The 144,179-nt window shown below is 36.9% G+C and overlaps 2 protein-coding genes across 5 annotated transcripts; one reads left to right on the top strand and one right to left on the bottom strand.

Moving 5' to 3' along the window:
• Positions 1 to 4,195: 4,195 nt before the first annotated feature.
• aplp1 (amyloid beta (A4) precursor-like protein 1) lies at positions 4,196 to 72,461 on the bottom strand. Of its 4 annotated transcripts, none has more exons than XM_083547911.1 (17): positions 72,124 to 72,461; positions 30,844 to 31,029; positions 26,322 to 26,451; positions 23,685 to 23,794; positions 20,409 to 20,605; positions 18,422 to 18,708; positions 16,439 to 16,566; positions 16,275 to 16,349; positions 14,839 to 14,997; positions 13,835 to 13,963; positions 9,671 to 9,770; positions 9,371 to 9,538; positions 8,767 to 8,790; positions 8,617 to 8,684; positions 8,294 to 8,359; positions 7,634 to 7,777; positions 4,196 to 7,345 (listed from the first exon to the last, which is right to left on the bottom strand). In XM_083547911.1, the coding sequence occupies exons 1-17, from the start codon at positions 72,187 to 72,189 to the stop codon at positions 7,247 to 7,249; spliced, it is 2,136 nt and encodes a 711-aa protein (XP_083404037.1). In that variant the 5' UTR covers positions 72,190 to 72,461; the 3' UTR covers positions 4,196 to 7,246. The 4 variants fall into 4 exon arrangements, with proteins under 4 accessions (XP_083404037.1, XP_083404036.1, XP_083404039.1 ...); XM_083547910.1 differs by having other exon boundaries at positions 23,685 to 23,797; positions 72,124 to 72,440; XM_083547913.1 differs by lacking the exon at positions 13,835 to 13,963 and having other exon boundaries at positions 72,124 to 72,408.
• Positions 72,462 to 78,958: 6,497 nt separating this feature from the next.
• Positions 78,959 to 139,942, top strand: st14 (ST14 transmembrane serine protease matriptase). The gene is made up of 19 exons (XM_083547868.1): positions 78,959 to 79,295; positions 103,731 to 103,878; positions 104,798 to 104,970; positions 114,672 to 114,742; positions 117,079 to 117,248; positions 119,401 to 119,436; positions 122,414 to 122,645; positions 123,483 to 123,622; positions 124,078 to 124,181; positions 124,565 to 124,674; positions 125,564 to 125,694; positions 125,886 to 125,990; positions 126,876 to 126,983; positions 128,420 to 128,533; positions 130,926 to 131,045; positions 131,389 to 131,569; positions 133,370 to 133,641; positions 134,341 to 134,477; positions 139,592 to 139,942. The coding sequence occupies exons 1-19, from the start codon at positions 79,272 to 79,274 to the stop codon at positions 139,751 to 139,753; spliced, it is 2,538 nt and encodes an 845-aa protein (XP_083403994.1). The 5' UTR covers positions 78,959 to 79,271; the 3' UTR covers positions 139,754 to 139,942.
• Positions 139,943 to 144,179: the final 4,237 nt, after the last annotated feature.

The raw sequence follows: 144,179 nt of genomic DNA, 5'->3' as shown, positions 1-144,179 counted from the left end.
AACTCACACACCAAAATGTACAGGTTTGTAATTACATCACATTGGACAAACTCTTATAACATGCATCATATTCACCTTTACTGCAATCACCATAGTGTTAATTTGGGTTCTGATGCAGGATTTGACACAGCAGTGAAGAAATATCATTACTCAGCTTGCTATATTTGAAGTCCCAGGTCATCATGGTGTGAATCTCACTTTATGTGCTAGCTTCACCATGCTGTTCTTGGACCATACAGTTTAGTTCCATGCCAACTCAACAGCATTTAATCAGGAACAAAACAAACGGGTAATGAGCTTTTTCTTGCCATTAAGAGCTGCTGGATTGTTTATGACCACAATCCTTATTGTTTATGTTTGGTACCAAATAAATTCATTATTCATTAAATTCATTAAATAGAATTTCTATTCTTTGCTTTTAGGAGGTGAAAGAAGATAAACTGTTTGTGATTGTCTGAAAGGTCGTCTATACACTGCTGCCATCTGCTGCTCAAACATGGCACTACAGCAGTAACCTAAAAGGAACCTTGTGTCATTATATTCGTCATTTTCGTCCTTTTGTTTTAATAGTCAGTAACCGAGATTAGTCAATCAACAAACCAATTAACCAATCAATCAGTAATAAACAAATACATAAATAAACAGGAATGGCTATTTAATTAGTGTTTCAAAATCCAGGCAGTAGAAATGAAAATCTTTTTACTTTACTGCCAAAAATGTGAAAGAAATACAAAAGTGCCTTCTAAAGCAGCCTCTTACCACTGACCCACTACTGTTATGCCCCAATGTAATCCTACTCCACATTTCGAGACATAGCCAGGCCATGTAAAATAAAGTGGCCAAGCTTGACCCAGTGACATCATAGTGTTGGGGCAACCTGGCATAGAAGTGAAATACCAACAGTGTGCTTCAGGAGAGGCCACTAGAGCAGATGGTTCACCATCATGCATGGAGGAAATTAGGACTGAGGCATTAGGAGTTGCTGTCTAATGCTTCTTTCATTATGATGAACCATAGCCAGGATGTTGCAGTGACCTTCCTAATCCCTCTCAGTGTGTGGACACTTCAGTTCTTACAGCAAAAAAAAGGTTCAGTTCTGCATCAAACCAGTGGCTTGTTTATTTTTATTTTTTGCATTGTTCTTTTTCTATCCATTCTCATGACGTCTATTCCTGGCCAAGACAACACAGAGACAGAAACTGGATGAGATGATGATTTATTTTTAATAAAAATGCTTCGCTAATAAACCAAGAATGAAGGAAGTATTACTGAATCCAGGCTTTAATACCTGCTGGTTTATAAGAGGCACTGCGATCTCACTAAGATCATTTGTTAATATTTCTCTTAAATATATCACATTCAGTATCCAAATTTTGATTTGCACAATGAAAAAAGAGAGTTAGTTTACTTCCCAATATGTGTGGTGTGTTTTTTCCCGTCAGTCTTTGATGCTCCAGACGTATGAAGATTTTAAAAGAATCATTGCTTCTTTGAACAAAATAAGTCAAGAATTTGATGGTAATTGTCCTCACCCAGGCCTGATTAAAATGTTTTTGAGAATGTTGTGTGCAACAGTGATTCAGACTGAAAGACTTCATAAAGAGCAAAACCAAGATTCCAGCAAGCTGACAATGAAGCATACCTAAAGCCACACAAGTAAATCTACCATCAGCCTCACTGATCACATACCTGTATTTATGTTGTATTTATGTCTTCCCGTGCACCATACTCTTTGTCTCATATGTCTCTTCTGAGCTTGAAGCTTTTAGGTGTTTCCTTGCTTTGGAATCCACACTTCAGGTTTCGCTTCTTTATCTTGTTTTGTTATTTTTTTAAATTGTTTTTTTTATTTATTATCATTATTATTATTATCATCATCATCATCAATATACTCAATATATATTGAATTGTATAAAATGGTGTGATCAGTTATAGATGATTACAAGTTGATGTTGATATCAAGGGAAAAAGTAAAGATATTTTTCACTCAGTTATTTTAAGTGTTTTAACCTTCACAGTGCATCCAGAGCTTATTACAATATATATATATATATATATATATATATATATATATATATATATATATATATATATATATATATATATATATATATATATATTTACAGGTCAGGCATACTATTATAACAATAAAACAAAACATTATGATCAGTGAAGTGAATACCACTGATTCTCTCTTCATCATGGCACCTGTTAGTGAGTAGGGCATATCTGGCAGCAAGTAAACATTTTGTCCTCAAAGTTGATGTGTTAGAAGCAGGAAAAATGGGCGAGCATGAGGATTTGAGTGAGTTTGACAAGAGCCAAACTGTGATGGCTAGACGACTGGGTCAAAACATCTCCAAAACTGCAGCTCTTATGGGATGTCCCCAGTCCACAGTGCTCGGTATTATCTAAAAGTGGTCCAAGGAAGGAACAGTGGCCAAGGATCATTGAGGAAAGTGGGGAATGAAAGCTGGCCCGTGTGGTCCGATCCAACAGACGAGCTCCTGTAGCTCAGATTGCTGAAGAAGTTAATGCTGTTAATGCTCGATGTGTCAGGACTGATTTGGCAGCAAAAGGTATATATATATATATATACACACACATGTTAGGGGAGGTCAACAGTTTTTCTAACTTTTAGCTTCTCTGTTGTGAAATGTAAGATGTCAGCATGAGGCTTATTATAAATTTATGGTTAATGTGATTAAATAATGGTGTCCAGAAATGCTTCAGCCGAATAAGCATTATATCCTGGTTTGGTGCAGTATTTGGTAAAGAAAGTAAACACGGTTCATTTAAACATGCTGTAAAAATAAAATGGGATAAGCAGCTGACTTAATATCTCCCTCTGGGGGAACTTTACATGCATAACATTTACAGTACTGTATGCGCCAAAAGCCTGAGGCTACAGTGGGTACAGGTCTACCAAAACTAGAAGGAGGATATTGGAAACTGACCAGAAACTCTAGATTAGATCTTCTACTGTCAAGTTTCTGTGAATCTGTGCCAACTGTATCCTCAGATTCCTATTCTTTAGTAAAAAAGGGCTTTTAGGACATACAGTCCTGTAAGTGTTATGCCAGTAAATTACACACAGGAGGGATTTTAAGGCAAATGGTTGTCCTATTTCACATTTTATAGCTTTCACTAACAGATGGATAAACAGACAGATGTACAGACAGATAGATAGATAGATAGATAGATAGATAGATAGATAGATAGATAGATAGATAGATAGATAGATAGATAGATAGATAGATAGATAGATAGATAGATAGATAGATAGATAGAAAGAAAGAAACTATGACAAAAGCTTACAAAGATAAAGCTTGTTGTATATTTGCAAGTACTAATGCATGTGACAAAAATAGCTCATATTCTTCATGTCTGGGCTATGAAGAAGCAGATCTACTGTTATAGAAAATGATTTAGAAACATCTGACCTTTCAGGATTGAGAATTTAAGAGCACTGCAGTTTAAAGTGAAATATGTTTTGCCTGTACTTTTGGCATTCGCACACAGTAGTGGTTGTGTAATAGGTTCGCGCTGTCTTCCTGCCCCCTTCCGATTCCTGATTCTGTAACAAAAAACGATCCAAGCCTGTATTAATCACTCTGAACCATGTGGTAAAATGTGGTCTAACAAGAGCTAGGTGGAGGTTTTGGGGCTTAAAGATGTGACAAAAACACGATAGCATGTCAACCTAAAGCATGTAGGAAGACATGGTGATGGTAGCACCATGATTGGGGATACAGCTTTTTTGAGAGAGGGTTTTAATCAATGTCTAATTTGTCAGATTTTGTTTATAGACAATGAACAAACACCATCTGACATTCCAGAGGATTTACAAAAAGAAACATGTTTGCCCTTATTTTTGTTATTAGCTCACAGTAGTAGTTTTGTGTCATTGGTTTCTGTTGTTTTCCTGTTTCCTATTCATAATTCCTGCTTGTGCCTATATATAAGAATTCTATAGAATATATATTATATAGTCTAGTGTTGATTACATTCCCTCTTTTGCATGTTAAAGCACTAACTACATTGCTTTCAATTTGATCTTACAACCTTGTACTATCATGAACAAGACTATAGCCCCATGTCTGACCACCTCAGACTACTATTATTGTGATTGAATGGGCTGCAATGTGTTATACGATCATAGTTTATGTCTGACAAAGTGACATCAACCGCCTAGTTGGTTTTGTAGGTCATTTGTAATTTTTATTAACATTTTAATGTAAGTACAATCAGCCAAACCAGTTCTCAGATAGATTGCTTGAACAATATAATCCCAATTAGTTCCATTTAGAAATACAGCAAATCAGTGAACCTTTCAATTGCATCCAGGAACATGTCTTTGGCGAAAATTCAAAAAAGAAAGAAAAAAAAAAAAAAAGAAAAAAGGATTTAAATACAGCTTATTGTTCGGGAATTGAATCACAACCGACGCTCTTGAAAAGTCAAAGCTCTGGTTCACCAAAGGTTTCAAATCAATATACAGTTTTACCAACACAATTAATTTTACAAGGGATGCTTTCTGTCATATTTTTATTATATCCTTTAAACTATTCAAACAGATGCCAATTAGACATTCCACACATATTTGACGAAACATCTTTTAGAAAAAAAAAGTGACTTATTTTTTGAACTGTGAACTGTTCTTATGAGTACATGAGAAGGAAACAATTTGAATGCACTTGTGCTTAGTTTATTTTTTTTATAGCCCAGGTTAAAATGTTAATTTTAATTTTACAGCAAACCACATCTTCGGGATATGAGATGAAATCCAGGGCAAAAAGCACCGATACGTATTTTATCGAATCTGTTCATTTATTCGTGTGTTCCGTGAGCAAAGTAGCATGACCCGAACTTTAACCGAGAGTGACATAAATAAAAACACATAATTACAACCAGAAAAAACACAGCATTTAAAAAGGCAATAATGCAGCAATTAAAATCTCCATTACAATGTTTACATTTCCATTGGGTTGGGAGAAGAAGGAAATAGTCATGAGGAGAACTATACAAATTTTCCCGTTGAATCACTACAGAATACACTGTTCTAACTCTGCTAAATGCTGGTAAAAAACGGACGCTTTAGCTAAAGGATCCTAAACCAGGACATCGAAACACATTCATAAGACAGCTCTATCCAGGCGATGGTTAAACATTCATTAATCTTTATGCAAACAGTTGGATGTATTTGACCGATTTTTATGAGTTTCACATCACATAAATTGTGGTCACATGGTGACTTGACACGATCAAACCCGTGAATGAGAGTTATTACGCGAAAGTGTTGATGTTTGCCTTATAAATGTGCGTTATGCCTCGAGTTGCATCCTTGTAACGCAGTGTTACTGACGAGTGAACACTTTGGGGGCTAAACAAGCAGGGTTCTCACCTTTAAGATTTCACTACATTAAATGGATAAAGAATGTCGTACTATTCCCATCTCCTAAATGGACTATACAGTCTATATAGGAAACTCAGGCTACTACAGCGATGCTCTCTATGTAAAACGCCTGATAGTCGAATATTCAAACCCAAACTTATAATCTGTCCTTTTATTGAAATTATATGAACTCGATCCTGTTGAAGTGTGTGGAAAAAAATCAATGAAAAACGGAAAAAAAAAAAAATTGGGGGCTATTTTTTCGGCAATTTGCTGGGGATGAGGTGTTTGATTAATTGATTTAAAAGTGCTAATCTAAAGTTTCCTGTCAATAGTTTTAGGGAATTTTAGGGAAAAGTCAGATTTAGAGCTTACAGAATGTTGCAAATTTAAAAAAGAAAACAAAATGGCGCAGATTTTTCTTTTTTTTTCTTCCACAAACGCAATTCTGAGGTCATTTCCGTTACAGACACCATTTCTCGCAATCCTACTAAAATTGAAATGTGACATCAAACAAATCATTCCTGTTAAGTATCGGAGGATTGGAGCTACACGACCCTGATCTCCCTAACAGTGCGAATCCACATAACGTCTACCTCTCCCCTAGCGTTAAAACGTACTTTTCCAACAATGGGTGTTTAGTATGAAAACAGAACCTGTGCAGACCATGTAACGTGTGTGTCAGGGAGAAAAGAAAATCAATAGAAAAGCCTATGAAGTCGATGTCGACCTAAATATACATTCAGTCAAGTTACGGTGTCGTTGTCTTGTGCTGGTTTATACAACAGTCCGTTTTCATTCAGCCATGTTAGGATTTTTTTTTTCTTTTTATTATTAATATTATTATTATTATTTTACTCTCTCTGTGTGAGCAGCACAAAGTCATCTTTTGAAAGTTTTGACATTCCACATAGCGAGTCGATACAAATTAACAACAGAAACGTCTATTGTAGATACCTTTTCAGTAATACACGCAATTTTTTTTTTTTTGTCTGTGACATTTTAGTTTCAAAAAAGCATTAAAAACAGGAACAACACAAGTACGTTTATAGCATAATACACCAAATTCAGCATGCTCTTCTTTACGTTAGTGGACTGCAGATCACCGATTTTTTTTTTTCTCCCTAAGAAGCAGTACAATGAATAATAGTCATTAAAAATAAGCACTAATTGATTAAGTCTGTGTTATATTTGGAACGATGATTGGATTCCTGTGATTCGATTCCTTTTTCACATGAAAGAGTATTCATGATGTGGTGAAGTAAAAGATGTCTGAGAGGGATCACCAGGCTCTTTTTTCCCCTCATGTATTAAGCAGTAGTGCTTCGAAATGCAATTAGTTGAGTGTTATTTCTGCATTCCGGCAGACAGGGTTTTTCATGTTATAAGAGCTACAGTGATTCTTTTCCCCCCTCGGTTATGTTTACATGCTGAAATATAAACTATGACTTCACGCACATCACAGTTTTAAAAAAAAGTTTAAAATGAAAGTTATGATTCTTTTTTTTTAAGATATTCCATAAAAAAATATAAAAACAGAATGCAATGCTGAACCCAGAGCAGTAGCAGAAACTACTGATATGGTTTCAGCATCTTCCAAAGCAAAAAGGAATCATTTTAGAGAGACCAGCCGCATAGATCTACTCCTTGCCTCTCTTTGTTTTTGAGAGCATCTGAGTGAAAACTCTGTATTTGCCTGCCATGTTGTTGGGTTTAATCATTGGGCATGGAAACGTACATACAGTGCTGGGAAAGGGGACAGGGGTTGCTATGGAAACCCCTGTTGGTAAACAGGAAGTGAGTGAAAAAAGGGGGGTATGATTATTATTATTAATTTTTTTTTTTTAAACTTTAGTTCATTTGCTCAAAGAATTTGTAGGTGGGGTTTTCATATCCGTGATTCTGCATCTTACTGAGCTGCCTTTCCTCTGGGCTCAGCATGGGGTCCACCTGCGGAGAGAATAATGAGAGTGTTTTGTGCATTTTTACAGATAACAGTGCATCATACACACAAGCATGACGAATCTGTTTGAGATTCTAAACAACCAAATCTGCAAGTGCACCTGTCCCTGGGAAACTTGTTTCTACAAACCCAATAACATTCGAATGAGTGAATTACGATAAACCTGTGCTTTCCCTTGCAGCCCGACCTGTCTGCTGAAGTGTCTGCTACAGAACATGAATCATATCTTTTTGAATTCCTAAATACCCATTTGATACAAGTACAGATACACTTACTTCCACGATGCCATGGCTGATGGTGCCATATGGCTTACGACGCACCAGCAGCAAACTGATCACCATCACCATGGCAATTGCCACGGCAACCACCAGAAGCCCCACCATGGCACCACGGTTAAACGTCTCAAGAACGTCTGGCTGCTGAGGAACGAAACAAAAAAACAAGAAAAAGATGGATGGATAAATGGATTGATGGATGAATAGATGGAAGGATAAAGGAATGGACAAATGTATGAATATGTGGACAAATAAATACATGGATGGATAGAAGATGGATGGATGGATGGATGGATGGATGGATGGATGGATGGATGGATGGATGGATGAATGGATGGATAGATAGATGAATAGACAGTTGGATGGTCGAATAGTTAGAGAAATACATAGACCGGTGGATGAATGGATGGATGGATGGATGGATGGATGGATGGATGGATGGGTAAATAAATGGGCAGATGGATGGATGGATAAATAAATGGGCAGATGGATGGATGGATGGACAAATGATTGAATGGTTGAATGGATTAGGTTAGTTTGATGCAGTTCCCCAAAAGATATCCAACATTTTCATAATTGTTGATCTCCATGTTCTAATCATTGTGCCTGTTATATTTACACCATATTACTTCTATCATGTCATGCTTTTAAAACACTAACCAGCTCATCCCGCTGGATTCCTGGAGACTTGTAGACCACCTGCTTCAGCTCCACAGAAGTGTTAAACTGTAAACCACAGAAAAAAACCCTCTCAATACAAAAGAAGAAAGCATTCAAAATCATAATTCTAATTCCTAAATGCCATTTTTCACATATTTAATGTTACTTATCTAATGTAACTATGTCTACTGACTTCTAGCTGACTTTAAGACAGCAGTCACATCCGGCAGTAAAAACAATACCACATGCCATAAATACACAGCTAGACTAAACTGCCCACTAAGGCTTTTCCGCGGGTATTAGGTTACTGATACATGTGTCACCTTCTCCTCATATTCATAGGTGGGAGCTCTCTCAGACGTGCTGTAATCGTACTCGTCTACAGCAGACGCTGTGGGGAGAGAATTCAATTAGCTGCAGAAGAGGGCAGACTAAATATGGAGGCAGATAGAGCACCTAGACAGAGAGCTTACCTTTCTTGCTGCTTGGCTGAGAATCTTTATGGCATGAGGTAGAGAGAGAAAACGATAAACATTAAGCTTCGAGAGACTAATAACTGTTTATTTACAGTCTAAAACCATAGAAAACTGAGGGAAATTCACTCAATTAAATTTTTTTTCCATTAAACATTTTTTCAGGTGTTAAAACTTCATCTAGAATTAGATGAGCTGGGGTGCAATTAGCGTCCCAGTTCATCCAAAAGGGGTTCAAAAGGATTGAGGTCAGAGCTCTACAGCAGGCCACTCAAGATCTTCCCCTCAAATCTGAAATTGAATGGTGCAAAAAGTCATTCCATACAATTGTGTGTCTCCAACTTTGTGTTAAAATTTTTCGGAAGAACCACATATGGCTGGAAAAATCAGGTGTCCCATTACTTTTGGCTAAAGCGTATAGTCTATAATGTACATAGGGTAATAGGTAATTTTAGTTGTTTAGATAATTTTGTTGTGAGATTGGAAATTCATATAATAATATTAAAGCAACAGCTACAGAATTATAATAAAAGACAGAATTATATTAAATGACTTCAACACATCTTTCTTTATGCATTAGATTCCAAAAATAACTGGTGAGCACCTATGCGAGGTGGATACGGACGGTTCTGGAAAGCTCTCTCCTCTTCCTCTTCATCCTCCTTCTCTTCCTCGCTCTCGGCAGGAAGCAGCTCCTCTGTGGTGCGCGTCTCTGAGAACGACGTGGTCATGAGTTCGGTGATGTCACCTCTCTCCGTCCGCACCAACTCCTCTGCACGGAAGCAGACACAATGTGTGTGAAGACGCAATGCGGATTCAGTATCTGTACTCGCAATGCTATTATATGAATCGTTTCTATGAGGTCTCGTCACTAAGACAAGATTTAGGGCATGTCAGATCGTACGGATCTCATCGTGAAGCTCTTCAGCCAGAGTGGGAACCTTATAGAGCAAACCCAAACTCTGGTTCATCCTCTCCTCGATCACGTGAAGGTGAGTATAGACCTGAAATCATCAAAACACACTTAGTGAGCGGAAAGTAAGAATGCAAGTTTCAAAATTTTAACAATTTAAATAAATTGTGTCAAGTTTAAGCAACATGGCTTCTATTTCAAAAAGTATGTAACAGTTTAGACCATAAGTGTCAAACTCAAGTCAATTACATCTGGCCCACGAGATCATTTTATATAGATCTATTATTATTGTTATTAATGGCCCGATATAAAACGCTGATAACACACAAACTACAGATCCCATAATGCAGCACTTCAGCTGCCTTTCCCGCATCAATCAAGTCAAGCTTCTGTTGATGTATACAACGCTATTGGAAAGTTATTGCGGAGCCCCTCACAATGATTTGTTGTTATTTTAACTTAAAGCTGAAAAGCAAAAAATTTATTTGTTAAAAAATGTATAAGTTAAAAAGCACAAGTTTTATTTATATTTCCAGGTTGTTGTTTTTTGCAGCATGTTCATATTCTGAATTTGTATAATTTTGACAGTTAATATTTTTTTGGAGAGCAAAATATTTTAAGTTATTTAAAGTTTAGGTTTATTTCTTTATTAAATGGCATAAAAGCAAAGAAATTGGATTGTTTCGATTTGTTGTTATTTTAACGTTTACTTAAAAGCACAATTTAAATTTATTTTTTCAGGTGTTTTTTGCAGCATGTTCATATATCTAACTTGTATCATTTTGACAGGAGATATTTTAATGGAGAGCAAAATATTTTAAGTTATTTAACGTTTAAGTTGATTTATTCTGGAATAATATTCCTGTCTGTTTTTATTCATATTTATGTAAAAAAAAAACATTTAGTTTTAGTGTGTTCAATAAATGTTTATCCCGTTCGGCCCGCGACCTAAAGTATGTTTCAAGTTTTGGCCCCCTGTGCAATTGAGTTTGACAGCCCTGGTTTAGACAGTTAATTGACCTTAAGTGTAATGAGGTCGTATGGATTTTACACAAATGCGACACCAGTTCACCTCTGGTGGCGTTAATGAATTTGTTGAATGAAGGTAAAATTTGATTGAAGGAAAAGGGTTAGGGTTAGTCTAAGTGTAACCCCACTGAAGTGACAAGGAATACAAAGTTTCCTCATTTAGAATGAAACATTCGGAATCAGGAATAAAAAACAAGGAGTGCTGTTTTATTTTATTTTAGATTAATTTTTCAGCAAAACTTTTATTCCTCTTACAACACAATAACCTGATGACACACCTTTTATTAATTATTTAAATGACGACATCCTTTTCTAGTTAAACTTTTCATTTCTGTTCATTCCTGTTCAATCCTGTTATCACTAATGTTATATTCAATCACAACCTCTTTTTTTTCTCATTTTAACTTACTGAAACTGTAGCTTTTTATATATAAAAAACACTATAAAGTGTAAGATGACACTGGAGACTCCTTCCATAAAGCTTAAAAAAATATCATATATACAGTGGGTACGGAAAGTATTCAGACCCCCTTCAATTTTTCACTTTTTGTTATATTGCAGCCATTTGCTAAAATCATTTAAGTTCATTTTTTTCCTCATGAATGTACACATAGCACCCCATACTGACAGAAAAACACAGAATTGTTGACCTTTTTGCAGATTTATTAAAAAAGAAAAACTGAAATATCACTTGGTCCTAAGTATTCAGACCCTTTGCTGTGACACTCATATATTTAACTCAGGTGCTCTCCATTTCTTCTGATCATCCTTGAGATGGTTCTACACCTTCATTTGAGTCCAGAAATTTTTGATTATACTGATTAGACTTGATTGGGAAAGCCACACACCTGTTTATATAAGACCTTACAGATCACAATGCATGTCAGAGCAAATGAGAATCATTAAGGTCAAAGGAACTGCCTGAAGAGCTCAGAGACAGAATTGTGGCAAGGCACAGATCTGGCCAAGGTTCCAAGAATTTTTTTGCTGCACTTAAGGTTCCTAAGAGCACAGTGGCCTCCATAATCCTCAAATGGAAGATGTTTGGGACGACCAGAACCATTCCTAGAGTAGAAAGTCAACCATCACTGCAGCCCTTCACCAGTGGGGCTTTATAGCAGAGTGGCCCGACGGAAGCCTCTCCTCAGTGCAGGACACATGAAAACCCGCATGGAGTTCTCCAAGATGGTGAGAAATAAGATTCTCTGGTCTGATGAGACCAAGATATAACTTTTTGGCCTTAATTCTAAGCGGTATGTGTGGAGAAAACCAGGCACTGCTCATCACCTGTCCAGTATAGTCTCAACAATGAAGCATGGTGGTGGCAGCATCATGCTGTGGGGGTGTTTGTTAGCTGCAGGGACAGGACGACTGGTTGCAATCAAGGGAAAGATGAATGCGGCCAAGCACAGGGATATCCTGGACGAAAACCTTCTCCAGAGTGCTCTGGACCTCAGACTGGGCTGAAGGTTTACCTTCCAACAAGACAATGACCCTAAGCACACAGCTAAAATAACGATGGAGTGGCTTCACAACAACTCCGTGACTGTTCTTAAATGGCCCAGCCAGAGCCCTGACTTAAACCCAATTGAGCATCTCTGGAGAGACCTAAAAATAGCTGTCCACCAACGTTTACCGTCCAACTTGACAGAACTGGAGAGGATCTGCAAGGAGGAATGGCAGAGGATCCCTGAATCCAGGTGTGAAAAACTTGTTGCAGCCTTCCCAAAAAGACTCATGGCTGTATTAGATCAAAAGGGGGCTTCTACTAAATACTGAGCAAAGGGTCTGAATACTTAGGACCATGTGATATTTCAGTTTTTCTTTTTTAATAAATCTGCAACAGTGTCAACAATTCTGTGTTTTTCTGTCAATATAGGGTGCTATGTGTACATTCATGAGGAAAATAAATGAACTTAAATGATTTTAGCAAATGGCTGCAAAATAAAAAAGAGTGAAAAATTTAAGGGGGTCTGAATACTTTCCGTACCCACTGTATTTCTTTGATTAATAGCATTTTTTTTTTATCTTTCTTGTAATATAGACCATACCCTGTACACCTTACATGTCTTTGAGTTATTAACATTAACCTGGTATATGAATTACACAATGCACTACTGTCAGAGGAGCTGAAAAAAAAAAACCTTAACCTTCTGACAAAACAGATTCAAGAATCCTGTGATATATTAACAGGAACCTTGCTGTACTATGTGATTGTTCTGCGAGTAGGTAAGCAGCCAGGTCTTCATGTAAAGCTCTATTAAAAGCTCACAAGCTGAGCAAAATCCGTTGACAATAAATATTAAGTAAATTTTTTTTTCATTTGAATTAGGTTGGGTTATTTTTTATGATTTCTAATTAACTTGTTAGAGCATGTGCGAGTAGTATGTGTAGTCACGTGCACCCACAGCTGGAATGTTTTCTGCATTCAGATTCACTGTACTTTAATTACTTTGCTTATATTTGGGCTGTTAATGAGAAAATACTGCAAGGAGAAGAGGTATAGAGCTGTAGAAGTGGTGAGTGTATAAATCAGAATCAGTGCATAAATGCACATTTCTATTATTTAAAAAAAAAAATTTCAGTGGACAGAAGAATGATTTAATTTAGGAAAAGAGTGGATGGATGGATGGATGGATGGATGGATGGATGGATGGATGGATGGATGGATGGATGGATGGATAGAGAGGAAAATGGTTAATGAATTGACAAATGAACAGATGGGTGAATATACAATAGATAAATGGTTAGATGGATGAATGGATGGGTGGATCAATTGCTTGATAAATAAATGATTAGATGAATAAATTGAGAATAGATGGATTGATAAATGGTTAGATGTATGAAAAACTCGATGAATACACAAATGGTTGATGGATGGATGGATGGATGGATGGATGGATGGATGGATGGATGGATGGATGGATGGATGGATGGATAGATATTATCTAGCATATGGGATCAAACAGCGCTAACTGTGGAAGTGGTGAATGTATAAATAGCAGAAAATGTGAAATTAGTTAAAGAACATAACAATAAATGATCACTAATAGGTTGGTCGAAGCAACTGGATTTTTGGTAGACGGAAAGAAGGCAGACTGACAAAAACCCGTAAAGAGTGAGCACCTGGAACTTCATCTGCTCAGCCTTCTGAGGGTCTACAGACTCGATGTGCTGGTAGTGACGCAGTGTATGTCGCCGATCCTTCTGCTCGGCAGCCAAGTAACGCTTCAGAGCCTGCAGCACACGATCTGGCTATATGTGGGAAACGTTTGTGTGTGGTGTGTGTGTGTGTGTGTGTGTGTGTGTGTGAGAGAGAGAGAAAGTTGAAGATTAGTACATGAATTTTATGAGTCATTTTAGCAAATATTATGTGTGTATAGTGTAAACTAATAGTAGATGTTCAATAAAAATCAGACATTCATAACAAAACATTAGGTAAATTAGTAAGGTTATGGTGTTGTTAGGAAGTCTGCAGTGGCTCACAAAACTATTCACCCCTTTATAATTGCACATTTTGTAACGTTACTACCTGAGGTGCACTCAACTGGGATTTAATGCCATGGAAGTAGAAAAAAGCTTATAATGAGAAAGTGGGAGTAAAAATCAATATAATTTGCACAAATTATTCACTATTGTATACAAACAGTGAACAAAAGCTTGCAGTCGTTTACGTTTTTACCCTTGTTGCAGCATTTCATGCATTACATTAGTTAATCAGTTCCCATATAAAGTAACAACATTTGTTGAATAACTGGACATAATCTATAGGCTAAATAAAGGCTTCATGACACATGAGCCTATTAAATTCACTTTAGTTTCAGGTTGCAAGTCAGTGAATAACTATGGTTTGAAATGAGCTTAAAGAGTACAATATGTGCATGTGTGGGTATGAGGCTTAATTTTGCTGTGTGTGTCAAGTCAAGTCAAGTTTATTTCTATAGCGTTTTTCACAACAGCCATCTCAAAGCAGCTCAAAGCAGTCTTAAAGCAGCTTTACAGAAATCAACAGTCAAGGTGAATGGTGTGCATTTATGCCTGATGAGCGAACCGTGGCAACTGTGGCAATATACATACATACATACATACATACATACAAACATACATACATACATACACACACGCATTACCTGTGGTGGATCGCTCTGCACAGCACTCAGGTAGCTCTCGAGTGCCAGGCGGCGGTTGTTGTTCAGTGTGTCTACGACGCGGGCAAGATGAGTCTCCACAAGCCTCTGCCTCTCACCTGCTACCTGCTCCTCCAAAGTCTGTAACACGGCCTGGAAATGCTGAGAGACACAAATGCAGAAAGAGTTTATGTCAGCTTTTAAAAAAAAATTACTTTAGTGTCAGCTAATGTGCATGTCAAATATTTTGTCTTTATGTGTGTGTGTGTGTGTATATATATATATTGTACACCCCTCACATTTAAGCAACCATTTCATTACTTGTTTTCAACCGACAATACTACAGAAATCAAAATTGGATATACTTTAGAGTAGTCAATGTGCAGATTTACTGTCCTCTGTAAATAACTCAACATACAGCCATTATTGTTTAAATAACTGGCAACAAAATTTAGTACACCCTGTGTGAACATGTCAAAACTGTGTCCAAAGTGTCGATATTTGTTGTGAGCTCCATTGTAATCTATCACTGCCTTAATCCTCCTGGGCATGGAATTCACCAGAGCTGCACAGGTTGTTGCTGGGATCCTCTTCCACTCCTCCATAATGACATCACGGAGCTGCTGGATGTTAGACACATGGCACTTCTTGTGAAAGCTTTAGAAGAGGCTTCCTTCTGGGAAGACAGCCATGCAAACTGACTTGTAGCAGTGTGTTGCGTATGGTCTGAACACTGAAAAGCGAACCTTCTGCTTCTGCAACCTCTAAAGCAATGCTGCAGCACTCATGCATCTGTTTTTTTTAAACAGCTGCTGCACCTGATGCACAGCAAGAGGACTTTGATGAACCCTACCGAGGTCTGTTCAGAGTGGAACCTGTCTTGAAAAACCTCTCAATGACCCTGGCCACTGTACTGTAACACAGTTTAAGGGTGTTCCTGATCTTCTTATTGCCTCTGCATCTTTGTGGAGAGCAACAATTCAAATTCTCAAATCCCCAGAGAGTCTTTACCATAAGGTGCCATGTTGAACATCCAGTGGTCAGTATGAGAAAATTATACTCAAAACACCAAATTTTAACTGCTCTAATACAAGATAAACAATATGTATGCTCCTGTCAAGCAGACAAAAACATGAACATGATGAAAAGGACTTGTGGCTTTGCATGGTTACAAGATGTACAGCTGTTATCACTTAGGGTGTACTACCCATTTATTTGCCAGCTATTAAGACAATAATGGCTGTAAGTTGAGTTATTTTTAAAGGGCAGTAAATCTATGCTGCTATATACGCTGCACATTGACTATTAAATAAATCTAAGTTTCATTTCTATAGTATTGTCCTTTGAGAAGGTGTAGTACAATGTTTGCTGAAATGTGAGGGGTGTACTCACTTTTGTTAGATTATTCAAAATGTTAAAATATTCACTGCTTGCCCTACCTCATTCAGTGCCTGGCGGTCTGATTTCGGGAGGTTCTTTGACTGGTTATCAGCCTCGGCCCACTCCTTCATAATCTGTTCCGACACACACAAACATCTTAGAGTCATACGAATCGACACTGTTACTGACACGCAAAAAAATAAACATAGCATGAAGTACACACCTCGTTGATACGTTTCATCCGTCGCTCCTCCAGATCCATCTTGGCGCGGAGGAAGTTGGCGTGTTCGCTGTCGTCACTGGGCATCTCGAAGTAGACGTCTACGCCGTCTGTAGGACGCACCGTGGGCACTGGGAGAGAAGAACATGATCAATCAAGCAGTCGGTTAATGAACGATTGATGATTTAGAGTCAACTGTATTTAACTAATTACACTCGTGTCTAGACTTTGAATGAAACACTACAGAAAAATCGAAAACATGGACTGATTATGCTGATTATGTGCGTATCAGTATAATGTGCATTCAAAATATTCAAAATAGTGAAGAAACAAAACTGGCATGTAAGTGCAATTTTGGTTCATTTAGTTCTCCTTAAAAAGACTTTCATAAATAAGACGCATTTACAGTACTCTGCTCTGGTTTCAGCACGCTTTAAATAAGTTAATTTTATTATTATATCTAAATAACTAACATGATATATAAAGCAAATCTGTCTTGATGAAAGGTGTAGTGTCTGATAATGTAAGGAAGGACAAAGGAACCTGACAGTGAAGACTGAAAGTGGAGGCTAGGAGGAAGAGTATCAATCAATACAGATATAATGTCAGACTACTCAGCATTATTGAGTTATAGAGATGAAGCCGAGATGGAGGCACTGCATTTGCACTATCCAGTATAAACTCCGATGTGTGTGTGTTATGAACAGTAGAGTATGGGACACCCCATCACAGCCCTCAACCAGCCTCCATTGGGAAGTAAGATCTAATGAAATTCTCTTATAAGAAATGTACAGCATTTGAAATTAACTCCATGTAAAAATTATATTGAAATTTGTGCTAAACAATAAAGACAATCTTGGGCAAATGAATTAACCTAATTCTCACTCGCTTCACTAAACTTCCAATTTGCATGCTAGTGAGTTGTTTGAATTTTACCTAATAATAATTTACTTTTCTCAGGATTTATTATATTGAGGATTGGGCGCAGGGGACACACAATAATTGAGTGGAATACTAAAATATTTTATCTCACCAAATGCAAATAACAACATAACCTACCGAATCTACGTCTTGATACTTTGATATATGTACAGCCCAAACACTAAACACACATACATACACTATATGGATAAAAGTTTATAGATAACAGACCATAAGATTTGTACGTGTTTTTGAACATCCTATTCCACATTCAGTCCCTATTTTCGGTTATAAGAACCCCCACTCTTCTGGGAAGACGTTGCACCAGATTATGGAGTGTGATTATGGAAATTTGTGCTCAATCAGCATTTTATTGAAAAGGTATTCAATAGATCAGAGCAACATTAAAGGCCACTCCGACCTGTGTAAAGGTATAGCTTCATGGAGCTGGCTTTGTGCACAGAGGCATTGTCATGCTGGAGACTTCAATTCTACTGCATTTAAAGACATGCTGTACAATTGCGTGCCTTTAACTTTGTGGTAACGGTTTGAGGAAGAACTATATATGGCTGGAAAAGTCAGGTGTCCTTGTCATTTTGTCCATAAAGTGTACAAATTGTAAACAGCATCAAAACACTTTTTTTTAGAATGGGTAAGAACAGAACTCATTAGTCTCACAACTGACAAAATAAAAGTTCAACTTTTGTTACACACTGCTGACTAGACAAATTGGCATTCCGAGTTCTTTAATATAGCCAGATGGCGATTAACTGACGATGCAGAACACTTGTGATGAAGAAGAGCCCAATACCTCTTCCACATTTACTGCGATCTGGCTACAAAGAGAAAATGAGGAACATTACAAATACAAAGATATGGCCTTTATTTAGAATGCAAAGCCTTTTCAAAATCTTTCACAGAGGCTTTATGACACATTGCCAGTATAAGTGTGTAAAGCATTCAAAAAAGATGCAAGGGCATTTCTAGAATCCCACAGCCTCAGTGCATTGATTCGTAAATCTGTATTAAGAGTTTGAATTACAGTTTGATGTCAGAGCCACTCACCGTCTCCACGTGGCAGAGGTTGTTGTGTAGGGGTCTTGGCACCCTGAGAGTTCTTCTCATAGTAGAAGTTCTCCAGATAATCGGAAGCCTGATAGGTGCCCGAGTCGATGGAGTACTCGTACTCCTCCGGATCCTTCACCGTTGTGGGTGCTGCCTCTTCGTCTTCTTCGTCATCTTCATCTTCTTCGATTTCTTCTTCCTCCACGGCTTCCTCTTCCTCCTCCATGTCATCCTCTTCTATGTCTGTTTCAGGGGAGGGGCTTGGTGTGGATGGAGTCACCTTCACGCTGCAGAGCAAAATATTGTTATTAAAGTAAAATAAATAAATGTATGTCTATGTTGATTACAAAACTGTTGGAGATCATGGAATGTTAGCATATTAATACAATTGCTGCTGATCCATATTGCTGATCCGAGTTAATTAGTTTCTAAAAACAACATTTTTTGGAGTGTTTTATTCCAATTATACAATTTTTTTTCTTTTTGTTATTACAACATTTTTTTTTTCTTTATTTACTTTCTGTTTATCGCTTACATTCTAACAACTACAGTACAATCGTTCCCTTGCCAGCTTTTATTTTTCAGAATCAAGAATTAGTATAAATACAATAAATATATATATATATATGTATATATATATATATATATATATATATATATATATATATATATATATATATATATATATATATATATATATATATATATATAGAAAAAATACAGTATAAAATCTTTTAACCATTATTTAACACACTGTTATTATTCTTTGTGATATGTCCATAACACATAACATTGCCCTAAACTAAGTGTTCTGCTCTTGATAAAGTGCAACTTTATCTGGTAACAAACACACAGTTTAGTTTATGCTTGACCAATATACGTATTTTTTACTGTCTTCATTACGGCACTGGCGTTGGTGTAAGCTGAAAAATACAACGCCCCTATTTCCTAAACGTTAGCAAATGGCCTTGTAAGATAATGGCCACTGAAGGATCCAGATACGTGAAAATCAATCTGCTTCACACAATGGCCTCCAGCTATTCATGAGTTTTCTAACAGATATCTTATTTAATCTTCATTATGCATTATTTATTATTCTTTAGTTTCCTGTTCACACACATGGTATATTTACTGTTTCACATCATACCACATGTACATTCCTAATACTGCTCTTTTATGATTTAATGACTAAAAATGATGCTGTTCTATACAGTCTTCTTCTTCTTCTTTCGGCTTCTCGCATTAGGGGTCGCCACAGAGGATCATACGTCTCTATACCACCCTGTCCTCTACATCTGCCTCTTTCAAACCAACTACCTGCATGTCCTCCCTCACCACATCCATAAAACGCCTCCTTGGCCTTCCTCTTTTCCTCCTTCCTAATCACTAAAAGCACTTGTACTGATACGAGGAAATGACAGCAAAATGTTTGTACTGGGTTTTCACTTATAGATCATTTTATATGTGTATGTATTAAATATGAATTGAATATATATTTTTATTACCATTCTAGCACTTTTAAAATGAAGGATGGACACAATGCATGATATTTTGCCTGGCATATACCTGGCTTTTCCAGCTATATGTGGTTTTTTCCCGAACTGAAACCATAAAGTTAGATGCACATAATTGTACAGGGTGTCTCTGGATATGGTAGCATTACATTTTCCTTTCACTTGAACTAGGAGACCTAAACCTGTTCCAGCTGGACAAAACCCGTGTACACAAAGCCAGCTCCAGGAAGACATAGGTTGAAGTGTAAGATCTTGAGTGGTCTGTTATAGAGCTCTGACCTCAACCCTATTGAACGACTCTGGAGTGAATTGTTTACTAACACCCAAAATCCTTTCAGAAGTGTGCAGATTGTTATAACAGCAAATGTGGAATTGCATGTTCGAATAGTACATATGACTCTTATAGTCAGATATACACACTTACATGCAATAAGTGCATTGCATCTATAGAGAATGGAGGTAAATGCTCCTACCTTGTGGTCTCTTTCTCACCGGCCAGTGATATTAAAGGCGGAGTTGCTCCCTGTGCACTGTCTCCACCTTCGTATTCGCCACGCCCACTAGCCCCGCCTCTTCCTGGGCAGCAGACGTACTCTACACCCCGGAAACGATCGCCACATTGTAACAGCATCCCGTAACTATGGAGCTCAAGGCTGTCTGCCGCACATGCCTACAGAGAGCCAGAGAATACAGAGCAGAAAGAATGAAGGTCACAAGTTTTACTGTATCTACTGAAGTTCAATAGAATTCCAAGCTGCATTCTGAGACTAAAAGCCACATGATGTAAATGTATCAGTTAAATTAACACAATTGAGACAGTTGTTTATTCTAAGGAGGGAAAAGTAATCTTTTAATTTTGGGATTTTTGGGGGATTTTTAAGATTTACAGCAATAACTGATTACCAACATGACGAAAATATGAACAGCTACCATTGTTATTTTTCGAAGTAAAATGGGTGTGACGACTGGTAAAAATATTTGATATCAATGAGAATGGATTTCAATGTTAAAGCCACATTAATGTTCACTAATTTAACCAAAATTCAATATCTCAATGCAATGGCATGATCATATTTATTTTTAAATTGCTTAATAATTTAGAAATGTTTAATTTAGAAATTATATAATTTAGAAATCATTTGTTGTCAAAATTGGAAAAACTGTAATCCTCCCAGTTAAGCAATAAACATGACTTTTACTGAATGAGCAAAACATTTCTTATTCATTCATTATTCAAGGTGGATAATTCAAGTTGTAGCTATACTATAACTATACCACCTTTTAGACCAATCCTAGATTCTCTTACTCTGCTTTTACTTTAACAAAAAGTGGATTAAAAAAATTGCCTCATGATCTCAAGTTCAAGTGCACATGGGTTACGCAGCAGAACAACAATCCAAACCACAACAGCAAGTCCACCTCTGAATAGCAAAAAAACAAAATGGAGGTATTAAATTGGCTTAGTCAATGTAAGGATTTAAATCTGATTGAGTTGCTGTGGCAAGTCAAGTCAAGTGGCTTTTATTGTCATTTCTACTATACACATTGGTACACAGTAAAATTTTCTTTCAGCTTCTCCCATTAGGGGTCGCCACAGCGGATCATCCGTATTCATGATCCGCATGTTTGATTTGGCACATATTTTTACGCTGGATGCCCTTCCTAATGCAACCCTCCCCATTTATCCAGGCTTGGGACCGGCACTAAGAGTGCACTGGCTTGTGCAACCCTAATGGCTGGGGTTGGTTCCCTGATCGGGGATCGAATTTTTTTTACAAAAAAATTTTTGTAAAAAAAAAAAAAAGGCAGGTTTGTTCAGTTTTATTTCCTCAATAAATGAAATCACTGGATTTTGTATTTACTCGGGCTATCGTTGTGTACTATTAAACTTTGCTTGATGAAAGGAATAATTTAAGTGTGACAAATATGAGAAGAATAAAAGAGATCAGGCAAATACTTTTCACAACACTGTATATACAGTAGATAGACAGACAAACAGATGGACAGACAGACTCCTGCACAGGACTGAGGTCATTTAAGTCCAGTGCAGGAGAAAAATTAGAAAAAAAAATCTGAAAAAGAGGCCAAACAAATGAACACTAAAGAGGAGAGCAGGCCGGAGATCAGGCAGAAAGAGGAAATGATGGAATTAGGATAACAGAATGTTCCGGAAGATGCCAAAGTAAATGTCATGACATTTAAACAACATTCCATTCCCTCGCTCTTAAACTGATTTTCCACATAAAAGTGTCACAACTAAATACACTGCTTGAGATTTTATACAGGATTGAAAAATCCTTTTTTGAATAAAAGACTCTGCCAGGCGCTGCTCATTTGGTTAATGTCATATTAGAATGTCATGGTCATGTCATGTTCATATCATGCCATGCTATATGCGATGTCATTAACTGGCTCCATATATGGACTTTAATTTACTCTTGCAGGTCTCCTGCTGTTCTCTTTAGCGCTGTTCCCGTGTTTATGGCAATTACATTTCTGAATTATGATTGTCCTTGTTGTTTATGGTCTCCCTTAACGCTTTGGTATGTTTATATCCTGTTCTCAACTCTATAAAAGGTCAATCATTTCGGTTTTAAAGGCTGTGACGGGTGTTCTTATGGATTATACAATTTATGGCGTGTCTTTTTGATAGTCCAATTGCAAAGCAGTGTTTCTCCAAGTGCAAATATATTAGTTTATTAGCTGTGATGTGATTTGCTGCATTTCGAAAGTCATTTCAAATTTCAAATGTCATTTTGTGTGTAAATGAATTCTTCCAATGGGCAGGTATTACAATTCTATTTAATATGAAGGTTAAGAAACCTTAATTTTTTAAACAAATCTTAAATATCTGTCTCATTAGCTCAAAAATAATTTGATTAAGTTATGGCTTTTTATGACTGTGGTAAAGTTTTATCACCAATTACAATCACCATTTTATTAGAAATGTGGCACAAGCTTTAGATCCACTTGTTTGAGCATCTCTCGTTCTCGTACTTGTATGAGTTCATCCTAAACATAGTCTATCAACCAAATGATATCCGGTCAGAAGCCAGAAGGTGTTTCTTTTCTACTGATTTTAACCAACAAACAAATTTATATTTTATGGGCAAAGTTGTTAATCTTCTTCTTCTTCTTTCTTATTTCGGCTGCTTCCATTAGGCGTGGTCACAGCGGATTATCCGTCTCCATACTACTCTGTCCTCTCCATCTGCCTCTTTCAAACCAACTACCTGCATGTCTACCCTCACCACATCCATAAACCTCCTCCTTGGTCTTCTTCGTTTCCTCCTTCCTGGTGGCTCCATCTTCAGCATTCTTCTACCGATATACCCCATGTCCCCCCTCTGCAAATGTCCAAACCATCTTAATCGGGCCTCTCTCACCTTGTCCCCGAAATGTCCTACATGCACTGTCTCTCTAATGAACAAATTTTAATCCTGTCCATCCTCATCACTCCCAACGAAAACCTCAACATCTTCAGCTCTGCTACCTCCAGCTCCACCTCCTGTATTTTACTCAATTTTTTACTAAAATTATCTTGGGGACCTGCCAAAGTCTACTTTTTACTTGTCATGGGGGTCCCTAATGTCCCAGATCCCCCCTCCCCCCAGCACCCCCTCAATTCGAGCACTGCTTGCAGCACATCCTTTCCAGTTCGGTTCCTCTGCCTGGCCAATTGGTACAAATCCTAAACTGGTAAATAAACTAGTAAATCTGATTTTAAGGGGGAAAAAAAAGCCTCCCACCTCTTTAGCAATGTTATGCCAGTAGATGTAGCTCTCACAGGAGTCCATCTGCTCCTGATGCAAGAAACGACAGCGGTCTGGAACCAGAAGAGCCTCACTCACATACTCGCCTACTGTCCAGAAAGAGCAAGAATTAGTGATTGTGAAGGGGATGGCAAAACGAGAGAGACAGCAGAGAGACACAAATATAAATGGTCAGAAGAATGGATGTGTCAGTATGACAGGGAAAGAGTGTAAAACTAAATATCAGTTGGCAGGTGAAATCGCTGTCAAAAAGAAATCTCACTTTCAATTCATGTCAGATAACAGAAGAGTATAAAACCTCAGAAATGGCAAACAGAGTTATCAATGCTCGTTTTGGGCTGATGCAGAACACTTAGAACAGAAATTATGATGTGTGTGTGTGTGTGTGTGTGTGTGTGTGTTCAGGACAGAAATTATGATGTGTGTGTGTGTGTTCAGGAATAAAGGACAAGGCCAACTAGAGTGAAACAGCTGCGAGTGCAAATTCTGCTTGTTCATCATAATTAACAGCTTTGCACTGCAATCTAGCAATCTGTTTTTGTATTGCAATCTCAGTTTCCTCTACGGGATAAAGGGGTTCAGGCTTTAACTGCATATGAAATTTTACATAAATTATGCAAAGCGGTACATGCAATGCATCTGTCCCTTTGTAAATGGCAGCATGGCAGGAGAAAATGTACAGTGATTAAATGTACAGTATTGGTGGGCTGGAACAGTAAATATGGGTTGGCTGTGGGTGACTAAAATGTCTCAAAAAGGTGGGAAATTGCTGCTGATAAGGACTGGTAGGGGGTCTGTGACTAGGATTGGATTGAATGTGAAAATGACCTACAAGCAGGCACAGTCAATGACTAGGTTTTGAATGACTGCTCTGTCACATATGGCAGCTTATGAGGTTGAGTAGTTAGGTGTGGTCTGCTCACAAGTTGTCTACGTCTTGTTTTGGAGTGGCCAGGATCATGTTTGCGAAGACTAAGAAGTGGGAATATAGACTCCAGAAGTGTAACAGCAACTGTAGATAAGACTATAGGTGGTAGTTTCATTTTTTCATTTGTATAGCACTTTTAACAAAGGACATTGTCTCAAAGCAGCTTTACAGAGTTAAAGCGGTTATAAAAGAATGTATAGGTTTGTTTCTTATAATTGTTTAAGTGTAATTTGTCCTTAATGCGTAAGCCAGTGGCTAATGTGGCAAGAGAAAACTCCATGAGATAGCACGAGGAAGAAACCTTGAGAGGAACCAGACTCAAAACCCATCCTCATCTGGGTGGTGCAGACTTTTATGTAAAAATCCAAATGCTGGTATGAGTTAGGATTAATTTAGGGCTGATTAAGGTTGGTGTTACCAAGGATTGAATACATAGCTTTGTAGTGGCTACAAGTTAGAGTTGATATGGGTTTGGTGAGGCTAAGAGTGTCTGTGGGTTGGAGTCGATAGTATTGAAGGGACTGGTGATGGACTGATTAGGGTAGGAGTTGCTACTGACTGACTGTGACTAAAGTGATCGAAGAAACATTGTATATGTGTTGGAATGATTGTGAATATGTACAGAGTGATCGAGGTGGAGAGGCTAGGTTTGGAGCGGAAATTTGTCAACTGATTTGAATTGGAGCAAATAGGTGTTGTAGTACTGTTCTAGGGCTGAAAACTAATGTTACTTCAACCCCATTAAAAAGAAAAAATGTTTAGAATGTAAAGAAAAACAAAAAGTAATGTTTTGCAAATCTCATAAACCCAAATTATATTCACAATTCACTTGTATACCTATTTATTTGGGAACTAAGGAGACCAATTGCTGAAGTTTTCAGAAATAAATATTTATCCATATGTGTCTGAAACAAGATTCTAGCAGCTCAACAGTTCTGGATGCCCTTTATTGTATTTCCTGTTTCCTGATGCGCCAAATGATTTTATATGGTGAAAGGTCTAGACTGCAGGCAGGCAGGCCAGCTCAGCACCTGGACTCTTCCACTACGAAGGCATGCTATTGTAATAGATGCAGTCTGCAGTTAGCATTGCAATCTTATGTTGAGGAACATTATTCTGAAAATGTTCCACAATTTGTAGACGCAGTCTTTTACAGATTGGTGAAGCTCTGCCCATCTTTACTTCTGAGATGATGAGTTCTGATGAGTTGCAAAATGTTTCATTTTTAATAATACTTACTATTGTTGCCCCGTCCCAACTTTTTGGAAATGTGGTGCAGCCATCAATTTAAAAATTACTTAATTTTTCCTTAAAATGGTACATTTCCTCAGTTTAAACATTTGATATGTTTTCTATGTTCTATTGTAAATAAAATATAGGCTTATGATATTAGCGAATTATTCCATTCTGTTTTTATTAACATGTTACACATTGTCCCAACATTTTTGGAATTGGGAATGTACAAATTAGAAAGCATGAAGTTCGCTGAGTTACTAAGGTAATCATGTAGACAAGTAATGCTGTAGGGTGGACTAATTAAAGATAAAGTGGCTAAAGGCCTACAGATTGGGGCTGCTATATGCAGGGTGCCTATAGGCCAAATTGTCTAAAGGTGGTGTATTATTTATGGGTGGTGTGGCTTGGGATGGGGTGCTCAATGTAGTAGCGCCTGATTTAGGACTTACCCAAACAGCGATAAGGAACGACAATAAAAGGTCGTGTCTGGCAGTGACCCCATCCTTTCTTACACCATGCTGGGATGGTAACAGGAGTAGAAGCTTCTTCGACATGGGAAATCTGCAAACCGGGGTACATCTAAAATACACACAAACAGACAGAGGTTAAAAGTCAGGTTCTGGATTGATATGAACTGAGATAGGAAAGATACGTTAAAGATGGACGGAAACAGAAGAGATACAGCGGGTGGGGTTGCCAAAGTTAAATAAAAAAAAAAAAACGATAGAGAAGAAAAAAGGATCCAAGCTCCTGATGGAGTGCTTACACTTTATGCACGATAAAATATTGTGTGGCTTTTAATTATTTTGTGCACATCCTAACCATTTCTATTATCTTTATATCTAGTCATGAATTGAAACTTAGATTCGAGTACCTTTACATTAAACCATTAAATCCTCGAAATGACCTTGCCGAAAGGTGTAGCATTTGCTATGGAGGCATATTAATCCTGTGTTAAGTCTGCTGCTTTTTAAAGGTATGAATATCTTTAGAGCTCATAGGTTAGAGTTGTTAGAGACCATAAAGTGAAAATCTGAACAAACAAACTGAATATATACATATGAACACAATTGTGCATTATATAATATGTTATCGTGATATAACACAAAGTCCCAGGTGAGCCATAAGTGTCACATTAAAAAAGTGAATATAAAATTGTTTTATATACTAACTAACTATCATCTAACCAGACACATGAATGCTGAAAACATCCTGAGTAATAACTAAAGTTGAGCTAGCTAACATATATTTTAAAACCTTTTTATAGATAAAAAAAAAGATAAGCAAAACTATGCAACAAACTGTTCTTTTAGGATTATGTATTAACATTTTCCTGAGATTTATGGTTACATTTCTTAACAAAAGCATTCTGAATGAATGAAAATGACTCTCTGAATAAAAACTACACTAAAATGAGTCAAAACTGCAATCCCAAATCATGGCTACTGCTGCTGTATACCGGGAAATGTAAACAATACAGGCAATAAGAATAAACTGACAATTTTAAAGTCATGAATACCAACAAAATGAGGCTGTTTATTTGGAATATTGGCATACACGTAATAAACACGACCCATTTGAACACGTCGTGTGGTGTAATTGTACTGCGGTTTTGTTATCGTATTGCCTATAGAGTAGCCGAGGTAGTCACAATGCGTTTTGCAGATAAAATGCGGCTCTCATTCCTGTTTAAGCTCTTTCCTTCGTTAATGTGGCGTGATAAGCACTCCTGCTCCCAGCTCATTTGGGAATACACACCTCAAGCTTACTCTGCAATGTTGCACTCACATCATGCATTTTTATATGCTGCAGCCAGCAGGTTATGTTTTAGCTTCTTTACGGATGCTTTACACGTGCTCTCTGCAGCCCTCAGAATACTAATCTAAGCACTCATACTGTACAGACTATGTTTTAATATTGTTAAATGTATATTTAATATACAATTGTTTGGTATAGGAAATAACAAAAACGTCATTACATTACAAACGGATTACCTTGATGTATTTGATGATGTAGGAAAAGGGTGGAAAATATGGAAAACCACAACAATAGAACATAATTATAAGTAATGACACCCCACATTCTTGGTTCTTATTTAGAGGATCAAGGAAGTTATGTAGTTCACACTATTTTTTTTACAATTTGATTGCAGTGTGTACATATCATCACTATATACTATATAACTATATAACTAATATAATGCACACGATCCTGTAAAATATGATTATTTAACGCGGTCACGAGATCTAATCATTTCGGTCAATATTGATTACATTTAAGATGGAAAACTTGCCACATCTTATACAGCATCTCACAAAAGTGAATACACCCCTCACATTTCAGCAACAATTTTATTATATCTTCTTAAAGGACAATAATATAGAAATGAAACTTGGATATTTTAGAGTAGTCAATGAGTAGTCAATGTGCAGCTTGTATAGCAGTACAAATTTACTGGCCTCTAAAAATAACCATTATTGTCTAAATACATAGCAACAAAAGTGAGTACACCCTAAGTAAACATGTCAAAACTTGTGTGCAAAGTGTCGATATTTTGTGTGAGCACCATTTTTATTTAGTGCTGCCTTAATCCTCCTGGGCATTACATTCACCAGAGCTGCACAGGTGGTTGCTGGGATCCTTTTCCACTCCTCCATAATGACATCAAGGGGCTGGATCTGAGCCAAACAAGTTTTTCTTAGTCTCATCAGACCACAGGACGAGTAATTTATGCTCTTAGCCATGTTGTCTTCAGCAAACTGCTTTTTTGTGAGCACAAACTTTTGTGTACTTAAAGCACGACATATTAACTGTTTTAATACAAGATACACAAATATGTATGCTCCTGTCAAGCAGACAAAAACATGAACATGATGAATAGGACTTGTGGCTTTGCATGGCTACATGACAAACAGCTGTTATCACTTTGGGTGTACTCACTTTTGCTGCCAGTTATATAGACAATAATGGCTGCAAGTTGAGTGAATTTTAGAGGACAGTAAATAAGTAATGCTATACAAGCTGCACACTGACTATTATATATCCAAGGTACATTTCTATAGTATTGTTCCTTAAGAAGAGATACTAAAACAGAACCCATCCTCATTTGGGTGACATCAAGAGTTTGATCATAAATCTTTCAACAATACAGAAATTTAGTTTATAATGATTTTCTCTTATTTTGACAACAGGAGTTTTGAGAAAAAAAATAAGTAATGGAGTGGGTGATGAGATGTAGCCTGACGTTGATAAGATGTGACAATTTTCACATTTTATACTACAGCAATGTGCCAGCAATTAAAATGTTTATCTTATTAACGATCAGTTTATTACACTTAAGAACTGTATCTCATCACATTTAATGTTGTGGAAAATCTTTCCAATACCAGTTTCTTTTTTTTTCTCTCACTTAAATTAAAGCGAAGAAACTCAGCAGTAAATGCTTCACTGAGATCCAGCTAGATTTACCTTATTATAAGCTCCATTTGTATGAAGAATACAAAAGAGAGCTATGAGAAATTCCCTCAGTGCGAAGGCATATGGTGTGGGATTATTCTGTCTGGCTTTGTGAAAGCCCTCGGCTGGTGTGCAGCCTTCTACAGTGTCCAGCAAGGAAATGACATATTCTTTGGCTTCATCACTTCATTAAGTCTATAATGTGATAGGTCTCAGTGGGATGAGTGCTCATACCAACCATGTGTGTGTATGTGTGTGTGTGTGTGTGTGTGTGTGTGTGTACAGTTTGGGGTACTGTGCCAGCACCAGACATGGCCAGCATTAGACATTAGCACATTAGCATTGCTTGGTTAAGTATTTGAGCTTGGCTATAAAACAGTAGCTGGAGAAGCAGTGCTCTATTTAAGGGATGCTCATAAGAAAGTGTGCCTGCCTTGGAACAAAAAAACAAAAAAAAAAATCCATGCCATGTATTAGCAAATTTAGACATAAATTAAATCATATAATTTTTTTTACTAATAAAAACAATCTAAAACAAGTAATAGGAATGTATGTTAAATACTAATACGTAAAGGCAGAATATAAGTGTATAACTCATATCAGAGCTGCACAGCTGTGTTCCCAAAGGCTAACATGGCTGCGGCGGTTAAAGTTTGACACCCCTGCCTGTGAATAAAGGGAAATGAAAGCAATCTGGCTCTACAGTATAATACCCAAAAATTGGTTTTCATATTTTTTTTTATTTTTAAGCATGTGAAATTACATGTAAGGAAAAACAAATGCGTACAAATGCAAATACAGCTTTAACCGTTCCCAAATTATCCAGCTAGCTTGCTTCTGCTTCTAAAAGAAAAGGAATCTAATAATATCCCATGCCTTTGTTTTTTTTTTTTAATAATAAGCACGTTTAAACACAAATGTGGCACCAATATTGTTCACGTTTTGTATAAATGCCGATACAACAATGCACCAGATTCCGTGAAAAAAAAACAACACAGCATCATCTTTCGTCTATATGAGATCAGGGCAGAACACAAATCTTCTTAAGGGAGAGAAACTACTGTAGCTACGCAATATTCCTCCCCCTGAAGGCCACGCTGAAAATAAACCTCTCTGGCTGATTGATGGTGAAAATCATCATCATTTTATTGCACATCTAATTCACCGTCGCTTATTTGCAGCAGACTGAAACGATGAATAAACGGAGCAATGCAAGACCGTGTAGTACGCTCTCAGAATAATAATAATACGGTCGTGTGTCCGTCGTGTGATGAGGGGTTTGAACGGTGCACTGCTTTGCTTTGTGTTCAGCTGAAATGAGATCTGAGTGGTGAGGAAGGCTAAACATTTTTATTATTATTTTTTTTTTTACATTGTATCCCTTTTTATTTGGTCTATGATATACACCTTGCCAAGTGTAAGGAAACCATGGTATAGCAAGGAAAATTATGTATGATATGACAAAGACACCAACAATTATTCAAATATAGTGTTGTATAGAGTTCGTTACTGTACCTCTTGACAGTAGGACAGGATCTTGTTGGGCTGGGTAAAGCAGCCTTGACGGCCCTGTGGGTCTGGTTCCCACTGACCTGTCCCAGTGTTTAGGTGCAGAAGCTGACGGCCACAAAACATCGCAATCTGAGGCTCAACCACTAGGGGGCCGCCCACTGGTCCATTCACCTCAGTCATAGCCAGACCCTGACAGGGAGAAGCAGAGACAATTAGCATTCTGAGTGTTTGAGTGTTAGAATGTGAATATAAGATCCCATTGCTTTAGAGATGTTTCATCTAAACAAGAATAAACATCCTTTCTTTACTCAGAGATAAAAAAAAATAAATAAACTCTACCGAAATCATTTTTAATCGCTACAATTTTTTTTTTATTTTACTGATGCGCCACGTTTAAAATCAAGAACCACCGCATGATGCACACATCCGGCAACTAAAACCGTCCGTGTGAAAACATAGCAAAAGACCCGCCTGGTGTCCTGATGATTTACGCAATTCAAACCCCGTAATTACTTTGAAACATTAACAAGAATATTTTGTCTTCATGCTCTGTTGAGTTTAGTTTAATTAATAATTAACATACATTTGCATAAAGTGTCCATATTTGTCCACGCCCATGTTGATTAGAATTTAAGGTACATCCAGAACAGATAGAATTGTGCGATTAAGTTGCAAATAATCATGAGTTCACTCATAACAATCATTTAATAAATCGTGATTAAAAAATTTAACCGATTGACAGCCATATATATATATATATATATATATATATATATATATATATATATATATATATATATATATATATATATATATATATAAAATCACTCTTTCTTTTGGAACTGGTAAAATAGCAATCAAACAAAACACAGCACAGCAAGCCTTCCTTAATTTCATAAATTTTCTCTTGTTCTGTCTTCATTCTTTAATCATCGCCTATTATCTTGTGTTATCTGTAGTCCACACATGCCCTTCCCCAGAGATACAACTCGCATCCTCAAATAGTTATTGAAGAATGGACTGATTATTAAGCTGAGATAATTTACCAAAACATCCAGTATGGTTTTGTGATGGCAGTAGGAGATTCAGTGATTAGCTGAGAAACTAGTAATTGTCCAGTGAGCTTTAAAGCTACAGTGACTTTTAATTCTGGTTCTCAAACTTTGAAGGTTTTGCCCTCTTTTATGCTCCTCTGTGGTTCCTCTAAATGCAATTCCTTGATGGAGTAGAATGTTTTAATACCCTCCCTCATTCCTGCCCTATTTTGTCCTTTTTTTTTTAAAAGGATTTTCTCATTTGTCCCATCCTCGTCCTTCTTGAATTCGTACTCCCTTTCAGACACTACCCCCATCTTGACTGTAGCATGTTGGTATTGATCTGGGATGTGTTTCTTGTTCCTGGGTAAAAGCCCATGGGACCATCATACAGCTGGAGTGAGCAGTAATTCAGGGCTACAGTCAGGTGTTAATACAAGCTCATCGACTGTTCGGCCACTTAAGTACTTTAAAATCACAGACGGGATAAGAGAAAAAGTGCAGTGAAAACCAAAGCTGTGCGCTCGATTGATTAGCTGAGCTTGATTGGTTTGTTCGATCTGACTGGTTTGTTGGGTTGTATTTGTGAGATGTTGTTTGATGAACTGGTTAGCTCGGGCTAAATGGGTATTGTTTGTGTTTTAGGGTAAAGTGAAGAGCTGGATTTTAATGGTTATTTGAGTTGGATTATGTTTAATAGTTTGTTCAGTGACTGAATTTGATTGGTGAGGTGTGTATATTTGATTAAATGGGTTTGGTAGGTTATGTGGAGTTGTTTGTTTAGATGTTTTTTCCTGGTTAGTTGGCATTGAGTCTGTCTGTAACCAATGTATTATCTAAACTTGTTAATACCAAAATAGTATCTAATATTGAAAATACTAATTCATTATCTAAAATTTATAATGTCAATGTAATATCTAAACTTATTTTATTGCCATATCTAAAATTATTCATTGCAAAATATTATGTAAACTGGATAATATGAACATATTATCTTATCTTGAAAATACAAATACATAATCTTATAATTGCCAATATATTATCTAAACTTAATTATACTAATATTTTATCCAAACTTGATTATACCATTATATTATTTAAAATGCAAGGATGGAAGACTGATGAGAAGATGTCGCACTCAACCCACCATTGAGACAGCAGATGTAGTTATAAAGAATGTATATATATATATATATATATATATATATATATATATATATATATATATATATATATATATATATATATATATGTATATATATATATATATATATATATATATATATATATATATATATATAATTTTTTTTTTTTTTTTTTTTTTCATTTGCATAAATATATACATAGCGAAGGATGTAAATATACACCCACCCAGTAAACCAAATGGGAAAACCCATTAGCACGTGAGCAGGGAGATAACAATATGCGTAGAGAGCACTATTAGAGCTGCTAGATAAAACTTAGAGATGGAAAAAATAAAAAAAATCCCCTCCAAGATCCCCTCCTCTTTCCTGAACTGCTGAGTCTGCATTTGTATTGGACCACTTCCCATGATGCAGTGCTGTCTAAAGGTACAAAAAGATCCGGCTAGGAATTCTCTAAAGGCATTAAGCTTATTTTCTATCTGTAAATTAAAGGCATGTCCTAACATAGCTCTTTACTCTCAACTCCGTAGAGCTCATGTAAAACATGGTGGGATTATTAGAGCTGAATCGTAACTGACCACTGGGAGCAAAGTGAATTACATCAGGAGATTAACTATACCCCTGCCTTCTATTACCTGTAAATATGACATGTAGTTTTATGATGATGACACATTAGTAGTTTTACACACCTATAACACATTGTTTTAAAGACAACGTAAAACTGTTATAAGCACTGTCATAATTATTGATGAAAACAAGATTCATAAAAAGCATTGTAGTAACTCTAGAGACACAATAAAATCTGGTTTACTCATAAAAGCCTATTTTGTAGAAAGACAAAAACACACAGCTGTACAGAAAAAGAAAAGAATTGTGCACCATGTCAATGGTGCTAATATGTTAATAACCTTAAGGCTTTGAATACATAAGGATTGGTTTGTTTTGGATAATGTGCTTCTGTGGTCTCTGGAGAGCCAAGATAACGGCATGCTACTCTAGCTAATCAAGCATATCTGGTTGCTCAGCTAATGGCTAAATGGATGGCTTCTTTTTTCTCCCCCTCTCCTTTTCTTTTCTTTTTTTTCTACGCAGGAGGAAAGTCAATGCCGCACAACTGACTTCCGGACATCTGAGAAGATAACTCTTTTGTTCACCCTCTGATACGGAGTACCCCTCCTCATACACGTCGGCATACGCGCATACACACAGACACACGTTGCACGCATGCACTCGCATTCCCCGAGTGCTTCAATACTTAGACTTGCTGCTTTATGACAGCATTCCTGTTATTGATCACTACATCAGGAGCCCGAGGGTCTGCCTTAATGATTGCATGCACACACGCATACAACAGTAAACGTGCACACGCACGACCTGTTTCAAATCAAGGCTCAGATTACATCGGTCAAGGACAAATACATGGTCCTGTGATACATAATATATCATTCGTTTTACTGTTTTATTCCACAACACTCTTGTATGCTTATTGATATTAATATATTAACGTAGTGCACTCCATCGAATAGACTATTGTTGCTATAGTAACAACTTCAAGACACCTTTTTAATTTGCATATTTTTGTCAAATATTTTTATGTACACATGTACGATGGCAATTTACTGTTTTATAAGAGGAATAAAACCCTTCAGGAAGTGCTGCTATCAGAAACGAATCATCTTTAGGGTAAAAACTGTCAACTGTTCTTTTTCACATATTTATTCCATTTAACACTATTAGCAAATAATTATAACACTTAAAACACCCCAACACACACACGATAACATAATACAACACAGAATATCTTTTCCTCACCATGATCCCTTGACATTCATTTGTATCTGCAATCAGATGTACTGTATTTTCATCTGACCCAATCAGGAACTAAAAGAAAGCTAACTGACTGGTTAGCATTCAGCAGTCCTATGGGCTTTTAATTAGCATTACGATCAGGACGTTTTTTTTTTTTTTTACATAATGAAAATGAAGCCCATCGACTCTAGCATTTCACAATATTTAAACAAGCCACTGCATTAGCAGTTAAAATGTTATTAACAATCATAACGTTATTAGCCGAACTCTTTTACAGCTTAATCATTATGGGCATGTAGGCATTTATAATCAAATAAGCGGCTAATTACACTTAAAGTGTTTCTCAAGACTTCAGAATATGGCCTAAATAAAAATAAAATGAACACATGGATGCTGGATGATTAAACCGCAAAGTAAAAAAAAAATTTGGATAAACAGATCGTGACTCTAAGATGACTGCTGTGAACGTATTCACTCTGCTACATTCTTTTCTCCATTTTGTTGCTCTCTCTCTCTCTCTCTCTCTCTCTCTCTCTCTCTCTCTCTCTCTCTCTCTCTCTCGACAGACAGACAGACAGACAGACAGACAGACAGACAGACAGACAGACAGACAGACAGACAGACAGATAGATAGATAGATAGATAGATAGATAGATAGATAGATAGATAGATAGATAGATAGATAGATACAGCCATATATGTTTTTTTACAAACTGTTACCACAAAGATGGAGGCACACATTTGTATCGAAGGTCTTTAATTGTGGTAGCATTCCATTTTTCCCTTCACTTGAACTAGGAGACCCAAACCTGTTCCATGCCTCTCCATTAGCATATGGTTTACATGGGTTGGAGAGGAAGATCTTGAGTGGCCTGCTATAAAGCTCTGACTTCAACTTTATAAAAACTTTGGGATGTTGGGCCTCCTCATCCTACATCAGCACCTGACTTTACAAAAACCCTTGTGGCTGAATGAGCAAATATCTCCACAGTTACACTCCAAATCCTAGATTAGCATCTTCTCAGAATAGTGGAGGTTAATGTAAATGCAAATGAGGACTATACAAGGACTAAATGAGTACTAAACAAGTCTATTGATGCTGAAACAATAACTCAGCCAACTCAATAAACCAAATAAATTTGAAGGCAAAATAATAACTACAGATTCAATGTCATCGACATATAAATAAGCATAAAAAAAATTCTGATGCTTTAATCTATCAAGAAAAAATATATTTTTTCCACTCAGTGTTTTGTTACATAAATGCTTCTAAACGTAATGAGTGGAGTGTAGGCTTTTGAGCCGTCCCTGCATGTTTGGACGTTGTGATCTTTTATTATTCACATAGACTGACGAGAGAGCGCAAGAGAGAGAGAGAGAGAGAGAGAGAGAGAGAGAGAGAGAGAGAGAGAGAGAGAGAGAGAAAGAAAGAGAGAGAGAAAGAGGTGGACTGAGTGAGATGCTCAGCAATCTGTCCACCCACGCTTGTCCTGTTCTGTTTCCAAGAAGAGTTGCTTAATTTGACAGCTAGAACTTGTTGTATCCTTACCAACTACTGCACGAAAAAAGTGGTGTGATAATTAAGCACACACACACACACACAAACACAAACACACACACACACACACACACACACACACACACACACAGGCCAATATGCTGAAAAAGCATCAGCGCCAATATGTCAAAATACAAGTACACAAGTACCTTTAGGAGGTAGAACTTCAGCTCCAATACCCAAAACTTCATATAAAAATTCCCAGAAGACAAACTTTATTCTTTAGTTGATTATAAAAGGGATTTTATAGCATCCAAAATACCAAGAAACTGTCATTTAAACAGAAATGACAGTAATATTTGCATAACCATATTTTGTAGTTTTGAAGTTTTTTTTTCCTTCATATTTTGGCTGTTCACCTAAACTCAATTTGCATCAATACATGACAAGCTATAACAGATAAAAAAATCTGTTAATGCTGACGCGAACTTCGCCCCGAGACAGACGCTCTTCTGACAGGTCACAAAACACGCTAATCGTATGACAACCAATGAGAATAAGACAAAAATACGATATCAAGGTTGATGCTTTGTCATAAAACATAAGTGCGAGTTCAAAACATGGAGTTTTCTTTCAGCGTTTCTGCAGGTTTCACAAAGTCAAATGTAAGAATTTTATGACCTTTTTAAAACCATTAATAATTCAATTTAAAATTTGTATCACAACATCAAAAACACACAAATACATTATTAGCAAAAGGCCTTAACTACACCCTAAATTATGATTTTCTTACGAAGAGTGTTGCTAAACTTGCACTTGCCCGTAGCTGAGAAATAAAATCCGTTTTATGTTTGTGGTACAATCTAAGAGACATTCATACCAATAACAGAAAGCTGATTGGCTGTTACATGTTGGTCTCATTTGTAGTCGTAATACAGTGGATTATATTATTATATATTTATATATATATATATATATATATATATATATATATATATATATATTTTCTTTATATTAATGAATATAAAGAAAAAAACCTACAAAACTATGGAAAATAAACAAAAACATTCTAAAGCTGTAGAAGCATTTCAATCAGCATTAGAAGTAGTGTTACATGGACAAAAATTAAGACCTGTTTAACATTATTTAAGACTTAGAACTGCAAATATTAAGACCTAAAATTAAGATTTATTAGTACGATTTTTATTTTTTGACATTTCAAGAAAACCCTGCCTTATTATACTTTCTATGTTAATTTGAGAGTTGAGATTTCTGAATGTTCAAAACTTTTGTCAACAAAAATGTCAACTTTTATACCTTCATTTTATTTAAATAAGAACACTAACAATTGCAAGTATATTAAGCGTTGAGCACAACTTATTTGCCATCAGCCAGATAGCAAGCCTGATATACTGCAGTTCAGCTTCATCAGTAACAATGGCACGCCATTAATCAAACAGCACTGCAAATAGCGCGGTCATTATTCCTCTCTATAAGAGCTCTTTGCCGAACTAGTGTACGACACACACAGAGATTCAGACGCACATTCTGCCTGAGCCTGCTGTGTAACTCTGCGAATGGTACTGTAAATGCCTGTACACCGTACCACGACCAGTGTGGCACTGCCTGGCCTTGTCGAGTTCTGCTCCATTAAGCATTCACTCCCCCTCTTGCCTTTTTTTTTTTTTTTTTTTTTGTAGCAGGATGACCTCATGTTTAGCGTTGACGTAACCGCGAATCCCTGCCGACTAAGCTAGTGTAGCGACGGGGGAGCTGACGTTATTCTGTCATGTGTCACAAATCTTTTAACTAATCCAAGCTGGTTTAATCAATCAGGTTGCCCTGCAGTAAATACACAGTGCTTGTGTGGGGCAATGCAGCTCTACGTTTTCTTCACATGCACTCATCGCCATTTGGACACAAGATTTAGGGATGATCTCATGCACTATGTGTCATTCTAGACAGCCGTTGTCAACATGTTACACTGTGAAACATTTCAATTTAGCGGAAAAAACAACAACAAGAAAAAAACAACATTTCGGTTGTGATGATGCGTTTCCGCACTTCATTCGCACTTCTACATCTTGGTTGCTAAGCGAATAATCCAAACCAATTTGCTAGTGTTTATATGTGCACTGATTTGAACGTGATCTACCACAACTGAAGCTGATTCATGTTATTGTAAGGTATGATCTTAATAAAGGTAGAGGTAAAACAATTAGAGGAATGCTGCGAGATAGAAATAATCAATGATGAGGTGGTGTGATGAGTTTTTTAATCACTGAGAAAGAATGGCCATGTACAGCATTGCCACTGTACTGCATCACTTTTTCTAGTACAACTTCAATTTGCAAACAACTCAATTGGTGTTGAATTGATATATGCAGCACACTAGGTCATTTAACAGTATGAAGATTTACTTTGACCAAACAGATAAATAAATATACACATATTACACTTTATTCTCGTAGAAAAATCTAATAACATATTAACACATGCTTGGCATCTGTTGTTCTTCACTACTAGAGATTTCATTCTGACCTTGCAATCCAATTTATCCCAAAGCAGTTCAATAGGATTCAGGTGAGGTGACTGAGCAGGTCATACCACAATAGTCAAGTCAAGTCAAGTTTATTTCTATAACGCTTTTTTACAACAGACATTGTCTCAAAGCAGCTTTACAGAATTTAACAGTTAAGGTGAGCGATGTGTATTTATCCCTAAAGAGCAGCCGTGGCGACTGTGGCGAGGAAAAACTCCCTTAGATGTTATGAGGAAGAAACTTTGAGAGGAACCAGACTCAAAAGGGGAACCCATCATCATTTGGGTGACATCAAGAGTGTGATTTTAGTTTTTAAAACAATACAGAACACTGAAGAGAGAACTAACATGAGCACTAGGATGTATTATGGGTAATGATCTTTCTACAGTCTTTTAGTCATTTGTGGTTATAAAACTAGGAGCTACTGAGCAACTCATAAAATAGCTCAACGTTTACATTAGCTCCTAAAATAAATAAAAAACAATAGATAACTCCAGCTGACTGTTAGCTTTTTAATAACACTTAAATAGCTTGGACGGACGCTTCAGGTCATTGGTATGGTCAAGTTGGTTCCAATGAGCCCTAGTTCAGACGGAATTGCATGGTGTTGAAGTTTGGAATGGTAGCGATGTTGGTTCAGTTTTTCTTTCACCCAGTCTCCAACCTTCTCTAATCCAAAATATCCCCAAACCTTTAAGCTTTCACTTCCAGGTTTGACTGTGGGTTTCAGGCAGTCTGCTAACATCTTTTTTTCCTGTTCTCTGTTTTACATAAGTTCTTCTGTTAGACAATAATAAAGGTCACGGTATACAGGAGAAAAGTTTGTGTTAGACCTTATATTACGGCTGTTTTTAATCCAAGTTTTTCTGGCAAGCAAAAAAAAAATGATAGTAAATAATACTACCACTACCTTTACGGCATTCGTCAGATAGCCTTATCCAGAGAGCAGTTGAGGGTTAAGGGCCTTGCTCAAGAATCCAGCAGTAGTAGCTTGGTGGTGCTGGGATTTGAACTCATGACCATCTGATCCAATGTCCAATACCTTAATGAGTGAGTTACCACCTCCACACTACTACAACTACTCATACTACTACTACTAAAAAAAATTCTGAAAATACATAAATTGGAAAGTTTACTGACTGTTACAAAGCCCTGACACTGGAGACTGTTTTTGTTAAGTAGCAGTATCAATACCCTGTAATGTTCCTCACTCATTCATTCATTCATTTTCTCCCGCTTATCCGTAATTCGGGTCGTGGGGGCAGCAGTCTAAGCAGGCCCCCGCCTTCGACTGCTGCCCAATCCTCACAGCACCGTCCCTTACGGTCCCTCCTGCAGGTGGTGAGCCCACAGGAAGGCGGCCCCACGTCACTCCGACGTCACGGACCTTGATATTTCCCTCGTAAGGGACCCCCGGAGCATAGAGGGTAAAGGGCCTTGCTCAAGGGCCCAAGAGTGGCAGCTTGGCGATACCGGGGCTTGAACCCCAGACCTTCTGATCGGCAACCCAGCGCCTTAACCGCTGGAGCCACCACTCCCCCATGTTCCTCACTCATCACATTCATATTGTCCGAGCTGCTGTTATGAAAAAAAATTAAAATCAACACCAATCATAAGTAAGCATTAAAAGATAATCATATCTGAGAACAACTCAATATATTTATTTAGGCAGCTTTAATTTAATAAAATGTAAGTGAATTTTTCACACATCTAATTAGGTTCCATATCAAAATGACAGCTATAATAACACCTCGAACATATGCGCATATGGCGTCTCATGACCCTGGTGCAATGCTGACACACCATCCGTCTTCATGACTGGAACAACGGTAGTATGTAGGTTTGTAATGAGGCTTTGTTTCGCAGTTGAGATATATGGATGAGGGGAAAGGTTCTGCCTTTGAGAGTTCAAACCCCTTCTGACAGTCTGAATCTGGGTGAGTTCAGCTATTTTTAACCTCTGCTACCAGCTCTGTGGCATTGGGGTGTCATACATTATGTTCTGTTCTGTAATAGAGGTTTAGGGCCATCAGTGTTCCACATTACTCATCTATATTTAATTGCATGAGGAACAAAATACAATGCGGTGTACGGATGCATAATTGGGAATAAACTGACACACACACGCACATAAATGTGCCTGCATGTGCTGTGTTTTTGCAGCACAGATGGCCTGATAGCGGGTGGCTGCCCAATTCTCTTAACCCTTTAGCCTTCCTACTATCCCATTTTCTCTTTCTCTCTTTTGCTCATTCTTTGCATTCTCTCATCTTTTCTACTCTCTCTCTATTTTTCACTCCTGTTAATCCCCACCTTCCCCCCATCTTCACTCCTCATTTCCTGCCTCTCGTTCTCCCCCGTCCCCAACCGGTGCTGTGACGATTGGCGCATTCATCATTGTAATCACATTAATTAATTATTCAGCGCTCGGCTTCGTTTGCCTGCCGAGCCTTGATTAGACGAGCCGAGCCGCAGCAGAACCCGATAAAAGAGCTCAGCACTCGGCTTGGGTCAAAGCGACGAGTCCTCTTAGTACAAAGTTGTTAATTACACACCACATCCTAATAGCACTTCGTAATTAGTGCTTTACGTCCGGCCACCAAAACTCATCAGCAAGCCACCGGGCTCTTGGATGCGACGTGTTCCATATCACTAATTTCGGGTGGTGACCCCAGCTGAGGTGAAGAGGCTTAACAAGGGATTCCTGGAGTGGCAGCCGAACCGCCTGCTCTCAGAACATATTATCATAGTGCATTAGCCGAACCAGCTGGGTGAATGGGGCAGCAGATGGCAGATGATCTCCACATGGGTTGATTTAGGACAGAGTCTCCACTTCACACACAGCAGCACCTGTTGAACTTGATTTTATAGCCAAGAATGGTGTTTATAAAAACTAGTCATGGTTAAGCTTAATTAGGATTAATATGGTGAATGCTGCTGTTTTAATAACCAAAAAAAAAACAGTAGTTAGAACCATAATTTTGGCTTCTACTCATATATTTATGACAAGCTATAAATAAATGCAATTGGCAAGTTTTAGCAGTGCTAGCACCAGTCTTTACTAACAAGTAAAGGAGACTCATAACACTCATATATTGTATTATACAATGAACAAAGATAATACAATATATACACACCGACCAGCATATATACACCGCATTCATCCATTTCTCTCAAAGAATAGCAAACATTGGAGAAAAAAAAAGCTGAACAGCTGTTACTGTTGCTCATATTCTAGCTTGAGGCGACGTCAGTAGCCAGGTAAGCAGGCTTTGTATACCATTTCACTTTATTTATGAGCAAATTTATGAGTAAAATTAGCGATTCGCTTACGACTCTAATTGCCAGAAGTGTTTTGTTTTTGTTTTTTTACACAGGAAATGAGGTCTTGTGTGCCGCAAAGAGGCTCTGAGTGCATGGGTAATTACAAATACGCTCATAAAGAAAGATGATATATGGCTGTATGATATATGGCTGTATAACGCGTTTCCTTTAACTAGTGTTTTATTAATAGTGGGGGGAAAACGCTGTCTAGCACGTCACTTGAAAATCACATATAGATGTTCAAATGGTTTGTGTGAGGGTCATAGGATATGATTTATCTGCACTCTAAAGCAGTGGTCCCCAACCCCCGGGCCGTGGGTCAATTGGTACCGGGCCACACAGGAAGAATACATAACGTACATTTTTTCCCGTTTTATTTATTATCTGATTCTGAACGATGTTTTATTTTGGAAAATTACTGGATTTTCTCCACCACATCTGTCTATGACTTACTCTTGATGCATGTCATGATGCCTCCATCTGCTACCTTCTTAAAGAGGCTGCTCTGGCCGCTAACGTTTAATATTATATTTATAAAATACAAGTTTTTATGCCGGTCGTATAATTTTATTTTGTTGTATTTATCCGCCACACCTTAAAGGCCGGTCCGTGAAAATATTGTCTGACATTAAACTGGTCCGTGGCGCAAAAAAGGTTGTGGACCACCACTCTAGAGTAAAAAATGGTGTAGAAATGTCTTCATAATGGGAGACATCAGAGAAGAATGGCTAGACAAGTTACAGCAACTCGAATATAATCTCTCTTTCAGAGTAAGCAGAAAAAAACACCTCAGAATGCACACCTTGTTGATTCTTAAATCTAATGGGTTACATCTACATATCAAATCGGGTTCCACACATGCAAAGTCCTTCTGGCCAGAAATCTAAACCGTACCATGTGTGTGATTGAGTGTGTGAGTAATGTCTGAGTACCATTTTCTGCATACATTTCTATATGTGTGTGTTTGAGGGTCGTGGCGGAAAAAGTACACGTAGACTGCTTGCAGAGCATCACGATGTTGCTGTGCTGAGAAGCAGGATTTTCCCACGTAGCTGCTTTCACACCACTCTTCCTAGCAAATGCATTCCTCCTCCGCACTGGGATCTCTCTCCTTCCTACACTCTGCCGTGTCCACATGGCGTGACGCATTAATAAAGTGGTGTTCTCACTGGATGAGCTGTGTGCTTGTTTTCGCTAAGTAAATTAATCAAAATTCACCATGGATATTCAAATATATCCGCAAAATATTTATCATGCGTATATTGTGTGAAGACGCGTTTCACCATACTTCTTCTACCTTCTTTTTTTTTTTTTTTTTTTTTAAATCCATTGCTCGGTCCTAAGCATTCATTATAGGCTGTGTCACTTGTCCTGCATAAATGTAATCTACTTCCTTTTTATAGACATAATTGCGAGTACATCAAGGACGGCAGCAGCGAGCCTCTATTTCTTTCTATAGACGTGCACAAAGGGGCTTTTTCATTTTGGAAATTCAATTACTTCCATTCAGATTGAGACATGGTTTGTATCGCTGCTGCTTGATTACACACTCGGTCTGCTTCAGAGGTCTTTCCGCCAGAGCAGAATGTCAAATGAAGCCGCAATCAAGCGCTACAGATTGGACAACAAGTACAGCGAAGCCCCGGTTTGCAAACCCAAAGGGTGTATAGAAAGATACATGGATAATAAGAAGAGAGAGAGAGAGCGTGTGTTTGTGTGTGTGTGTGTGTGTGTGTGTGTGTGTGTGTGTGTGTGTGTGTGTGTGTGTGTGTGTGTGTGTGTGTGATTCAATAATCTATCATAGCACCTGGGAGGCTGAATCTCCACTTAATGACAATAGCACAAAGTCCATGAACTTCAAGTAGTATAGTTTATTAAGTTAGAACAACATCTGTGGATTTAAATGTGCAGAATATTGACGTATTTGAAGCCAGAAGATGAACTCAAATTTTTTTTGTTTTGTTGCCTAATGAAGAATGCACTCCCTATAGTTGGCTGTTGTGATAAAGAGCCATATGACGCCATATTGACATTTAAAACCATATGCAGTATACAGCAATGTGTGCAAAAAAGTGTCACCTTTTCTGTGGCTGAATCTCAAAAAAATAATAAATGTTCTAAGTTTCATAAATACTGTATTTAATAAACAATGAAGTCTACACATAGGCACCATGTTACAACCTATGTAATGAGTATGCAGCATAGTGAAAAAGATTTAGGATTCAGCCTGTACATTATGAACATGGATTTTAACATGCATTCCAGGAAATTGCACTAAACATAAGGAGTTAATATTATTAATTTGATAACCAAATCCTATTGATATTGGTCCAGAACTTTGCCCTACACTTTGCTGCCCCATTCAATAGTATATGCTCTTTTATATAAATCTAAGGCAATCCGGTTTACTTTTAGGCAAGTGGAAAGATTCAGGGAGGAGCAAATAATTATGCATACTCCTGAATTTCATACGTACTACAACGTTTTCACTTTCTTGCTAGAAACACTTGCAGACATAAAATATTATTTCGAGTAAACACATCATGTCGTTGTTAACCATTTAATTCGGAAATAGATTAAATGGTAGTTTTCTTATGCATCCAATATTCTTAATGTATCCAACATAATATACAGATAAATGTACATTCAATATGCAGTTTGGGGAAACGTCGCTGGGGTGAGAGATAATAGATCCCTGCAGCTCCACATTGCAGAACTCACGCTCTCTCTCAGTCTCTCTCACCAGGATGATAGTGTGGAAGCTGTGACTCACTAAAGTTCGTCATAAACGTAGTGGGCCTGATATCGCCTGTTGCTCCTGTTTACATGAAGGATGTTTTCTGACGTTCTGATATTTCCCACATTTCTCCGCTCACAAGCAGTTTGGAGTCGCAAATGGTCGCTCGTTTCTTTTCAATGACAGCTAATGGAAATCTGCAAACTTTACACATCAGTGGTGCCGCTTTTAAATATAATCGTATTCGTCTTGTCCCTGATATATCATTACCGCTACTTTTTTTTTTGCTTACGTGCCATTTTCTTCCATTCCATTTGGGATTAGATTGGGATTAAATCGTAGCTTGTCCCTTCTTGGCAAAAAAACTTATGTTTTTGTTACAAAACCCTAGTGAGCACTCGAGCGAGCGCCGTTTCTCAGTTTACTGTTTTGGCTGAGGTCCAGCTGCTTGCTGAATCGCACCTCAAAAGGAAAAAAACCCAGTTGAGCTGAACACGACGAAAAAAGTTGCGAAAAGGGAGAACGTGAGTTTGATGCAGGCTATGAAATATTGATAAGCATGTCAAGTAAACAAGCTTTTTTATCAGCCGATGAAAGGGAATTGCTAAACATAGGCTGACGATAACCACAAAGATGATTCTGATTACTGTAGATGAGTCACCCTCGTTGCATTTCCAATGTCAGTGAGGGGAACAAAAGAAGCCCGTTGTTTTTAACGCGCAGCCATGTTCTATAAGCGAATAGGGCTGAGGACAATTATGGAAATACAAAGGCATTCGCTCTTCAAGCAGAAGCGCTGAACAACCGGTCAGCTCCGATTCAGCCTTTATGAATTATTGCACACATAAACACACGAGTAACTGACAGTTATTGTGCTTGTTTGATAAAATCTATGTCCATCCTTTAAAGTTTAAACAACATCTAGCACCCTTGGGTATTCCAGCACTCTTTGGCCGACCCATAAAGAATTTTACGTAGCAAGCTGCAACCCCGACCCCCCTATTTATAAGCATTAAGTTTGACCCAGTCACAGGGTTCTTCAGCTGCTTTGCCAGCTGTGCTTGTATAGCTTGTGTTTGCTGAGTGGAGAAATCCATCACAAGTCTATGTGAACTTGTAATAGAACCAATACTGCCAGTGGGTAAACACTGCTAAGTGAGATTAGCGTGTTGTCTTAATGTAAGCCCTGGGTGGATATGCTATCTGCATGCGGCAGGTGCCTCGAGGGCTTTTATTTAGTTCTTTGTGTTTTTACCTAGTCATTGAGTCACTGTAATCCTGTACCTACAGTATAATCCCTTTGACAATGTTTATAAAGGACCCACTTTGAACGAGTGCAAAGTGTATGCCTTCTCAAATCACCAAATACATACACCTTAGCCACCGGTCCAAAACTATGTACTGAACCTGTACTTACACTGGAAATAATTTTTTTACCCTGTTGGCCTTCCTATCCATTTGCCAAGGCAACAATGATAAAGCCAGGATCATGTCATATTCATACAAGCACCCAGATATAAAACCACCCATTTAATCAGAGATTTTATGCCATCCAGTTAAACAGAAAATTCTTGTGCATAAAATACGTCAGTGCATCATTGTGTACTGGTGTCCATGTACTCTCTGCCTTTTACAATATAATCACGTCTTTTTTCAGGAAAGGCCATGCATATTGCAGCAAGACAGTGCTAAACTGCATACTCCATCAATTACAACAGAGTCCAGATGCTAAACTGCCCTGCCTGCAGTCCAGACCTTTACCAATGGAAAACATTTGATCATGAAATGAAAAACACAACAAAGAAGACCCAGGAATATTGAACACTTAGAATCCTGTATCAGAAACAAATGGGACAACATTCCTTTCCCAAAACTCCAGCAACTGGTCTGCTAAGTTCTCAGACATAAAGTACACAGACTGTTGGTGAAGAAAAAGGGGATGTACGCTCTAAACAATGCAAAGTCTCAACTTTTTTTTGAGACAAGTTACAGTTATCCAATTCAAAATGGACCTTATTGTTTCCCTTAACATTTTACATTTCCTCAGTTGAAACATTTGATATGTTCTCTATGTTCTACTGTGAATAAAACATGGGTTTATCAGATTTGCATATCATTGCATTTTGTTACATTTTATCCCAATTTTTGGGGAATTGCGGTTGCAATAATATAGATTGAAAAAAACTAAAGAGATCCCACAATTACTGCACGTACATAAAGATTGAAATTGCTTACATTTTTCATGTCACTCTCCCCACCCATTCCGAGCTGCTTTTAGCCGCTCTGCCTACCGTCACCAGACCATTCAAAATGCAAGATGTTGTCATTGACAATTTTTTATAAAGGGTCTGGAATGGTGTTTGAAAAAAGAAACCAAACATTGCAAGGTCATGGCATGTGGTATAAACCAAAAACAATTCACCAAACAATATTTTCCTACCAATTTCAGTATGACCATTTATGCATTGAAAACGAGTTGTCTCTTACCCTATAACAGCTATAAATGGCCATTCCTTTATCCGCCTTTCTTTTCTGTCTCTCAAAGTAAACAACCCCAAAAATGCTATTAATTCCTCACAGAAAAACACCAATATCAACATTTTTTTTGTAATTTCTTTACATATTTCTGTAGAGACGAAAATTTACATTACAGGGACAAGCACACGAACATAACCAGAGCTAAAAAAAAAATACTTTTACAAAAAGAACGAAATTTCTTCGAAATTTCATCAATTGGCCAGTTTGATCTGTTCCTTCACCTTTACACCGACTCAGCTGATTAAGCAATGTTCGATAGCAACAGCTTTTCTCTGATAGATTCAACCAGTTTACAGATAATATATTCACATACATAATCCCTATGATCTCCCAGAGGAAGGTTAGTTTTAAAGTAACCAACAGTTTAATGTTAAACAGTTTGCGAATGACTCATAAATGTATCCTAATTCAGTTCCTAGGTGTTTGGTAACGAAGGGCCACTTTGCATCAGCAACACAGAGTCATTCAACACAATCAAGTCATTCAAAAGAAAACAACTGATAGCGCCTCCAGATACAGTTTCTGTTCTAATCTCAACAAGTCTGGGCAAACTACTGAGTAAGCACCAATCAGAGGCCGTGTTTTTATGACGTCATCATCTAGTCTGCTTACAAAGTATTTTACTGTAAATACAAAAATACAATTTACTAAAGTATTTTGATGCAAAATATGAAGCCATTTTCCTAGACCCTATCAAATACAAATTTCAAAATCCTATTTTATATAAAAAATATGTATTTGAAATACATGCATCATAAATACTGCCCATCCCTGCATAATGCAATAAATAGAAGTGGGTATTGTACCTATATCTGATTTACCTCTAAAACAGATGTTTACCTGTATACTGAAAATAAAAACAAAGGCTCAAAACAAACAGATAGTCATACCCTCAATGGTACATTGCAAAGGACAGAACTTTCAAATCAAAACTAAGAGAATATCAGACCTCCTCCGATACTTAACCTCCTTTCATTCTAATCACACTGCCTAGCTTGCGCTTCTAACTGTTATTAACCCCGAGGCTTGACAAAGCAATTTGCGGGCAAATTATAATGTCTCTGACAATGACCAGACATGAACCAGTCATGTTAGCATGACCACCTTAGCTAGTGGATTTCACACCCTGCTAGCTTTAATATTCCGTTAGCCATTTAGTGATTCTTTTTCGACTGAGTGGACACAGCAGCACTGGCATCTCGGCATCCGTGAATATTCCCTCCAAGCTCTTTCATTTTTATACAAATCACTGTCCCTGAGCCCATATGCATTCTCTCTCTCTCTCTCTCTCTCTCTCTCTCTCTCTCTCTCTCTGTTGTCAAATCACTAATCTTGGAGTGGATTTGCGTCCCGTTCCTTCCACGCTATTACAGATTAGTGCATTGCATGAGATTGGATTTGAGAAGATTAAATTCATTTCCAAGCATTTTTTCTCCCTTTCCACATTCTTTTCTTTCCTATTTCGCATTTTCTGTCACGCTAAACAAGCAGGTGTGTCGGATGTTATTGGTGCATTTAGGATATGGATTTTATGGTCGGTTATTTGATTAAAAAGAGCTAAACCCCCATCAAATGATTTCCCTTTTATCCGTGTGTTAGATATGCAGTAAGTAATCAGGCTAGTCCCAGCTGCGAGGCTCGCTTGTACACTGTGCGGCTTTCTGCTCCATTGGCTTCGGTTTTCTTTGGAGATTTTGCAAGATGGCACCCGCCTGCACCTCATCTCGCATATGTTTGTTTCTTGTTTCTTCGCTGCACTCGGAGGCTCTGTTCCTGTCCCTGACTTGTTTTTTAGCGTGCATCAAAGTGACAGCTGCATTTCCTCCTGAGACGTTTCACATCTTCTCTTTAAAATGTACTGATGCACTGTGTAACCCACATTTCTAGTTATATATTTCTTTTTTTCTTTCTTTCCTACATTTGCTTCAGTGCAGGCCCAATGCACATGATGCATTTTTAAAATTAGAACAGGTTTATTTTCTACCGCTGCATGAAGCCACATTATAAAAACGTTTATGCCTAGGGTTTTTTTTAAAACAGCTTTTGGGAAGATGGAGGAAACCGGTGAACCCAGTGAAAACCCATGAAGACACTGGGAGAACATTTGTACCTCTGCCCAGATGGTAAACTTAGATCAGGATCAGACTGGGTATACTGGAGCTGTGAAGTTATCATGCAACCCACTGTACCGCCCTGTGACATATAACTAAAGAAAAGTCCAAATTGTTTTTTAATAGATATAAATGCATTTCTATGCTACAAGTAACCTCTTTTTGTCCTATTCACCCTAAATTTGTAAAACTCTTATGCACTTTTAATCTTACATGCATTTTTTGTTTTAAACAAAGGAAAATTGTAGGATGTTAACGAAACTGCATTTTTAACCATTTTTTGGTGCACATTAAACATTAAAGTACTACGATTGACTGGTTAACTGATTAACTAATAATTAAGTATATAGCTTTTAGTATTGATAATTAACAGAGGTAAAACCAATAGGAAATGCATATTGGTTTAAATAAGAAACTGAGAACCAATGGTTCCTGGGTCTTCAATGTATTCACATTTAGTACATTGTAAGCAAAGGGAAAATGGCAATATCTAAATGATGCAGTAGAATATGCATAGTACGGAGGCTTTCAGTAAGCATTGTCAGAAGTGAAACCAACCAAAAACTTCAGGTTAAATAGTCCAACAGGTCCTATAGAACTCATCTACTGAAAATAAATTTAATTAAATTAAATTAAATTAAATTAAAAAAAATTATCTAAAAGAAAAAAGTCTTAACATCACTCTAGACCAGTGGTCACCAACATGTGTAGCCCGCGGGCCTTTTCTAAAATTAGCTGTTTCCTATTTTGTTAAATCATTGTTGATAATTATTATGAGAAATCATTAACATGATCAGTGTCTTCACATAGATGAATATCATTAATTATTAATAATAACATAATAAAAAGTAAATTGAGCAAATTTGTTGTTTCAGATCAAACTGAAAATTGTGTGTATCAAACTGGTAGCCCTTCACATTAATCGGTACCCAAGAAGTAGCTCTCAGTTTCAAAAAGGTTGGTGACCCCTGCTCTAGACTAAAGTTTGAAATATCAGATTACAGGGTTAAGATAAATTTGGTCCAGTAGGACAAATGGCAGCAATTAGCAATAATAATAATAATAATAATAATAATAATAATAATAATAATAATAATAATAATGTTGAATGTTATAAACTAAATATATCATGAAAACAAAGAATAAAAGCCATTGTTCGGATGTCTGTGTCTATGTGGGTGTGTACAAGTGCTGCATATATTTGTGTGGGGGAGTGTGGGCAAGTGGGTTTGCCCCTTCTTGTCTAGCGTGACACCCCTTGCTTTGTTCACTCACACCTCCAGCATTCCTAATTAGCAAAAGCCTGCATCATGACAGGCATGATGACACACGTACTTCTCGCCCAGTCATCCTCCCTTCTCTCTCTCTCTCTCTCTCTCTCTCTCTCTCTCTCTCTCTCTCTCTCTCTCTCTCTCTCTCTCTTTCTTTTCATGTCTCTTCCAGTCTGCCTCCTTCCTCTCAGCTCTTTCACTTTAAGTATTTATGCACACATTTTATGCCCCTTGACCCCCCCTCCAACTAACATCACTCTACAGCAGCATCATTTGCCCACAGAGGCCAGTTGCTGTAGCAACGCCTCCCTCCGGAGGTGGCTACCTTCCCTGTTGCCGTAGCAACCGGTTCCCAGTAGGATTCCAAATGAGCCATCGTTCACTTGCTCTTGCTTTCATTTTCTGGCTCTCTTTCTCTCTCTGCCTCTCCCTCTCTCTCTCTCTCTCTCTCTCTCTTACATACACTCTCCTTTTTTTCATCCTAAGAGTGAATGAGAATGAGGTTTTTGTGTCCTATTTTCATCGAATGTGTGTTTCGCTGGTTATTTGATTTTATTTGCATAATAAACCACAGACTGCATCTGAGGCGTGATTTATAGCACCAAAGTCGTGAGTCACACCGTTTTTAATGAAAAAAAAAATTTGTTTTGCTCAGCCTTGTTTGGGCACTGCGTATAATTAAACTTTTGCATGGATCCCAATTAGTTAGTTAAATTATCAGTGATAAAGGGGGTCTGAATTTCAGTTTTGTAAATGCAATCATCTGCTCATTCTGAATAATAAACACTCTAACGAGGCCTGGCTGAAACGATACCACTGCTGATGCGGAATACAGACAGACAAACTGACAGTAAACAAATAGATTTTAGTGTTTCGCTGACTGACATAATATTTATAAATAAGTCACCTCGCAATCCGATTAAATAATTGTAAAGACAAATGTTAGCGTCCTATTCTCATCCTGCTCAAATATTTTTATCCGGCTAAATAAATAAATGCCACCTAAAGCAAATTCACATTCAAAGTTAAATCTATGTTTTAGAGGTTTTTGTGGTTTTTTTAAGCACAAAAATGCCACAAAAAATGCAAACACACACAGTCTGATTATGCATTATGCATTAATATGCAAATTTGAGATATTTAAATGTTCTTATGCCAGCCCAACCCCACCCACTCCACCCATCACCCTGGTATACTACACTATATTATTATCTATCGCAAAATGGTAGTATATGGAATATACTTGTAGCGGCTATTCTGAATATTAGCACGCTCAGATCCAAAAAAGGTATAACATTTTTAGGAAAAAAAAAGAATAAAGTACATAGTACTAGCTACAGCGTTGTAAATAACGTACTGTTAAGATAGTAATATTTTACACAGAATAATATAACACTTAATACAGTCCATTTGCTGGATTTTACACAGAATAAAAACTGTCAAACAAAGTAGCATAAAACTGAACGTTAAAAGTCTTGCTCAAGGACAAAACTGTGGACGTTTGGTGGAGCTGGGATTTAAATCTATACCTTATAATCTGTAACGCTTTCAATGCTGAGTCAACACAACTAGTTCACAAACTCTGCATTCATTTAACCATTTCAACCGCTGAATAAACTCAAGTCAAGTCAAGTCAAGTCAAGTTTATTTGTATAGCGCTTTTCACAACAGACATTGTCTCAAAGCAGCTTTACAGAAAACAAAACTCACACTACAAAACTAGTCTATGAGGAGGTTGGCTAGGTGTTTGCAAGACAATTTGTAGTGAATGTTGGTAAATAGCAAGTTGTCTTGTTAATTACAAGTAAGAAAAGTCCAAATTAGCGGATGGTAAATACAAGTGAAAATAATATTTGTATCATAATCATTACATAGCCATTTACATAGGTAGAACAAGAAGTAAATGTATCCTGCAAGAGTTGCCTCAGTTCTACTATTAGCTAGGTGTGCTAGCTAGAAACATATTCGTTAGGTAATTTTTTTAATAGTATAAAAATTCTACTATAGAGCATCGCTAAGAGCATCGCTAAGACCACAAGATTTCATATTGTATTTAATGAGTCTTTATTAAACAGAAATCAAAGTAAAAACTGAAATCTAGGTAAGCGTTAACAATTTGGAACTTAATAGCTAGCCATGAAAGTGGTGTCAGCCACCCACAGTCAGTAAACCATTTAAAATTAATGTGTTTTGGTACAAAGTACAAAAGTTTTAATGGGTTTCTTTCAAAAGTTCCAGTCGGTTTAACGAAAATGCTACAAAATGTATTTAGTAAATGGCTTCAATCTCCATCTCAGGCTGTTTTCTGATCAATAGACAGCTAATGGCACTGTGGCATCCTTACACAGCCATGTAATGGATAGTTTTCAAAACCCTTTCCATTTTAAAAATCCCCCAGAACCTTCTGATCAGGATAAGCCATGCCTTTCCGACTCACAAGAGAATCTACAATTCGTGAATGTACGTTTAAACCCAAAAGCATCATGGCAAAGCCGCCTCATGCGTTTCTTGATAAGTCTCGAAAAAAATGATCTGACAGCTTTGTGCTTTGCTGAAAATATTGTGAATAAATCATTTGACAAGAATCTTTGAACCTTTTGAATGCTACAATATCGCAACAAAGGTAAACATCGGCTCCTTTTCTATTTTACAGTAAGTGGAGAAATAAATGCAGAAACAAAACAAAAAAAGTTTGCCTGCACGACTTCAAATAAAAAAATGAATGTGATATACGAGGTATTCTAGTATGACACCATGTAAATGTTAATAATAAATCATAACTGTACAAGTTTAGTTACACCCCCCCCCCCCCAAAAAAAAAAATAAATAAATAAAAAAATTAAAAAATTAAAAAATTAATAAATTTAAATAAAAAACAAAGAAGAAGAAAAAACTGGACAGTTGAACCATAAGATGCATTCATTCATTCATTCATTTTCTCCCACTTATCCGTAATTCGGGTCGCGGGGGCAGCAGTCTAAGCAGCCCCCCGCCTTCGACTGCTGCCCAATCCTCACAGCACCGTCCCCATAAGATACAGTATATTCAATATTAGTAAAACTTTTTGGATGCCTGGAGCAGTATAGTGATTTGAAGGCTAGATTTTAATGGATAGAGAGCTTTCAATAATAAATAAATAAATAAATATAAAATAATAATAATAATAATAATAATAATAATAAAATAATGAATTATTATATATATATATATATATATATATATATATATATATATATATATATATATATATATATATATATATATATATATATATATAAAAACACACACACACACACACACACACACACACAGAGGAGAAGCAAACACTTTGAAAGCATGAATCAATCTGTGATCAATGCGGGTCTAAAAGAAAATGTTTTATCCTGAATTGACAATGAAGAATAAGATTTAGGAACACATTTGTGATCAATGTTCTTGTTTGTTGGTATGGATGGTTGCTGGGAACAGTTAGAGCCTATTGAATGTATCGCTGCTTTTTTTCTGCCAATGGCATGTACATTGATGGGGTAAAATTGGCATCTAGAACAGACAAGTATAGAGAAGCCTGGAATGAGAGGCAGAATGAACAACGAATGAACTGAGAAGGGAAAATGTCAGAACTGTGGAGATCTGAGTATAACAAAAAAAAAAAAAAACACTAGACTGTAAGGAAGGGTTCATTCATTATGTAAAAAAATCTGAATCAGCTTGTATAATAGCAATGTTGGACTATAATGCATGAGAACAGATGCTTTACTGGGTCCTGTGAGGAAGTCAGGGCATTAAAAATGGAAGAATGAAGTTGCAAAGGCATGGTAGAAGACTAACCCAACACAAAGGCTGTAGAGGTGGGGGAGAAAAAAAGGGAAGGGTAGGTGAAGAGCAAAATGAAGGAGCAGCTATCAAAGAAAATGATGGAACGGTGCAGAGGAGAAGGGGGGGGGGGTTCAATGACAGATACTGGAATAAAAGAGAGAGAGAGATCGATGAAAGAAGAATACTGACAAGGTAAGATGAAAAAGCGATAGTGGCAAAAAGAAGCACAATGAGAAAGAAGCTGTTGGAAAGGAAGAAGGGATTCTAGCAAGAATGAATAGTTGAAAGAAGAGCATGGTTTTAAAATGGGGGTTGGTGATGTATATTTGAAAGGGATGTTGGGAAGGTTGGAGGTTGTTGAAAGAAAGAAGGTAAAACGATTGAGGGTGGCTGAAAGAGGGAAGTTGTAAAGATTGAAGATAATTATAAGAGGGGAATGTCAGAAGAATTAAGGGTGTTTGAAGGAGGGATGGTAAACAGCAGTTTGAAAAATGTTTACAGCAAGGATAAAAAAAAGAAGTTGTGGGGTTGGAATAAAGGGTGCTATCAAAAGTTGGAGTATAAGAGTTGTTGAAGGAAGGATGTTAGGAAGATTGGAGATAGTTGAAAGAGGGATGTTGAGAAGAGTAAGAATGGTTGATATACTGTAGAGACACTGGCCGATAAACCAAGTGGTTGACAGAGATTTGCCGGGATAAGGGGGTGAAAAAGCTATGCTAGCACGAAGACGGGAGAGGTTTTAAAAATGTCATTGGGGATTGACAAGGTGATGGATACAACAGACAAAGAGTCATGATGGCATGATGGAAAGATCAAGGGGAATCAAGATGGAGATCAAAGAACAATACTTGACAGAGAGTTGCCTGAAATGACTGGTGGTTAAAAAGAAGGTTACTGGTGGATACAAACCAGGGGTAAAGAGATGAAGTTTAGAAAGGAAAGGTTGGAAGAAAAGAACACTGGTGGGTTGAAATGGGCTGGCAAGAGGGAGAAGGTTTGGAAAGATAATGCTGGAAACTCAAGGGAGGTTTGAAATGAGATTCTGCAGAAAACAGAAGGCGATGAGTTAGAAAAGTGATACTGGTAAAAAGGCGGACGGGAGGGAGGAGGAGGGTGGGTTGTCAGAGGGTTGTAAGTAAGAGGAAAGTATGAGGGTGCTAGAACAGGAGATACTGGCAAAAAGGAGAAGGATTGAAAGAGGAATGCTGTAGGAGGGAAGTGCATGACAAGAATACCCAAGTTGATCTGACAAGAGAGGATCTGGCCCTTTCCGAGGCCCTACATAATTAATGGAGATGCAGCAGCCTGTCGTCTTTTTTAAGCATTCTGTCTGTGTAAGTCACACCCATAACTATACCACACAGCTCTTCTGATGCTGATGATGGGAGCCTTAGTGACAGAAGAAGAGGAGTTTGGAAGCTGTGTGCTGCAGGCAGATAGATACCTCGTTTTCTTACGAACAACTGGCTAACTTAGAATACTCTGCAGGGCTTCATCACAAGTCCCAGAACTTCAGAACCATATCTGGCAATGACATTGCAAATTTAGTTGCACCACTGTTCATTATTTAGGGCTGTCTGCTTTAATCTCACCACTAATATGAAAATAAATGTTTGTTTCTGGGAGTTTGTTAATGATATATAATTTTTTTTCATGTACTATTTAAATAATGTAACAAAATGAGTTCCAGGTAGGTATTTACTTTAAGTAGGTAAGTTCTTGTTGCTTTTCTTTGGCTGCTTCCTGTAGGGGTCACCACAACAGATCACTGGGCTGCATATTGGACTTGGCACAGGTTTTACACAGGATACCCTTCCCTTTGCATCCCTGCCATTTTATCCGAGCTTGAGACCAGTATTACAAGTACAACCCCCTAGTGTCTGGTTGGTTCCCTGCCCAGGATTTAAACCCTGGCCACTAAGGTGAGACCAATGGATCCTTACCTGCTAGACCATTAGGAAGTATGTCATCTAACAAAATGAATATTTTGAGTAAGTAAGAACTCGAAAACTGTTGTCATCTGTACTTTACTGAAGTAAACTTCAAAGTAAAGTATAACTTCAGTACATTTCAACGTCAAGTATATTACTTTTGACTCAACACCATACAAAATCAGTTTTTTTATGGAGTGGATTAAAATTTAACTGGTCATGCAGCAAGCCATTAATCAGGGTAGAGCGCACGCTTCGTTTGAACTTGTTTTGATTGTCCCTCGATGGTATCTACTCAACATGAACATACAGTTCAGCACCAGTCCAACAGCAAGCAGAACATTCTGAGAGTAACCAATGATGGAAGAAACTCCTGATTCTAACTTTCCACAACACCTGTGGCCTCATTCGTGCAAAAATGTTTAAAGTAGTTGAAAAAGAGTTTTTGGGCTCATGATCATTTTGATAGATATCAATCAGTGTTTAAAAAAAAAAAAATTTTTATTTATAAAAAAAAAAAATTTAAATAATGCTTAAAAATAATAATAGGAACATTACAGCCATAATAAATCATAGTACTTTTGATACTAAAGTACATTTGAAAGCAAAGTACTTTTACTCAAGTGAGTAAGTCTAAAAGGGAGCACTTTTACTTTTACTAGACTAATATTTTACAGAGTTTATCTTTTAACTCAAGTACATGGTTTGTGTATTTTATCCACCAAAAAATATACATAGTCATTATCTTTTAAATATAAGCAAGACAGAATGAGACCATTTAATATACAGTAATTCCTGTTTATCGTGGTGGTTACGTTCCAAAACCGTCTGCGATAAACGGACGCCACCCCAAAAAAGCTCTTTACTGTACTGTTTTATTAAGAAATTTCTTTATTTCAACATAAAACTCCATAAAAACAATTCCCTATGCGTTTTTTGGTCTATCGTGCTATCCATGAGAGACTGGGAAAATTAGCTAAACAAATTATTTATGTGGCAAATGCAATTCCGCGATAAACCGGGGCGCCAGATTCGAACCGCAGTAAAGCGGGGAATCACTGTACATCACAAGTGAACAAGTGTGAAGAAGACATGCTGTGATATAAATGTAACAGTATTATTAATGTATATACTGTAATTATCTTCCATAATTATCTCTGCTAAAAAAAAGTGATACAGCATCCACCCTTTTCACATTCTGCTATAAAAAAAAATACAGTTAATATCCCAGTGCTTAAAGTCTAAATCTGCGAAATGATTTCAATTTCTCACTTGTAAAAGCTATTTAAGAACCCCTACTAACTCCTCAACAGCAAACCTGGGTTTTGTCAACCTGTGAATTTCTAATGGATAACATTCTGTCAAGGGAGCCACCAGGGGTTTTGGGAAATTTACATGCCAGTCAATGGAAGGTGTTCACAGACACCTTAGATTACTCCATGCGGCTTACTGGGTCCATGCTGAGAGCCGTACTTCAGAGAGCTGGCAACCAAGAACATAATTAAATAATCATGAATAAAGCGACATGTGGAAACTCGGCAGACTGTTTGTATTGATATTTGCTTGAAACAATTAAACTGCTCATGGGTGTCTATTGCAGGTTCTCGCCTGTAGCATTGACAGTGATTGGGGAAAATTTGCATAGAACAGAAGTGAATACAGACGCATGAAACAAGCGAGTGAAGCCGTTGACCTGAGGGAAAAATCGAAAAGCTGTATATACAGCTAAAAAGAAAAAATCTAATGGCAAAGGAGATAGAAAGAAAAACTAGAGAAAGAGTACCAGATGAGTAATTACTGTATGGCAGGCTACAAGAACAGAAGACAAACACACCAGTGTCTGAAATGACAGCATTGAGCATCTTAAAAATGGAGCAGTTTCACCTGACCATGACCTCTGACATCTACGACTTCATCGTAAATTTTAAAAGATTTAACGATGTGATGAGGCAACAAGTCATTTTTGTTACCTTCTCACCTATATAGTACAACTAAAAAAATTGATATATAATTGTTGTTTTGTTCTACCTGCAACTTGACGAACTTTGTCAGCTGAGAACCAATTAAAATGCAAATAACCAAAATTCATTTGCATACTTATACAGTATGTGTACTACATAACCCACCTGAAACTGGGGGTATAAAAGCAAAACATTTCTTCTATTCAAATTAGACTGATAATCGGCGTGAGTGCTCGTTAGCGCTAACCGTCAGTGATTCATGGTAATTGTATTTAAATCTCACTGGTGTATCCCACTGTTATTAACTTAAGACGGTGTTCATCTTACAACAGGCATCACAAGTTGGTCTGCTGACATCTTCAGACATCTTTCCAGGCTACAGTAATTAACACCTGACAGAGATATTTTAAGAATTGTTTTCATCATATCTCTTGATCTGCAGTATTTACATTACATTTATGACATTTGGCAGACACCTTTATCCAGAGTTTTCATCTTAACCAGTTATCTCAGTTTTACAGCTGAGCAATTTAGGATTAAGGGCCTTGCTCAGGGGGCCCAGCAGTGGCAACTAGGTGGTGTGGTGCTGGGATTTGCCACAGCATGTGTACAATATGTGCATATTTGGACTATCAAATTCTTCTATACATTATTCCTGACACAAAACAAGCAGATGTGCTCCAGTCCACACTCCTTAAGCATAGCGCTGCTCAATTCTTCATTACGATTGGCTGGAAAGTGGTATGACAGTGGTTCCAGTTTCAAGGAAAATTGCCGGAATGTACACTACTAATCTAATTCCGTATTGCTTCTACAGCAGCAGCTTATTCACAGGGACAGCAAAAGAAAAAGGTTTCTGTAAGTTTCTGTAAGTCGATGTTTATTTAACATTGATGAAAGTCGTCTCTAGGATAAGTATTCTGTAAGATCTAAGCCCCTAAGGGAAAGCCTGGCTCGAGGGTAGTTTTCTCAGCAAAATTTGCTCTGCGATTTTAATTGTAATAACTATAAACGGATAAAAAAGCATAATGTGTTATTCTTTAATAAGAATTACAAAATATTATCCAATTGTTGTGGTGAAAGAGTAACAACAATAAAATCGAGCTGCTTTCCTAAGCAAAGAAAATCGCAAAGAGGAACATTAATTAACTGAATTAATGGTAATACTGGTTTTCTTCAATGCGGCTCATTAAAGAGTTACAACAGAAACAAAAACGAATGGTGTCAAATAGTAAAATGAAAATCTCAAACATGGTCTCAGATGTTCTAATTAGTAATGTTTCAGCAGTAAAAAATAGGAAGTGGTTGCACAATGGTTAAGACTTCTGTTTAACTTTTTGATCAGAAGAAACCCTTGAGAAAGGCCCTTAACCCTCATTTGCACAGTTTGTATAAATGAGATACTTGTAAGTCGCTGGGGATAAGATAGGATGTAAAATGGTTTACATATAGAATGAAGTTGTTTAATAGTTTATGTCAGGTGTAAAACCACTGGGTCAACGTTTTCTTATTCAAAGCGACTTACATGTTACCTCATTCATGAGCAGCTATGGGGTTAAGGTCCCTGCTCAGGAGCCCAAAAGTGGCAGCTGGGTGTGGCTGTGATTTGAACTCACAACCTTTGGATCCAAAGTCCAATGCCTTAACCACTAAGCTACAACCTCTCGAAATTTACTGGAACACATAAGCTGGAATCACAATAACGGCGTATCATACAGAAGGAGCTTCCACATTTTAGCCCAGCAGAAGCAAGCTGTGAAAAACAGAGTAGTACGACAATCATAATTCCTTTTGACAGCCTTAACATTTGACACGCCTGTAAGTGATTACACTTTAGTGTTCTTATAAATAACGACTGTCATGCATGTATACTGTTGTATTCCAGAAGCAGGAATAATAGCGTTAATGTCAAAAAGATTTCTACACATATCTGTAATAGGGAACAGGGACACAATGAACGATACACTAAGAGGTAGTTTTCATAAAAATGAAAATAAATTAAATGAAAAAAAAAAAGAAACTAAACAGTTAAGTAGAGGTCCATTAGTCTCCTTGCAGCATGCAGTATTCCAAATCATCTGTTAAACATCTATTATAGAAAGCCTATCTAATATCTCCTGACATGTAAATGTTCCACTTCACTGTCATGAGTGCTGAGTGTAATGCTATCGCTGGATAATCAATGTGTGCTGTACAGACAGCACATCTCCAGACATTTCTTTCCTCAGGCCTGTTATCTCCCAGCAGCCCCCCTGTGAATGCACAGAAATCTCTGACAGTGATGAAATGGGTCACGTCCCCCGCCCCAGGCCTTGGGGTTTAGGATTTCTGTAATGCTCCGGCTTGCGCTTCTCTCTTTCCATATCTCTTCCTTGCTCCATCTTTCAAGTACACTCCCGGAATGTACTAATTTGTAAGAAGAGGAAGATCCTAAAGATCAAGATTAGGATTAGCACCAGGCTTAGTGGTCATAGCTGTTCTTAACGGTTGCACCATGGGTGCATTAATGCCATTTATTTTACAATTTCGAAAATTTAAGAAATTTCTAAGTTTGTCCTTCATTTTGTATACCCTGTCTCAATCACACCTCGGTCAGCTTCTGTTCCATGAAATCTTATCTACTCGGTACAGAACTTTCAACGCCTGTCTGGTTGGGGCTTCCTACAGGGAATGAGGCAAAGCTTTGATAGGCTCCTCGGTTTCACCCCCACGGCTCCACAAACCCAGAGCTGGAACAGCTGCCAATTAAGCTTAATCCGGCAAGGCGTACAGGACTGAAGCGTGCATTGTGTACAGCGCCTCGCCCCGCCGAAAACTGCCTGCACCTGATAAACACTGTACCCGAAAGATGAATGAAGACACACTCCGCCTGGAGCAGAAGCCTGCTGCCGGCCTGAGCACTTTCATTTACGCAAACCGTCACATTTGACTGGTAAATCCCTTGTTCTAAATTCTAAATAAACACACAGAGCTTGGGTATGTCAAAGTCAGAGCTGAGCATGTGCACAGGATTATTTTTCATATCACTATATTGGCTTAACCTTTTATCAAACGGGGCAGAAAGGCTCGTTTGGTTAATGTCTTGTGTAAGTTTTCCACTGTTAAATAAATACATAGATACAATACATAATTTAAAAAAGCAACAAAAAAAAGGGACATACATACATACATACAACAATCTCTATTTGTGAGACCATTTTGCTTGGCATTAGCTCAGGTGCGGAGCAGTATTGGTTTTAGTACCACTGCCAATATTTCATGTTAAAATAGATTGCATTAAAATATATAATTACAACAGTAATAATTTTAAACTAGGCAAAGGCAATTGAAGCCAATATTAGATACCCAAATATGACAGATTAAATTAATTAATGTTATTGTCTTTTGTTAATGCTTGTAATTAACTACGTAATTCATTAGTTTCTTTCAGGAAACACATGAAAACTGACTTGAAAACTTTGTTTCAAGTAATACAATTCCTAATAGCTGAATTCTCATTCAGTGGTGCACTTAAATAGCTGACATACAGTTTATCGTTCAGCATAATGTACTAAAACAATGCAAATGAAGATGTGCTGCATCAAGTGCTATTTTATAAGCTCAATAATGAGGGGAGAGGTCAATTTGGATGAATCGTTTGATTTCAAAGCAGAATACAGCCCAGTGTTTGTGTTTAAAACATAATAATCCTGTATTAATCTTTCATACAAAAATTAGAGGGACTTATTTTGTGAGTATAAAATATTACAATATATAAATTTGCAACAGCTGTCGGGTCTTATTTCAATACATAATTCAGATTTAATGCTATTAGAAAGTTTTAAATGCATGTTAGTCTTCTCTTTGGTCTCTTCTATTGAACCCCATTGCCTATTTCTTTTTTAAATATATATAAAAAAAAATTATAAATTATGTTTTAATGTTTATATTTAAAGTGTAAAAAAAAGTGTAAGACTGAGAAATCAGCAACAAAAACCCTCATTTAATTAGTCCAGGCATCACCGTTTTTCCTCGAAACGTCAACAAATGAGTGCTGTCATGATAAGCCGTCTTGCTTCTTCATTATCGCCTGAGAATGCAGAAGCAAGAAAGTCGAGAAAGAAAGAGAAGGGAGGGGAGACAATGAGCCGAGTCGGCGTGTTTCGTGCCCCGTGGCCCGTGCGTGCAGCAGAGCACAGTACACTGAAAAACATTAGCGAAAACTTGATTATCCCCCAGCTCAGAAATTAATTAAATGAGAAAGAGGAGATCTGGTGGGGCTCCTGCACTCTTATCTGTCTCAACAAATACTCTGGCTTCCAGCTACAGCTGCCAGGGACAGCAAAGTGCTGAGAAAGTATTGCACAAGCAGGACAATTTAGCAATTTAACCCTTCAGCCACAATTCTTCCTGCTGCTGAGTACCAAGACATTACCCCAATGCATCTTACCAGCTACAGTGTCTAGACCTGAGCAAGCTTTCCTGTAATGCCTCGGATTTGCTGATTCTTGCTCCGTTTAGTGCTCGCTGTGTTCATTAAGCTTTCTTAATATCAGTATTATACAGTAAGAAATAACAGCAACTTGTTTTGTAATAACGTATATACAGACAATCCTGGTTGTAATGTTCGAATAATTTGAAATAAAGGCAACACGGCAGTCTTTCTATAAAAGCTCAGCTTTTCACTATCCAGGCTCTATTCTTTTCAAAGAAGCATAAAGCATCGAAGAATCATCTTAAAACCTTAGCACAGAAAACTATAACATTCTGTAAAATGTGTTGCTTTTGGTGAACATAGCCTTGAGAACTGAAGTAGGCAGCAAAAAGCCAGTAACCTAGCTAACATGACTACCTAGCTAGCATAGATTCTCGCTAAAATGGAAATCAATCTAAATCGTAAAATATTACTAAAGGGTGTACAACTTAATCTCAAACTATAATTGTCCTCCTAATTTGTTATTTTTCTTACTCAGAGCTCAACTTCCACCGTTCCTTCAAGTGCATCCAGTTGGGTTGCAGTTACATCTGTGCTAGATTTAGCATAGTTTCATCCAAAATAAGAAAAACCTAATTGATATTGATTTTTTAGTGTTCATTCCATTTTCTATTCCGAAAATCGAAGGATCTCTTTGCGTAAATAATTATTTTGGTATGAAATACAGTGGGTAACGGCATCAAAGTCAAAATCCTGGTATAGTTTTTTTATACAATGTTTTACTGACTTGAGGTTACAAGTTAGTAAAAACAATGGACATGACACATAGACATTGACTGCTCAAACAAAAGTGAGCGGAACCACACAAAGTACGCAGCCTTAACAGGCCTTAACAGTGCTTCGGCATGTACCGCCTGAAGAGCCGTACAAGCGGAGACAGCTGAAATAAACAAAATCTGTGTGTCAAAATCTTAAAAGATAAACCATCTTCATGTGGACATTTGTAGAACCATAAGCTACAGCATGATTGTTCTTCATGACCTTTATCTAATATCACAATTGTCCCTCCTGTGTATACGGCTACTGTTTTCCCTTCCCCTCTAGCTAATGTGTGCTTCAGTGAATTTCCACACTCTACTCTTTTACACCGTACCAAGTTCATTGTGTTACGAATCAAATTCTTGTTTGCAGAGAGAACAAAAAGTGTATGGTGCGTACCCACTCATTTATTAAGCTCCAGTTTGTTAGAATGGATGTTCTAGTTTAATGGTTCATACACTCGGAGGGGGGAAACGGCCTCATGTCGCTTCTGATTATTGACATATTATCTGTGTTACTACAATAACAGGAAACAGGAAATGTACAAATTCCTATTTAATAATAATAATCTGTATTTAATTTAATATTATTTAATATTAAACCCTGGCATTATTTATCAATAGTGTTGTTTTTTGTACATTTTACTGAAAATATCTAGCTTCATTTGAATAAATTGATCTGTTGATAATATATTTAGTAGATTTTCTGTCAAAATTCATTTAGAAAAGATTCTTTCACTGTGGTTCTCTATTAACTCTCAGAACTCAAGGGTTTGCTATAAGAGAAATGCCTATAGGTCCAATCCTTTGGTTATTAGTTCTATGCATTCGATAGATAGATAGATAGATAGATAGATAGATAGATAGATAGATAGATAGATAGATAGATAGATAGATAGATAGATAGATAGATAGATAGATAGATAGATAGATAGATAGATAGATAGATAGTCAATGAGGTCTGAAGCGTTTAAATTCTAAAATGGAATGACAAATTATTTTACAAGTCTAAAATCAAGGCTAACTGGTATTAATGTCCTCCCTCTATTTAAAGGGGGGGAAAAAATCTTATTTTTATACTAAGTATTTTCATCAAACAAAAAGAAGCTTAATTTACAGCATTCAAATATAATAAAAAATTTTGTTAACAGCCTAAAGTGGAATATTTTTACTTAAGTGTAATTAAAAAACTAATGGTTACAAATCCACAGAGTGTAATGTGAATAATACTAACTTAGTATTATTTATAATACATAGACGCTGGGCCTGATTTCTTTCTAGCTCATTCTGTAGACTGATCTGTAATGTGACATCATGTTACGTCACTAGTGATGATGAAATGATCTGATTTGGTGTTCATCTGAGCTGATATTTTCCATCCTGGGGCACTGACGCCTCTATACTATACCAGTAGCAGTGATTAAAAAGGTGGATGTATTAAAAAATTACCAATGTGGAATATTTTCGCAATCAATAATTTTTCATAATACATTTGCCAGAGAAACTAGAAGTAAATAAATATTGTGCAGTCAAAAATTCAGGACAAAACAATAATGTACACTGCATTCACGTAATTAAAGTAAACTATTTTCATTGACTTTGGTCATCAGATATACTAACTTTTCTAGCTAGCTAATGATAAATTAGCCTAACAAGACGAACATTTCAAAATCAGGTTTTTTCCTGATTTCCCTGAGATCACAAAGTACATTCACTATAATCAAAATCACACTCCTTTATCAAGCAAATGAGCATTTTGAAGACATCATTTTCCAAATACGAAGCTTTAGCAAAACTTTTGCAGAGAACAGAACAGAGAGCAGGAGTGAACGCTACTGTGTACCATGCAACCACAGCTACGTTCTCTCACCTCGCTTCCTGCAGTATTTCATGCAGTGCGTCTTAATTAATGACCTTGAATCACTGCACTTTTAAAAGTGTGTGCACAAAAACTTCCAATCATCCATTAAAAACAGTTTCCTAATGTTTATCATGGTTCATTCCAAAAAATCTGACCTTAGTATCATATAATTTGAGCCAAAGTTTCAATTATTATTACATGTGCCTATTGAAAGCTTTTGTGTTATAAAGGATCATTTTGTTGTTCGGCGTTTGTTATAATGACCCTGTTTGGTGTAAGAATACCTCCATTTGGTGCAAATTAAATAGATAATACACAGTATATGGACAAAAGTTTGTGGACACCTGCCTTTGTGTGTGCTTTTTGAGCATCTCATTTCACATTTTGTCCCCATTTGCTGTTATAATAACCTCCACTATTCTGGGAAACTGTACCATTAGATTTGTGTGTTTTAGGCTAATTCAACCTCAAGGGTGTTTGTAAAGCAGAGATGGGAAGTAATGAAGCACAAATACTATGTTATTGTACTTAAGTAGATTTTTCTGTTACTTTACTATTTATTTTTCTAACAACTTTTTACTTTCACTCTACATTTTTTACACAAATATCTGTACTTTCTACTACTTACATTTTTAAACCAGGCTCATTACTTTAGTTTGATTCTATTTGGTGACATGATCGATATTTTTTCTTTTTACTGTGTGCCGTTTTCAACCCACCACTAGTGTATCATTTACTGGCTCTCACACACCACAGATGTAGGCCAGCCTACGAAGCAAGCAAGGCAGAAGGCAACAAGAAGTCTGGGGGTAACGTGGATGACACAGAAGGAGTCAGTGATGTAAACATGACTGAGAGCCTGATCACCTGATCATCATCATCTTTGCTCTGCTTGTGTTCTATATGATGGATGTTCAGCCTGGATACATTCATTAGATAACAAAATTAGAAATTCTTTTGTATTCATATATTAATATGATGTGAGGTCCAGTTACCAGCGTGACACTAAAACAGGTAGTAGTAATGGCTACTTTTTAATTAAGTACATGTCAGAGTACAAATATGAGTATCTGTATTTCTACTTGAATAAAGGATGTGTGTATTTTTGACATCTCTGTTGTAAAGTCAGGTACTAGTTGAGATGAAGAGGCCTGGGGTGCAGTCAGCATTCCAAAACAACCCAAAGGTGTTCAATACGGTTGAGATCAGGGTCCTATGGCAGGCCACTCAAGATCTTCCACCCATGTAAACCATATCTTCATGAAGCTTGCATTGAACACAGCAACATTGTCATCCTGAACCAGGTTTGGGTCTCCTAGTTAAAGTGAAGAGAAAATCTTATGCTACCACATCCAAAGACCTCCTATACAGTTACGCGCCTCCTACTTCGTTGTAACAGTCTGGGGAAGAACCACATAGGTCTGGTGTCCCACTTTTTTTTCCAATATAGTGTAGCTATAGTGTAAACTCTGGAGATTTTAGCCTTATGGTATTCTTAGAACAGCCTATTTGTGAAGAGCCTAAATGTTTCTTGAAAAGTTTCCTCATTTCCGAGTCTTCAGTGCTCTATGGTGAGCCATTATAGTTACAATAATCTACAACATTTTTGAAAATAGTTTGTTCTAACAAAATTCCAAACCCATATTTCCCATTTCGTACACAAAACCATGTTTATGTGTATTCTCGAATGCTCCCCTTGTAAGATTATTGAAGACTAGACTGCAGAAACTATCGGCAAAAAATCTATAGCAATAGTTTTTCCGGGTTTTAGAGGCGAATCACTGACGCCACGTGCTGTTTGTTTTGACACATGAAAGTGCGTGCTGTCTCTTATTCATGTTAGTTCATACAGCATGCATTAACCGATAACATTAACAGATAAATGTACTAGTATGTTAAAATGAACAAACAAACAATACTTCTAAAAGATTTAATTAACCTCAGTTAATGTTACAAATGGAATCTTACTGTAAAGAGTTACTATTTCACATCAATCTCATCCTTAAAATGGAAAACTTCGAATGCCTTTACAAAGGCCAAAGCATTAAAATTATATACTTAATTTTTTTTTTTTCATAATGAAGTTCAGTACTATTTCACATGGGGTGTTTTGTTTGTTTTTTTATTTTTTAATCCAGTATCCATTTGAAAAACTATCAGTTGATTAATCAGTTATCGGCAAGTACGGCCCACCCTAGCTATAAGTATTGGTCGACTCTAGAGAATACTTTAGATCATTAGATTTAGAATTGATAAAAGCAAACAAATATCAGAAAGCATTTTTAAATAGATAAAGCCTGTATATTTCTTTAGCAATGCTTCTCTTTCTCTACTGCAATTATTCCACCATTATGCCACAGTATAATCTGTGAATGCACTCCATGTCAGCGCTTATATTAAGTGAAGAAATTACACCAGGATGGCTTCATTTCCGACAGTTCATTACAGACCTATTCTGCATGCGTAATCTGGATGATAAACTCAGGCAGAATCCACTGTACACTTGAGCTCCTTCTGTGACAGTAATCCATTAATACTCTTACAATGAGGAAATTATTCTACTAAACTAACACCAGGTTTACATCTAATGCCATGGCAGGTGTTTTCTTTTATTATTATTTTTTTTAAATAAGATAATATTTTCATTAATCCTATTCAAAGTGAACCAAACACTTTGCCTGAATGTTTCAATTGAAAGCTGGAAACAGGATTTGTGCTTGATCCTGATTATGCAGACAGAGATCACGCAAACACTACAAGGTGACTTGGTGAAATCTTGCTTTCTTCGAATTTCTTAACAGCATGGAGTTTTAAAGCTACAATACAGTACCCTGATCTTTGCTGACTCGCATTTTTTAGTGTTAAATAAATCTCCAGAAAAGACATTTATACTGCTGGTTGCCGGTTGTGCGTTTTCCCCCCATCAACTGCGGTTGAAATGGGTTTCTAAAACCGCAAAACTTGTGTCTTCCTTCACTACAGATACACTTCACTAACTGCGAGCATATACCAGACCTGTGCTCCAGAGGAACGGCAGGATTTTATTGTTATCTCCAAGCTGAAGACCAAGCAGCGGTATCTCTATGCTCACCCACATCAAACTGCCAGTCCTAAAACGCTTCACTGACAAATCAGATGTACAGACACCAGGTGCTAGAGGCCAAGTTAATGCCATCGACCAGCAGGAGTCCGGGCCGAGTCTGTCTCGTGTTCGCTCTCGTTATTGTCCATCACTGTTTGACGTCTTCTCGCAATGTACAATGCTGTCGCCTCAGGATGGCGGTATGAAAAAACGTCTGCGATCTATTGATTTTATGCCAGTTATCCAGTGCACACAGCTGTTGGCTTTGCTTTAAAAATACAGGATAAATGGAGATTTCTGATTGTAATCACCTGCACTGGAAAAGATAAGTAGCTGCAGGATCATTGCTTAATCAGACTGATTGTCATGCGTCGTCTGTAAGGAATAATATAAATAGCGAAATTCACCTTTTGTAATTCATGTGATTTTGATTGCTTTCAATCAGGGTTGCAAAGGGGCCAAAAATTCCAATAATTTTCCAGAAACTATCTAGAAACTTTCTATGGGAACTTCATCTGGGGAATTTTGGAAATATTTCAAGTTAAAAACGTACAATATATGTATAGGAATCAATTAAAATTTTGGGGCAACTTGTATAAACTGTTATTATACACAAAAAAAAATAATAATAATTTTTGCAAAAACTGACAAGCATTCAAACTAATAATAATAATTTTAAAAAAAATGACCTTTGACTTTGATATAACTGTTTGTATAATTGTGTTGCAAAATAGCTTACATACAGCACAAAGAAGTTTTAAAACACAAATGTATGTAATATTTGTATTATAATGTACATGGCTACTGACATAATTTTGTGTCCAGGATTTAATATATATTTTGGAGGAATGCAGAGTAAAATTTCAACTAAATTTGGTTGTTTTAACTATGATTATCTTGCAATATTTTTTTTAACTACATTTAAGTTCCCTGTTATACGCTAACCTGCAATTTTGTACATTTCCAGTTTATCACCATTAATTCCTGTTAATTCCCATTGAAAGTTAAAAGTCTTAAAAATTCCTGGAATTTTGCAACCCTACTTTCAATTCATACTTCAAGGGAAGCTAAATCAGAGTTAACGTATGCTAATTGTTATATTTCAACCCCAGTCCAACCCATGTTCTGTTTTACTCGGATAGGGAAGTGATAGCTACATAGTTAAAGCGTTGGACTTCTGCTCAGAACGTCACGAGTTCATATCCCAGTACCTAAACCCTCAGCAGTATAAATAAAATAATTGTTAGTCGCTCTGGATAAGGGCATCTGTCGAATGGCATAAATGTACTTTCCTTTATCATTTTCTGCTCTGCTAGCTGGAAAATACATGAATGGGAAAAAAACCAAGCACAACATAATAAGGCTGTACCTGCACAAGAGCTAATAATGGCTAGAAAAACAAGCCAAGTAAAGCAGTGTGTAACGCTTAGGTTATGAAACGTTAGATATAAAAATAGTTACATTTGGCAATAAACTTGTTCAGGAAAGAACCATGTATGTGTGCGATGGCCGTGTGTCCACATACATGTTTATACATTGAGGGCACTGGCTGGAATGTAAACCAATGCAGGTTTACAGATATTGTGATTTAATCTCTTCTAAATGTAAAATAATCTAAAGATTTCTGTCTTTGATTATGAAATACTGTATATAAATAAGATCCAAAAATTTTCGATCTCCCATTATTTCCACTGAGTGTCTTTGCATATCCCAGTGTTGTTGTATCAGGCTGTTGTATCAGCCATGATACAGCGCCCCTAGAGCACAGGAGGCTAAGTGCCTTGCTCACAAACCCAAGTGTGACAACTTGGCAATACTGGAGCTTAAACCCCTGACCTTCTGATCAGTAACTCAGAGTCTTAACCACTAAGCTACAGTACCACTTCCTCTATTTGCAATATTATGATGTCTATCACAAGTATTTTGATATGATTCAACCTTCAAACATCAGGCGGTGGAGTCACAGGGTTTCCACCTGCAATATGTATAAAAAAAAAAAATAAAAAATAAAAAAGGGATAAAAACTGGTGATTCAAAATGACTGCCTTGAAACAGAGAGTTTACTTCGAGTTGATAGAATAAAACCAAAAATAAAATCCCAGCCACAACAAGCTGCCACTCCTGGGCCCCTGAGCAAGGCCCTTAACCCCATAGCTGCTCAGTTATCTGAATAAGGTGTATAAATGTAAGTCGCTCTGGATGAGAGAATCTGCCAAATGGCATTAATGTAAATGCAAATGTCACACACCACACATTACATAGATTTCCACCATTTTTCCCTCCACAAAAACTATTCGTTTACGTCCTGCTGATGCACCAGTAACGCTCGGCACTCTCCCGTCCCACGCACTGCAGATTTTTCAGTCTGCTCCGAAACACCTCCTTCACCTCGACACCTAATTCACAAGCCATGAAGGCACTTGAGAGAAAGGTCAACACTTACATGGTAAAATGGGAAGTGTGTATGTGTGTGTATATGAGTGTGTGCATTAGGAACCCCCAGGACTGAAGCTACAAACCATCCCGCTTCAACCATGTGCATTTGATTTTATTTGCGTTATTATTTCTCACTCTGTTCACGGCTTGGCACAAAATCAAATGAATTGCTCCGAGACGTGCTGAGGCCTTGAACATCAGCTGTGTGAGCGAGTGAGCGTGTGTACGTGTGTGTGTCAAGAGGTGCAAAGCATCAATCCCTGGTGCAATAACAAACAGAGCCAAGGGCTAAAATCGCACACAGTCTCGGAAAAGACGGAGGCCAAAATCTCAGGCAGTGCGTTTCATCCAGCACTGCGGAAATGAGTCAGTCTTTCATATAGGTAGATGCAGATAGATGTTGTTAGATGCATCAAACCCTACACACACACACACACACACACACACACACACACACATGTACATACAAAACACACCCTAGTGAAATCTGAAAAGGACTAAATAGAAATGCATGATTTAATATTGACCTACAAATAAATGCATAACATATTTGCAATGTATATATATATATATATATATATATATATATATATATATATATATATATACATATATATATATATATATATATATATATATATATATATATATATATATACGTGTGTGTGTGTGTGTGTGTGTGTGTGTGTGTGTGTGTGTGTGTGTGTGTGTGTGTGTGTGTGTGTGTGAAAATTATATCTATGACACATCCACGCCACGCCCTTTAGAAATAAACCATCTATGCATTTAGAAAAAGGTCCCAAATTATTTCCTCTGTTCTTTTCTTTATTTATTTTCTCTCTCTCTCTCTCTCTCTCTCTCTCTTTCTCTCTCTCTCTCTCTCTCTCCTTCTTTCTCTCATCCGTCTTGTCCTTTAGAACTCGGGATCACATGAACCACATCATTCATCTCTTACCTGCGCTCCGGTCCACGCGCACCACGTCAACAGCGTCATGAACACGAGCGCGATTTTATTCCGCATCCTCGCGACCCTCCTCTCGTTTTATTCTAAAGAGAAATAAAATAAATCAGGTGATGAAGATCAGAGCGGCTCCTTTCGTTTGGGATGCGTGTGTTTGAATAAAGAAGCTCAGGCTCCTGCAGCAGCTCTGCGATAACCGTGATGCTGGAGAATTTTTCTCTCTCTTTCTCTCTCTCGCTCTCTCTCTCTCTGCTGAGTGTCGCGCGCACCCCCGATCTGTCGGTGCGATAATCACAGCGCGCGCGCGCCCCTCCCTGTCCTTCTCCGCTCCTGGGGTTGCCAGATCCCCAAAAAAATCACCGTGCTGTGATTGTGTGGTGTGCACACTTGTAACTGTTCTAAATGTTCTTTAAATTAATACTTTTTCAAGTTTTTTAATACTCTTATCAACATGGGAATGGACAAAGATGGATGCTGCATTATATCTATCTATCTATCTATCTATCTATCTATCTATCTATCTATCTATCTATCTATCTATCTATCTATCTATCTATATATATATATATATAAAAATAACATAATATACGTATATATATATATATATATATATATATATATATATATATATATATATATATATATATATATATATATATATATATAAAATAACATAATATATGTATATATATATATATATATATATATAGATAGATAGATAGATAGATAGATAGATAGATAGATAGATAGATAGATAGATAGATAGATAGATAGATAGATAGATAGATAGATAGATAGATAGATAGATATAGATATAATCACCACTGAGTCCAGACCTTAACCCCATTGAGAACCTTTGGGATGTGCTGGAGAAGACTTTGCACATCAGTCCGACTCTCCCATTATCAATCAATATGTTATTATATATTTGGTACCAGGGCCTTCAGTGGGGACTTACCCGACTTAATCCTCCTCTTAATACCACCACTATCACGTCGCATTTATAGAAACCATCAATACGATACAAAAACGCAATATAACAACACATGCCATTACAGAGAGAGAGGCATTTCACATATGGAGGGTGAAAACCATTTTACTTAAAAAAGAAACCCAGTTAAGACTTCAAACCTCTAAACTACAACCACAACTGTACACCTACAACATCTGGAGCAGTTCAGAATCAATATTTGTCTAATAACAGGACAAAAACATCAACATTTTAATAAAATCCAATCTACTCACCAGAGATGCAGAGTCATAATGTGCACCGCTCCTCAGAGGCTGTAATCCAGTGGTACCGCTTCTATTCACTGGTCTGGAAGTGGTGAACAAACCTTTTCTCAGGCTGAGACAAGCTAGCTAGCTTCGGGGTTGGCCGACCTCCTCACGATGTCTAGCTTTTCTTGAAAATTGATTTTTAAGTATTTCCGAGACCAAATCAACTTCTCTTCCTCCGTAGGCCAAAAACCCTAACTCAGATGTATTAATGTGTGCAGAGCTACACACGTGTTTCGCCAGTCGAACTTGGCTTTAACAGTTTCCCTCTGACCAACCAATCAGAGAACGGACAAATGCTGACGCTATTCTGGGCCAGCTAGCTGCCCTGTGAGGAGAATATGAAATTTGATTGGTTAAAGAAACAGATCCATTGCTAATATTCTTCAAGGTAAAAAGGCCAGCACTACTGATCGTGAAGGCCCTGGGCAGATTAGATTGACATGGGAGCACATAATGGCTGAGATCTGATTGGACAAAAAATCTAACATCCACATACACGTACTGGAAGCAGTGCAGCCAAGAGAAACGCTACGAAATGAAGAGAATAAACTGTTGGAAAAAAATGTATACAAATTTATAGAACAAATATTAGAATTTACTTTGTAAATGTAGGTCAGTGCTTCTGATAGTGTTAAGGCCAGCAGAGAAGGATTTGCTGGCCCTCACCGCCCACCACTGAAACAAACATCTAAGGAGATCACTGAAAGGACTTAAATTGGGTTAAGAACTGTCCAACGCATCATTAAAAACTGGATAGTGGGGAACCATCAGCTTCGAGGAAGAAATGTGGTCAGAAAAAAATCTTGAATGATCGTGATTGGCGATCACTTTAACGTTTGGTGAAATCAAATTGTAAAAAAAACAACAGTAGAACTCACGGCTATGTTTAATAGTGAAATTAAGAGCATTTCCACACGCACAATGCAACTGATGATTCCAGATTTACCCTGTTTCAACCTTGAGAGGAACCAGACTCAAGAGGGAATCCATCCTCATCTGGGTTGCACCGAATGTCCATTTGTAGCAGATATACGATGTTGCGGGGTTTAGTGATGATCAGAAGCAAACTGTATTCCTGAGTCAGTGAAGGAGACTGTTGACATTAACTACAGTCCAATCCATCCTCAAAGCGCCCGTTCTTACTCCGGAATTTCATGGAACCACCCAAGGCGTTGCTGAGAAACCGTCCCAAGTTGCACAGAGTAGCCTCAAGTCGAAAAGAACACTATCCAGAGGCAGGCCTGGATGAAGTGGGAAGATCCACGGAGGGAAGAGGGGCAGGAACAGTGGTCACTGGAGCACATGGATTGGCCACCAGAGAGTTCAGACCTTAACCCCATTGAGAACCTTTGGGATGTGCTGGAGAAGACCCAGCAGTCCGACGCTCCCATCATCAATACAAGATCTTGGTGAAAAATTACTGCAACTCTGGATGGGAATAAATGATGTGACATTGAAGAAGCTTATCAAAACGATGCCAAGGCGAATACGCGCCGTAATCAAAAATCAAGGCGGTCGAATTAAATATTAGTGTGGGACTTAAAAAAAAAACAAAAAATTTACATTTTTATTTTTGTTTATTTTTATTTTTGTATATTATATAATAAATAAAAGTTTGGAGACACCTTCTTCTTTGGTTTTTGTTTTTATGATTTTCAACATTGTACATTAAAATGGAACACATCCAAACCATGAAAGAACACATGAAATAATGTGTAAAAGTGTTTAACAGCCCAGAATATGTTTTATATTCTAGATTGTCTAAAGTAGCTACATTTTGCTTTGATGACAGATTGGCAACTCGTGACATTTGTCAGACCATCAGATTTACAAGGTAGTCACCTGGAATTGTAACAGATTCAATTATTGCTACTACAACTACTGAACGAATCCACATTATGCCGAGAGGTTATACAGTCACCAAAACCATCAAACTCTATGATGAAACCGTCTCTCATAAGGACTGTCACAGGAAGGCAAGGCCAAGAACTACCTCTGCTGCAGAGGAAATGTTTATTAGACTGGTACTGTGTATATTTCTATATAGCTATTTATAATAAAAAAATGTAATTTATCTATTTATAACCAGCCTTTATTTTTGATAGTCTATCTATTCATGACCTTAACACCCATATGTGTACTTTCCACAAAGTCAGAGGGACATAATTAAACTGATCTACAATTGATTTGATTTTGTTCCCATGTACTAGCAGTATTGATTTACATTCACTGGAACTAAAAGACCTAGCCAAAAGCTTTTCCAGCATGGCATTGCTCCTGCTACTGTGCACAAAGCAAGACAATTTGTCCCAATTCACCTACTATTTGTCTTCAATAATCCCTGGATAGTCTATACATTTTACAAAGAATACTTTTTCAGCTGCTCACAGCCACATGCTTGTAAAGCAGACACATTTTAGAAGAAAAATAAATAAATAAAGGGAATGGTAACATAAGTTTACCATTTATAGAAGAAATGATATAAGGACTAATTAAAGAAGAAAAGTTGAAAGGCACAAGATGTTGTGTTTACAGTGACAGTAACTCTTCTCTTACTTTTTATGCTAGCATGCTAGCATGTCCCAGCACTCTTCTAATACACACCCAGAATCATGCACTACATTAATTATGTACTAATTATGTACCTGACTTCAACCAAACTGAACTGCAGTGAACTCGAATGCAGACTGCAATCCCAGTCGTTACTGTTCAACATCAGCACATGACCTTACCAATGCTCTTGGGACTGACTGAGCAAATCTCTATAGCCAGGTTTCAAAATCTAGTAGGAAGGAAGTTGGCTGTTATAAACGAGACGAAAAAGGGTAAGTGGGCATGAGGAGCCGAGAGAGGATGCTTTGGGTACTATGGTAAGGTGTCCACATACTTTTGGTTGGAACTTGTATGCATTTGGCACCATTTTATGTGAAGCATGTGTAAATAACTAGCACGTAAATACAAATGTTATATAATTTTGTGCATTCTGGTCTTGTGGAATTATCCTGCTTGTGCTTTGTATTTTGTTGCAGGAGACAGCGCCACCTATAGGAGTGGGAGAGACTAACGAGCACAGAGAGAAGAAGGAGAGAGAGAGAAAGAGAGAGAGAGAGAGAGAGAGAGAGAGAGAGAGAGAGAGAGAGAGAGAGAGAGAGATTTTTTTCAGTTTTTCCTGATCAGTGTCGGTAAATCTGGAGTCTATCCCGGGAACACTAGGTGTGAGACAGGAATGCACCTTGGATGGAATGCCAACCTATCACAGGATACTACATGCACACACAAACATTCACACACTCACACACACCTTCAGGCTTTTACACCTTCACATCTTTGCCAGTCCACCTACTGCCATGGTTTTGAAAGGTGGAAGGAAACAGGAGCACCTGAAGCAAATCCATTTGGACCCAGGATGAACATCAAACCCAGGAACCCAGGAACCCAGGACTACTGTGAATGAGCACGACTTTGTAAGCAGACTAATGGAATACTTTTAATTGAATGCACTTTATTCATTTATTGATGATGATGATGATGATGATGATGAGATGTTTTTTAATCATTAATAATGCAATGAAATATTTGATTGACTTATTGTGACGTGATGATTGCTTTATTTTTTTAATTACTAGATTAGATTACTACTAGCGAGTGGTAGACTTTTAGATCCTTTAAGAAACTGGTGTATTTATAAAATGTACACTGAAACAACAAGAAAAAAATGCAATGATGCAAATACAATTTTATTTCATTTTATTTTCCAGAGAGCTCTAGGAAACAGACAAACTGTGTGTTTTTTTCCCCCAATAACAATGTTAGTATTTGGGTGTCTAACAGCTAATAAAACCAAGCAAGAAAATGCAAAACAGAAATAAATATTATTATATTATATTATATAGTATAATAAGTATTATACACATAATGTTCACACTGTAGTATGTACACAGTTTGTATGCATGAATAAATAAATACGTAAATGAATAGAATAGTAACAGCTACAGAAAACTGAATAATACTATAATCTGTTATATTAAAGACAATATACTGTACTTAGACAAATTCACTGTATTCTATTCATTTTATCTATATAAATCAGTGTGAGCATACGTATATTGGCCACAGGGGGACAGTCTTTATATATTAATGAGCTTTCATGCCCCTTTACATGCAATCTACGTATTTCTACAGGTTTATTCCCCATGTTTCTGCAAGTGAATAAACATCCTATACAACTGTGTGCCTCCAACTTTGTGAACACAACCACAAATGGCTGGAAAGGTCTGCTGATACTTTTGTCCATATTTTGTATCAAATTATGTGATTTTATTTTACAATGAATATAAATACTTACCATTCATCTGAAATGTATTAAGAAATTAGCACTACAGTGGATCAGTGTGGAAAGGGTATCTTCCTATGTGTACAATGTTTGCCTTTTAGAGCCCCACCTTTTTTCCCCCCTTTTCTTCCGTCCTTTCATTTATTAATAATTCAAAGAAGAATAACAAGTTTCAACAAATACAAAAGGTCACATTGCATCTCTAAATTAAAGCAATTAAAGCAAAAGATAAAATACAGAGGGGGAAAATTAAATTTCTTTCTTTTCTTTTTAATGCACATAACATTGTTTACATTATCGAACAAAAAATTTCTCCTTAAAATTGAACAGAAATTAATTCTTTTTTGTTATTGATTAACATGAATGATTTGTAACTCCCTCTCAATTAAGAATAACTCACACATAGGAGTAGAATTTGCAAATGTGCATTAATATTAAATAATAAATATAAATAAATATAATAATTAAAGAAATTAATAAAAAAAATTATATATACATATATATATATTTTATATATATATATATATATATATATATATATATATATATATATATATATATATATATATATATATATATATATATATATTTATATATATATATATATTTTATATATAAAATATAATTATATTAAATATAATAATTTAAGAAATTAATAATTAAAAATAATAATTAAATAATAATAAAAAAATAAAAAAAAATGTATATATATATATATATATATATATATATATATATATATATATATATATATAAAATTTAATATAAAATTTAATATAATAATTAAAGAAATTAAAAAAAAATTATATATAAATATATATATATATATATATATATATATATATAATATTTAATATAAAAATTAAAGAAATTAATAGTTAAAAATAATTATATATTTATATATATATATATATATATATATATATATATATATATATATATATATATATATATATATATATATAATATAAAAACAATTATTATTATATTATTATTATTTTTAATTATTAATTTCTTAAATTATTATTATTTTTTCTATCTATTTATTTATTTAAAACATTTACATTTTTAGATGTTATATTTACTATCCAAAATGTAAAAGCTCTCTGCTACATATTTCAACATTTTGACTCTCAGGTCTACCTGGTCGTTTCACTTCCTGTATGATGACACAAGTGCCAAAAGCTGAACGAGTGTGTGAAAAGAGGGCGTGGTGAATACTATATAGTGTGTTAGTATGTTAGTGTGTGTTCACCTGTGATGGCTCTTGTATCGTCCCTCATCTGACTGCTCAGTGAAGGTGGAGATGTTTTACTGGAAAATCTAACAGCAAAAACAAGAATAAGAATATATTGTCCAAACCTGCGCCGTTTTGTTTGGTATAAGATTGGTACCGCTAAACACCTGGCTTCCAGTTGATGTTGTTTTTCCGGGAAGAGAAACATCTGGATTATTGGTGGAGGAATTAAACGCGAGGAGTTTAGTCTCATTTAGTTCCTGTTTTTTTCAGGAACAGGACGCGACCACCATGAGTACGGCAATGTATAATAATGTGAGTCCTTCCTATTTATTAACTTCCAGAAGAGATCAACCACACCTTTCCCTGCTGTGTTCTCGAAACGTGTGTGTGTGTGTGTGTGTGTGTGTCGTAAGGCAACAGGTCAGGCTGAGCTGAATAGGCATGAGTTACATTGAGGTGTCAGAAGGTGTATAATTTGAATTTTATTGTAATTTTAATTACTTTGTGCTCACCTGTGTTTAGATTGTTTGTTTAAAACTCCAAACATGCTGTGTCAATCTTATCAACATATTTATTTCTAGTGTGTGTGTGTGTGTGTGTGTGTGTGTGTGTATATATATATATATCTTCTTCTTCTTCTTCTTTCGGCTGCTCCCATTAGGGGTCGCCACAGCGGATCATCCGTCTCCATACCACCCTGTCCTCTACATCTGCCTCTTTCACACCAACTACCTGCATGTCTTCCCTCACCACATCCATGAACCTCCTCCTTGGCCTTCCTCTTTTCCTCCTACCTGGTGGCTCCATCTTCAGCATTTTTCTACCAATATAATTCGTGTCCCTTCTCTGCACATGTCCAAACCATCTCAATCTCGCCTCCCTCACCTTGTCACCAAAACATCCTACATGTGCTGTCCCTCTAATAAACTCATTTCTAATCTTGTCCATCCTCGTCACTCCCAACGAAAACCTCAACATCTTCAGCTCTGCTACCTCTAGCTCCACCTCCTGTCTTTTACTCAATGCCACTGTCTCTAATCCATACAACATCGCAGGTCTCACCACAGTCCTATAAACTTTCCCTTTCATTCTTGCAGATACCCTACTATCACAAATCACTCCTGTCACTCTTCTCCACCCACTCCACCCTGCCTGCACTCTTTTCTTTACTTCTCTAACACACTCTCCATTACTTTGCACTGTTGACCCCAGGTACCTGAACTCCTCCACCTTCTCCACCTCTTCTCCCTACAACCGCATTACTCCACTGCCCTCCCTCTCATTCACACACATGTACTCTGTCTTACTCCTACTGACTCTCATTCCCCTTCTCTCCAGCGCATATCTCCACCTCTCCAGGCTCTTTTCAATATATATATATATATATATACACACACACACAAATGGTGTTTTAAATTATGTAAATCATCAGGACACCAAAAAGAACTTTTGCTATATTTAACAATGGACGGTTTTAATTGCCGGATGTGTGCATTATTTCTCTGCTTGATTTAAAACTTGCATATAATATATATAAATAAATAAAAAATCTTTTGATAAATTATGGCCCAGTTTAGTTTTAATAATATTCTTGTGGGTTGTGTGTGAGATATATCTGATCAGATGCCGGATTTGGATATTGGCTCTAAAAAGGGCAAACTACACAATAAATAATAGTGTTCTATCTGTAGACTTTTCCTGAAAGCTTCTTAGGACCCAGTAGCAACTCTGTGTTGGTTGAGGTCCTATACTTACTTATATATCAATACTTACCATACCACTCCAAACCCCATGCAAAACCATCTGGACTGTGGCCAATTGGAAACAACTTACAATACCATGAAACAAGATGATGACCTAAAGCTCTGTAAGTGTTATGGAAAGAGCAAACATTTAGCTGGAGTGTTCTCGAACATGGAATGACCTGTCTAGTCACTGGAATTAAATTCTATATAAATTCAATTCTATTGATTTGCTCTGGGATGAACTGGATCACAAGGTCAGAAAGGAATATTCAACAAGTAAAGAACACCTTTGGAAAGTTTTATAGGAGGCCTGGTAAAATATTTCAAAAAATAAAATTTAACATGTACATTTATATATTTACTTGGTCAAACTAAATCCTTTTAAATTACCTGGTTTGTTGCATATAAAAATAGAACATGCATTTGTCTCTCTCAAACCATAAAAGTGTTTCCAAACTTTTGACAAGCAATGTGTTGTGTAGTATATATGCCCCATACTACTGCAAATCCATGGCTTTAAAGAGTGCATCGCTCTGTGCTTCATTTATAGTGTTGTCATGTCCTTGGCTTAAACACCTGAACACTAAAAGTAGGTGTCCACATACTTCTGGTCATACAATGTTAATTAGATTAGAGTGAAGGTCAAAGTATAGCTGTGATAAAACTAGGAGGAGATTCCAAGAGGGAAAGATGCTCTTTTTCTTAAAATTTGTGGTTTAAACTGTACAGTCACATGACTCTCAGATGAGTCTGCACACTTTTAGCTAGTTTTTTATTTATGGTTTTCCTGAGACTTTGAAAGAAAGGCAAATAAGTATGTTTTGATGCAAATTCTAAAGTATAAATGGTTAATAAAAAAAAGCTTAACAACTCTTTTGAACTGTTCTGGCTGACCTTTTACTCACTATGTTGAGCTTCTATTGAAAAGTCTGTGCTGTAAATATCCTTGAAAGTACATCTATGACCAAATCACTTTCTTGGAGTGATTTGGAGGTAGTTTGGGAATTATTGAATACATATTAATTGATAAAAAAAAATATATTAAAATGTAAGGAAGTGTTTCTGACAGATTTTAGGCCAGCAGAGAAAGCCTTGCTGGCCCTTGACAGCGTGCCACTGGTTAAAAGTAATGAAAACTTAAATATACAAGACATAGTGTGATGAAATTTATGATTTTGAAATGAATAATAAGAGACATAAAATGTATATAATTCATTGAATAAAATGCAACAGGATGTGCTTTTATGGGAAAATGATCACGATTGGTTGAGATGATCTGGCTTGAGGTGAAGTCGCTTCTTCACAATTACAGAACATTTCAAAATGTTCAATAACATTTTATTTGTAGCAGCTATAAACCCTTGAATCTTTTTTTTAAAGATCTGTTGATGTCAATAAGTTGAAAAATGCATGTTTGTTACTGCCGAATGAAAAAGAAAATAAAAAGAACGCGTCCCCTCTCACAGACTGGAAACTCAATTGTAAAAAAGTTAAATCGTTCCAGTTCAATCATTTAGACAGTTTATATTGACTGATGGACACCCACCTTTGTCCATATTAGGACGGCTAGCAAGCACAGAGCTGTTGAGCAATCATATTTGAGAATCTCTATCAGCATTGTGGTCTTAGTTGCAATGTAAAGTGATATTTGGGACACAAGCTTTTATGCAGCATAAAGGATTTTTAAAATATCAATAGCTGGAAGTGTAGACATGTTCAACCAGGTGTATACTTCCTCTTCCTGCTATATTTCAGACATGCTGTAGCTCACCTGTTGCTTATTAACAGGCAAATGAAACGGTAATATTTAACATAAGGGAAACTAAAAACCCGAGTCAGCATGTTGTGCAAGTCTGCACTGTGTCATTGTTTGGCGAAGTGTAAATAGGTGACACGCCTAGTGACACAATTAATGGAGTATTTACAGTGGTGGTTAAAACCCTTTTGAATTTTCTATATTTATTGCATAAATATGATAGAAATCATTCCCAGATTTCATACAAATCCTTAAAGTAGACAAACCGAAGCCAATCAAACAATTGAGACAAAATATATCAGTATTATGTTTGGTTATATATTTATTGGGAGAAATGATCCATTATCACATATCCGTGAATGGCAAATACATGTAAACGAATTTGTAGGACAAATTAGAGTCCATTTGTTTTTAATCAATGGTATGGCAAATGGGTGTCGTCCTCTACTTCTTCTTTCGGCTGCTCCCATTAGGGGTCACCACAACAGATCATCCGTCTCCACACTACTGTCCTCTATGTCTGCCTCTTTCAGATTAACCTCCTGCATGTTAAAGTTCAAGTTATTTCTATAGTGCTTTTACAATGGACATTGTCTCAAAGCAGCTTTACAGAACTAAAGCATGACTTTCCTTACCACATCCATAAACCTCCTCCTTGGTCTTCCTCTTTTCCTCCTTCCTGGCAACTCCATTCTCAGAATTCTCCTACCGATTTACCCCATGTCCCTCCTCTGCACATGTCCAAACCATCTCAATCTCGCCTCCCTCACCTTGTCTCCAAAACGTCCTACATGTGCTGTCCCTCTAATTAACTTGTTTCTAATCCTGTTCATCCTCCTCACTCCCAATGAAAATCTCAATTGGGTGTACGTTAATTTCTTAATTTATTTAAAGAACATTAATCTATTGAAGCATGATCCTCAAAACAGGTGCAGGATGTATCAAAGCATGAACAAAGAAGTTTCCTGAGGAGTTCATCAGGCTGGAAAAAAATGATTAAAAACATCTCTAAACAGTTTACACTCCAGAGATTTTCAAGCACCATTGTAAAAGCCAAGTTAGCAATAATGGAGGCAAAAAATTGTATATATATCGATGTGTTTATTTATTAACTGGTTATCATGAGTAAAGTCTCTAACCGAGACAGAAGACAGTGTATGTAATATGTGGGGTAACATGTTAATACTTCTGTTTTAGCTTCTGTCTGTTGGTGTGAGCAAGTGTGTATGTGTAAATAAGATATGCGCACTGTAGAGCCAGCTTTTCTAGTTTGTAGGGGAGAAAGCAAACTGTGGTTTTGCAAATTAACCAGTCAAATAGCTTAAGAGTGATGCAAGTGGACTGTAGAGAACAACAGAGGCAACGAGGTTCACTGGAATTTTGTAAGAATTAAGTCTGAAGAAATGTGTGTGTACAACAGTGGTGTGCCGTGCATTTAGTACCTGGGCCTTCAGTGAGGACTTACCCGACTTAATCCTCCTCTTAATACCACCACTATCACGTCGCAATTATAGAAACCATCAGTACGATACGAAAACGCAATGTAACAACGTGTGACACTACAGAGAGAGGAATTTCACATATGGAGGGTGAATACCATTTTACTAGCAGGAAACCCAGTTAAGACTCCAAACCTCTACACTACAACCCCAACTGTGCACCTAGAACATCTGGAGCAGTTCAGAATCCATATTTGTCTAATAACATGACAAAAACAAACATTTTGATAAAACTCAACCTTTGTGTACCTAAAAATGTACCTAAAAAAATACCTAAAATGGATTTTTAAGTATGTCCAAGAGCAAATCAATTTCTCTTCCTCCGTAGGCATAAAAAAACTAATTTAGATGTATTTATGTGTGCAGAGCTACACACGTGTTTTGCCAGTCGAACTTGGCTGTATTAGTTTCCCTCTGACCCACCAATTAGAGGACGGAAAAATGCTGACACTATTCTGGGCCCTGTGAGGAGAATATAAAATCAGATTGGTTAAAGAAACAGACTCACTGATAATATTCTCTATAGTAAAAACGCCAGCACTACTGACTGTGAAGGTCCTGGGCAGATTAGATTGACATGGCAGCACATAGAGGCTGAAATCTGATTGGACAAAAAATCATTCACATACACGTACTGGAAGCAGTGCAGCCAAGAGAAACGCTACGAAATGAAGAGAATAAACTGTTGGGAATAAATTAATACAATTTTATAGAACAAATATTAGAATTTAGGTTGTAAATGTTGGTCAATGCTCTGATAGTGTTTAGCCCAGCAGAGAAGGATTTGCTGGCCGGGACCGCCCACCATTGGTGTAGTTGCACTTGCAATTGTTTTTATTTGAATGAAGCTAACCAAATATCAGTTATTGTTGCAAGATTAATCCCAATATCTATGTAATATTGTAATATTGCTCAGCTGTCAGTTGGTCATGGACAAATTTGTTGATATCTTACCACAAAAAAAATAGAATAAATATGAAGCCACAATTTATTTCTGAAATACATACAATAATAATAATGCCATCACTGTTAATTTCATATTTAATAAAAGTCAGACTTTATAATTTTTTTTAAAGTACACTTTGAGTAGAACATCAAATGGACAAAATGATCCATGTTTATGTATAAATATTACTCACTTATACTTTCTCATCTAATAATCTTTTATTTTTTGGAGTTATTCAGATTTCTGGGACTCTGTGCTTTTCAAAATCAATGAGAGTGACAGGAAATGGGAGTCAAACACATGTCCTCTTTTAACAATGTTATGTCGTGCACAACATTTTAAAACACGCAATGCAAAACAGCCCCAAACAACCCCAACATGCCCTGACCTGCCCAACCCTATGCAATATTTTACCTGATGGTATGCAATCTCTGAATATGTTGCTTTAGCTAGTATTATATTATTCATTATTGAATTGTTAAACTAACATTATCTCCATATTCGCCATCATGTTGTCCCATCAGTGTAAAGTGCATGCTTTTATTTTTTTTAATTCACACAACATTTTATATTCAAACAGTCTGATCAAGTGTGACCACCTACAAGTAAAAGTTGAAGCTCTAAGAAATGCAGTGGGACGATCTAAACTGCAGCGATCAAAACAGTTGTAAAGCTTTTTTAAGAACCATTCATACTTTTGCATTTCTTTCTTGTGAAATAAGCACAAAAAACACACAATTTGTCTTCATTCCAAATCCAGAGGAAATCCGTAATGCACGGAAAAAATGCACCAAAAACCTGGGCTCGTTTTATGAGGTTAATATTGATGCTTTTTCTAGAGGTGATTTGTTGAATTGTGTTTATTGGGTTTCTTGCTTTAGTATGCATTAGTAATTAATAAGGCTGCTGCTATCAATTATTTCAGTTACAGAGTATTTCAATGATTATTCAATCAGTTAATTGAGTGATCGGATAAGATGTACGTTTGCTTTATTAAAGAGCAATACTAAAGATAGAAAATAAGAAAGGTCACTTAAAATGAAGGAGAAATTAGTTTTTCTTTTAAAAAAATTTTTACACTTTTATTGCTGAAATTGCATACAAGAGTATCGGTAAAAACTAAACCTATTTAGTGCATTGAATTGCCATATTACATCAAAATACAAATAATGTGTTCAAAAAGCCCCTCTGCAGTGGCGACGTAAAGCAGGATATAGGAAACTATTCGTTTAATGAAACTCATAATTATTCTCATTTATGTATTTATTGATAAAATCTCGCACGATATCGCGATGTGGTTTTCTTCTCTTCGAAAAAAGCTGCTTGAAATTTTTCACGATCTAAATTCGTGTATTTATCGGCAGTTTTTAAAACGCGCTCCACTACCTGCTCTACGCCGCCACTACGGAGGGAACGCACTGTATATAAATAAAAATCTATTTCAGATCACTTTAAAAATAATAACCGCACTGTATAATTTTTTCTTTGTTTTAGTTTGAAATGATCCCACACATTGGAAACTTTTCTGGCATTTACTTTGACCTGAATCTTCCCCTCGCCCCTCGCTGTTTTGTCTCCGTTCCTCCATTTTTCATTCTTCTATGTTACCTGTCCAGAGCGCTCCAGAGTTTAACGGGTGGTGGTGGTGCGTCAGTAATATTGGTCCGTGGGGAAACACAGTGCTTCGTGTTTATTTAAATGGACTAAATTTTTGTAATTAAATTACTCGAGTTACTCGAAGAATTGTTACACTCCTAGTATTTCAGCCAAGTCTCTCAGTAATATAGTCCCACTATTGCTTAGTGTCATGGAAAAAGAGGAAAATTTGTGTCCATCAACATGAATCAATAGATTAAAGTTCGTGACTATATCACAAAATGCTGTGAGACTGTTTTGAGTATTTAATGGCATATATTCTCATTGCATGAGATACGTGTTTGTGTATACATTTGATGGTTTCTATAGCCACGGAGAAAACCAGAACATGTAAAGGAATCCCCAAAAATGTATCACCAAAGTAAATACTAAAATAATTATGGAACTGAGAGACTTCATTAAACCATCTGCTGTAATCAAAAATCTGTAAAATGCTATAACATCTCATCATGCCCACCTTGAGCCGTGGAAATAGCCACCGATGCTGCCATGGCATTAAAAAACAGTAACCAATCAAACAGTCTATAGCTGTGGAGTCATTATGATGGTATAAAGAGGTGGATTAATTCAGGTAAGACTACACTGGATCTACTCTACACTATCTACTGTTTGTAATTCAATGATCTGGATCTGAAATATGTGTGGCATTTTAGCCTTTGCTTTTCTTCCTCCTTCTGCGTATTGCGCTTTTTTAGTCTGTGTGCCTTTTTAAGATGTGTATTTCTGTAATTGTTTTAGTCACAGATAATACACAATGACCAAGATCCAAAACTAATTAAAAAAAATAATTGATATAAATCACTGCTAAGGTTTTACTATAAACCTAAATAGCTGTTGTCATATCAAGCGTTAAGTGTATGAAAATATAACAAAATATAAACATTTTATTTAAACAGAGACGATAGATAGATATGGAGATTCACATTTCAAATTTTTAAAGATAATATTTTCCCTGTAAATATAATGACATTTCACAGATTAATAAAAATATAAGAAACAAATGGTGCATTTAGCCTTTTGGAGAATAGAATTATATAAAAATAATCTTTATATATTATTATATACAAAAGTCTAAATAATGAAATGAATGCTACAGGAAATCTCATTGAAGCCTTCTGCATAGCCAGAACATGCCTATATACATACTACATTCTTCAATCTGTTTTTTTTTCTCTATTTGTTTTGACTGCATGAGCTCCTTTATGGCACGGGGCAGTTTGCAATGCCGCAATGCTGTAACGTCTTTGACCGGACATACATAAACGAAGAACGGGAGCTGTGGTTTTGCTAGAAAGAAAATCACTATGCATTCGAACACAGGACCAACATTAGTGTCCATTTACACAATTTATGCTCCTGTTAATACGCCGCCTAAACGTGGGCAAGTGCCTGTCATTCATGATTCATAGTGCTCATCACACGCTGTGGTTCATTTAAATTAATTTAACTCGCAGTTTTAATTTCACGTCTAACGCCGTTTGAAGTAAGGACGAGGTTCAATCGGAATATGCATGCAGGAATTGGAGCAGTGTCTACCAGGCCAATGCTTTTACTGATTTATTTATTTAATCGTGAATCATGCTGTCGGTTAAAAATCGGATCAAATGCTGCTCGCTGTAGTGCTCCGGAAAGTTCTGAACTTGTAGGAGAAGCAGGACGTGACCTGAAGAGGAGCTGGCGGCATATGTGTATATTCCAGAAGGAGCATTAATCTCTCTTTGATCTCGGGTCTGTGTTTAGTTCTCGTTTCACATAGATTTTCATAGCTGTTTGTTTTGGTGAAAGTTCACATAATACATTACAAATGGAAATCACACCCTTAAACTCTCCATGAATAGGTTTAAGTATCTGTAGTCTTTATCAAACAATATTGGATATATGGATGTATTATAAATATAAAAATGTAACAATATATTAAATATGCATTATTGGGCATACCAAAAAGAGTGCAAAATAACATTTTCGAACAGATTCTATGCCACTAATACACCCAGTTCTCAGACTTTTATGTTAAATGTTTTTAAAACCCAAGAACTGTTTATTTCACACACGCGTATTTGGCATGTTTGTATGAAACTTCTCAAGCTTTTAAGGAAAATTTCAGTTCCATAAATATGTTGCTTTTTATAAAAAATTTTTTTATAAAAACATTGCCATTTTCAAAGCTTATTTAAAGTTTTAAATCTAGTACTCTACAGTAAGCATTTTTTTAGATGCCCAGTTTCTATAGCTTTACATTTTTGCTCTTAACAAGCAGAAAGAGAACCCTTCTACCTCAGGGTTGCCTTATGCTTTTCAGTTTGCTATGGTTGTATGGAGTAGTTGACTGAGGAACTGTAACTTCCTGTCTGCAAATCAGTTCTTTTCTGATGTCTGTAATCAACAAGGTGTTTGCATTTAAAATACTGCTTTTCTAAGGATGTTTCTGTATCATTTTATGTAGATGCGTGCGTGTGTGCACGCGTGTGTGCGCACACACCCACACGCGCGTGCACACACGCACGCGCGTGTGTGTGCGTGTGTGTGTGTGTGTGTGTGCGCACGCGTGTGTGCACTTGTGTGTATGCGCGCGTGTGTGTGGCATGAGAACTACCATACCAAAACTCCCCATTTTTATATTGTTATGAACATCGGTACAAATGTTCTTATTAAAAGTGGTTAAGGAGTATATAAACATTCGGCATGAATTCAGGAAAAGGGTGAAATTTAAACGTTGGGTATTTTAGATTTGGGGTTTTATATTTGCTTGGCTAACACTTGCTTTAAGTGCTAAACGAGGAAGACTATAATTCAGGCAACCTGAGCATACTAAGTATATTGCCTCCAGGACCTAACAGTGCTCGGTCTATTCTCGGAGTTCAACTTTTCACCCTCTATCACATACGGCAAACTCAGTATTTTTACCACAGGGCCACACAAAGTTTATTCATCTCATGGATATATAGACACTTCTCTTCTTCACTAATAATATCTATAGAGGAGACTGCATCATGTTTTTAAGTGCATGAAACTTGCTTTGCAGCGTTTGTCCCAAGTTTGTATGAGGAAAAGACAAGACATGACTATAATGTGCAAGATTTCTATTTTATTTTCTAGATCTGCTATTTTATAGATTATATATATATATATACACTATATTGCCAAACGTATTGGGTCACCTGACCTAACCTTTTTATATGGTTCTTTTCAAAACTGTTACCACAAAGCTGGAGTCACTCAATTGTATAGGACGTCTTGTATTTAAGATGGAAACCCAAACCTGTTCCAGCATTGCAATGCCTCTGTGCACAAAGTGAGTTCCTTGAAGACATGGTTTATATGCTTTTGGAGAGAACGAAGATATATCCAAACTCATCCCTAGTGAACACCTTTAGGATGAATTGGATTGCTGACTGCACCCCAGGCCTCCTCACCTTCATCAGTACCTGCCTTTCGTAATACCTTTTGTGGTTGATAAACACATTCATAAGTACACTCTAGAATCTAGTGGAACATCTTCCCAGAAGATTGGAGGTAATTAGAAGAGCAAATTGGGAATAAATGTGGAATGCAATGCTCAAAAATCACATACCATATTTATGACCAGGTGACCCAATACAATATATAGTGTGTGTGTGTGTGTGTGTGTGTGTGTGTGTGTGTGTGTGTGTGTGTGTGTGTGTGTGTGTGTGTGTGTGTGTGTATATATGTCAGGGTGGCGATCATGAAACGAAAGCGGAAGTAACTCAATCATGCTTTATTCGTCAGTTCAACCCAAACACACACATAAGCCGTGAAGAGTCACAAACTGAAAGTGTCCGCTCAGGACGAGTAATCCACAAAGGAAAGAAATATCCAACGGAAAGGAGTCATCCCAAGCGACGGGGTCAGGAGATGGAACCAGCAGGGAATGCTGGCGGTCGAGGATCCACGAGATCACCAGCATGACCTTCAAGAACCGACAGCCTGTGACTCAAGAACGTGAGTTTATATAGTTGTATCCTTAACGAGTCACAGCTGTCGGGAATCAAAGCCGGCAGCGGCAGAGCGAAGGCAGCGTGACAGCTACCGACGGGGGCCATGGCAGGTGGATCCCTCACAGTATATTATATAATATTTTATATATATATATATATATATACAGTGAGGAAAATAAGTATTTGAACACCCTGCTATTTTGCAAGTTGTCCCACTTAGACGGGGTCTGAAATTGTCATCGTAGGTGCATGTCCACTGTGAGAGATATAATCTAAAAAAAAAAAATCCAGAAATCACAATATATGATTTTTAAACTATTTATTTGTATGATACAGCTGCAAATAAGTATTTGAACACCTGTCTATCAGCTAGAATTCTGACCCTCAAAGACCTGTTAGTCTGCCTTTAAAATGTCCACCTCCACTACATTTATTATCCTAAATTAGATGCACCTGTTTGAGGTTGTTAGCTGCATAAAGACACCTGTCCACCCCATACAATCAGTAAGAATCCAACCAAGACCAAAGAGCTGTCCAAAGACACTAGAGACAAAATTGTACACCTCCACAAGGCTGGAAAGGGCTACGGGGAAATTGCCAAGCAGCTTGGTGAAAAAAGGTCCACTGTTGGAGCAATCATTAGAAAATGGAAGAAGCTAAACATGACTGTCAATCTCCCTCGGACTGGGGCTCCATGCAAGATCTCACCTCGTGGGGTCTCAATGATCCTAAGGAAGGTGAGAAATCAGCCCAGAACCACATGGGAGGAGCTGGTCAATGACCTGAAAAGAGCTGGGACCACCGTTTCCAAGGTTACTGTTGGTAATACACTAAGACGTCATGGTTTGAAATCATGCATGGCACGGAAGGTTCCCCTGCTTAAACCAGCAGATGTCCAGGCACGTCTTAAGTTTGCCAATGACCATTTGGATGATCCAGAGGAGTCGTGGGAGAAAGTCATGTGGTCAGATATGACCCAAATGTTCTATTTTGGTCTCAGTTCCACTAAATGTGTTTGGAGGAAGAAGAATGATGAGTATCATCCCAAGAACACCATCACTACTGTAAAGCATGGGGGTGGTAGCATCATGCTCTGGGGGTGTTTTTCTGCACATGGGACAGGGCGACTGCACTGTATTAAGGAGAGGATGACTGGGGCCATGTATTGCGAGATTTTGGGGAACAACCTCCTTTCCTCAGTTAGAGCATTGAAGATGGTTCGAGGTTGGGTCTTCCAACATGACAATGACCCGAAGCACACACCCAGGATAACCAAGGAGTGGCTCTGTAAGAAGCATATCAAGGTTCTGGTTTGGCCTAGCCAGTCTCCAGACCTAAACCCAATAGAAAATCTTTGGAGGGAGCTCAAACTCCGTGTTTCTCAGCGACAGGCCAGATGATCTAGAGAAGATCTGTGTGGAGGAGTGGGCCAAAAGCCCTCCTGCAGTGTGTGCAAACCTGGTGAAAAACTACAGGAAACGTTTGACCTCTGTAATTGCAAACAAAGGCTACTGTACCAAATATTAACATTGACTTTCTCAGGTGTTTAAATACTTATTTGCAGCTGTATTATACAAATAAATAGTTAAAAAATCATACATTGAGATTTTCGGATTTTTTAGATGATGTCTCTCACAGTGGACATGCACCTACGATGACAATTTCAAACCCCTCCATGATTTCTAAGTGGGAGAACTTGCAAAATAGCAGGGTGTTTGATAATAAGTATTTATACACCCTGCTATTTTACATTGTATATATATATATATATATATATATATATATATATATATATATATATATATATATATATATATATATATATATATTTTACATTGTATATATATATATATATATATATATATATATATATATATATATATATATATATATATATATATATATATATATAAAATTATTTTATTCTGTTGACTATAACGATTATTTTTATTTTTTGCTTAATCTAGTGTTCTTTTTTTATTAGCTAATTAACTTTACAAAAAATTATAAGTACAACTTCTAATATAATATTTTACCCTTTTATTAAATTTTTTACAGCTTTGCCTCTTCCTGAGTAAAAACAAACAATAATTAACATTAGGAACCAATTTAACCATGAAATCTATGAATGCTAACAATATATAAACTGTACTATATTTCAAAGAGGGTAGTAAATCTGCATATTTTTAAATGAACTGAATGTGAATAATTACAATGTTGATTACTTTGAATAGAATATTAATTGTATTTTAGAAAGTGTAGTGGATTTGTCATTTTATTATGAAATACAGAAAGCATTTTAAACTCTTTTGAACTAATGAGAATTTGTTATTAATCACGTACTTGTGATTGTTTTATTTATTTTGGCTTGTGCCAAAAGTAAACAAAAATGCACTAGTAGCCTATTTATCTATATGTTCACGTACACTACTATATTACAGTGAACTGTTAATGTAAGTCTAGTTGTTAATTTTAAGTCTATGTGCATAAACAACTTCCAACAACCAGTAAATGTAAATTAAAAGTTAAAGTTTGCTTTATTTTTGCCAAAGTAACCAATACAGTATGTTTAGAGTTTATACCGTTAGTGATTAGCATTACCATTATTACCTAGCATATATTTATTAATTATTGACCAAAACACAGCAGGTTAGAACACAACAATTACTCCCAAAACTAATTGTAATAATAAATACTTACAAAGATGACTCGTCCTTTTGAGGTCGGAGAGCACCAGGATGTTTTCTTCTGAGGTGCTCGTGCATCGCAGTTGTGCTGCCGTGGTACGAAATTTCGCTTTTGCAAAGTGAACAAAGGACCGTTTTATTTGGCCTCTGTTTAAAGTATTCCCATACTTTTGGTAATCGTGGTCTAGCTTTTTGTGACAGACTGGAACTTTCTCCATTCCCAGGAGCAGAAGCTGCCATTACACGAGATGAATGTAAACAGTGTGACGCGACGCGTCGTTGCAACACTTCTTCTTCTTCTTCCGGCTGCTCCCATTAGGGGTCGCCACAGCGGATCATCTGTCTCCATACCACCCTGTCCTCTACATCTGCCTCTTTCACACCAACTACCTGCATGTCTTCCCTCACCACATCCATGAACCTCCTCCTTGGCCTTCCTCTTTTCCTCCTACCTGGTGGCTCCATCCTCAGCATTCTTCTACCAATATAATTCATGTCCCTCCTTTGCACATGTCCAAACCATCTCAATCTCGCCTCCCTCACCTTGTCACCAAAACATCCTACATGCGCTGTCCCTCTAATAAACTTATTTCTAATCTTGTCCATCCTCGTCACTCCCAACGAAAACCTTAACATCTTTAGCTCTGCCACCTCCAGCTCCATCTCCTGTCTTTTACTCAATGCCACTGTCTCTAATCCATACAACATCGCAGGTCTCACCACAGTCCTATAAACTTTCCCTTTCATTCTTGCAGATACCCTACTATCACAAATCACTCCTGTCACTCTTCTCCACCCACTCCACCCTGCCTGCACTCTTTTCTTTACTTCTCTAACACACTCTCCATTACTTTGCACTGTTGACCCCAGGTACCTGAACTCCTCCACCTTTTCCAGCTCTTCTCCCTGCAACCGCATCACTCCACTGCCCTCCCTCTCATTCACACACATGTACTCTGTCTTACTCCTACTGACTCTCATTCCCCTTCTCTCCAACGCATATCTCCACCTCTCCAGGCTCTTCTCAACCTGCTCCCTACTCTCACCACAAATGACGATATCATCCGCAAACATCATAGTCCAGGGAGACTCCTGTCTGACCTCGTCCGTCAACCTGTCCATCACCACTGCAAACAGGAAAGGGCTCAGGGCCGATCCTTGATGCAGTCCAACCTTCACCCTGAACCAGTCTGTCGTACCTACTGCACACTTCACTGCCGTCACACTGTCCTCATACATGTCCTGCACCACCCTCACATACTTCTCTGACACACCTGACTTCCTCATACAATACCACAACTCCTCTCTTGGCACTCTGTCGTACGCTTTCTCTAAATCCACAAATACACAATGCAATTCCTTCTGTCCTTCTTTATACTTCTCCATCAACATCCTCAAAGCAAATAAGGCATCTGTGGTGCTCTTCCTCGGCATGAAACCATACTGTTGCTCACTGATGGTCACCTCTTCTCTCAGCCTGGCTTCCACTACTCTTTCCCATAACTTCATGGTGTGACTGATCAACTTAATTCCCCTGTAGTTACTGCAAGACTGCACATCTCCTTTATGCTTAAAGATCGGTACCAGCACACTTCTTCTCCATTCCTCAGGCATCTTCTCACCTTCCAAAATCCTGTTAAACAACCTGGTCAAAAACTCCACTGCCATCTCTCCTAAACATCTCCACGCTTCTACCGGTATGTCATCTGGTCCAACCGACTTTCCACTCTTCATCTTCTTAATCGCTGCTCTCACTTCCTCCTTACTCCACATCGTCCAACCTTCTCTACTTAGTAAGTAAGTAAGGCTACTGTACCAAATATTTTCATTGACTTTCTCAGGTGTTTAAATACTTATTTGCAGCTGTATCATACAAATAAATAGTTTAAAAATCATAAATTGTGATTTCTGGATTTTTTTTTTTAGATTATGTCTCTCACAGTGGACATGCACCTACGATGACAATTTCAGATCCCTCTATGATTTCAAAGTGGGAGAACTTGCAAAATAGCAGGGTGTTCAAATACTTATTTTCCTCACTATATATATATATATATATATATATATATATATATATACACACACTATTGAACAGTTTGTAGACACCTAACTATATTTATATATCTATATTCCCTATTTGCTCTTATAGTAACCTACATTCTTCTGGGAAGATGTTCCTCTACATTATTCATTACATTTGAGGTCAGAGCTCTGTAGCACGTCGCTAAGATCATCCCCGCCAACACATGTAAACCATGACTTATTAATTTCCACCTGGTTTCTTATACAGGGGCATTAGCATGCTGGAACAGGTTTTGGTGTCGTAGTTTAGTTTTTCTTTTTTATAAACCAGATGTTATTTGTCAGTAGATAAATACCTTTTACACAGATGCATCAACGACCAAAGAAGGCAGTAAACCTGTAAATAAAAGAATGTCAGATTCTTCCTTCAGATCTTAAACCTACGATCAATCATTACATATTAAACAAGTGGCAAGAATACTGGGTCATGTGTACCATGTACCAACGTGTCCCAAAAAAAAGGGGAGCTGGTAGCTTAGTGGTTAAGGCATTGGACTTTGGATCTGAAGATGATCAGTTGAAATCCTAGCAACACCAAGCTGACACCTTTGTGCCTTGCCCTTTACCCCAGAGTTGCTCAGTTGAATGAATTAGATCAAATGCAAGTCACTCTGGATAAGTGCATCTGCCAAATGCTATAGATGTAAATATAAATCAACCAACTATAGATTCAATTATGTTCTTCCTAAAATCTGGTATTAACTTAATCAAATGTTCATTAGATGTCATAATCATTTTAAAACTGACATATCTTTCTGCTTAAAAGGTGACAATCCTGTGCATGTTCTCCATCTCTACTAAACATATTTCACTGAACCCTCCCCATTTTAATGTCACTAGGCAACACTTACTATGTATATATAGTGAGCTCTCTCCAGAACTTGTTTGGGAAGATATAACCAAAAAAGGTCTGTCATATGTAAATTTAAACAGCTTGTATAACCGTTTTTGCCACAAGGTCTCAAACACTGACATGACTATAAAATCTATACTGCTACTACCACCAAGATAGTAAAGAAAATGATATCAGTAATAATGTATTATTACTATCTACAATTAAATGAAGCAGCCTTTACGTATTTTTGTAACAAATACCTTATAGCGGAGTAAATATTTTTCTTGTACACGGGCCAAAAAGTAAAAGGTTTGGGTTGCTGGTGCTTGGACCTCTGACCCTCTGATCACTTTTCCAGAGCGTTATCCATTGAGCCACCAATTCCTGGAGCAGTGTAGCATTAACAGTGAGACTGAGGCGGATAAAACCTTATCAGACTGTATCTCGGGTACAGTGAAGCAGAACGCACTGATACTATTGCCTTGGCCCATAGCATTATATTTATTTCATTGGTAGTGGGAGAAAGTTTTTTCTGTTTAGCAAAACTTAAACATGTCTAAACCCCTGGACATACACTGGGAGTCCTCCATGAGCTTAAGATGTCCATCATTGGGGAATGCTGGAAGCTTCTGCCTCGGTCTTTTTCTTAATTCTTCTCTCGCTTATTTTATTGTATATATAACCTAAAACTTACCTCTGTGACTTACTATGTGTCACAAACATGTTCATTTATTGATTTTTTGAATGATGAATGATTTTACAATTGCTGCAGAATTCATATTTTTGTAGAAATTTCAATTATTATACATTACCATCTGAAATACTTATGTAGCCCTCGCACTGATTCACTGGCTCAAACTATGTCTAGGGTCATTTTACACGTGAGAGGCACATCTAAATTTACTTGGTGTAATTTGTTTGCTACCAAAGTAACCCCAAAAAACTGTCATTAACCTCGGGCTTCAGACTTCAGTGTTTCTTTTAGACATTCTCTTCATTCAGAAATAACTTGAGAATATATTGTATGGACAAACATTTATTAACAGAAACAAATGTAAAGAAGACAAAAGAAAAGAAAACCCCACAAAAGAAATAGTACCCAGCTGGGATTTAAGTCTCTGGTTGGCGCGGTACGTTGGAGCTCATGTGAAAGTGTGTGCAGTTGCTAGTATTCACGAAATCCAATGGAACAGTGAAACTTGTACACGAAGCACACACTTGGATTATCCGTTCAATCGATTTCAGTTTTCCCTGGTGTTTATCCACGAACACGCACTGTGAGAATCATACATCCGATGATCTGAACGAGGCAGAGATGCAGCATAAACCACCACGTGTCCTCGGTCTCTCCGGAAAAATCGCGCGGCCTTCACTGTCTCCGTTGTTCATGACCATTCGCGTTGCAAATCGTTCCACAACGTTTGTACAGTCAAACTTTGACTTTGCAAAATGTACGACTCACGTGAAGCTAACGTAGTCCTGTGATTAAGACAACTGCGTCATATTTGTCCTTCACATTAACGCGTGCACCTGAGTCCCGTCACTCTTAAACCCACACTCTCTACATAGAGTTCATCCACAATTATTTTTCTAAACAGTCTTCTCTCTGTTCAGTGTTCCTGTATATAGTCCACAACCCAGTAGTTAGACTTTACACCTGCACCGCACGATTAGCGCACCTTTTTTTTTTTTCCCCGGACTCCTCGTGTCCTCCTTCTCTCTCACACTTCACTTCCTCCCTCCCCTCTCACCTCTGACCTCAGAGGTCAGGCAGAAAACGCCTTATTCTTTAAACTACAATTTTTTTTATAACAGTTTTTTTTTCCTTAGTTATATCATTTTTTTTTTTTTTTTTTAAATGAACAAGTTTTAACTCTGTAGTGTAAAAGAAAATAAAAACCAAATAATTATTAGACCCTAATTTAATAGGGCTCTACACTTAATTATAAAAAAAATAATAATAAGTGGAAAACAGAAAGCGACACCTAATGCAGTTTTATTTTCGAACGATTCTAGTTAAGTTACACATATTACAATGATTACATAATCCCATTTACAGTACAATTGTGTTCACTGCTTAATACAGCTATTCAAGCTCTAAGCAATACAGCCATGTGCTTGTTATATCAGTGACCTGTAATGAGATATTTGAAGCTGTTTTTCAGTTTTTTATAGTTTGTACCAAATTAGGCTGTGACTGACTTTCTAACAAACTCTGCGTGTGTCCATTGTCTCTAACTAGCTTTACAGAACGTAAGAATTAAAGTGAAATATTATGTGTATTTGTCCCTGATGAGGAGCCTTGGGTGACTGTGGCAAGGAAAAACTCCTTTAGATGAATGAGAAGAAACCTTGAGAGGAACTCAAACGAGGAACCGGTCCTCATTTGGGTGGTATCAACAGTGTGATTAGTCTTTAAACAATACAAAACATCGGAACTTCCGTGAGAACTACAATGAATCCTGGAGTGTGTGATTGAGTAATGTCCTTTCTACAGTCTTATACAGTCAGTTGACTTTGTGGAACCAGGAGCTACTGAGCAACTCATGAAATAGTTCAACATTTGATCATCATAGGTACAACACCAGCTCCTCTATGCCAGAGCCTTTAAACAGGTGGTCTCTAAATGGTTCGGGATGTTTGCGGGGCATCTACTTCTTGGAAGGTCCATAATCTTCTTGAGGTGGGACACAACTGGAGCTGGCGCAACCTCGGGGTGCCTCGGGATAGGTAGAGAAAGAAAAGCATTAAAGAGGAATTAGTGTAGCTGCTGTTTATAATATCAACAAGCATAAGTTGATAATGTGCATTTGATCAGACAGTTTAAATCTTAGTTTACACTTGTTTTGATTTATTAGACTAAAAGTTTGTTTACAGAAGGAGAAGGTGCTGAAGATTTGGCAGAAATTTTTTTTATATTACATTAGAAATGAAGGGGTGCGTCAATAACAGTTTTTTTAATAGTTTTTTTATATAGCATATATGGCATGGTGGGCCAAATCAAAGTTTACCACAGGCCAAATTTGGCCTACAGGTCCTAGTTTGGGCATCTTTGTTCTAAATAATACTAATATAGTTTTTAAAATGTTCTTGTTGTTATTAATAGTAGTACTACAGCTTTTCTGATCCGGTAATGGTAATAATAAAAAGCATTAATTTCAAGCATCAAATCATAAAGCAAAGCATTTCCATTTTTTTGTTCCTCAACTAATTGACCTCCCCATCCTTAGCCTCAGTTAGCCTTAGCCTCACCGCATCTTCAGCTATTTACTTCAGGCTTGTCGAAACAGGAATGACTGCAAGATGCCAATATTGTACTCAAACCAGATTTTCAGCTCAAATAAATGCCTCAGGTGGGGCTGATGCTAAAAAACGTTTGGAGCCTTCACCCTATCATAATGCTACTGCCAGTTCTGTCTGGGGGTCTACCGATTGTAGGGAAGTCCCTGTTGAGTTTAAAGCTAGCTATTATCAAGCTAAATACATAACAGAGGTAGCTAGCACCCTTCTCTTAGCAACTGACAATAAGCTACTTTTTAGGTACATACATATTGCCACTTTGGGGGCTCTGAAGGTTATAAAGGTGGAGCTAAATGAGATTGAGTTAGCATTAGTGGATATACGTTTTAGGGTTTTGTATTAGCATTGTAAACTACATAATAAGTCAATCACCTGCTTGAAAGCCACATAATAACATAATTATAATGTTAGAGTACTTTCACTGTCATGCTTTTCTTTGAATTAAAAGTTTTAGGGACTGCTGCTAGTAATGGTAGCATTCTTAGCTATTTCCTGGGCTCTTCAGGTTCTTGGAATACAACAGCCCTATTACCACATTAAATAAATCTTATACTGATTTATGAGAATGATTAAAAGAACCTGCTGCGCCTTTCTTTTGAGAAAAAAGAAACCCAACACTGCATTGTTGTTGTTTTTTCCTTTTCATACTGCACTAGACATGCTAGCAGAGTTTTTAGACTGGTGATATTTTTGCCCCTGACCTAGTACAGAAGCATGAGGAAGTGTTTTTGATAGAATCTACAAATAACTTTTGAGAATCTTGTCTACTAAATGTAAACTTTGTAAAAAAAAAATGTTTACCATTTTTCTGGTTGTCTTTGAGTTTATGGCTTTCTGCTTTTTTTTTTTTTTTTTTATATATATATATATATATATATATATATATATATATTTTATTTTTGCCAAACAGAAGGCAGAGTGAAGGACCTTTTGAAATGTCTTTATATAATGACTGAGCAGGAAGCACAAACAAGCATTTAGGACTGGAACACAGTTTTTGCACTTCTGCTAAGGCATCAAGAACATACATGTGCTTTGTACATCCATGCCCAGGGGCTAATTCTCACAAATTGCCACCCCTCCTCCTCCGCCCAAGATGGTTATTTTCCCAAAACAACATGCACCAAGTGTTTTAGTAGTCAAGTTGTAACATGTTGTCCGTGGGAGCTTTTAACGAATACAGTGTCTTAAGAATTTTTGGCTGAATGTGTGTAGGACTTACATAATGTTCATTGTAATGAGAAGATGAACTGATTAGATTTCAGAATTGATCACAGAAACTACAAATGTCCAACAAAGTTTTTTTTATTTGTGGCATACAGATTAAAGTATAGCAGGACTGGACATGTTGAAGGTGGAAGCCTCCTTGTTCTCCAGTATATGTTCCTCTTATAAAACAGCATTATTTTAACAATGTTCCTGATATCACTTGGGTCCAATAACAGCTGTGAGCTGTGTCCCTGCCATGTCTAGTCTCTCTTTTACACCAGAAAAAAAAAACCCATCTAAATATAAGGGGGAAAAAAATGCATGATTTAAGAAGATGCAAACTAGAAACATGTCAAATTATCAGACAGGAGGTTTTTTTGAGGAGTTTTTGCAGAGTAGGGTGTATTTACAGTGTTCCCTGCATGGGCTGTGGATTCACTGTCACCCTGAAATAATAAAATTACAAATATAAATGAAAGAATGAATCATTTTAATACTTGGAAAAAATTTTTTTATCAGAACAATTGTATGCACTAAGAACGATTAAGCAAGTATGATGTACAGTAATCCCCCGTTTACAGCCCAAAACCGCCCCCATACATGGAAAACCGATATGAACAGTTTTTTTTTTATTGTTTATGCCGTAAATCGTCCTCCCACACACTTTAAACACACAGAAAACAATTGCAAGAATACAGTAATTTGCAAAGCAATAGTGTCTATATAATAGACCTGGTTCCAAAAATGTATATTTAATATGCAAATGTAAAATTTTTAATTAAAATATATATATTTTTTTAGAATTATATTTAGAATTTTCTGTATTTTAAATGTTTGATCCCCCTCCAATATGTGTGCCTATAAGGGGTGCCTTGTCACGTATGAGGTAGTATAAGTTATAGCACCCTCTGCTGACTGGGTATTAAACTGTAATTCTAATAAATCATTTTCGAGCTGCTCCTTGTCCCACTTGACTGCCACTTGGTTAAAAATAGGGATTTATTTATTAATTTTTTTTTAAAGAAAATGAGGTGGAGCCAAGCAATAATGTTGTTCAGAGAACTATCCACTGAAAGATAACACACATATTTCAAATAGTTTGGCCATATATGTTCACAAACATTATAAACTGCACCTCTTTGCAGTAAATAATGCATCTCTTTTTTTTTTTTTACCTGCAAAACAATGACACCATTGAACAAATAAGCTAAAACGCTGATCGTGCTGATTCTTTGACTCTAATACAGTCTTCTAAAGAACATGTGCAAATGTTCACCAATCCTCTAATTCAGTCTCAATTTCCCTCTGACTGAAAAGCCTGTTGAACAGGATTGTGTACACTTGCTTAATTTCGGTTGTGTCAAGTTCACTTTTTGACAGCCACTCCCTCTGTCCTGATTTACCACCAGTTCAAGTTTTAGACGGTTACAGTTTGGTGACAGACACCTCTTAGCGGCAGTGTCAATAACATCACATAATGGATATGGTTTGTGTGTTGTGTCCTGTTTGTGTGGTCTCATGCAGAACCTGATATAATCAAGAATGATTAGGACCCATAAATCTTATGGGAGATATTTAGACCATTTTGTTCCTGATGAGATTTTATATGTACATGACACCACATCATGTATGAAATGTTTGATTTTAAGGTCCACTATAATGGAACTAATGTACTAAATAGGATTTTACCATTTAGAGAACTAAAATATAATAACGTTTAATGTTATTTAATATAACGACTCAAACATGTAATCCGGCTGATCAGCGTTAATTAAATAATTGGCAGAGAGTATAATGGGGAGGTTCAATCATTGGACTCATCTGAAAGTTGAGAGTTTAAATCCCTGCCACATCAAGCTTTCACTTCTGGGCCCCTGAGCAAGGCCCTTTACTCTATAGCTGCTCAGTTTTATGAATGAGATCATTTTAAGACGCTCTGAATAAGGGCTTCTGCCAAATAGATAGATTCAACTTTGTCATTGCATAGTGCAAGTACACAGCAACGAAATGCACTTTGGCATCTGCCAGAAGTGCAAATAGTAACAATTGTGCAAATAGACAAGTGCAGATAATGTGTAGCATATGTACAGCATGTAATATACAGTGTGTGTGTGTGTGTGTGTGTGTGTGTATGTATGTGCATATATATATATATATATATATATATATATATATATATATATATATATATATATATATATATATATATATATAATGTGTATATATATGTATGTATATATATGTATGTATATATATATATATATATATATATATATATATATATATATATAATGTGTATATATATGTATGTATATATATGTATGTATATATATATATATATGTATGTATATATATATATATATATATATATATATATATATATATATATATATATATATATATGTATATATATGTATGTATATATATATATATACACACACACACACACACACACACACACAATATTAGAATCTCACTTTATTCCATTGTATCCTCAGATAAAAGTGAAGGTCTAAAATTCTTGCCAAAGGTGTGAACTGCACTTTGGCTTAAGGGTTTTTTTTTTTTTTTTTATTGTAGCAAATTCCATTATTTTCCCTCCAAACACTCCCTCTTGACTTAACTCAACACTGCAGTTGACAATGACGGTCCTAACTTATCTGAAAAGCTGGAATGCAAGAAATTCCACTCTGATCAACAGATAAGATGAGCAAATATGATAACTTTTTTTTTCTTTTCACACCGAAAAGTGTGTATGTAGGTTTTACGATGCCGGAAAAACAGGTTAAATTGTTAACCACTTAAACTTCCCACAGTGAAAGTGACATTTCCTTTTAATCAATTTATTATTATAATTTTTTATAATCTAAATGCAATTTTAATAGGACAAGTGTATTCGAATTTGATATATTATTGTATTACTGAAAAATGTTTGGTCAAATGTCAAGTCTGTCTATCTCTTAAATTTTGACCATTTCTCTCTCTCTCTCTCTCTCTCTCTCTCTCTCTCTCTCTCTCTCTCTCTCTCTCTCTCTCTCTCTCTCTCTCTCTCTCTCTCTCTCTCTTTCTATTTTAGTGTCAAAATGGCAATGAAAACGTCACATTTCTAGGAAAGAACTCAAAGATGCCATCGAAGCCGAAGAGGACGGGGCTGGTAGTGGGGCTTGTGCTTGGGCTGCTGGTGCTGGCGGCTGTAGCTGGTTTTCTCATATGGTGGTTTGCTGGTATGAACATTTTCTATATCTTGTGAAACAATTCAGCAATTTGGACGAATCCTCTGAACTTCTAGTCTTTAATATTTTGTCTTCAAATAAGTGATTTGTAAAGTATTTGTCAGGCATATGGGCCATGCCACCTTCACTAAGACTGGTGTAGAACACACCTAATTTACTAAGATTGACAGGCTGCTAAGCCACACCCCCATTACTGAAATGAAGTAGGTGTGACTTATGTGCCTGTCAATCATAGTTAACAAGATGTGTCCTAAATGGTAGTCTTATTAAAGTAGGTGTGACCTCTGTGCCTGTAAGTCTTAATGAAGGAGATGTGTTCTATATGCCAGTCCGTCTTACTACATCAGGGTCTCCTGTGTGCCTGTCAGGCTTAGTCTTGGTAGAATAAGTGTAGCTCATCTGCCTGACAGGGTCACAGGAGACACCTTCACTAAGACTGACAATAAAGGATGTCTGCCAGTTTAATTAATATGGGTGTGTCCTATGTGCACCTCTGTCTTTGTAAAGGAGATGTCTACTATATACCCATCAGGTTTAGTAACTAAGGTGTCTCTTAAGTGCCCCTCAGTCTTAGTAATGGAGAGGTGTCTCATATGTGCCCATTGGTCTTAGTAAATGAGATGTTTCCAGTCAGTCTTTAAAATGGAGGTGTTTCCTATGTGCTTGTCAGGCAGATAAGCTACTCCTCCTTTATAGTAAGACTGACTGGCACATAGGACACATCTTCATTAAGACCTACAGGTCACAACCTCCTACTTTAACACTGACTGAACTTATTTTGGGCCAAGAATTGTTGTTCCGTCCAACTCTTACATATATTTCCGCCTGCTTCCACAAACTGCCATTACCTGTCAGGTTAACAATTTGCACATTTCACTTAGTTTACAGAGAAATACTTCTCTTCCTCCAGTCAGACCCAATCAGCTCCGGCAAGACTCGGTACCCAAAATGGGAGCCCAGCGAAATTTGGGAGCGCTAGTCTTCAGCGGAGAGATGACGCTGGTAGATGCCACCTACAAGCCTGAGTACAACGATCCCAAAAGCTTGGAGTTCCAAGAAACAGCTGATGCACTGCAGGACATTGTAAGTTTTTCTAATAAACCATCACGTACACATTGAAGTCCAAAATTCAGATAAATGTCCTTAGGGGGTGGTTCTAGATTCTATAGGTTGTGGTAGGTGGATTAACCTGATAAAGAAGCAACTAACTGTAATATTCTTTGGGCTGTGGTTTTATTTTTAAAAGATCAACCTGTGATCAGCTTGTGAGAATTAAAATCACCTTTATTCAAATTCCAGCAGAGGGTGCTACAGATATTACTTAGGAACTCCGGCATCCTTTTTTTTTCATTACATATTTTATTCTGGATCACAAAACATATGGGTCAAAGACGAAAAGGGTAACATTTATGTATATTAATACTTTTCTGTAATATGAACAGGCTTTGCAAGCAAAGGAGACATGACTTTGACCCACATATACACACAGTATCAGTAAGTGTTCCACTAAAATACTCCTAGTAGTAAATTAATAATGAATCATTGTTAATGCATAGATATACTGTATACACACATACTCTACAGCCAAACTTTGTGGACACCTGAATATAAGATTGAACATTTCATTCCACATTAAGTCCTCGTTTACTTTTATAATAACCTCCATTCTTCTGAGAAGATGTTCCACTAGATTTTGGGATAGAGTTCTTATGCAGATTTGTGCTCATTAAGCCACAATAGTGGTCAGGTACTAATGTAGGTGAGATGAATTTATCCCAAAGGTGTTCAATAGGTTTGAGGGCAGAGGAGGCCGGTTAAGATCTTCCACTCAAACTCATCTAAACCATATCTTAATGAAGCTGGGTTTGTGCCCAGGGGCATTATTATGCTGGATCAGGAAAGCAACAAATTAAATGCTACCACATTGAGAGACATCCTAAACAATTATGTGCCTTCAATCTTGAGGTAACAGTTTATGGAAGGGCCACATATGGCTGGAAAGAGTAAAATGTCTCAGTACCTTTGTCTGTATAGTGTAGAGTTGCTCTGTAATAAGATCACAGATGAAGTCACTACTATTTCACGTTTTCTTTTCTCTGTTTTTGGTCACTGAGTGTTACACATCTCAAGTAAAAAACAAAACAAAAAGCATTAAACCTGGGCAAAAATCATTTTAATGTTGAGCCAATTCAGATTTTTCAAGGCTGATGGTATTAACTGACTCTGTGTAAGGCTAGTATTATTTCAGTGACTTCTATATCAATCTTGATTGCAAACACAACGAATTTGTTCAAAGAACTTGGGTTTAACAAATGCACTTATTTCTGTTCAAAGAAGGATGAAATCATTTTGTAAGCATGTTCAGTACACAAGTCGCATTATTATGATTTACTGGAAGAAAGAAAATGGGTTTCCAAAGCAAAACAGGTCATGTAATTTCTGCTTTGGTTCATTGGTTCAGGTCTGTTCCACAGTAATACAAACTCAGATCTTTTGGGTTAGGTGTTATTAGACTGGATTTTAGGTCCATTTGTGATTGATTTAATACTATATAATTTTACACTAATACAATATTTATTGTACTTAAATTTAAAGCAGTATCTGTGTTTAAATGCAGTCTATTTGAATGTAAAATCAATAATAATCAATAGTACAATTCATTGTCAACGAATGCCATTATCTTTTAGTTGGGCCGTTAGGGGTTAGCGTGAATGTAAGATAACCGGCATAAGGAAAAATTGTGTGTCCCAAGTCATCTGAGGCATGGGAGCATTTTATATTAAACGCAATAAAGAAAACTGTACCTGGAAGTTATGCAAAACAGAGCTGGCGTGGCATGGAAGTACCATAGTGATGCACCAGCATGTAAAAAAGAAAACTGGTATCACTGATTAAGGCGAAACATCAGCACGGTAAGGCAGCATGGAAGAATTTTAATGAAGTGCTATTGTGTAAACAGTTGGCTAACTTTGAGACAGTCACACTGGATCTGTTCTGTTGTGACTTGTGAGCATCAGGTTGCACAATCACCTCGCTTGCAAAATAGTGAAGGGTTCAATTATAACGGTGCGAACGAACACTAAAAAATGTTTTCACTGTTGTGATTTCAGCGAATGATTATGCATTTGTACACCAATGCATTTTTATTTTTTTTATCAAACCTGTTAACTTCCTGCATTTCTCCGTTCCATTCTCTTTTTATAGCATTTGTCTGCCACAACAGAAACTTATCTGTTTTCAAACGTGATTTACTGCAGCTTTAGTACGTTCAAATGCTTGTTTTCAATGTTTGTAATTTTTAATTTATGCATATATCCTTTAATTATTATACAAAAATTTGTTATATATTTTGGATACTTATATCTTTAAAATAAACAAAATATCATTTTTTTTTTAAATAAAAAATGTCAATACAATATTATAAATAAATAAAAAATGTATTTTATATAGGTTTTTTAAGCATAGTTGTCAACTTCCTATCTGCAAAATACAATACAAATGTTGATTTACCCAAATTGCTTCAGCTTGCTTACTCATGCTGTATTTTTATTATTAATATTTAAAAAATTACAGAAGGAAACAACAAAGCATGAGTGAATTTGTTCAAAGAAAAAATCCCCTATGTACTCCTCAACAAGCAGCCACTACAGGTAGTCGTCGACTTACGACCACGATTGGGACCGACATTTAGTCGTAAGTAGAGTAGGCTATATGTACAGTACTGTGAAATGATGCCGGAAGCTGGTACGCACTGTCGTACGCCGTGGCTAGCGATTGTGGTCGTAATGGTCGTAAAGTTGCATAGGTCGTAAGTCGACGACTACCTGTATAAGCTTTATAAAATTTCTAAATTAAAAATGGGTAAACTCACTCTGTGGCTTTTGCATTTGCAAGTACACTTTTTATAAATAAGTACTCTGAATAAGGATTTTATATAGTTATAATAAGCAAAACATCTAATTTGAATTTATTTATTTTTCTAATTAATCAAGAATGAAAAGCAAAGGAAACAAACAAACAAAACAAAAAAATCCACTGATTAATCAGTTATCAAAATAATCGTCAGTTGCAGCTCTAATTGAATGCCAAAACTATTCAGGAGAACCAGAAAGCTTATGCAGTCCTTAAACATTCAGCATGAAAGGGAATCAGGTTTTATGTTCCCTGACAGGAAGATTATTAATATTCCACTGATAGTGTATTTTTTTTTTTTTGTGTTTTACTGCATTTGATTACTGCCATTGACTGACTGAGCATTTGCAGTACACTTTTTTAAATGGGGTCATCCATGTTTTTTCATATTTCTTGTCTCCACACTACCCTGTCCTCTATATCTGCCTCTTTCAAATTAACTACTTGCATGTCTTCCCTCACCACATCCATAAACCTCCTCCTTGGCCTTCCTCTTTTCCTCCTGCTTGGTAAATCCTCAATTCTTCTACCAATATACCCCATGTCCCTCTGCTGCATATGACCAAACCATCTTAATTGGGCATCCCTTCAGATTTCCTAAACACATGTATGTATGTATGTATGTATGTATGTATGTATGTATGTATGTATATATATATATATATATATATATATATATATATATATATATATATATATATATATATATACTGTATATATATATATATATATATATATATATATATATATATATATATATATATATATATATATATATATACTGTATATATATATATACACACACACACACACACACACACACACACATACATGCATTCATATGTGTGTGTGTAGAGAGAGAGAGGAAGGTTGGATGATGAGGCTGAGACTGATGTTAAAATCATTACTTGTGTTACTTGGATAACAAAACTATTTTGTACATTTCCACTGGAAAATCATTTTGAATCAATACTCAACATAAAAAATTGCAGAATTCTTATTTATACAGTATACAAAATCCTATTTCTAAGGTCTGTATTTTCTTACACTGTTCTGAAACACCATGAAAATCTGTGAATTCGCAGCTCATTAAATGTGCATAGATTTGCGAAATAAAACTGCGACAACTACAAAACCTTTCAGTTCAAAAATATAAACTACTTTCTGGAAATGTATTAGGGGCCATGGAACTGAAAAAGAAAAATATATTTATATAATTTTTCATTCAATTCTCTGTACAGGTTTGTAGGATGTGGGACAGAGAAACTGTATATGGAGTCTGACCCAGTGATCTGAACTGATCCCTAACGTTTTTTAAATGGCATGTGAAATGAATTCTGACAGCACTTAATTGCATGCATGTTATTAGCTGATCATCTAAATTAGTCACCCTTCTTAGCACCAGTGAGCACTGAAATAGCAGTAATTAGCACTCCTCTTAGTAATTATTTCCTCAGTATGAATATTTCCTCTGTTCAGAAGTACAAAAAGGAGAAAATGTTTTCTGAAGCATTATTTAGCTAAATTGCAAGAAGTGCATTTCTCATCCTATGCTGATTTGAGAGTAATTTGACTCTTTCCATCCCCTTTACATGTCAGCATCCTTAATATTGACAAGGAAAGTGTGTATGCAACAGGTACCGTACATATCTGTAGTGCCCGGTGATCCACTAGCTGACACACACAGCTCTGAACAGGCTCCATAATGGATCCCATTATGCTGATGTTTCATTTTTATGGCCAACTAGGATTGTGTAAAATCTTGAAGTGCCGCTGAAGAGTCAGTGGTTTGAATTATCATTGGCATACAGGGCCTTGTTAGGAATACACCATCTTGATTTATCTATATTTAAAGTATGAAATGTTATGAAAGTGTTTAATTTAAATTTAATTTTAAATGGTCATTTTAATAATCAAGCCTATTTTAGTACCTGTACCTATTCGAGGAAGTGGTGTTTTTATTTATTTATTTATTATTTTTTTTTTATTGCTTGACATCACAGTCCCAGTCATGAAGGGCCCAGATCAAGGAGCGTATTGCTTAAATACTCACTAAACCCAGCAGTTAGCTGCTCACATGAAACTAGTGTCTTTGAGCTGGGAAGTAAATGACCTAACTGTGCTAGACTCTGCTCCATCAGCAGTGGATTTAATGACTCCACTTATTGCAGACATTTGACTAAACATTCTGGATTATAAATAAAATATTAAACTGATGCACTTGTCTGGTTTTCATTTAGGTGTGTACTGAAGAGAAGTGTACTACTTTACAATCTTTCATGTTATGTTGCCTGCTGTTTCTGTTTATTTTTTAACAGCACATGGAAATGCAGATATATCTTGCCTCTCAGATATTTTGCCAGGTTAGCTCATACTAGTCAGTTAATATCTCATGCTTGTTACAGCAGTAAAGATTCTAGAAATTTTGAACCTTACAAATCCTCTCTGAACCCGTGACAGGGAGACCCATGCTAGGTAGTTAGTGATAGCAATGAAAATGATAAAGATTTTGAGTCAGGTTTCTTCCTCATACAATCTCAGGGACAAATCATGACATTTTATATTGTGAATCTGTCCCAAAGCAGCTACAGTATCTAAAAATAATGTCCATTATTAAAATGATAAACAAATAGCATTGATTTGATTTGAATTGATTTGAATGCATTAAATATTTTATGAGTATGGCTTAATTCCCCTCAGGTTAGCCTTTGTTAGCTGGCTTGCATAACTTAGCAGTAAACAAATTAAGCTTTAATATTTCATAGGAATTCACCCAGCTAGCATTAGTGGTTCTGATTATGAATATTTATAAATATATCTTAGAAACTTTCACATAGTTTCAGCAGAGCTAGATCATGTCTGTCAGCTTGTGTAGCGTAGCTGGTGAAAATTGTGAACCTGTGTTGATAGCCTAAAATATTTACACAATATATATTCTGATTGCCTCATTTTAGCCTGTTAGATAGCATAACCAGTTTTTTGTTGTTTATTTATTAAAACCTTCTCAAAATTGTAATGATTATAGACATGTATTAACATGGGTTAAAAATCATCTCAGAAATCGTTTCAGATTAGCTAATGCTAGTCAGCTAGTGTTAGGGGTTACTATTGTAAATGTTTATGAATATAGCTTTTTTATTTTTTCCAGAAATCCTGTCAGGTTAATTCACTGTAGCTAGATGACATACATTTGTTAAATTACTGAAATTATTAATTACATTTCCAGTGGCTCATACATAATTTTTTTTTCTCTCTCTTTTGTTCTATGGTTTCTCAAATCATAGTTTATGCACACGCATGGGAAGGGATACAATGGCTGATTTGAATCAGCCTGTCATATTTTAACACCCTTTGTTAATTATGCCATTAGCTCAAATTATGTTCACAGCGTGATGAAGAGTTGAAGCAGCTCACAGGCCTGTGCGCCAGTGAACAAACCCCACCGAAATTAAACGTTAATTTCTCTTTTCAGGTCCTGGAGCACAAAACTGCAGAAAAATCTCTGCCAATTTAATCAGCATTTTCACCAGAACATTTGAAAGTGTGTATAGTCATTTTTTGCATATTAGTATAGCGTAATATTTAGAAATCAGGGCAGCTGATGGCCGATATATGGTGAAGATTTTTTTGGCCAATATGTTTAAATGATTTTCTTTTTTTTCCCCCTCCTCATCTAATAAGATCGAACAGTTAATTAGTAAGATGTAATACAGCAAATTGATTGACCAACACAAGCCTCTACAATCAGTGCACTTGTTAACTGGTTTTGGTAAATGTGCCTACCTGTGGCCTAAACTACAACCAGATAAAGGGCTCGCTAGCAATACAGTTAAAAAAAGTGTGTTTCACATTGTTGGCTCTAGTCAGAAAGAGCCAGCTGTTTTTCGGCAGATTCTGCGTGTCGAATTGGTGGCGGAACTCATCGGTGAGAAAGAGATCTCAGATTAGCTATTCTGCTTAGTGAATGAGCAAACGAGAAAAAAAATTTACTGAAGAAAGCTAACAATGACTGACTAAAGAGGGAACACAAACACTTGTTTCCATTCTTGCCACGTCTCTTTGCAACTTAGCAGACAAAATTAAAAACAGCTACACGTATTCGTTAGTAATGATAGGTGTCATAGGTGACTACTGCCACCTGCTGGTATTGTTTTGTTCTTTCACACAAGTGCAGAACAAACACACATTGGTGTGTCAGATGCGCCTGCCTAAGATTAGGCCTAATTTGCAGCACAATCTGCCCATACCGATTACATAATGCTAATTATCAGCCCGATTAAACGGCTGTCAATCATTCGACATTTTTACAAGATTATATCTGCTAAATTGTTGATTTTTTTAAGAAGGTGTTTATGTAGGATGTTTGCAAGAAGTCACCAGTATCAGGACTTTATTTTTCACATTCAGAGTTAACCCTAAGTTGTTTGACAAGGCTGATACCATTCTCATCATATTTATCTGTTGCATTGTAAGTGTAGCATATAAATGGATAGAAAAACAAATCTGGTTAATTAATATATAAAAATTGTTTGGCAAATTGTTCTGAGGAATCGAACATGCCAAGGTTTTCTGATACTGAAAATAAAGTGCTTTTTGACCCCCATATTGAGCACTGTTTAGTAGATATTACCGAGAGATATACTGTTATCAGTTATGGCCACTGACAGCAGCAGTAATGTTGATTTGTATTCTTTTCAGTGATTTTATTGGAGTTCTCCAGTCACTTGTGCATTTTAGAATCCAAGTGCGATATGGGCTCAGCAGAATTTGACACGCGTCGCATCGCACATTTTGACATCATTACGTGCCTTCCGAATGATGTGCCCAGATTTGCTGTTGAAGTTTTACGGCTAGATCCTGCTCTCACGCTGCCATTGTGCTGCTTCAGTTCGGTTTGCTCTCTTTAACATGGACTCTTTCATCTTAAAAATGCTGAGCTTCAAACAGACTGTGCTGTAATTTGATGTGCTCTGACGTGCATTTGGAAGGAAAAAGAAACTATAAGTAGGCTTGCATTAAACCTGTCAGTGGAGATCTGATGGCTTATGTAAAATTTAAACCCGGTCTTGAAATCCATCAGTGTCAGGGTTTTTTCTCTCTCCTGGTTTTAAATGAGGCAAAGGCAGGCAAGTGATGAAGCTTCAGGGTATAAGTGAACTTTGAGGTGAGCATTCGGACTTGCATCTTCATTTCCTTGGGCTGAGCCTTGAGTTCAGTGCTTAAAGAACCAAAATGGTAATTTCATGAATTATGCATTACTAGTAATTCTAAAACCATAAGCCAACAAGAAGATATATTTCTGTTTTTAAGCCTTATTTGCGAAGTAAACATAGTCTACACTGTTTTTTGGAAATATTTATCATGTGTATATTCAGCAACTCGAATGATCCAATTGCTGGAGAGCTCTGTAGTATAGACTGAGCACTATCATTTTTATTATTAATTCATGTAATTGTCTAATGAGCAAATCATAATGCAGCTGATCTCCTCGACCTTTTATGGCGTACTGAGTTTACTCAGAACAGTAATTAAAATAATCCAGACACCAGCAGTTCTTCAGTTGATTTGAAAAGTCAAACTGGTTTAAACTAGCAGAAAAGGCTAAGTACCACAGGTAAACACTGTTGGTGAGCAGAAACCCATGTCAGAATGTGCAACACCCCAGACCTGGAGGCAGGGGGTTACAACAGCAGAAGACTGCATTGGTTTTCAGTTCTCTCACACAAGAACAGAAATCTAAAGCTACTTGTGGTACAGGCTTGCCAAAACTAGACCATTTAAAAACTAGAAAAAAAAAAAACCCTGGTCTGATTATAATGTCATCATGCTGAGGGGCAGACATGGTAGGATCAGAATTTGGTAACAACAGCATGAATTTATGGACCCTGCACACCTTGTGTTAACAGGTCATGCTGGTGCAGGTGGTGTAATGGTGAGGGGAATCTCAATCATTAACCATAGAAAAACCATAGCCTTATGAGTACTGGTGCTGAATATGTGAATCCAGTAATGGCCGTACCCCTCTCAAACTGGGGTCATGCTCATGAAGATGCGTTTAATGTACTTTACTGACCTCACCAGTCAAACTAAATCCAGTCATTTGCATGTATAGCATTTGGCAGACGCTCTAGATAAGTGTCTATTTCATTCATACAACCAAGCAGTACTAATCCTGCATAGCACTGAAAATGTTTAGGCAGTTCTCATGAGTAGAAAGTTTTCTACTGTTAGATGTATAAAACGTCTACACTTATTATTGTGACTTTCTATGTTTGTTGTATTTGTTATATCTCCATCCACAGTGTGTCCCTTGTTCCCTTGAGGCATGTTGCATGAAGCGTGTGCAATCTCTCTTTAATACGTACAGAGCTTTCTGTAGGACGAATAAGACCAGACTATGCATTTCCATATAAACCCTGTGTCAGACTTATAGTCGAGGCTCTCTTTTATCATTTTTATCGCTTTAAGCGAGCCATCACTTCAAACCCACGCTCAGATCGTATTATACGGCCGGGAGAAACTGCCAATGTCAGCAAAACCATTTTGATTTCATTGCTATATATGCTGTATATTTGTGTGTATGTGTGTGTGATTGTGGAGGGGAATTTTCAGTTGTCCCTGATTTCATTTAGTATCGAGTTTTACTAGCATCTAACATCGAAATGGAAAACATGAATAAAATGGTTTATAAATTTTAACCACCAGTGCCGCTGGCGTGTTTGATACAGTTCTTTATATCACTCACATATATATATATATATATATATATATATATATATATATATATATATATATATATATATATATATATATATATATATATAAAAATATCTTTTTTTTTCTTCTTCTTCCTCTTTTCTCTCCGTATTCAGCTGAATAAGACGATCGCCAACGACAATTTTCTCTTCAAGTACTACAATAAGTCTGTCATCTCTGCCTTCAGGTAAGACCGGTATGTGAGCAGTGTTCATGTGCTCATGTGTATTCATCAATGTAATGTTACTGTACAGCAATTACAGGCACATAATTGGTGTCAATGGAGCTTTAATCTTTAGCCTTATGCATCTTCTTCTTCGGTTAAATCAGATCAATATTTAAGTTTATGGGATTATACAAAAACCCTAATAAAGGTTTACAATGAGATTTACAATGCCAAGATATCATTGTAGTGCACACAGAGAACTGTTATAAGAAATTTGATACCACAGCAATCTTGATTTATTGAATATGATAATAAACATAGTTATTCAATGGTGATTAATTTCATCAACAATATGAAATTTACATGAATACATTTTGTATTTATGCAAATTTAAGCCTTTTAGCGGACATTGGCTCAGAATCCCATGCTCAATCTACACTATCTATGTATTGTGTTCACAGGTAGTAGTGGTGTAGCTGCCATTTGCTTTAGGGTGGTTTTTAATCCTGTTTTAGGTGGGGGAGTTCTGGGAAATTATTAAAAAAAAAAATTTTTTGGTGTTTTATTTTGTAGGCAATACAGATTTCATAATAAGTGTTTATTTTGTTCCACTCTAAAACTTACCCTGGTTCAACATATTACCCTTGTTGTACGCTATCCCCAGTGTTTGTGCGTTATTTCTATATCGATCACGATACCATATACTTCATATAGGCATCTTACATCCAGCACCCTGTGCCTTTTATCATGCAGTGTGGCCCCAACCCTAGATGAGCATAAGTAAAAACCAGGCTGTCACACATTTATGAAACAGAACATTTACCAAGCAAAATTGAGCTTAATAGCTAAATGGCTTAAATGTATTCATGCAAATTTCATTCTGCTGATGCAAGTGATTACCAATGAATAACCATATTTATTATCAAATTTGAAAATCCAAGATTGCTGTGGTATAATATTCAATAATATAGCAGCTCTCTGTGTGCACTTTCATATTAGAATTATATTATAACCGAATCAACACCATTATCTAGAGCGACTCGTAAGTAAATTAGGTAAAAGTAAAAAATAAGTTTTTTTTTTTTTTTTAATAGCTAAAAAGCACAATGTGTTTATTAATCAGTTATAAATCGCCATTGTTGGCAATCGAAAATAAATCAAATACTTTGTCTGGTTCCACTTCCATACTGAAATTGGACACAGACTTCAGATATAAAAACAGACTTGAAAGTGTGTTCTGTTAGATTAATGATTAGGTCTGCAATGGTTGAGTGAGTTTGAGGTTTGAGTGATTTCCTGATTATTTTCCCAAAGCTCCACTCACAGGATCTATGGTTGCCTTTATAAAATGATTGACGGTATGCAGATCCAAACACAAACGAGAAGTTCCGGACCGAAGCCATTTTTCTGGGAATGTTTTTGTAATTTTTATTCATTTTTTTAATGTTATGGATGGATGGATGGATGGATGGATGGATGGATGGATGGAACAAACATTGTCATTGCATAGTACAGGTACGCATCAAAGAAATGCAGTTTCGCATCTACCAGAAGCAATTGTGCAAATTGACAAGTGCATATAAATGTATGTTTATGTACAGCATATAAATATATGTATGTAAACATATGTACAGTGAATAAATATAAAGTCTATGGCAGTGAAAAATGTGCAGACACTGTGTGTATGTATATATATATATATATATATATATAAAATACATAAATGTGAAATAATAGGCGTGTGTGTGTGTGTGTGTGTGTGTGTGTGTATACATGGATACACATAAATAAAATAGTAGTGCAGATGTATGTAAGGTACAAAATGTGTAGAGAAAGAGGGGTATAACTGAAGTTATACACAGTGTTTATACAGTGTTCTAACAGTGTAGTATAGAGTTCAGTAGGGTGATGGCGGATGGGAAAAAAAAAGCTGACCCTGGTCCGTATGATCCTGTATCTCCTTCTTGATGGAAGCTATCCTAGACTAGTATTTGATTGTGTCATAGAAATGAGTGAGGAACAGTACCATATTTGACCAGTATGTCATATACCATGTAAGTTAAATTTTTTGAGGCGTGTTTTACTTAAAAACATGAAATGCAATTTGAGACTATTAAATACATTAATATGAGAATGTTAATTATTTTTTAGAACTGAGCACTTTGACAGCCCTCTTCCTTATGTCAAGAAACACATCTGTCTATGCTTTCTGAATTCTAGAAACGATTCATTTGGGTCCTAAAACTTTGACTCGGAATATGGTCTATTGAGACCAGTAAACCGCCAAATGTATGGAGTACATGTATCAGTGTGTAGTCATGGTGCTGACACTGTTAAATGTTTCTTCACGTGTGCAGTGACGGCTTGATCGCCTACCACTGGATACGTTTCGATATTCCTCCAGAGCAATCGGAGCTAATTGCCAAGCTGACAGCAGACCGGGTGCTGGAAACCCTTCGGCGAGGAGTCCGTCAGGAGGGCAAACGCAGCGTTCAGGCCTTCACCATTATCAATATCACCACCTCAAGTAACACACACTCACACACCTGCATGACTGCCATTAAACACCTCAATATTTACTGAGCACCAATATATTATGCATTATATCGCCAAAAGTATTGCAACACCTGACTTTTTCAGCCATATGTGCTTCATTCCCAAGCTGTTACCACAAATTATTATAGGTTGTATAGCTGAAATTAACCCTTCCTTTAACTAGGAGGCCCCATGACAATGCACCTGTGCACAAAGCCAGCTCCATTAAGATATGCTTTACATGGGTTGTAGTGTAAGAACTTGAGTGCCGTGCTGTAGAGCTCTGATCTAAACTCTATTTGGGATGAATTGAAACACTGACTGCACCTGACTGAAATGTCCATGAATGTTCTCACTAAGCACCTTGTGTATAAAGCACAAGGAGCAAATAGAGCACCTTGTCTCAGACATAAAAGTAGTTATTGAAATGGTTCCTGTTTAATATGATTGTTATTAAGTGGAATAGAAATCGACTAAAGAGGTTAGACTTTGGCATTTAAAAGTGCATAGACATGCACATCAGTGTAAATACAGTACAGCGGCGATAATGAGAAGATGATGAATGCATGATTGAGCTGTCGACTCGTGCAATTTACAAACGACCTTAAGTCTGGGTAATGAAAAGGTCAGGATGTATTTTCATTTTCCTGTGCCAGAATGCCTGTTTTTTTTTCCCTCTTCTAGTGAGATGAAGTGAAATGTTTCATCAGCACATTATTCATGCATTACAACTTTACTGCTGTTGGTGAGAATTCAGCTGTGTGGGAAGTAATGAGATTGTGGTGATAATTATATTTATAAATGCTTATTAGGGCATTTATTCTAAAACTCTTAAATCCAGGATTGGTTTCATTATTTGTGTTCCCCCTCTTGCTTTGGCCAATTACGTAGTACCCGATTTCCAGTTGTATAAGGGATTGGAAACTCATTAGGAAGTAACTGCACTGGTGGTTGTGGCTAACAGCACCGGTTGTTGCTGGTTGGTTTCACAGAGCACATTGTAGAAAGTACAGTATACAATAAATAATGCACTAAGCTAACACTGAATAAAATAGCATAGCACATGAAAGGATGGAAATTATGTTATTGGAAATTATCAACAGTGATTATGCAGACATGGCAGAAACAGTTTTTATTTATATATATATATATATATATATATATATATATATATATATATATATATATATATATATTAAAAAATAAAAACTGTTTCTGTAAATCCCAACAAATGCCAGTGTTTTATTTTTCTTCTACTACAGCATGCTTAAGTGACAAATGTATAGTACTATATAAATTAGAGGAGGACCAATTAATCGTTTTTGCCGTTTAATCTGCACGATAGCTGATTGCTGGAACTTTCGGCTATTTGGCAAAAGAAAAAACAGTATGATATGTTTTCCAGGTCACTTAATCCAGTATCAGAGCGGCCTCTAGAGTAGAATTACTGACACCATGTGCTGTTTATTTAAAATGTCTTTTTTAATTTATTTTGGATGATTTGGAGTGTTACTTTTTGTTTCAGTTTGAATGAATGTCTTCTAGTTTTCTCAGTATTTCTTAATATTATTAATATATTCATATTTATTTAATTTAGCAGATTTTCGATTTATTTTCTTTTTGTATTAAAGTTCGGTACGGTTTTACATGGAGTGTAAGATTTTTTTTTTTTATCCAGTATCCATTTTCAAAAACAACAATCGGTTATCGGCAAGTACAATTTAATAGCTATCGGTATTCGTAAAATAAACTATTGATCGACCTCTGATGTAAATGGTTGTGTTTATCTCATGATAGTTACGTTTAATATCATGAACTGTCAATAAAACATGTAGCTTGTTTGTGCCTTACTTGGATTTGTGGTACGACTTCATTTTAAGTTCTCAGAAAGCCATGTTGATGTGTGTCTCAGAGTTCTGACTTGCTTGCATTAGATTTACTGTGGGAGATGTTTGTTACCCTCTGTGGCAACCAGGATTTGTGTGTGTGTGTGTGTATTTTTGATAGTGTGTGCACCAAGGTGAGATAAGATATTAAAGGATCTGCAGTATTTTGGACACTCATATAGGTAATGTTGGACAGAATGAGTGCAAAGGTGTGATCACATCTTCTCATTCTCTCTTTTTCTCACTCTCTCTCTGCAGTTACAGACCCCCGGATGGCCAGGAACCCGAGAGACTGTGAGTAAAGCATGTCCTATTTCAGTCACTGCTGCTTTGCAATTTTCCACCTGGCTTGGCAGCTTCTCTCCTGCCAGTCACTAAAAAAATGGCTTCCCTTTTCCATTCTTCTGCTGCTTTCCTGCATGAACATGTAAAACACTATGCACTTGTTCAGCCCCAGCACTTATTCCTGCATGTTTTACCTTAAACCTGCACCAAGGTCATAGAGGACCAATCTAAGTTTTAGACACACCTACACTCTTCAATACAGGATCCCTACAAGGATTCTGTGGATAGTTTTTTTATAATGTAGTTCATCTGAAATCGAACCTCAGATCATTTCCGTCATTCCGTTCAGATCATTTGTGTCCAGCAATCACACTCGGGTGCAGAACCAAATAACCGATCTGAGAAGCAGGGCGTGTTGCAGTGAGGTGAAGCTTGGCGCTAGTGCTAAAGAACACACACACACACACACACACACACACACACACACACACACACACACACACACACACACACACACACACACACACACACATGTATGTGTGTGTGAGTGATATAAAAATGAAAGGGTTTAAGAGCTGCTGTTTTTTTAGACCCATCAGACCCTCAGTCAGATTAAATTCTATTATGTGAAGTAAAAAAATATTGGAAATAATGGAAAATAAATGAAAAGTAGTTTTTTGTTAGTAGTCTTAGATTTATATCAACTTCTTTACATGAACAATAAATAGAGAGGGTGAGAGGAAATGATGAAAGAAATGTAAGAAACGAGGAAAAAAAGGTAGGAAAGAAGAAAAGAAAGTTAGGAAAGAAGGAAAAAGGTAGAAAAGGAGAATGGAGAAAGAAGGAAGGAAGGAAAAATGCAACAAAGCAACTGTACATATAAATTAAATATTTTTAAATAACTTAAATTTGATCATGATGTAATATAAAATTCATTTAATAATTTAAGATATAATTTTTTTGAGGCCATAACACACATTTTCTCTGTATACTTTTTTCTGAAAGCTTTGAATGTTAAAAGTCTTTTATATATATATATATATATATATATATATATATATATATATATATATATATATATATATATATATATATATATATATATATATATATATACAGTGAGGAAAATAAGTATTTGAACACCCTGCTATTTTGCAAGTTCTCCCACTTAGAAATCATAGAGGGGTCTGAAATTGTCATCGTAGGTGCATGTCCACTGTGAGAGACATAATCTAAAAAAAAAAATCCAGAAATCACAATGTATGATTTTTTAACTATTTATTTGTATGATACAGCTGCAAATAAGTATTTGAACACCTGAGAAAGTCAATGGTAATATTTGGTACAGTAGCCTTTGTTTGCAATTACAGAGGTCAAACGTTTCCTGTAGTTTTTCACCAGGTCTGCACACACTGCAGGAGGGATTTTGGCCCACTCCTCCACACAGATCTTCTCTAGATCAGTCAGGTTTCTGGCCTGTCGCTGAGAAACACAGAGTTTGAGCTCCCTCCAAAGATTCTCTACTGGGTTTAGGTCTGGAGACTGGCTAGGCCACGCCAGAACCTTGATATGCTTCTTACAGAGCCACTCCTTGGTTATCCTGGCTGTGTGCTTCGGGTCATTGTCATGTTGGAAGACCCAGCCTCGACCCATCTTCAATGCTCTAACTGAGGAAAGAAGGTTGTTCCCCAAAATCTCGCAATACATGGCCCCGGTCATCCTCTCCTTAATACAGTGCAGTCACCCTGTCCCATGTGCAGAATAACACCCCCAAAGCATGATGCTACCATCCCCATGCTTCACAGTAGGGATGGTGTTCTTGGGATGGTACTCATCATTCCTCTTCCTCCAAACACGTTTAGTGGAATTATGACCCAAAAGTTCTATTTTGGTCTCATCTGACCACATGACTTTCTCCCATGACTCCTCTGGATCATCCAAATGGTCATTGGCAAACTTGAGATGTGCCTGGACATGTGCTGGTTTAAGCAGGGGAACCTTCCGTGCCATGCATGATTTCAAACCATGACATCTTAGTGTATTACCAACAGTAACCTTGGAAACGGTGGTCCCAGCTCTTTTCAGGTCATTGACCAGCTCCTCCCGTGTAGTTCTGGGCTGATTTCTCACCTTCCTTAGGATCATTGAGACCCCACGAGGTGAGATCTTGCATGGAGCCCCAGTCCGAGGGAGATTGACAGTCATGTTTAGCTTCTTCCATTTTCTAATGATTGCTCCAACAGTGGACCTTTTTTCACCAAGCTGCTTGGCAATTTCCCCGTAGCCCTTTCCAGCCTTGTGGAGGTGTACAATTTTGTCTCTGGTGTCTTTGTACAGCTCTTTGGTCTTGGCCATGTTAGTAGTTGGATTCTTACTGATTGTATGGGGTGGACAGGTGTCTTTATGCAGCTAACAACCTCAAACAGGTGCATCTAATTTAGGATAATAAATGTAGTGGAGGTGGACATTTTAAAGGCAGACTAACAGGTCTTTAAGAATCAGAATTCTAGCTGATAGACAGGTGTTCGAATACTTATTTGCAGCTGTATCATACAAATAAATAGTTTAAAAATCATATATTGTGATTTCTGGATTTTTTTCTTTTTTAGATGATGTCTCTCACAGTGGACATGCACCTATGATGACAATTTCAGACCCCTCCATGATTTCTAAGTGGGAGAACTTGCAAAATACCAGGGTGTTCAAATACTTATTTTCCTCACTGTATATATATATATATATATATATATATATATATATATATATATATATATATATATATATATATATATATATATAACTTTCTTAGACATCTAGATTTAAAGTTCATCTTAATGTATTTAATATATAAATTCCCAAGTTTGACTGCAGTTTATCTCTGTCCAAGTAAACATTTCTATCCAGGGTTAGTCTTTTTTTAGTTGCATGTTTTGAAGCATCCTCTTAGCCTGCAGTTTCTCTGAGTGACAAATGTTTTTCTCTCCAGCTGCAGAATGTCTCTTTCGTTTGGATGCTACTTCCACCATTCAGAATTTCCAGTCTCCTGGATACCCAAATGAGCATCCAGTCCAGACGCGCTGCCAGTGGCAAATCCGTGCTCCTGAGGGCAGTGCCATCATGGTCAAGTTCCCTTATTTCTACGTTCAGGACTCCTGCTCCACAGACTATGTGTTCATCTTTGACTCTCTCAGCACTGATACAACTCACGCCATCACACAGTGAGTAGACGTTCCACATATTGTGTTTTGCAAACAAGTATGGAAACTGTATGCCTTTTTTTTTTTTTTAAGATTTTTTTTTAAAATTCAGTATAATTTTATTGATTGATACCTAAATATTTTTTGCCATGGTCTACTTGTTGGTTTGTACTTTTTGCTTGTTTCTTTAGAATTTTTTTGTAAAATGGTCGCCCTGAAGTAAAGTTTGGAGGCTGCTTTATAGATATTTATTAAATCTGGTTGGTCAGAAAGTGTTTATTAATTTGAACATTAAACTTAAATTGCTTCAAGACAATGTTCATTGTGAAAAGCGCTATAAACCGAACTTGACAATCAACATGGATGGATAAATCACATGTACCCAGAGATTTAAAGCTAATCACATGCTCCACTTCCCATCAATGTAGATAGGAGTGTGTGTATGTGTGTCATATCCTGGTCCTGGTTGTCCACCATCAGCTCCTTGTCTTCTCAGTGTTTAGTGCAAAATTGTTGTTGGTTCACCACACTGTCGTGCCGAACCTCTCGTCAGACTCTCGACCAGGTCACCAGGTAGCAGTTTAGCTTTGATGGGTGATCGTGTTTTCACGATCGAAGCTATCTTAGAAGATGTTAATTCCTTCTGGAAGGATGGTCTTGCTGGTAGGGGGTGGTGTTTCATGGTTTGTAGTTCATGATGGTATTAATGCCTGTCCACATACTTCAGGGGTATGGGTGATTTGATTGATTGATACATACATACATTCATACATAATGCACATTTCATTTGACATCAATGCACAGGTTGCAATCCTGGGACATCAATACACACCTGAAATGCTTGAAATTCTTTTGCAGGAATTGTGGTCACCGACCCCCAACCAACCCCCTGGAAGTTATATCCTCTGGCAACCTTATGCTTATTAACTTCATCACTGATAGTACGGTTCAGAGACCCGGATTTGATGCACGTTATAATGCCATCTCTGCCATTACAGGTATTATTATCAAACAATGTTCTCCCATTATGTTCTCATGCCCACACTGCATATAAATAGCTAAATGGAATCCTGCATATAAATAGCAGGAACGTCGCATGTTCCTGATCAGACACTTACATAGAATCACCAGATATAAACACAAATGAACCTGGTCTTTATCCTGCAAGCTTCAAACCTGAGTTCTTGTTTATGCTTTAAAGCAATTTTTTTAGGTTGGATCTCGTGGGTTCTCACATATGCTGTATATTAAGTGTGGCGTTGAACCTAAAGGTGAATTTAAAGTATTAAATTAGATTTTTTATCTGGTCATGCAATATTACACTTAATAACAGAATGGCTATTCGATTGTCATGACATTATAACTATTTTTTGGTGCTTTATTCTTTAATGTCATGCAAAGTGAGTTGATGTCTTTAATCTTAAGTTAATGTGGTATGATTTGTCTTCTGTAGCTGCGACGTGCGGAGGCGTTCTGAACAACCTGACCGGAAACTTCACCACCCCATTCTATCCGAGCTTCTACCCCCCAATGGTGGACTGCAAATGGAACATCAATGTAACCACGCTTTCTATTCTCTCATAACTTCTGTATCTGTGTATTACTTTATTTATAGTCGCTCAGCTGAGTTGTTGATGTACGAATTCAATTTCCTCATCATCAAACATATAAACCCTAATATAATTTTATCTCAAGCTATGGACTTTGTCTTACGGATACTCTGTGGCACATTGTTATCTATAAGAATTAAATATCATCAATATGATCAATAGTGGCAGTTATATAAAAACAATTTAGTTGTAAAATCAAATCAGTTTATCGTTAATATGGGTTGGTCGAGTTCTTTTTGACTGTTCAGTTAAGATGTAGCACAGAATGGTGTTTAAATCTGTCCTTTACTACACCTCCATTGCTGACGCTGTGCTTTGTGATGTGCCCAGGTCCCAATAGGTATGAAAATCCGGGTGAAGTTTACAATGTTTCGCCTGAAGGAACCGGGCGTCAGCATCCGCGTTTGCAACAAAGACTATGTGCAGATCAATGGCACAAAGTAGGACTTGCTCTTCTGTATCTTTTAATGATTACACAAGACCATTATGTTGTTTTAAATCATAAAAAATTTACATCAATGTATATTACAGTAAGATAATCTTAATTTTGGCCTAAAATATGATCTTTTTTTTTCTGAAACTCATCCAGAGTGACATCTGAGATTTTACATTTGGTTTCAATTGATCCCAAATTTTACATCTACAGCATATGGCAGATGCCTTTATCCAGATCGAATTACAATTATCCCATTTATATAGCTGAGCAGTTGAAGGACCCAAAACTAGGTTCCCTGGTGGTCTAGTGGTTAGGATTCGGCGCTCTCACCGCTGCGGCCCAGGTTTGATCCTTGGGCAGGGAACCAACCCCAGCCATTAAGGTTGCACAAGCCTTAGTGCCGGTTCCAAGCCCGGATAAATGGGGAGGGTTGCGTTAGGAAGGGCATCCAGTGTAAAAACATGTGCCAAATCAAACATGCGGATGATCCGCTGTGGTGACCCCCTAATGGGAGAAGCCGAAAGAAAGTAGTAGTTGAAGGACCCAAAACTGGCAGCTTGATGGTGCTGAGATTTTAACTCACAACCTTCCAATGAGAATTCCAACATTTCCCTTGTTTTATTGTAATAAAACAACATTACAACAGCATTGTAATGAGTTATTAGGTCAAATTCTTCAAGGTATTTATTTATGAATGTTTTTATTAACTTTGAATTTATTGCAAAAAAGGAAAATGTTCTCTTTTACGGACACTTTCGCTTCATTTTGTTTCTCCAAGTATTGTGGCTGTTAGCTCCATGTCTATATGTTAAGTTTACATGTCCGCCCGAACTGATTTGGAATGCATGAAGCATAATAAAGAACGGTGGTGTTTGTTTCTGCTTGTTCGTAAGGTACTGTGGCGAAAGATCTGCTCTGACTCTGAACAGCAACTCCAACAACATGGTAATAACCTTCCATTCGGACAGCTCATACACAGACAAAGGCTTCAGCGCCCAATACAATGCATACGACCCACAGAACCGTAAGCTGCTCTGATTTCCTTTTAAAAATAATATAATATATAGATCATAAAATCTTAATGTTCATATTATTTTTAGTGAGTTGTTGAAGATTTTCAGTGCTGCTTATGTGTCAAAAAAGCTGAATGATTCCATTTATTGGCTATGATCTAATGTGTGATCACTGTACTTGTGTCTGTCTCTCCGTGTGAAGCTTGTCCGGGTCAGTTCAGCTGTGCCACAGGTTTCTGCATCTCCAAAGAGTTGCAGTGTGATGGCTGGAACGACTGCGGAGACATGAGCGACGAGAAAAAGTGCAGTAAGTACTAGAAGGATGTTTCTGTTTCTGTTTTTCAGTAATATTCTAACACTAATTATTGTTTTTTTTTTTTAACAAATTAGTTATGCATGCACACGTATAAGCGATAGCAGACCTGCCAATATTTACGCATGTTGAGAGCACCACATTTCTTTATTTCTCCCAAATCAAAAGGCACATGAGCCAATCAGCAAATTAATCTGGAATGATTGGTAATTATGCTGATGATTTGAACTCTCAAATCACTTGCCTCATTGGAATTCCCATCCATTTCCCCAATCTCAATTTAGTCATGTGTTGACCAACACTTTAGATTCTTTTCCCACAAGAAAAAAACAGTAACACTGAACCCATGCTTTTTGTTATGCTAAATGGAGATTTTCCATTTTTCTCCTGATGTCAATTCAGTCAGAAATGTCAAAAAATAGAACCTTTAATTTTTGTTTTAAAGGGAAAAAACAACAACCATGTCTATAGGTTTTAGTGGTTTAACCTTAAAGTCAGAGTTCGAAGACAAATGTTCTTGCTGTATTGCTCAGAAAAGAGAATTATGGGATTGCCATCTACAAGGAGAATACAGGCATCACAACATTATAATTGTTAAAAAATGAGAAATGAAAAGAAATACTTAAACATTACATATAAACATATATATATATATATATATAGTTCAACTATATATATATATATATATATATATATATATATATATATATATATATATATATATATATATATATATATATATATATACACTGTACATATATATAAATAAACATAGGTCCCCTGGTGGTCTCTCACCGCTGCGGCCTGGGTTCGATCCCCGGTCAATAAATGTATATATATTACACATCCGAGTGTATGTGTCCTCTCATTATCTTCCAGAATGTGAGGAGGGCCACTTTGTATGTGATAATGGAATTTGCAAACCTATGTACTGGGTGTGTGACCAAGTAAACGACTGTGGAGATGGCAGCGATGAACGACAATGCAGTAAGTTATTTGTTTGTTAGTTTGTTTGTTTTAAATCTGGGTTGTTAATCTGTGTTGGGTTTTCTTTCTGAGCATAATTCAGATATTGTCCTGTAATCAGCATTTCCATTATATCTGCCTTATAGTCTTCTGACTAGATTATGAATTAATGAGTGGTGGAACAAAAAGACCTAAAATAAAAACCTTGACCAAACCCTTAATATAGGAGGTCAGGATACAGACATATATTTACAGTTTTTGGTGTCCATTTACACACTTTTATACAGTCAGGCACCTTGATTTCACCTTGAATCTGTGAAGGCCGCCTGCCTTTTTTAGAAGGTCTTCGCTAATCAAATGCAGAAAGAATGTCTGTGTATTAGGGATGTGCTTCTCCATAACTGAGGCTGATGCGATTCGCATCTCAATGCATAGCCAATAATACGATACATTAAAGATACACATGAAGTAGCTAACGATGCGATGTGTAACGATTCAAACCTATAACGATGCAGTGTAAACCGATTTGAAAAACAATGCGATGCAATGAAAAAATATGATGCTATGCAACTTAATATGGTACAGATAGTTCGACTTTATTCCTTTGGTTTAGACAAACAGCAAATCATCAATTTACTTAAGAGCCTTCTGACTTTTAATGCATGGCCCTTTTACAACAGGCCTCTGTAGTGCAAAAAATAGTAAAAATTTGAATGAAATCCAGTATACGGTAGTATACTGTAATTTGTTAATAATACAATTTTATTTAACTATACAAGATATAGGTATGTGCCAGCGAGGCATGTGGACAAGCGCTGGTTTGCGAATGGAGGGTGGCACATAGGCTGCTACATTTGCCTGCCCCTGTGACCCGCGAAACTTAAAATATTTTTGTCCCATATGTCGTAATTTTGATGTATTGCTGTCATCATCGCAAGAGCGAAAAGTTGAACCATTGTAACTCTGATACTCCATGTAGGTCTGTGTAGTGTTGTGATACGTCTTATTCATGTAGCAGCAGTGGTGCTGAGAAAAAAACAATCTACAAATAAAATATTGGTAACAAATTATTGTTCACTTTGTAAATAATAAAAATTGAGCTCATCTACTAATAATTATATATAAATAAACCATTTTTTTCCGATGCAAATATGTAAAATAAAATAAATAAATAAATAAAAAACGATGCATCGCGATACAAATGCTAACTTGTATCCAGTTCACACTTTAAATCGATGCATCTCATCGTTGAATTTTAGTGGCGATGCACCAATGCGAATCTGTAGATTTTATCATCCCTAAGGTGTACTGTTGACAGTATCTCTCTCTCTCTCTCTCTCTCTCTCTCTCTCTCTCTCTCTCTCTCTCTCTCTCTCTCTCTCTCTCTCTCTCTCTCTCTCTCTCTCTCTCTCTCTCTCTCTCTCTCTCTCTCTCTCTCTCTCTCTCTTTTTCTGTAGGCTGTCAGAAGAATCAATTCCGTTGCACTGATGGCACTTGTTTGCCCAACACAGTAACTTGTAACGGGGCAAGAGACTGTGCAGACGGCAGTGACGAGGCCTCCTGTAAAGAGTGTAAGAGACATTCCTGATATCTCTATCTATTTCATCACAATATATATATTTTTTTAATGCTGGAACATCAGAATATTCACCCAGACACATCCAGATTGTTTTGCAGGCCAGAAAATTTCTGTATAACATTTCAATGATTGTCCTGATTTAAATAATTATCGCTGATGACACAAAACTTGGTTCGACACGTACCTCGGTTTTTAAGTCACAGTTCGGTTGAGTTTCGGTACATTTATGGGAAAGTAATGCAAAACATAAAATTGCTTGTCGTTTTTTTTTTTAATTAACGCACTTTATTATTAACATTTGTAAACAACAGTTTACATTTTTTTTAACTATTTTAAATAAGATGCCTGCTTGAGTAAACAATATATAAAATAATATTTTGTAATATTTTATACAAAATGTAATATTCAAAAATAATATAGAATCAATCAAATGAACATAATACACTTTATCATTATATTGAATAAATTGACACATTAAATTGATTAAATAAAATAAAATAAAAAATAAAATAATTCATTTATAAATAATTTGCATTTGTTAGACCCCATTTGGGAAATACAGACATGTATGTAAGTGTGTGTTTTACATTTACTATTTAATTTTGCTGTCTATGTGCTGCCCATTTCTAAATGAGCTCATGAGCTGTTTCTGCTGGTAGGCGTTTACCTGCTGCCAGTCTGAAGTTAAACTAAATACTGATTCAGCTATGTACCGCACAGACAGACAGGTGGTAAAAGCTTACTGCTTACTGAACCGAATCCTCCTGAATCATCCTTCAGTTTCTGTCCGTCTTGCACACTCCATCCTGCTCTTCAGCTTGTTTAGTGCATAATTTAAAGCTGATCAGTTGCCTCGCCCTCTATCGACCAGGAGTTGTGATTGATATCGTAGCTCTGGCTGTACTGTAAGAGAGCAGCGTCCAGTCTTCAGCTAAATGTTCAAACCCGCAATTTATTTTAACGTGGCCTTTTGAAGCGCTCGTATCCAATGGATAATAAGTGCAGGGTTCCTTAAATCTCCACTAGCAGAATTATTCGCTTCTGCTTTGACTAATAGATTGAAGTATAAAGTATTAAAACATCGAGTTAAAAATGATCAAAAGTAGATTTTACCAGCTGTTTTGTTTTTCTTTTGCCCTGTCAAAGCTTAGCTTCAGTAGAACTTGACAAATAGATTTCAAGAAAAAAGGTAGAATTCATGATGTTTGAGAGGGAAGGGAAAAGCGGAAAAGAAAGAAGGATTCAAGGAATGAAAGATAGAAAGGATTGAAGCAGGTAAATGCACGGGGAAGAAAAGCAAAAAGGAAGGAAGGAAGGAAGAAAGGAAAGGACAGAAGGGACTGGAAGGAAGGAAGGAAGGAAGGAAGGAAGGAGAGAAGGAGAGAAGGAGAGAAGGAAGGAAGGAGAGAAGGAAGGAAGGAAGGAGAGAAGGAAGGAAGGAAGGAGAGAAGGAAGGAGAGAAGGGATTAAAAGGAAGGAAGCAACAAACAAACAAAGGAGAGAAGGGATTAAAAGGAAGGAAGCAACAAACAAACAAAGGAGAGAAGGGATTAAAAGGAAGGAAGCAACAAACAAACAAAGGAGAGAAGGGATTAAAAGGAAGGAAGCAACAAACAAACAAAGGAGAGAAGGGATTAAAAGGAAGGAAGCAACAAACAAACAAAGGAGAGAAGGGATTAAAAGGAAGGAAGCAACAAACAAACAAAGGAGAGAAGGGATTAAAAGGAAGGAAGCAACAAACAAACAAAGGAGAGAAGGGATTAAAAGGAAGGAAGCAACAAACAAACAAAGGAGAGAAGGGATTAAAAGGAAGGAAGCAACAAACAAACAAAGGAGAGAAGGGATTAAAAGGAAGGAAGCAACAAACAAACAAAGGAGAGAAGGGATTAAAAGGAAGGAAGCAACAAACAAACAAAGGAGAGAAGGGATTGAAAAGCAGGAATGAACAAACAAAGTAAGGAGAGAAGGGATGAAAAGCAGGAATGAACAAACAAAGTAAGGAGAGAAGGGATGAAAAGCAGGAATGAACAAACAAAGTAAGGAGAGAAGGGATGAAAAGCAGGAATGAACAAACAAAGTAAGGAGAGAAGGGATGAAAAGCAGGAATGAACAAACAAAGTAAGGAGAGAAGGGATGAAAAGCAGGAAGGAAGTAAAGGAAGGAAGGAAAGGCAGGAAGGAACAAACAAAGGAAAGAAGGAAGGAAGAAGAGGCATTAAGGAACAAAAAAAGGAATGAAGAAAAAGCAAGAAAGACGGAAACTATGGTAGAAGGGAGTGCAGAAAAGAAGGGCGTCGGGGGAAAAGGGGAAAGGAATTTCATTGTCCTGGTGCTAGGTTTCTTCTTCGACATTTATCATCACTTCTCTTTCTCTTTCTCTTCTAGCTACGGGAATGTGCACAGATTTCAGCTTCAAATGTGGAAATGACCAGTGTGTGAACAAACTCAACGCTGAGTGTGATAAAGTCACGGACTGCTCAGATGGTTCTGATGAGAAGGACTGTGGTAAGTCACTGTCTATCACTGCTTTGCCTGTTAGCCTGGGTATCAACTTTAATGATGATTTCTGAATTAATAAACACACACTGACCTCAGGAAAAAAAAAAAAAGATTATAATGTCATTAAAGGCAGCTGACGTCACAACATTATATTCTTGTGGTAACTATTGAGCATAGAAGCCAGGAATTTGTGCTAGCTAATTAGCAAGTCTTTGTAGCGCTACAATAACAACCACAGTAGTACTGAAACAGCAGGCCAAAATAACAGCTTATTATTTAATTGACTTGACACCAATTTTAATTTTTTTTATAATTTTAATTTTAATTTTTATTGGTTGCTTGGTTTCAGACTGTGGTGAGCGACCATATAAACACAACAGGATTGTCGGAGGGCAGAATGCTGATGTGGGGGAATGGCCATGGCAGGTCAGCCTGCACTTCGAGACCAGCGGGCATGTCTGTGGTGCCTCCATCATTGCAGACAAATGGCTGCTCAGTGCCTCTCACTGCTTTATGTCTGAAGACCTTTCGTAAGTGGAACCACATGAAAAATCGATACTGGTTAAATTTCCAGATGGCGAGGTGACTGAAATAATGCTAAAAAAAAAAAAATATTTGCTTGCGCGCAGAAGTGTCATTTGAAAAGTGTCATTTTCATCCTTTATCATAGGAAAAACATTTGAAATGACTAAGAACATGCTCGGGTCCGGGAGGTTTGTTTTCCAATATGTTCCTAAACACAAAATGTGAATGGCAATGCCTTCATTCCTTTTTTTCAGTTTTTTTATCGTTTGAGCACAAACACAAAGAGAAAATTATTAGAAAATACATGTATTTGTTAAATGTATTTGTTTTATAGGGGGTGGTTAAGTCTCTGGGTTACTGATAAGAAGGTCAGGGGCTCAAGTCCCTGTATCACCAAGCTGAAACTCTTAATCAAGGCCCTTAACCCTCTGTGCTCCAGAGGCGCTGTTTAATGGTTGGCCCTAAATTCTGACCCCAGCTTTCTTACATCACTGAGATATGTGAAGAAAGAATTTTACTATGCTGTAATGTGCATATGACCATATGATCAATGCCTTGACTTGCACAATATTTCCAATCTAATGAGCCTTAACCTAAAGTGAATTTAATTTGTGGGCTTCACTAAGGAAGTTTTGTCCACTCTGGAGTCCCCAAATGACAAATAATATGATCGAAAGTAGAGAAAGCTATTCAGAGACTGCACACTGCAATCCAAATAATTTTTTGGGCAACTTATCACTGTAAGAGAAGTGCGTTTCTGACTCCTGTTTCGCTTTTGAAAAGCACATAGCGATCCATATTCTTGGACTGATGCCAGAATGCTTAATAAAGCCCCTGATGGATTACTGATAGCTGATCAGTTATTTTACACTCAGGTTGTTTGAGTCCCACAAAACTAAATAACCAAAAGCCTAATTATAAGATGGCAAGAAATTATACTTTTTTTTTTTTTTTTATTGTGAGAAAAAATATTGTTTATTATTGTATATTGTATGTTATTATTTTCATAATTAGATTTTTATATAAAAAAAATTGAATGAACACAATCTACACAAACGCTCCTTATATCAAATTTCATCAGTGGTTTTGAAGGTTTTTTACATTTTTTTATTATTATTATAATGTTTATTTTTTGCATAAAATAATGTGCTTAGTCCCTGCAAGTATCTGTCTCCCTGCACTGTGCATTTTATTAAAATTATAAGGTACACAGCAAGTAGTTTGCTTTGTCTTGTAACAATATTTCTGTCAGGTTTTCAAGAATATCGCAAATGATCCCATACAAAGATTATCCCAAAACTTGTAATTCCCAGAACTCTCCAGCAGGTGGCGGACTAAAGCTGTTTTTCCACCAAGCTTTCAGCCTTCCTGCCTTGTTATTTACCTGTTCCCAGTGCTGCTTTTCAGCTCATTACCATGCTGTGCCACAAGAGTTTTTGAGCAGAGAAGTACAGAAATATGCAGTGTAGAGGGACTCGAAAACCAGGATTGGAAAAAACAATGCACTAAAGTGTGACAGTGTGAAGCGGTGTGCTAAAGTGTGAAATGCATTTAAGTGTTTCGCTTTGTTCCTGCATGGGCCTTGGAGGAAAAAAAAAATGCTACATGCCATGCTACAATCTATTGAAAACAAAGGTCTCAGGGGATTTTAGCAGGAAAAGTTTAACATTAGCTCAGGAAAACATTTAGGATTGTACATTTGAATTTAGAGCCACTAATAATATGAATCAATCTCCTCTTTTTTTTTTCCAGTCCCATATTTTTCCATTGTATGTAAGACTAATTGCTTCTCTATGGCTCTGTAGTTACCGTGAGCCGGGGAACTGGATGACCTACAGTGGAATGAACGATCAGCAGAAGGAGGAGAAATCTGTGCAGATGCGTGGGGTGAAGAATATCATCACACACACAGACTACAACCAGATGACATACGATAATGACATTGCACTACTGGAACTTACAGAGCCACTCGTGTTCTCCAGCACTGTCCATCCGGTGTGTCTTCCCTCCAATTCGCATGTGTTCCCCCCTGGAATGCCCTGCTGGGTGACTGGCTGGGGTGCACTCAGGGAGGGAGGTGAGTGAAGGGATGTGTGGATGGAATAAGTTGTGTGAAGGCAGGTGAGTGAAGGAACGTGCTCAGAGAAGATAGGAGGTGAGTGAAGGGAGGTGCTCAGGGAAGGAGGTGAGTGAAGGGAGGTGCTCAGGGAAGGAGGTGAGTGAAGGGAGGTGCTCAGGTAGGGAGTCACGTTATAAGAAGTGCTCAGCGAGGTGCCTAGTAATAGGAGGTGCTTAGGGGAGTGAAGCAAGGTGAATATGTAAAGATGTTTAGGGTTGAAGGTGAGTGAGAGGAGATGCTCAGAGTAGCTGTTAAGTGAGAGGAGATGATCAGGATGGAACCTGAGTGAAAGTAGATGATCAGGGTAAGATGTGAGTGAGAGGAGATGATTATGGTAGGAAGTGAGTGAGAGGAGATGATTATAGTAGAAAGTAAGTGAGAAGAGATGCTCAGAGTAGAACTTGAGTAAAAGGAGATAGCACACACCACTGGACATATTTTTGTACATTTTCCTTTCTGTCTGTCTTTCTTTCTTTCTTTCTTTCTTTCTTTTTTTTTTTTTTTTTTACTTTCTTTCTCTCTGTCTAACATTTTTATATTATGTCTCAGCTTATCTGCAGTCCATGTTTAGTCATCTTTATACTGGTCATACTAAAAGCTCCTTGTCGAAATATGATCAAAGCTGTGTGCATGTGTGTTTTTGTGGCTTTGTTCCAGGAAATACTGCGACACTTCTTCAGAAAGCAGAGGTGAAAATCATTAATGACACAGTATGTGATACGGTGACGGAGGGTCAGGTGACCTCGCGCATGTTGTGCAGCGGCTTCCTTTCCGGAGGTGTGGATGCTTGTCAGGTATAGACGCACACATCTTTATCTTTGTTAAAAATAGATCCATATACTGTACATATACACACATTTTTTTCTTCCCCTCAGTTTTTTCACTTAAGCTTTGAGCTCGATTGGAAATGTCATATTTAAACTTACAAGATTCCAAAAAATCTATGAAATGACCAGAAACACGTTTATAAGGAATGCCAGCTTCAGTCTGAAATAATCGAAGGACATCCATCTCTGCTACACTGCTGACACATTCTCTGCTCTTCCTCTTTTCCCCTTATGATCTGTAACTAAACTCATATCTTTCTTCCCTATCTAGTTTCCCTTTTCGTCTCCCTCTGTGTTAAACTAAATGATCATATCTATACATTTGAATGGTTGTATATGAACATTACTACTAAACACTGGCTGAGTCAAATGTAATTTAAACAAGACTTTCTTAATTTCGAGCCTTAATAGTGTAAGACAAATGTTATCGAATTCTTGCTAGATTTAAGACTCTGTCACACAATATTACAAAGGATTTTAAAGTCATGAGTTGCATATTTGCTTTTCTGAGATTTTGGATGTTATGGGCATTTTAATAATAATAATAAAAAAAAAAAAAAAACAATAAATTAAAATAAGTCCTAGACATCAGTAGGGGGCGACACAGAGTAGTCGAAGATTCAACGCTTCGATTGGAAGAGCCTGATTCGGCTACCAATCTCTCATTTAATTATTCGCAGAGGTGCTATGGGATGAGGATCCTGCCATTCTGGTGATGTGTATGTGCTCAATGTCTGATTTCACATAGAACTATTCGTTTTCTCTCAATAAGTTAATATGCAGTGGTGATGGACAGGTTGACGGACGAGGTCAGACAGGAGTCTCTGTCGACTATGATGTTTGCGGATATTGTTATTTGTGGTGAGAGTAGGGAGCAGGTTGAGAAGAGCCTGGAGAGGTGGAGGTACGTGCTGGAGAGAAGAGGAATGAAAGTCAGTAGGAGTAAGACAGAGTACATGTGTGTGAATGGGAGGGAGGGCAATGTGGTGGAGGTACCCTACCTCCAGCTCCACCTCCTGTCTTTTACTCAGTGCCACTGTCTCTAAACCATACAACATCGCAGGTCTCACCACAGTCCTATAAACGTGTAAGAGATAAATGTAAGTCACTCTGGACAAGGGCATCTGTCAAGATGCTGTAAATGCATTGAACATAGATGAAGCCACAGCAGAAGCCTTCATTGTGAAAGATGAACATGAAGAAATGTCTTCTTTACTGTGACAACTGATTTTAGAAGCCACACCTTCTCCACCTGTCACAAATGAATGCAGAAGCTATACCGCCTTTACTCCATGTTCTATACACAGTAACCATTAGGACAAATAAATCCTGAGACTGCACCTCCTTCATTGGGATGGATAAACAGAAGCCACATCTCTGCTGTGACTGAGGAACATTGAAGCCACACCTACCGCCCTGAAAGTGACAAACACAGCAACCATGCCTTTTTCACTAGGGCTGATGAGAACAGAAGCCACGCCTCCTCCACTTTACTGAAAGGGGCAAAAGCCACACCTGCTTTATTGTGAGCAAGGTATAGCTTCTGTGACAAATAAACAACACCTGCACTGTGACAGATGAACACAGAAGCCACGCCTCTCCTGCTTCAAGTGATAAACACAACAGCCATGCCTTTTTCACTGTGGCTGATGAAAGTGGAAGCCACACCTCTTCTACTTTACTGAAAGGTGCTGAAGCCACACCTCTTTCATTGTCAGCTTCAATATTCTGGCCTTTTTGAGAGATGAGAAATGCTTAATTTGTTGTGTTTTGTTCCTCAAATGTAAACATGACTTGGACTTTGTATCTCCTGCAGATTGTGTTTGTGCGTGTGCTTGTTCACAGCTCATGCTGCAGGAGTATAATTGTTGTCCTCTGCTCCCTGATATGAAAATCGGACCAATTTCCATAATTCCTTTAGCTGTTGTTCATCCTTTCTTCCTCATACTTGTCTGCTCTTTCCACCCCTAATCTTTTTATTTTACTTCGCTTCCCTCAGACAAACCCTTCCTGCCTTCGCCTGTCTCTTCCCATCTCTCTGTATCTCCACAGTCGCCCTGTCTTCTCTAATTCACACTCATGTGCTGGCTCGTCCTCTCTCACGTTCTCTCATTTCAGTTTCCAATCCAAACAGGCTTTATTGCCTGCGCTGTTTACGCAGCGATATTGGCAAAGTAATTAACGGCAAAATTGTATTACACCTAAAACAAATCATTCCGGAGTAATGGCGACGAAATGAAATGGAACAATAAATAATACGGCTAAATTAGAAGTACGATATGATTGATGACAATTGATCATAATAATAATTAAATTCTCTATCTGTGTCTCTCCCACCCACAGCTCCTCTCACTCATTATCGTCTCTTTCTTTATGTTTTCTTTCAGATTCTTGTCTATTATTTTCTCCCTCGTTTTCTTTCTTAATTCATTTATCGTCCTCTGTGTCCTCCTCTTTTTTATTTGATGCAAAGTTTTAAAAATCTAATGTACACAATGTGTCCCCCTTAAACAGCTAATACACCTTTTGTACAACCTCTGAGGTAATTATTTTCTTACATCACCCAAAATATATTTGGATGAACATCCATCTCTAATCACGTCCATTTATTTAGTGCTTTCACACAGACAGGATGCAAGATGTATTAACGTCACATAAGGTGTATTGTACATGAAACAAGCGGTCACTCCTTTCAAGGCGGTTATCTTGCAGCACTAAAATCGTATTTTGGTGCGGAAAGACTGTAGGCTGAAGGGCGATGCAATAATAAAGTTTACGGAGCCTTTCTGTGGTTTACATCATGCACCATTATCTAGAAAAGAAGCTAATTAAATTTTTTGAAATTGAAAATTTTTATTTCCTCCAGAACGAATGCAACACTTCATTATGAAACGTTTGTTGTTTTGTGTATGTATGTATGTATATGTGTGTGTGTGTGTGTGTGTGTGTGTGTGTGTGTGTGTGTGTGTGTGTGTGTGTGTGTATTTATATGTATGTGTGTGTTTGTGTGTGTGTGTGTGTATATATATATATATATATATATATATATATATATATATATATATATATATATATATATATATATATATATATATATATATATATATATACACACACACACACACACACACACACACACACACACACACACACACACACACACACACACCGTATTTTCCGGACTATAACCCGCTACTTTTTTCCCACGCTTTGAACCTCGCGGCTTAAAAAACGAAGCGGCTAATTTATGGATTTTTCCTGGGCCCCATAACATTAGACTAATGAAATAGCGGAACGGGTTCAGGTGAACCAATGAAACTCTTAATATTAAATCAGATGCGCTCCCACTGAATCGGGCCGCGGCACATCATAAATATGGATGTGGTTCCTCTGACGTTTGACCTGCCGCTCACTCGGACTGTCTACAGGAAATGCAAATCATTCGTCACGCTGAAAACAACCGGGCATGAAAAACACTTCACCTGTGTTCTGAGCTGCACGGCATCGGGAGAAAAGCTTCACCGATGGTGATTTTTAAACGCACCACAATGCCAAAAGATAACCTCCCGAGAGAAATTGTTGTGAAAGGAAGGAGGAAGACAGTAAACAATGACTTTCTTGGTAGGCTACTGTTTAGATACAAGCCGTGTAACAGACACTGTCTTTTATTAAAGCCTGTGTAAAGTTCATTAGTTTCAATGTAGACCTGCGGCTTATAGACTGGTGCAGCTTATTTATGTTCAAAATAAAAATCTTTGTAAAATTCAGTGTGTGTGTGTGTGTGTGTTTGTTTTTTTTTTTTATCGTTTTTTGTTTTGCCGAACACATTTACCTTTTTGGTCCCTTTTCTCCCTTTATCTCTTCAACTTATACTGTTTTTTTTCTGTGCCTCATTTTTCTTTTTCCTGCACTCTCTTCTTGCATATTAATTTCCCAATCTACTACCTTTCCTTTCCTCTATTAATCTTTTCCCCGTATATAGTTGTTTATTTCTCATTCTCACATTTTCATTCTTTTTGTTTATCTTATCTATTTATATTTATCTGTATCCTTTTTTGGCTCCTCTTTTACGGCTTCTATTAATCTTTCCAGTCTCCTGTTTTATTTATTTATCTTTTTTACACCTTTGTTTGTCTTTTTTAACACAATTTTTAGTCTTAGCTTTGTTCCCTTAGAGTATTCTATTTTCTTATTAATTATAATGTACAGTGCAGGTCAAAAGTTTGTGAGCACCAAGTCTTTTATTGTTTTTGAGACACATGCATGTTTCTTTTATATATTTAACAAACTAGTTAAAAGGCAAACACACACGATTCGGACAGTGAGTTACTAGAAACATTTTCTGTGGATGAGTCCAAATGTGAAGTTTTTTTGCTCTAACAGAAGAACTTACTAGACAGAGAACAGAAGAGAAGATGTTGGCAGACTGCCCCACCCTTATAGTTAGACATGGACGTGGAAGCTTAATGGTTTGGGGTGGTTTTGGAGCAGGGAATGTTGGAGCATTATTGTGGGTAAAAGGAAAACGAATCCAACATTGCTACCATTCCATACTTCAACACCATTCAATTCTTTCTGTGGCTCATTGAAACCAAATTCACCTTACAACAAGACGATGACCCGAAGCCTACGTCTAAGCTCTTTAAGTGTTATATAGAGAGCAGTCATCCTGAGTGTTATTCATCATGGAATGAGCTGTCCAGTCATCATACCTAAATCCTATTGAACTGCTCTGGGTCAGAATTTTAGAAAGAAATCTACAACAATTGAAGAACACATTTGGCAAGTTTTTACTAAAGGCATCGCAACGTATTTCATCTGAATTTCTGTAACTGTCCAGATAACAAGAGTGTGTAGAGCTGTTGTTCATGCTAAGGTCGGGTTTTTCAATGAGAATAAACCGTAATATCTGTGCGTTTATATATTTGTTTGGTCAAAGTAAATCTTCATACCGTTAAACGACCTGGTGTGTTGCAAATAAAAGGAACAAGCATGTGTATCTCAAACACTTTAAAAGTTTTTCCAAACTTTCAAAAGGTTCTTAACATTATATCTTAAATGTTCTTGTGTGTTTTGTGCAGGGTGACTCGGGCGGTCCTCTGGTTTGTCTCTCCGAAGCTAATATTTGGTTCCAGTGCGGGATAGTGAGTTGGGGAGAAGGCTGTGCACGTCGCAACAAACCCGGTGTCTACACACGACTCACAAAGTTCCGTCAGTGGATACGTCAACACGCTGGAGTGTAGCAACATCAGCAGCTTCTGGATGCTGTGTGTATTATACATAAGTGTGTGAGTGTGTGTGTGTGTGTGTGTGTGTGTGTGTGTGTGTGTGTGGGTAAAGATCTCAAATATTTACCAAATGATCCTTATGGACGCTTCTATTTTTTATTTTATGTTGTTGTTTATATATATATATATATATATATATATATATATATATATATATATATATATATATATATATATATATATATATATATATATATATATATATATATGTGTGTATGTATGTTGCTAAGCCTAAAGCTTGACCCAGCTCTAAAGTCTAGACTGTCAGGTTTTTTTTTTTATCATTATGAACTTTTAAATATAGAACTTTAATAATTAAAAAATAAATAATATATTAATGAATAGTGGACACCAATAGTTTTAAATAAAAAAAAACAATTGGAGGGATTCCAATCCAGACTCAAGACTGTTACATTTGAGCATTTCTTTTTCTTCTTCTTCTTCAAAAAAAAAAAAAATGCAGCATGTACATCCTGTCCAAGATCAGTTTGGAATTTATAAAAGTGTTTCTGAACTTCTTGTATTTATCATCACTGGGGACAAAACGATTCTAGAAATTTTGCCAGCTCTTCTTTGAAAACTGTTGCACTCTTTTCTTTTTTTTACTACTTTTAAACTGTTTGTTCTCAGGACTCTTAGCCAGTAGAATACGGGATTAGCCAAAAAATGGGTCATTTCACACATCCTTTTGCCCAAACACTCAAGGCCAGGATGGGTCATCTGGCTCTCTGCATGCTACCACCCTGACTACCGAAGCCGGAGATGCTCTCAAAACAAAGTGAACTTGCGAATAAATCTGCTTCTCCTACTGCACAAGGATCGAATACTTCATCAGACTCTTTTACAATCTTTCCCATCTTTTTAAATGATTGTTGGAAAGTTTTGGAACAATGTAATACAACTGTTCATATTTGCAGCTCCTTTTATGGTGATTGATAAACATTTTCATTTTAAGCTTTTATGATTAAATATATGCATTGCTGTTTTTTTTTTTTCTGTCTTTAAGTGTTATATAAAGTCCGTCTGTCCAATATAATCCAGTAGTTTTTTACCCAATGAATTTTACAAAACGTAGAAAATTCCAGAATCCCCTCATTCTGTTATAGTTCCTGCTGATGAGGCAATATATTCTCTCTCTCTCTCTCTCTCTCTCTCTCTCTCTCTCTCTCTCTCTCTCTCTCTCTCTCTCTCATATTCATATATTCATATATATATATATATATATATATATATATATATATATATATATATATATATATATATATATATATATATATATATAATATGCAAAAAGGCCGACAAGTGCCAAGCATCTCTCGGGAAACTCCTTCAAGACTGTTGGAAGACCATTTCAGGTGACTTCCTCTTGAAGCTCATCAAGAGAATGCCAAGAGTGTGCAAAGCAGTAATCAAAGCAAAAGGTGGCTACTTTGAAGAACCTACAATATGACATTTTTCAGTTGTTTCACACTTTTTTGTTATGTATATAATTCCATATATAATTCCACATGTGTTCATTCATAGTTTTGATGCCTTCAGTGTGAATCTACAATCTTCATAGTCATGAAAATAAAGAAAACTCTTTGAATGAGAAGGTGTGTCCAAACTTTTGGTCTGTACTATATATATATATATATATATATATATATATATATATAATTTATTTTTTCTTTTTTTTTCTCCTCCACAGTTTTATATTTATATTGTAAGAAAGTGTAAAGGAATAGTTTTTTTTTTTTTTCCTAGATCCATTTTACATCACTTCTACTAATAAAATATAATTATGATATTATGTATTCCATGTGGATTAACACTACCCAGTGTTCGCAATCTGCCTTTCATACAAAGTCTTATCACCTGAAGGCATACGAGACAATTATTTTATAAGTTATACTTACAGCAATGTTTAAATAAAAAGTACATGTAAGAGGTAAAACACTTGAGGGTGTACTGTTATAGATTAGTCAATGTTGTGTGTGTGTGTGTGTGTGTGTGTGTGTGTGTGTGTATGTATGTATGTATGTATGTATGTGTAAATCAGTATATATATATATATATATATATATATATATATATATATATATATATATATATATATATATATATATATATATACTGCTTCCCGTGGGCTCACCACCTGCAGGAGGGACCGTAAGGGACGGTGCTGTGAGGATTGGGCAGCAGTCGAAGGCGGGGGCCTGCTTAGACTGCTGCCCCCGCGACCCGAATTACGGATAAGCGGAAGAATATGAATGAATGAATGAATGAATATATATACTGTGTGTATTTTTTTTTTATTTGTTTCTTTTTTTCAATTTAAAATTTTGTTAATTTGGTGAATAGGTTGTTGCAAAAAAATGGTGGTAATGTATTAGTGTTGCCTTGCAGTAGGCACTACAGGTTTATGATGGAAATGCATAGCAATAACCCCATAATAACTTGCAAATATTAAGTCGAGATATGGCCTAGACTACCAGGGGTCTTTGAGAATGGTGAACAGTATTTGGTGCATTGTTGGGTGTAAATTATTGTTTTAATGTAACAAAACAGTAATTTACAGTACAGCACCGTATAAACTTTACAGTAAATATGTATGTGGACAAAGGCGCATGCCCAAGCAAGTGGAGGGCATAGCCAGACCTGCTCTATTTCTGTATTGGGCTTTAAAACCCCAAAAACTGAAAAAAAAATATGCTCACTAACACAAACTGATCTCTGAGGAGAGTAAGGCATTTCACAAGTTGAAAGCATCCTGGCAGCGTCCCAAAGTATGATTAAAATGCTGCTCAAAAATTAAAAGATTTTTACCATTTTATTTTTTTCAATAATGTCATAGTAAGATTGAAAAATCGCAAGTCGAACAACCGTAACACAAACTTTACTGTGATATGGTTACAGAAAATGAATTAACCCCTACTGTACAGAGCAGTCAAATATATGACGTTCAAACTAATGTGAGAGCTGCCAGAGAGGATGTCACCTAATATTCCAATTTTACACTTTCATTTCTTTCAGAAATGGGTAGCATATAAGGCTCTGGGTTATTGATTGGAAGGTTGGCAGTTCAAGCTCCAGCACATCAAGCTGCCCCTGTTGGGCTCCAGAGAAGGCCTTTAACCCTCTCTGCTCCAGGGTTAAGGTGAAAGATAGCTATATCTATAGCTGAGGATGCCGCTTTATAATAAGCTGGGATATGCAAAGAAAAAATGTGTGCTGTATTGTATATGTGACAAATAAAAGCATCTTACAGTGCATCCAGAAAGTATTCGCAGAGCTTCACTTTTTCCACATTGTTGCAGCATTATTCCAAAATGGACTTAATTAATTATTTTTCTCAATATCTATACCCCATAATGACAATGTGAAAGATGTTTGTTTGAAATCTTTGCAAATGTATTAAATATATACATATATACAGTGGGTACGGAAAGTATTCAGACCCCCTTAAATTTTTCACTCTTTGTTATATTGCAGCCATTTGCTAAAATCATTTAGGTTCATTCTTCTTCCTCATGAATGTACACACAGCTCCCCATACTGACAGAAAAACACAGAATTGTTGACATTGTTGCAGATTTATTAAAAAAGAAAAACTGAAATATCACATGGTCCTAAGTATTCAGACCCTTTGCTCAGTATTTAGTAGAAGCCCCCTTTTGATCTAATACAGCCAGGAGTCTTTTTGGGAAAGATGCAACAAGTCTTTCACACCTGGATTTGGGGATCCTCTGCCATTCCTCCTTGCAGGTCCTCTCCAGTTCTGTCAGGTTGGATGGTAAACGTTGGTGGACAGCCATTTTTAGGTCTCTCCAGAGATGCTCAATTGGGTTTAAGTCAGGGCTCTGGCTGGGCCATTCAAAAACAGTCACAGAGTTGTTGTGAAGCCACTCCTTCGTTATTTTAGCTGTGTGCTTAGGGTCATTGTCTTGTTGGAAGGTAAACCTTCGGCCCAGTCTGAGGTCCAGAGCACTCTGGAGAAGTTTTTGTCCAGGATATCCCTGTACTTGGCCGCATTCATCTTTCCCTCGATTGCAACCAGTCGTCCTGTCCCTGCAGCTGAAAAACACCCCCACAGCATGATGCTGCCACCACCATGCTTCACTGTTGGGACTGTATTGGACAGGTGATGAGCAGTGCCTGGTTTTCTTCACACATACCGCTTAGAATTAAGGCCAAAAAGTTTGATTTTGGTCTCATCAGACCAGAGAATCTTATTTATCACCATCTTGGAGTCCTTCAGGTGTTTTTTAGCAAACTCCATGCAGGGTTTTATGTGTCTTACACTGAGGAGAGGCTTCCGTCGGGCCACTCTGACATAAAGCCGGTCAAGGGCTGCAGTGATGGTTGACTTTCTACAACTTTCTCCCATCTCCTGACTGCA

This window comes from Silurus aristotelis (genome assembly GCF_946808225.1).
Source record: "Silurus aristotelis genome assembly, chromosome: 8".
In the NCBI taxonomy this organism is placed as follows: Eukaryota; Metazoa; Chordata; class Actinopteri; order Siluriformes; family Siluridae; genus Silurus; species Silurus aristotelis.
This window is presented reverse-complemented; position numbering and strand designations above follow the sequence as displayed.

Bases quoted from the DNA above. Each gene is read 5' to 3' on its own strand.
- aplp1 (XM_083547910.1), bottom strand. From the start codon at position 72,189: ATGCGGAATAAAATCGCGCTCGTGTTCATGACGCTGTTGACGTGGTGC. The intron at 31,030-72,123 runs GTAAGAGATGAA...TCTCCCTGTCAG, and splicing joins GCGCGTGGACCGGAGCGCAG to GGTCTGGCTATGACTGAGGT. The intron at 9,539-9,670 runs GTACGATCTGAC...GCTTCCGTGCAG, and splicing joins AGAGCTTCACGATGAGATCC to AGGAGTTGGTGCGGACGGAG.
- st14 (XM_083547868.1), top strand. From the start codon at position 79,272: ATGAGTACGGCAATGTATAATAAT. The intron at 122,646-123,482 runs GTGAGTAGACGT...ATTCTTTTGCAG, and splicing joins ACAACTCACGCCATCACACA to GAATTGTGGTCACCGACCCC. The intron at 125,695-125,885 runs GTAAGCTGCTCT...CTCCGTGTGAAG, and splicing joins TGCATACGACCCACAGAACC to CTTGTCCGGGTCAGTTCAGC.